The 144,179-nt window shown below is 37.9% G+C and overlaps 5 protein-coding genes and 1 pseudogene across 5 annotated transcripts; 1 reads left to right on the plus strand and 5 right to left on the minus strand.

Moving 5' to 3' along the window:
* Positions 1–9,743: 9,743 nt before the first annotated feature.
* LOC121453032 (arylacetamide deacetylase-like) lies at positions 9,744–18,410 on the minus strand. Its single transcript, XM_041659544.1, has 5 exons — positions 18,276–18,410; positions 15,012–15,234; positions 13,276–13,345; positions 12,099–12,270; positions 9,744–10,344 (listed from the first exon to the last, which is right to left on the minus strand). The coding sequence occupies exons 1-5, from the start codon at positions 18,408–18,410 to the stop codon at positions 9,748–9,750; spliced, it is 1,197 nt and encodes a 398-aa protein (XP_041515478.1). The 3' UTR covers positions 9,744–9,747.
* Positions 18,411–26,366: 7,956 nt separating this feature from the next.
* On the minus strand, positions 26,367–35,661 carry LOC121452883 (arylacetamide deacetylase-like). Its single transcript, XM_041659240.1, has 5 exons — positions 35,505–35,661; positions 32,227–32,449; positions 30,197–30,266; positions 29,038–29,209; positions 26,367–27,486 (listed from the first exon to the last, which is right to left on the minus strand). Exons 1-5 carry the CDS (start codon positions 35,637–35,639, stop codon positions 26,890–26,892), a joined length of 1,197 nt encoding a protein of 398 aa, XP_041515174.1. The 5' UTR covers positions 35,640–35,661; the 3' UTR covers positions 26,367–26,889.
* A 13,191-nt stretch (positions 35,662–48,852) lies between these two features.
* On the minus strand, positions 48,853–62,520 carry LOC121452978 (arylacetamide deacetylase-like 2). Its single transcript, XM_041659465.1, has 5 exons — positions 62,383–62,520; positions 58,419–58,641; positions 55,696–55,765; positions 53,678–53,849; positions 48,853–49,455 (listed from the first exon to the last, which is right to left on the minus strand). The coding sequence occupies exons 1-5, from the start codon at positions 62,518–62,520 to the stop codon at positions 48,853–48,855; spliced, it is 1,206 nt and encodes a 401-aa protein (XP_041515399.1).
* Positions 62,521–73,750: 11,230 nt separating this feature from the next.
* LOC121453001 (arylacetamide deacetylase-like 2) lies at positions 73,751–88,640 on the minus strand. The gene is made up of 5 exons (XM_041659511.1): positions 88,503–88,640; positions 82,863–83,085; positions 80,666–80,735; positions 78,401–78,572; positions 73,751–74,353 (listed from the first exon to the last, which is right to left on the minus strand). The coding sequence occupies exons 1-5, from the start codon at positions 88,638–88,640 to the stop codon at positions 73,751–73,753; spliced, it is 1,206 nt and encodes a 401-aa protein (XP_041515445.1).
* A 10,421-nt stretch (positions 88,641–99,061) lies between these two features.
* LOC121453011 (arylacetamide deacetylase-like 2) lies at positions 99,062–116,464 on the minus strand. Its single transcript, XM_041659523.1, has 5 exons — positions 116,327–116,464; positions 110,655–110,877; positions 109,390–109,459; positions 106,592–106,763; positions 99,062–99,664 (listed from the first exon to the last, which is right to left on the minus strand). The coding sequence occupies exons 1-5, from the start codon at positions 116,462–116,464 to the stop codon at positions 99,062–99,064; spliced, it is 1,206 nt and encodes a 401-aa protein (XP_041515457.1).
* Positions 116,465–143,068: 26,604 nt separating this feature from the next.
* Positions 143,069–144,179, plus strand: part of LOC121453033 — a 2,116-nt pseudogene continuing 1,005 nt past the window's right edge.

The raw sequence follows: 144,179 nt of genomic DNA on the forward strand, positions 1-144,179 counted from the left end.
TTACAAGATTTTTTTTTAAAGGCAAGGATAGTAAAAGCCAGTAAGGATATACCCGCCTAAGCTTATAAACAGGGCAGTCTCAGAGTGCTGTAATGGCAGACACCTGAGAACCTGAGCTAAATTTGCCAGCTGGTCACTGTCTGTGGCAGCAGCACTGAATGTGTTCTGTGACCTGCCCAGACAGAGCAGGCAACGAGGGACCACCCACCTGGTCCCAAGTACCCAGAAAAGATGGCCAAGCAGCAGAGGGAACATGGCTTTTGCCCCGCCGCATGGCCCAGCTTCAAGTCTAGATCCCAGATTCCAAACCTGAAAGCCAAGCTACAAAAAGTAGCCTCAGGGAATTGCAGCTTCAGGTGAGACAAGTGTCTGTGAAAAGGTAAATGAGCAAGTTAAACCTGTCAGCTAGGCAGACATGCATTAAACTCTTATTTTGAAGCAGTAGCTTGCTTAGCAGAGAAATGCCGGCTCCGATGATGTCACAGCTGCTGCTGATTCCAATGGAGACGTTGAAAGGGGTTCCTGAACCTGTGATCCTGAACTCATCAGACCACCATGCTGCAGGCCGCGGAAAGGGGTACCAGAACCAGTGATCCTGACTCACAACATCATGCTGCATTCTGAAAAAGCAAAGAAGATCGTGGTGATGACTGGTGATTCCTAAATTTTTTTTAATAGACTAGCTCCGCAAACGTCCAGACTTAGTGACTCCTGTTTAATTTGGAGCCAGACCAGAAACACAGAATGAACTTTTGACTGTTTTCTGACACAGAAGTCAGATTGCCAATGAAGTATTCAGTCTGCTGTTGAAATGTTGAAAGAAGGGGGAAAAGACTTGTTACAAGGAGTAACTAGGGCCTCTCTTCAGATATGAAGAGGGTAGTCTAAGGGTTTTCACTGTTGGGACAATTGCTTACAAGCCGTGCTGCATTTGGACTCTTACCCATTGCAAAACCCTTTTCTTGCCTTTTGGTTAGAATGGATTTAAGAGAATCATGATTTGTTAAGTTGTGTTATGGTATTGACCCGTTAAATTCTGCTATGGTATTAACCTATTAATGCTTTAGCAGATGTTAATGATTAGAAAATGATTAGAATTTGTCTAAGAAAGGTTTGATACTAGCAATGAATTCTTGAATTTTATTTGTTTGATAAGACAAATTTAGATTTGGATACAGCTGAATACTCTAGACCAATTCAAAAGTTGGCATTCCCAACCCTGGTGATCCTCCACTCCCTTAATCAGGAGATATATTAGCCATAGAAGTATGCATAGCACAAAGTATTATCTGCTTGCATATCCTTAGCTAATTGCTGAAGAACTTTTGGCAGAAACTTGGCTCAAAGATAAAAGACTCCAGTACTTACTCCCTTAACCCTTTGTTTACAGAGTTTGGCAGTCAGTGATGGGTTTTGGTCCTTTTTCCCTCAGGCGCCTAAGGCATGGACTTGCATAGTTTGAACTTACATGTTCCGAAAATGGTAAAGTGTTCAACCGAAGGCAGACGCAATCATCTGTCCTGTTGCAGAAGCACAGGCTTTACTAAAATGAATAAAAAGGGAGAATTTGTGGAGGCCCGGAAAGATGAGCCTGCTTCCACATTGACCAAAGATCAGAGAGTTTGGAGCTTTCCTCTAGTTCCTTCAATGTTTTTGTGCTTCTACCTCAAAATAAATGCTTCCTGGAACCTCAGGTCAGTTGAGTTACATGGAAAGAAAGCATGTTGGGATGCCATCAGATTGTGCATTGAACTTCCAATTTCCAGCTTCCATCAGTTGTTACCCATGCTGGAGTGGGCTTTGACGATGCAGCTGCCTTTGAATCATTTCTTTTCCATCTATATTCCTGAAAGGAGCTTTAAACAACTCATTGGTTCACCAAACTGAATTGTAGTGGTATCTTTACATTGGCCTGTCTTTGCTTTCCTATCTGGAGTGAATAGACATTTGTCTACATCTTCCCAGGAATAATGTCACATCCTACGTAGCTGGAACTGGAAGAAGTTTCTCATCAGGGATGCAGGACACTCACTTCTCTGGACAACAAGATACATTACATGGCCTGAGTTAGGCTTTCTGGGAGTGAGGGGGGGCATCATGAATAGATGGAAGTTTAGGACACTCACCAGGCTGATTTGGTGGACATAACCTAAGCTAAACCTGAAATATGTATACACTCAAAAATGGAGTAATTTCTCACTAGAAAAGAACCACAAGACCATCTCAGAGTAGTGGTGAGACAGAATGGAAGGTCCCAGCTAACCTTTATAATGATATTTGACCAGTTCCTGTGGTCTTTTACAAAGTAACTGTGATACAAGGTATTTCAAGTAGTTACAAATAATCCTGTTTCAGAAAACCATGCGTCTTAGTTCTACCTTTTCTGACATTTTTTCCAAAAATTTTCTTCTGATCTTAATTTTCTTTGGAACACAATACAAGGGGGGGTTGTTGTTAGTTATTTTAGCTAATATATTTCTTATTCATATACATTGAAAAATGAAGTGAGTAGAATTTCTCCAGATCTATTCTCTTAGATGTCTGAATTAAGAAATAGTTAAAACTGGGTGGGGTATTATTGCTCAGTGTAGTGCACTTGTTTGGCAAGTGCAAGTCATAAGTTTAATTTCTAGTATGCATGAGCACACATGCACACACACACACACATGAGAGAGAGAGAGAGAGAGAGAGAGAGAGAGAGCCAGTAAACAACTTCAATTTAAAATCTCCAAAGCAGTAGAAATTTCTAAATTGAATTACATTTTCAGACTCGACAAAACTCCAAACTTACAAAATGTTTTACTGTTTTTGATACTGTTTTATCCACATGAAGTTCTAAGTTTCCCCAGCACTGTCGAGGGAAGGTAGATGCAGTGTTTTGGAAGAACCCTCCACTAAGAAGTAAAAGAGTCTCACTGTCCCAGATGCTCCCTCTGTTCTTCGTATTTTGGCAAAACAGCAAATGCCCTTTGAAACACTGTGTCCAGTTTTTGGTTTGTTTAAGCCTCTATCATCAAATATTGCACAATTTGCTCAGTTTACATTTCACTTTGCATATGCATAGGAAAGAAGTTTTCATAGGAGGAACAGGAAAATTATACTTCACAGACGGTCAAGGAAGAACTTTGCATAGGAAATAGCTCTTATCTGTAAGTTCCAAAAATCCAATAGCCTTATTATGTTGCTAGGCAGTTTAGTAAAGAGACTGTGTGTGTGTGTGTGTGTGTGTGTGTGTGTGTGTGCGCGCGCGCATGCAGCACATGTCACCGAGAAACCAGGAAAACCAGTATACACATCTAATAACAACAAGCAATAGACATTTGTGTTTGCATATAAAACAGTTATTACAGAACATTATTCACTATTAATATTGCTTGAGTTTTTTCTTTTTTGAACTTTTTTTCTTTATGATCATTTGATCATATCCTATTGAGAAAAATTCAACTTTCCATTTCTTATTTCAGAGACTTTTTCATTTTTGTCACCATATATATTAAGTATGATCCTTAGGATAATAATGAATGGAAATAATGACACACTTTTATTCTTTATTCTTCGTTTTTACTACTTTGAGTAATTTCATTTGATTTTCTCCATAGATACTCTTATTGAGTCCTGAAAGTTTGGGAAATAGTCAATATAATTTCGCTTTTACAGTAAGGAAGAAAATTAGCTTTGGGTTTAAGAATTTTAACATGATTTTAGACGATTTATTTCTTTTTGTATGTAAGCCAAAATTTGAATTTCTAAGATAATTGCTAGTTGATTAACATACATTTTCAGGACTTTTTAAAATTGGAATTCAAACAACTTATTTTGTTACATATTTTTGTGTTTATATTTACATTATTAATTTCTAATTTTCTTTATCATTACATCTTTGGTTTGGTAATGCTGTGTGATATATTCAATCAATGATTTGTATGATTCAGGATTTATTTTGTTTTGGGTCTTACAGCTGTATTTTTTTTTCTTAATGTGAATCTCCATTGTGTGGTATTTCTATAACTCATCAAACTCTTTTCTGGTTAGTCTTTGATTCATGAATCTTTATTAATTTTTTTATTTCTCTGTCCCCATACTTTTGTATTTAAAGTGTTTCCCTTGGGGTAAAAGTTGGTTCAGCAAGTAAGAGTGCCTACTGTTCTTTGAGAGAACCTGAATTCAGGTCCCAGCAATCGTGTTGGGTCAGGCACATCGCCTGTAATTCTAGATCCAAGGGACTGAAAGTGCTTTGTGACCTCAGCAGACATCCAGACATATACAACCCCACACAGAAACAACATGTACAAATAATTAAAATGAAATCTCTTCTTATTTTCTTTAGTCTTCTTTCATATAATATATCCCAATCGGTGGTTCCTCTCCTTCCACTTCTCCCAGTTTTTTTCCACTCCCCTCCTAGACTGTCTCCTCTTCTGTTTGCCTTTAGTAAAGAGTAGGCCTCCCAGGGATATCAACAGAACAGAGCATAACAAGGTGCAATAAGACTAGGCACAAGCCCTTATATCAAACCTGGATGTGGTAACCCAGTGGGAGGAAAAGGGTCCCAATGGCAGACAAAAGAGTCAGAGACACAACACCCACCACCACTGTTAGGAGTTCTACAAAAACCTCAAGCTACCCAACTATAAGGTATATGCAGAGGACCTAGCATACTCATGCAGGTCCTGTGGTTGTCATTTTAGTATCTGTGAACCTCTATTAGCACTGCTTAGTTGATTCTGTAGTCTGTGTTCTCCAGGTGTCATCTACCTCTGCCTCCTACAATCCTTCTTCCCACTCTCCTATATGGTTCCTTGATTTACACCTATTGTTTGGCTGGGGGTCCTTGCATCCGCTCCCATCAACTGCTGGAGGAAGGTCTAAGCTCTCTGATGGTGATGGGGCTAGGCACTGAATGATGAGGATAGCAGAATATCATTAGAATAACTTTTTTTCCTATCCTAGTTTCATATATATATATATATATGAATATTATATATATGTATGTTATATATATATACACATAATATATACTGGTATTCAATCATTTGTAGTGATGCAAATTCCTACTTGCTGTCATGTTTCTTTCGATAGGTCATCCATATCACTCCCACAGGCTTAGGGGACAGCAAAAGGAAGGCTATAAGAACTGAAAGGGAGGAGGAATGGTGTGAAATGCTGTCTTCTGTATATGACATGACTGTTGCGCAAATCAACTAGAATTAGTTTGGTTACCCTACATAAAACCAACACAAGAGCATGGATAGAGGGGATCTTAGTTTTTCTCTTTTTTCTGCATTTGTTGCTTTTTATCTTGACTTTCCTCCATGTGTTTTTACAGATTTGTGTTTAATCCACCGTCTTTCAGAGAAGACCCTCACATAATAAATTTCACTTTTCTATTTCTTAGTGGATTTTCTCCCTGGGTCATTAATGCAAGAGAGGTGCTAAAATCTCCTCACAATTACTGTATTAATGTCTATTGCTCTCTTTTGCTTATTAATACTTTTATGCATTTAGGTGTTCTGGTATTGAACATATATGCATTTATAACGGCTTTTTTTGCAAACATGACAACATGAAATCTTATATAATGAATTTCTTTACTTTTTATAATCATATTTTGTTTAAATTCTATTTCATTTTATATCAGTGTAGGTGTTTTAATCTGGACTAGATTCCGCTGGCATATGAAATATTGTTTCAGTCTCCCACGGCCAGTGCATGGTGCTGTTAGTGGTAGACTTTTAAAGATTCACCAGGTGAATTCCTTGTCATCGGTGTCCATTTTTTTTTATTTTTAAAAATATGTTCAGTTACCGCATGTCTTTTAGTTGGATGACTTAATTTATACTCATTTTTGAGTATGGTGTTGCTATTATCATTTTATCCTCTTCCCTTCTTCCCTCACCCTCCCCTCCCTTATTTCCATGCCTTCTCTCCTTTTTTTCTCTCTTACTTTTTCTTGTATAAATGATTTTTCTCTGGTTTTTTTCTTGATTATTATTTTTGGATTGTCTGCCACTAAAATTTGCTTTTCAGTTACTATGAGGCTTACCGAAATGTTTTTGTTGTTGTTGTTGTTGTTGTTGTTTTGTTTTGTTTTTGTACAAAAAGTTGTTTCTAGATGATGGCAACTTAACATTAATCATAAAACCAAGAACAAAGGACAAAAGAAACCAATAATAATAGAAATACCCATGCTTGACTTCCATTCTTTATTACATTTAACACTTTGACATCCCATTTTACGAATCTCTATATTGACAGTACATAGACATACTTATGCAGGTAATTTTAATTGATTTTATACTGTTCACACTAAAAATGTAATAGAACTATGTTTATGTTCAAACATTATGAGTTTGTTTGAATGATTACTTTCTGAAAAATCTTGTTTCTTTTTGTTTTCCTCTTTCTCCTTGTAATCTCTTTTTCTCAGATGTCTTAGCATTTCTTTGTATATAGATATGATTTATTACTATTTTGGAAATTGAATACCAACAATGTGTTTTGGTTCTATTTGCCCTCACCCTACCTCCTCCCTCTGTTCTGCCCAGATCCAACACCACTTTCTTGCCCATGCAACTTTCAGTTCTATTTTTCCAATAAAGCTAGCTTGTGCTGCCAAAGTATTCCGGAATGTTTGCCCTTCTACTGGAGCATAGTGATTTATAATTGGCCACATTCTTAGAAAAAGAAATTGGCCCTCCCTCTCCTAGCTGCTATTAATTAATTAATTGTAAATAGCTCTTTGGCTGGAGGTGGGAATTAGTGCTCAACTCCTCTCTCAGTCGAGAGATGTAGCCTATCAAAGAGCAGCATCGATGAATTTTGTACATTCCAGGGTAGGAGCATGGGACATGAGGATTAGAATGATTAAGCAAAAGAATCAGAGATATGAGAGATATAAGAGACAGAAACAGAACAGCATTGGTAGGGAAATTCAGTGGATAATGAATCCATCTGCTTTTATGTTCAACATTCTTCTATATTTCACTCCAAAAGAGGACAGGGGGGCAACAGATTTTATTAGCATCATACAAGGAATAGACTTGAATTCTCCGACCTTTGGTCAGGGTGGAGCAGATCCACCTCTGTATCCAAAACACTAATTAAAACACATATTAGGTCAGAATCTCTTGTTTGTAGTCACACCTGTTGTTCTCAACAACTTTGAAAGAGCAAAAGTAAGACTCTCTGACCTCCAGTCAAGGTGGAACAGATTCACATCTGTGGGTCCTCACAATACCTCCCTTTTATCTTAGTTAATACAGCCTGTGCTTCTGCTACTTCTACCTTGGGGACCTTTTTTTCATTTTCCAGACTTACCTGTCATCATTACATACATTCTGTTATGTCTGTTCTGTCTTAGATTGCCTGAAAAGGGGTGGAGGGGGCAGGAATTTTGCCTATCTCTGACTACCAGCCTCTGTGAATAAAAGGTTAAAGGAGAAGGCATCTCGGCTCTGTGCACCTTTGAGCCAATTTTCTGTCGAGAGTTAGTCATATGCAAGAAGATAAAGATGCTTTGTGATACATATACTTCCATATCTACAAAATCTCCTAATAAAGGAGTGGAGGATGACCAGAGAAGGGACTGCCTTTTTAAATTGGTGTAGGATATCTTTAACAGTTTTCAGCTACAATCAAAATCCAAATTTGTCCTTTTAAACATATCAGCAAAGAAAGTCTATCTTCAATGGCAGATCCATGGCATCTCTGACATTCAGTTTTGTCTTCCCTGCTTACATAAGTTCTGCCCTATCAACAGGCCCAAAGCAGTTTCTTTATTAACAAATGAAAGCAAAACAAAGACTGAAGGACCTCTTTACTATGAGGCTTCATACTGAGGTTTGTATTTGGTTCCCTGAGTTTTTCATTTCCACCATCCTTCCAGTTGGGTTTTCGGTAGTTCTTCTCTTTATTATTGATGTGTAGTAATTTTGCATCTTTGATTGACTTCCTTGTTTATTTCAGTTCTGTGTATTTGTTATTTTGGGGGTATACTCCAACTTCTCTTGAGCTGTTTGTACATAGTTACAATCATTTTTCATTTATATGCTTGATTATTTTTCTAGGTCATATTCATCAGGCCCCTTATTCTGGGGTTAGTAATTTTTGAAGGAGAAATGGTCTTCTGAGTTTTCATGTTGTTTCTGTTTCAGGGCTAGGATTGGACATCTGAAGCTAACTAGCTGAGTAGAAGTGTGGGCTAAGATTTGGAGGTCTGTGGACATGAGACTTGTCATCCTTCGGGCTAAGGGAGCTGAGAAATGTAGATTTGGGTCTCATTACCTGAAATATACTTCTATAATTCTTAATGTATTACACAATAATTTCCCACTGAAAATTTGAATTAATTTATTTGTTACCTAATCCTATTACTGAGGCATAATTGCATCCATTTTACTGGTGCAAGAAATAGATGTGCATGCAAGCTCATACAAGCAGAAAAGAGATTAGTATAATGTATTGAACTTAACCACACAATCAGAGCATTTTCATTGAATCAGTGGGAACAAAAACTAGAGAATTCAGAAATGAATGTTACTACTTTGTGGATCTACTTGTGAACAGAATGCTGTATGCAAAACCTCATTCTCTTGGAAATATAAAAGTAGAACAGTATGAAATAAGCAATTTGTTATAAGTACATGGGTTTTGAACTAAAAAGGTGAAATTCTCCTCAGTATTAATGAACTAATCAGCTGGGCGGTGGTGGCGCACGCCTTTAATCCCAGCACTTAGGAGGCAGAGGCAGGCAGATCTCTGTGAGTTCGAGACCAGCCTGGTCTACAAGAGCTAGTTCCAGGACAGGTTCGAAAGCCACAGAGAAACCCTGTCTCGAAAAACCAAAAAATAAAAAAAAAATTAAAAAAAAATGAACTAACCAAATGTTATCAACATTAAAATAATTTAAAGTCAGCATTGGGTAGCATGAAACGTCAGTAACTATATAAATTATGCTTTATTTGAAGCCTAGCTTGAAGTATACATCAAGAGAATAGGGAAAATATGATCAAATTTCATTTTAATGATGAAGTATAAAATGAGGTTTAGTTTCAAAATCTAAAGTATTGCTGCTGTTATTACATGGACTTGATTATCATTCCTGCAATTTGTATCTAGATTTAGAACATATGATATTGTTTCACTTCTTTAAGCCCCAATTTTCTTACAGGTATAATAATAATGGATAGTAAAAGTGCACTGTGGAATTGTTAGGGAATTTGGACCCGGACACATGGCCCAGTTGGTAACGCACATGCTTCACAAGCACGAGTACATGGATTTGGACGGTCAGCACCTACATAAAACCCTGGTTTGCAGGTGTGTTTCTGTAGGTAAATACAGGAGGTGGGATAAAATAGAAAGATGTCGGTTAATAATAATAATAAAAAAAAACAGTAACAAAACACAGAAGCTACCAACTCTTTAAAAAGAATAGAGGGTTTTTTTTGTTGTTGTTGTTGTTTGTTTGTTTTGTTTTGTTTTGTTTTTGATTTTCGAGACAGGGTTTCTCTGTAGCTTTTTGGTTCCTGTCCTGGAACTAGCTCTTGTAGACCAGGCTGGCCTCGAACTCACAAAGATCCGCCTGCCTCTGCCTCCCGAGTGCTGGGATTAAAAGCGTGTGCCACCACCGCCCGGCAAGAATAGAGGTTTTAAACAGGATATGAAACCTCAGAATCACAGTTTTTCCTAGTTTATTTCTTTTTTTTGTTATTTATGTATCTTCAACAAATCATTGAGTGGGTTTTGCTATAGATTTTTCATAAGCCAATTCAAGTACTGATTTTGCATCTTGTGTGCAACTTTAAAACCATGAAGGGTAAGTGCTGCATGGAATCCATCCTCAATGTGGTGATGTGTCACCTGAACTCCAACATTCTGGAGCCGCGTCACATACATGAGTCCATCATCTCTTAGGACATCATACTGACAAGTGATGATATAGGTCAGAGGTAAGTGACTCAAAGTGTTGTCGTTGGCCAACAGAGGGCATGCCTTCACATCTAGGAACCCTGGGTACTTTTTAGACAGTTCAGAACTACCAGGAGTGGGACTCTTGTAGATGTGACCTTTCTTATATCTCTCAGGGAGTAGGGAACTCCAGTTCACAAGTTGCAACAGATGGCTGGATTCCAGAGGTACATGTTGGTTGAGAAGCATGGCTTTCTCCAGTGTTCGATCTGTAGTAAAGTATTCACTCCAAAACCTGGCCAACAAGGAGGTAGTTAAAATTGGAAAATATATACCTTCTTGATATGATGGTAAGTTTATATCAAGAATCTGAAGGGCAGGATATATTAAGGCCTGAACCTTGAGTTTTGTCTTGACTTCTGGATCCTGTATGAGCTGAAAAAGAATTAAAATTACATTGGAATGAATATTTTAATAGGTCTATTTTCATCTGGAAATAATATGTAGAGATGAGATAAATTCAAATAATCAGACACAACAAAAATATCTCACAGAATTTTCCAATTTTCTATATTGTCAGTGTCTACTCCTAAATGTAACTACTGACATCATGTAGACGTATTTTACACAATGCTCATGATTCAGTTTCAAAAATACTAGTAGAAATGCTATGCAATATTTCCCCTGAAAGTGCTTTTATGACTTTGGCAAGTCATGTATTATTAAATATGATAACCAGTCAAAAACCAAGGAGGATGTTGAGAAGCAAGTCTCTAACTGATTTGAACATTTTTTTTGCTCTGACACTGAGAGTCAATCATTGCAACATACTAGAGAGGGGGTGGTTTATGCATGTCCCATCTAGGAGAATGAATGGGGGGAGGTTCTTCTATTTAATGTCACAGTTGTAGCCCTGAGAGGGTACCAACACTCATCTCAGGGAAAGGTGTCCTTTAAGTAGTGCATGTTACCAAAGACAAAACAATGAAGTTAGGATTTACTGCGTGGAATGTCTGTCTTGAAAATGTTTCAGGTCTAGAAATATTCTGCTTCTTTTTAGTCTGTGACTGTCAATAGCATATTAAATGATATTTTATACAAATATTTAGTAACTATGAGTTTGAAATCTTTTAAAATGACAGAAGTTGGATTTATAAAAGAAGGGTTTATAATGCAACAGGGAAAACAAATGCATGCCTATAGTGATAAGGTTAAATGGACAAATCCACAATTGGATACTGCTTTACTTCCAAAAATTCTTGTCTCTTGATGTGTACTTCATGTTGTACTGGGCTTCCTTCCAGAGCAAAGAGGAATATGCAATGTAGAATTCAAACTATGAAATATATTCTACGGCTGGAGAGATGACTCAGAGGTTAAGAGCATTGCCTGTTCTTCCAAAGGTCCTGAGTTCAATTTCCAGCAACCACATGGTGGCTCACAACCATCTGTAATGGGGTCTGGTGCCCTCTTCTGGTGTGCAGGCATACACACAGACAGAATATTGTATACATACTAAATAAATAAATAAATAAATAAATATTTTTTTTAAAAAAAGAAATATATTCTACACTTGTTTTACAGATATTAGCACAAACCACAGAATTTGTAGTTTCTTTTCTATGGAAATAAAGAAGATAATTTAAATGTAGCAGTGTACGCAAACAAAATGTACTCATAGTAGCTAACTATCCTAAAACTTTATGAACAACTCAGATTATCAATCATCTGACAAGCAAAAGGTAACTGTAAACTGATGAATTACATTCTTAGTCCTCTGTCCTAACATGTCTCCTTTAGAAAATTTATGATTCCATTATCAAGAGATATGAAATCAGTTCCGGCATCCTCCAACTCTCAATATTACTGTTACCATGGTCTCAATTTTGGTGACAAATAAAGTTGAGCAACTTTACTAGTACAACCCATAATAGGTGCAGGATGTTACCTAACTGACCATAATAATAGTTGACCAAAATCCTAGAAATTATATTTTGTTATTTATATATAAAAGAAAACACTAACATAAAACACACTTAGAAACACTATATAGACAAATGTTTCCTAACATCAGTACAGGCATTTCTCTAGTTTTTAACATGGTATTAAAATAGCATGTTTTCACTGATCTTTCAAATGTCTGACGCAAATATATTTACATATAGGGTGTTTTAAGATCTCAGACAAACCTGTTGGGTCACAGCTGCAGCTAAGTTCCCACCAGCACTGTCCCCAGCTACACCAACTCTTCGAGGATCTACACCATATCTTTCAAGAATGTCCTCCTGTAAGAACCATCGTAAGGCACTGTATACATCTTCAAACTGACGTGGGAAATGATATTTGGGAGCCAAGCCATAGCTGTGCGAAGAATAATTGTTTCAAATGAATGAAATTTAATTTCATATGCCATCTCTCTAAAATAAAGGCCAATTTCCTTTAAAAAACGTATTTTTGTGATCCATATACCCATGGATATGTTTTACCCCAATATCTTGGTCGATTTCATCGTTATACTACTAATAACTTGAGAAAAATATTGAATTCTACTTGAGGTAGAAATAAAAGAATGAAAAATACAGCAGGTAATACATTTCCTAATATTTTTTCCAGCACTTTCTTTTTACTATTGTTATACTTTATTGGAAATTGGTCAGTGACAAACAAATCTTATTAATTTAATGTTTGAACTTTACCTAATATAAAAGTGGTATGTGACCACTATGTTTTATTATTAATTACTTAAGTTATTCAATTCATTCCTATCAAATTGATTTCTTAGCAATATTCTCTTTGTATGTGATTTGTCTGTTTCCATGTGTAGCTTGAGGACAAATTGCTTTTAATGATGATTTTGCCATGGCATATGGTAAATTAACCCCTTAAGTGCAGTTTGCCATGACATCCTCAGGAAGACCACATTGTGTAGAAAATATATGTCTCTCAGTTCACATACAGATAAACTAAACTGAATTAATAGAATATGACATGTACAAAGTCTCAAGGCAAAGTTTCAAACCTTATTTGCCTGTGATTCTCTAAGTACTCAGTCTGCTGAAGGAAGCTATGCAGGTCACTGGTATGTGTTATGCACTGGTATTAATATGTTCTAATGATTTCTGAACTTTCTCTTTTCAGTCCTGGTTGATTTTAAGCGTTGTGTTTTGTTTTGCTTTTTGTTTGTTTTCTCTGAGTCTATTCTTGCCAACTCGAGTTCACTTTCTCTTTGCTCACTCTCTTAATTTCAGTTAAAATATTCCAGAAATAACCCCCCCACACACAAAAAATAAAATGTGACCAAGAGTGTTAGTTTCTCGCTACACAAAACACATGACTAAACATTGAAGAAGCAAACCATAGTCTTACTCAGTTGACACGACAATAGCATCGAGTCTATCAGCTGTCTGTCTTGCCAGAAGGTCATACATAGAAAGAGCTGAAATTGAGAAAACAGAGTGAGAGACTGTCAAGGGAAGTGCTAGAAAAGCATGTCATCAAAAGCACAGCAGTGCACATTGCTCCTCACACACAGTATACAACTGCTTCTGTTTATAACACTTCATTGTCTTTGTAGAAAATGAATCCTCCGCCATTTTCACATAGACACAGTCAAGGGCTTGCTCTATTAGCTTTACATTGCCTAGTCTAATCCGCTGCTATTCTATTGAATATCCATATCTTATAGCAAATCTTAAGTGTTGAAAGTATACATGACTATACCCCTACTATAAGCTACTGAGCTGTGGACTTGCTGAGGCTGATATGCACCAGTCCAGGTAATATGAATGCTCGTTGTCCCTTCACCTGGAGCAGATAATCAGATGGTTTTAATAAATGCCCCCATTGCCCAATCTTTGCCTAGCCTTTCACAGTTCCTGAGCCCTGACGAGCCATGCCTTAGGTCATCTGGAAGCAGCTACAGAAGAGAACACATCATCCTTGCTTCCATAACAGTGGCTAAATAGGGTTAAGTCAGAATATACTTCCTGACATAGGGGACAAAATGACTATAGTGCTAATTTCAATTGATATACAAAAAGTTGGGCTCAGATTTATCAATAGGTAGCTTCATCAATTAAAATGGTTCTAATATGATAGAATACCTAACCTGCTTTATGCAAAACAAAGAGATTTTGTCTGAATTTTAGAAGCCCAGGAAGTTGCCTTTCTATTTTTGTTAACTACTACTAACTCTTACAATATTAATATAACAGCTAAATGGCAGTATCTCTCTTGGTATCATTAGCCATGGTTAATAGATAGTAATGTAAACCAGTTCTCATCATACAGTCAAAGATTTGACCCAAGATACAACTTCAGAGGGAAATGTTAGACCTGAAGTAACCTATTGGTTTGTTTCTGTTTCAAAACCTAAATAACCATCTCATCATTATCACCCCTGGAATGAAAGATACAAAACAGGAGTCCTGGAAAAACTATATCCCACTGAGAATGCTGCAATGCGTTCCTCAGGTCTTAACTAAATTCCAGAGCACCTTATGTCTCTCTATCTTAAAATCAAGTTATAAAGATGTTATATACTACTAATGCTACTATGAAACCCGTACATCATAAAATATGTAAGGTATATTGGCTATATGCATTATATGTGATTTATTTACATTCAATAAAGTAAAATTATAATAATACAATTACATGTGGTGAAATATTATATTATATAATCTAAACAAGTGTAATATATACTATCAAATAAAAACAGTATTTTCAGCTCTGTGATTTTTATAGCTACCATCTTTGTTCTCACTTCCTTCAGATTAATGCTTTATAAAAGACCATGGTCAGCATCTCAACTTGATGATATTTTGTCCACTATTCAGTTCACCCCCACTTTGGTTCTCACTACAGCATTCCATCAATTCTAAAATAATAAAACCATATATTCAAGAAGCCCTTTCTCTTCTTACCTGAGATTGTCTACAGTTCTTAGTAGTAATGAATACCCATTTCAGAAAAGAACACGTTTCATACAATTGAAGCACTATTATATCTTATTATATTACTATAACTAACATATATGTTTTTAATATGGGGTGTATCACATTTTGTAGAACAAACAACAACGTTCAGGAAAAGGGACACACCTGCACTCCCCAAACACCAGCCACCACCGTGAATATAAAACAGGCCCCTCCTGAGGGTCTCTGACTTCCTTTTGGGCATGTATACGCGAACAGGAACACTGCTGAAAGCTGTGTCTATTACAGTGACATTTTCATCAGAAGTGGCCGGGACTTCTTGAAGACTCAAAAACAATTGTATTGTGCTCATGAAATGACCGATTCCCAGAATTTCAGAAATAGAAGCCTAAGTAAAGAGCAGAAAAATGATTAAAATTGTGTGTGTGTGTGTGTGTGTGTGTGTGTGTGTGTATGCAGACTGCTGAGTCCCTTTAGAGTCTGCCCTCTTGTAGATGATGTTCCCTGAGCATGAGGTATAGGGTAGTTTTGTAGACTTAGCAGTTGAGGCTGAGCACCCTCATAGTTAATTTGTGTACTTTATGAACTGTACTTCTTTTCATTTTTAAAATTTATGTTCATTAGTGTTTTGTTCATTAGCACTGATGTTTGTATGAGGGTGCCAGGTACCCTGGAACTGGGTTACAGATAGTTGTGAGCTGTCATGTGGATGCTGGGAATTGAACCTGGATCCTCTGGAAGAGTAGCCAGCGCTCGTAAGTGCTGAGCCATCTCTCCAGCCCCTGTTTTTAAAATTAATTTTACTTTTGTCATTTCTTTCTTTATTTATGCTTTTGAGTTCTTTTATATTCTAGGAATTAACCTCCTATCAAATATATTGCTGGCAAAGAGTCTTTCCCTCTAAGGGCTTCCTCTTCATGCCACTGAGAGTTTTCCTGGCTGCTCAGGAGCTATTTAGTTTTTTTTTGAAGTTCCATTTTTCAATTGTTGAGATTAATATCTAGGTAACAGGTATCTCACTCAGAAAGTCCTTGCCCACACGATGTCATGTAGGACTGCCTGCACTTTCTTCTAGCAGTTTCAACATTTCAGGTTTCACATGGAGTTATCTGATCCATTTGGAGTTTGGAGTTGATATTTCTGTGCAGTGTGATAGATAATTGTTTTCTCTATATGTTCACATGCAGATGTCCCAGCATTATTTATTGAAGATGCTGTCCTTTCTCCAGTGTGTGTTTGGGAATCTTTGTCAAATATTAAATAGCTTTTCTAATGTGAATTCCTATTAGTATGCATGTCTGCCTGTACCATTACCATCTAAAACACGTTATGTTTTTCATAATTTTTTTCATCAAAACATGGCATACATTCTTTTTATATTTTTCACGTATACAATTTCACATGTTAGTTAGAATATTTTATTTTTAATAAACACACTGCAGTTTTTCTTTAAAGTATTTTTATACACTATATTTTGATTGTTTTCCCTTCCTTCAATTAAAATCTCCCCAACTCCCTACCCATCCCAATTTATGCTCTCTCTCAAAAGAAAAGAAAACACAAAATCAAAACCAAAACAAACCAGCAAAAAATTAACAAGTCAATAACATGTCAAAACAAAACATAACCATACTTTTAGCAAAGACTTGGGAATAAAATAATATTAAATTGTTCCCTATATACTGTAATCTACCAAAACATGTTCATTAGTGTTTTGTTCATTAGCACTGACGTTTGTATGAGGGTGCCAGGGACCCTGGAACTGGGTTACAGATAGATGTGAGCTCTCATGTGGATGCTGGGAATTGAACCTGGATGCTTCCCATCATGACAATAGACTAAGCCTCTGAAACTGTAAACAAGTATCAGTTAAATACTTTCTTTAATGAGTTGCTGTGGTTATGGCACCTTTTCTCAGCAGTAGAACACTTTTTAAGAAGACTTCATACATGAAGCGTGTGTGTGTGTGTGTGTGTGTGTGTATATATATATATATATATATATATATATATATATGTATATATATGGAATTACTCCACAGTAGTGCCACCCCATAGAAGCTATAGACTATCAAACAAAATGCTCAGCAGACATGGTATACCTCCCTTTGCACTATGGTTCAAGAATTTCCAAGACACTATATGTAGTTTTGTATGTTAAATATTGTATATATCTGCATACATAGTCATTATAGCATTAAGATTTCTTTAATATGAAAATTGAATAAAATGATTTAACTGCATTCCCCAACAAATAGTTGAAAACTGTCAATGATCAGCCAAGTTAACAATACAAGAAAGGTACACATAGCGTTCAAATAAAATAACATTTAATATAAATAAACAGTGTGAGTATTCAAAAAGGAAAAAACAAGGAACTCTAATCACAAATATGATAAGACTATATGGTACACTAACAAAATGGCATTCACTATAAAGGAACAGTGCAAGTATATAAGAGTATATGGTACACTACTTCAGAAATGAATTCTTAAAATATCATAGACTATCAAAAGACAGAATCATAGGAACTCAAGGACTAGACAGATTGATGTTGTAAGATTATTGCTAACCAAAAGGAAGAAAAGGATAAACACACTGTTACCAGTCTTCATGCTAGAATTAAAAAAGGAATAAGAAGAAATGCCAAAATAACTTCACTGATAAAATCAAACTAAAACTCAAAATATTACATAGTGTGGAAAAAGAAAATAAAGCAAAAGAAGAGAGGACTGTAGAAATAGTTTAGAAAGAATGAATGACTAATTAAATGCCCCAATTCATTTCCTTTATAAGAGTTTTTATGGTCATTGTGTCTTTTCACAGCAATAGAATCCTAAGACAGCACGTCAGATGTTTGTTACTCAGGCTAAGTGTCATTGACTGACTTATGAATCTTTTGCTCCACAAAATAAATTCGCTACAGAGAGGGCTAAAGAAGACATGCATGATTTTATTTCTACATACTAAATTTCTCTCCGGAAGAACTAGCAGTGACAACTGTAAGCAGCAAGCCAGGTAACCACATTCTCCTACAGTGATACACCTTGCTCCAATTGGGAATCATATGTGTTGCTCTTTACTGTTTTTATTTTAATCACTCAGTCTCATGAACTGTATCAACAAACTGTAAGTCTATGCCTAAGTCCAAGAGTACTGCCCAGACTTCTGTAATTAAAGAGACTATTCCGTTCTTCCTTCCCTGAAGTTGATACCTGTAAAAAGCTTCACCTGACAGTACTATACAACACACACTCTGCATCCTTGCTCTTTCTCCTCTGCTAGCTTCTTGCCTGTTGCTGTCTACACAGGGATTAAACCTGGAGGCTGAGCATGCTAAGAAACTTCTCAACTTCTATTTTATTTCTATTAAATTATTCAGTATTCCAAAGGCCGTTCAGAACTTACTGTTTGTTCTTACCAAACTTACCAAATTCATGTATATGTTTTCTGTTGTTATTTCGAGTGTCAGTTTCCAAGGCTCTTCAATATCACCTGGAAGAGGGGTATAAACATAATAAGCTACAAGGACCACAGAGATGAGAAGCAAAATGGTTCTCCCCATGTTTCTCCCTGCTCATTCTACTTTGGAAGTTCAGCAAATAAAACTTTTCAAATTTTTGGAGATTGAATTTTAACCTGCCGTAAAGTGTTATCTAACTTATTAAGGACAAATTCTACTGCATGACTGGTTCTTGCATAAGCACTCCAAAATACATTTTTCTTATCATAATCCCTACGTAAAGAGCTTTCAAAACTGAATTTCTCTCTCCAAGTTGCTTCCATTCTAGGAGCCAGATCCTGTTTCTATGCCAGTGTGCAATGAAACGTTATCATAACGAAAATAGTGCCTTCACTCTCTGTTCTGTGTATAAAGGGTATTGAAACAAACAGGAAACCTAGTGTGTGCATCAACTGTAAACTAAGAGAAGACTAAGGGCACCTTTAAAGCAATGCAAACTTTGGAAAGGAAGTTCCTTCCTCTTTATTCCCTCTGTGCCTTACTATGTCCCCTGCTGAGAAACTTCAGCAGTTTTTTTTTTTATTTTTTAAATGAGTATTCAATTGCACTGCTTAGGATATTTCTTTTTATTTGTGTTATTTCTCTTATTTTGAGATTATGTTAAATTACATCATTTTCCCTCCCTGTTTACAGCTCAGTTGATTCCAGTCTGTACAATTTACTCTTGTAAAACCTGTTTCTCTTTACTTTATATCTGGCTGTCTTGGTAGTTAAAGTCCCACCTTCCTAGCTCCAGTCCAGTATTCTCATCTAAAATCTGATTTGTCTGTCAGTCTGTTAAAGCTGCCAGCAGCAAACCCACAGAAAAGACATTTTCTGTTCTAAGTCCCATTTGCTTGGATGGTAAATGACTCAAGTGTTGAATGATTAAATCGTTTTATTGAGTATTGAGTATATTTCACGTCAAATTTAAGCTGTGGACTTTATTTTCTCTAGGAAGTCCATCCCATCACTTTGTCTTCCTATCAGCATGGGAGCAGAAGGAAGAATATTGGAGACTACTTCACACTGAGTGAATAGAGCTACATATTTCTAAAGCTAGTACTTTATGTTAGATCCTCTGCTTCATGGGAATTTATCCTACACACTATGAAATCAAAGGAAAGTGGAAACCCTGGCCCAGTTTTTTCTTTTATCATACCATGGCTACTGTGGTATGCATATGCAGTGAGTGTTTTTCTCACATGAGACAGGGTTGCTGGGCTGGACGGCCTTGGAGAACGGGTCAGTGAAGGGAAACTGAAAAAAAGAGGCTGTGAATTTGAAGGAGGGGATGGAGGGTGTACAGGAGGGTTGGGGGAGGGAAAGGGAGGTGAGAAATTGTGTGATTATGTTATAATCTCAAAAAATGAAAATAAAAAGAATTCTACGTCTGGAACTTCATCTGAATAATTTGAATGAATAGGTGAGTCATTAGAATTCATTTGGTGATCTTGAGGATATGAATTATCTTTGTTTTTCATGCCACAAAAGTTTTCTCATGGTTATCTGACCATTTGAGTTTTGATCAGTGGTTCAGAATAATTTTCCTTTTATTCTTTTGCTTCAAGTTGTTGCTCTTCTTTCAGTTGACAGGTTTGAAATGCTCAGGATAGACTAAGCTGTAACAAAGTTGTGGTGATGTTTTTGCCTGTTGGACTGGAGTTCTGAACCCCAAAATCTTTTTGCAGTCTGTCCTTACCAGAAATTACCAGAATAACCTGTAGGACCTAAAGTCAACACCATATTGATCAGGAAATTGTCTTTCCCCTAGCTAGCTTTTATCATGCTAGGAGGGCCTGCACAGATGTCAAGGGTAGAAAAGGGCCTCAATACAGCACTGGATGGGGTATATGGAGGGAGAGAGAGAGAGAGAAAGAGAGAGAGAGAGAGAACAAGAAGAAGAAGAAGAAGAAGAAGAAGAAGAAGAAGAAGAAGAAGAAGAAGAAGAAGAATCAGGGAGATTTCATGTAGCTGCCGAAGGAGAAAGACACTGCCTAAACCTTCCCCATAGGCCACAGCCTTGTGGTGATGCATAGATCAATAGAAATGGGTTAATTAATTTAAGATGTGTTTGTTAATAAGAAGCCTGATCTAATAGACCAAACCGTGTTGTAATTAATTTACAACACTGTTGTAAATTAACTAATAATTAAATTAATAGTTTCTGTATGATTTTTTAGATCTGGATGGCCAGGAAAAAAAAAGAGCAGTCTCTTTCTAGAGTAATCCAATGTGTAGTGCAGCGACAGTGGATTTCTCTTTGTTTTCTTTTTTTAAATTAAAAATAGATATAGTATATTTACTTGTCTCCTTCAGACACTAATGGAAACCATGGCTATTGATGCATGGGCTAATAATAGCAATCATCACGCAGTATGGACTCATGGCAACTCAACTGAGACCTGGAGAATATGCAATTTCTACCTGTAAAGTATGCCTCCATTTAAATGGCTAACAGTGTCAGTATTACTTTAATCTGTCAGTGAAAATAATACCTGTAACCCAGGGAAAAACTCAGCCTATGTGTTCATGTATTGCACATCTAAAACCTCAAAGCATTTCTGAAAGAAATTAATGACCCAAATTAATTTAATTAGCAGATCATAACATTATTATGATTTCTATTCAAGTTTAATTGTAAGCTCTATGCAGCCCTCAGCTCATAGAGAATGAGCCTTTTCCCCCCAGAAATTGTCATAAAATAGAAAAGAATATGATTTTAATGGAGGATGAGTAGAAAACTGATGTTCCCTAGTGAAATATTTTCTATGCAGCTATTGTACAAAGACAGTTTGTCATTATGCATAAAAGAATACACGTGCGTGGCTATAGACTTGGTGTCATGCATGACAATTGGTTTTGAGAGGGTGATTAGGAAACACAGGAAGGAAAGACAAGTCATTCTACTTGAAGACAAGCTCCAAGTGGAGTGTCTTTGGTGCTCAACATTCTCTCCGGAATAGATCCATGTTGCCAGGAGCAATTGTGTCTCACTACTATAGAACTCTAAGTTATTTAAATGCCATTTTCCACAGCTCTTTGAAGAGGTTGAAGATTATCTATCTATAAAGAATATAATCTCTATGTATCTAAAGAACCTGATTAAACTATAAAACAAACATAGATGACTATTGGTTCTATTTACCCTCACTCTACCTCCTTCCTCTATTCTACCCAGATCCAACACACCACCACTTTCTTACTTTAAAACAATAAAACACTCTCAGGGTTTTATTATTTTTTCCAATAAAGCTAGCTTGTGCTGCCAAAGTATTCTGGAATGTTTGCCCTTCTACTGGAGCATGGGGATTTATAAACGGCTACATTCTTTTTTTTTTTTCTTTTGGTTTTTCAAGACAGGGTTTCTCTGTGGTTTTGGAGCCTGTCCTGGAACTAGCTCTTGTAGACCAGGCTGATCTCAAACTCACAGAGATCCAACTGCCTCTGCCTCCCAAGTGCTGGGATTAAAGGCGTGCGCCACCACCGCCCGGCTAAATGGCTACATTCTTAGAAAAAGAAATTGACCCTCCCTCTTCCAGCTGCTATTAATTAATTAATTATCAATAGCTCTTTGGCTGGAAGTGGGAATTAGTGCTCAACTCCTCAGTCGAGAGATGTAGCCTATCAAAGAGCAGCCTCGATGAAATTTGTACATTCCAGGGTAGGAACATGAGGCATGAGGATTAGAATGATTAAGCAAAAGAATCAGAGATATGAGAGAAATAAGAGACAGAAACAGAACAGCATTGGTAGGGAAATTTAGAGGATACTGAATCCATCTGCCTTTATGTTCAACATGCTTATATACTTCACTCCAAAAGAGGACAGGGAGGCAACAGATTTTGTTAGCATCATACAAGGAATAGACTTGAATTTTATGACCTTTGGTCAAGGTAGAGCAAATCCTCCTCTATATCCAAAACACTAATTGACCACACCCTAGGTCAGAATCTCTTGTTTGTAGTCACACCTGTTCTCAACAACTTTGAAAGAGCAAATGTAAGCTCAAGCTCTCTGACCTCCAGTCCAGGTGGAACAGGCTCACGTATGCGGGTCCTCACAATTCCTCCTTTTTATTTTAGTTACTAAAGCCCGTGCTTCTGCTACAGGAAAGATGACTGTGCCTAGCTTGGAGACATTTTTCTCATTTTCCAGACTTACCTGTCATCATTATATACATTCTGTTATGTCTGTCCTGTCTTAGATTGCCTGGAGGGGGGAGCAGGAGGCAGAAATCTTGCCTGTCTCTGACTACCAGCCTCTGTGAATAAAAGGTTAAAGGAGAAGGCATCTCGGCTCTGTGTACCTTTGAGCCAATTTTCTGTCGAGAGTTAGTCATATGCAAGAAGATAAAGATGCTTTGTGATACATATACTTCCATATCTACAACATCTCCTAATAATGGAGTGGACGATGACCAGAGAAGGGACTGCATTTTTAAATTGGTGTAGGATATCTTTAACAGTTTTCAGCTACAATCAAAATCCAAATTTGTCCTTTTAAGCATATCAAATCTAAGGACTTACCATGTCAAATTTGTCTCAGACAAGCTCTAATATTTTTCTAATCAATACCGTCTTCATAATGAACTAAATCAGTAACAAACACTAACAGTTCAGTGCCATAATTCTAACATAGAAGTTCGCAAGAAATACACAATTTGTCAAATCATAATTCTCTTAAATCTGTTCTAACCAAAAGACAAGAAAAGGTTTTTTTGATGGGTGAGCTATGAGTCTTTTTCCTCTCCTATAGTCCAACTGCTTTGCTACTTTTAAGTTTCAAAGATAAGTCTGAACTGTCCCACTCCCTGAGCAGCAGCAGAAACTTTTATACTATCTTTGAAGAGGAACTTCAGTTACAATTTGTAATGAGTCTTTTTTCCTAGAGGGGAAAATTGAAGTCTCAGTTCTCAGGTTCTTTATTTCAACAGCAGATTGAATGTCATACTGGCAAAAACAGGTTTTGTGTCTCAAGATATAGTATGGATAAACTGCCAAACATTCAGTCAGCATTCTTGGACCAGCTCCAAAGTAAACAGGACTCAGTAAGGTTTGGAATTTGTTCTGTAGGCTCACAAGAAAAACTGGGTATCAGCCTGATCCTTTGTCAGACTGCGGCATGATGACATAAGTTAGGAACATTGGTTCAGGATTTTCAAGCCAACTCTTCTGTGGGCCATCAGTGGCTATGATGCCATCAAGGCTGGCATTTTCTTTGCTGTATGTATCAGACCAGACATTCCAGAAGCCATTTTGCTTTAGCCTCTTTCTGTGAAAATACACAGACATGCCCCTGATCTGATATTGATACAGGGCAGTGTCCTTTCCATAATCCAGTGCAAGGGTCTTTCTACCTTGCTTTAGCGAAGGTCACTTTGGTGCTGTCATGCCAAGATCTGTCCGTGGCAGATTGTTGATGGGCATCCATGTTCAAGAAATTTAGGTAAAGGGGCATTATTTTAGGCATTATGTAGCAACTAAGGGTATAATTCTCACATTTTTTATCTTTTGAAGCTGTGTTTTCAAGGAGCCTTGGGCACACTCCACAATTCCTTTTCCTTAAGAATTATAAGGAATTCCTGTTTTATGTTTGGTATTCCATTGGGATCAAATTGCCGAAATGCTTTATTAACATATCCAGAGCCATTGCCTGTTTTTATAATTTCAGGAATTCCCATATATGAAAAATACTATAAGCAATGAGTTATTACATGCTCAGGGGCTTCTCTAGTTTGTGCAGAGGCCATTAAGAAACCTGAATATGTATCAACTGTTACATGTACATATCTTAACATGCCAAACTCTGCGTGCCCAACTCTCCATGAGTTAAGGTGGTCAGACACTTAAAAGAAATACTGCGCTAGTTCAGAAATAAGAAATAGGGATTTATTAAAGGGTAAACTCACAAATCAGAGTTCTCCACTTGACTGGTTGAATCACATGACCCAAAGGGGCAGCCAACCGGGCAAGGAGCCAGAGGAAGAGAGGGAAGGGACGCATGTACATGCTCGGCTTCCCTGTAAATAGTAAGAGAGGCCATGCCCATGTAGGCAGGCAAATACAAGCTGTAATACTTCCTAGAGCAATTTGCCATAAATGATTATGAAGCAAAACTCAAGAATGTACTCCCAGGTGAGGTACAGGTAAATGTTGTGGGCATATATCATATTCCTTAACAATCCAGTGAATAATGTCTCTTGTTAATCCAAATTGTTTCCATAAACGATTACTATTTTGATGATGTAAAGCATGTGATCGTTGAGCAAGCTAACTTGAAATAAAGCAGTCAACTTCGTAAACTTATCAGCTAGAGCATTACCTTCAGCCAATGGACCAGGAAGATTTGGATGTGCTTTAATATTACCCAAAAAGCATGGCAATTTCCTTTGGTGAATGGCATCTTGATTTTACTGAAACAGCATTTTAACCTTCTTATTACTAGCCCCAGTGCATAGAACAGTTTCTAATATCTGGAGAGCTTTAAAAATGTAATGACTGTCAGTATATAAAGTAAATGCATTATTTGCAGAAAGCTGGAATACCACAGCAACAGCTTGTAGCTCAACTATTTGAGCTAAGGCCAGTTCTTTTTGCACTACACGTCCCTTATTATCAACAGCATATGCTGCTCTTCCATGGGAAGTACCATCTGAAAAGATTAACATTTCATACTTTAAGGGATCTTTCATACCCACACAGAAACTGTATTAATTAAATCACTGCTTGGCCCATTAACCCCAGCTTATTATTGGCTAAGTCTTACATCTTAATTTAACCCACCTCTATTAATCTGTGCATTGTCATGTGGCAGTGGCTTACTGGCAAAGCAAGTCTATCTCGGATAGCGAATTCATGACGTCTTTCTGAGTCTGCCCTTCTTTCTCCCAGCATTCAGTTATGTCTTCCCTGTCTACCTAGTTTCTGCCCTATCAACAGGCCCAAAGCAGTTCCTTTATTAACAAATGAAAGCAACACAAAAGCAGGGCTTCCTATATCATGAGGCTTCCTACTGAGGTTTGTATTTGGTTCCCTGAGTTTTTCATTTCCACCATCCTTCCAGTTGGGTTTTCGGTAGTACTTTATTGATGTGTAGTAATTTTGTATCATGGATTGACTTCCTTGTTTATTTCAGTTCTGTGCTTTTGTTATTTTGGGGTATACTCCAATCTATCTTGAGCTGTTTGTACATAGTTACAATCATTTTTTTCATTTATTTACCTGATTATTTTTCTAGGTCATATTCATCAGGCCCCTTATTCTGGGATTAGTAATTTTTGAAGGAGACATGGTCTTCTGAGTTTTCATGTTGTTTCTGTTTCAGGGCTAGGATTGGACATCTGAAGCTAACTAGCTGAGTAGAACTGTGGGCTAAGAGTTGGAGGTCTGTGGACTTGAGACTTGTCATCTTTGGAGCTAAGCAAGCTCAGAAATGTAGATATGGGTCTCAGGATTTAGGAACCTCCTTACCTGAAATATACTTCTATAGTTCTTAATGTATTATATAAAAATTTCCCATTGAATATTTAAATTATTTCATTTGTTACCTAATCCTATTAACGAGACATAATTGCATCCATTTTACTGGTGCAAGAAATAGATATGCATGCAAGCTCATAAGAGCAGAGAAGAGATTAGTATAATATATTGAACTTAACCACACCATCAGAGCTTTTCATTGAATCAGTGGGAACAGAAACTAGAGAATTCAGAAATGAATGTTACTACATTTGTGGATCTACTTCCAAGTTTCTGTGAAGAGAATGCTGTATGCAAAACCTCATTCTCTTGGAAATATAAAAGAAAAACAGTAGGAAATATGCACATTTGTTAAAAGCACATGGATTTTGAACTAAAAAGGGGGAATTCTCCTCAGTATTAATGAATTGATCAAATGTTATCAGCATTAAAATAATTTAAATTAAGCATTGGGTAGCATGAAACTTCAGAAACTATATAAATTATGCGTTACTTTGAAGCCTAGCTTAAAGTATGCATCAAGAGAATAAGGCAAATATGATCAAATTTCATTTTAATGATGGAGTATAAAATGTAGCTTAGTTTCCAAATCTAAAGCCATTGGTGTTGCCATTACATGGACTTGAGTATCATTTCTACAAATGGTATCTAGATTTAGAACATGTTATTTTTTCACTTCTTTAAGCCCCATTTTTCTTACATGTGTAATAATAATGGGTACTAAAAGTACACTGTAGAATTGTTACAGAATTTCGACCTTGACACATGGCCCAATTGGTAAAGCACCTGCTTCACAAGCACAAGCACATGGATTTGGATGGTCAACACCTATATAAAACCCTGGTTAGCGGGTGTATTTCTATAGGTAAATACAGGAGGAGGGATAAAATAGAAAGATGTCTGTTAATAATAAATAACAGTAATAAAACACAAAAGCTACCAACTCCATAGGAACAACAGAGGTTTTAAACAGGATATAAACCCTCAAAAATCAGTTTTTCCCAGTTTATTTCTTTTTTTTGTTATTTATGTATCTTCAACAAATCATTGAGCAGGTTTTGCTATAGATTTTTCACAAGCCAACTCAAGTACTGATTTTGCATCTTGTGTGCAACTTTATAACCATGAAGGGTAAATGCTCCATGCAACCCATCCTCAATGTGGTGATGTGTCACCTGAACTCCAACATTCTGGAGCCGTGTCACATACATGAGTCCATCATCTCTTAGGACATCATACTGACAAGTGATGATATAGGTCAGAGGTAAGTGACTCAAAGTGTTGTCGTTGGCCAACAGAGGGCATGCCTTCACATCTAGGAACCCTGGGTACTTTTTAGACAGTTCAGAACTACCAGGAATAGGACTTTTGTAGATGTGACCTTTCTTATATCTCTCAGGGAGTAAGGAACTCCAGTTCACAAGTTGCAACAGATGGCTGGATTCCAGAGGTACATGTTGGTTGAGAAGCATGGCTTTCTCCAGTGTTCGATCTGTAGTAAAGTATTCACTCCAAAATCTGGCCATCAATGAGGGGGTTAAAAGTGGAAAATGTGAACCTTCTTGATAAGATGGTAAATTTAAATCAAGAGCCTGAAGCGCAGGATATATTAAGGCCTGAACCTTGAGTTTTGTCTTGACTTCTGGATCCTGTATGAGCTGAAAAGGAATTAAAATTACATTGGAATGAATATTTTAATAGGTCTATTTTCAACTAGAAATAATATGTAGAGATGAGATAAATTCAGATAATCAAATACAACAAAAATATCTCACAGAATTTCCAATTTTCTATATTGTCAGTGTCTATTTCTTAATGCAATTACTGACATCATGTAGAAGTATTTTACACAATGCACACGATTCAATTTCAAAAAATACCAAGAACATGCTATGGCATATTTCTCCAGAAAGTACTTCTATAATTTTGGCAAGTCATGTATTATTAAACATGTTAACTAGCCAAAATTCAGGGAAGATGATGACAAGCAAGTCTCTAATTTTTATGAACATAGCTTTGCTCTGACACCGAGAGTCAATAATCTCAACATACTAGAGAGTGGGTGGTTTATGCATCTCCCATAAAAAAGAATCAATGAGAGGAGGTTCTTCTATTTAACATCACAGTTGTTGCCCTGAGTGGGTACCAACACTCATCTGAGGAAATGGTGTCCTTTAAGTAGTGCATGTTACCAGAGACAAGACAATGAAGTTACGATTTACTGCATGGAGCGTTTTGGTCTTGAAAATATTTCAGGTCTAGAAATGTTCTGCTTCTTTTTAATCTGTGACAGTCTAGAGCATATTAAATGATATTTTATATAGATATTAAATAACTATGAGTCAGAAACCTTTAAAAATGACAGAAGTTGGAATTTATGAAAGAAGGGTTTATAACACAACAAGGAAAACAAGTACATGCCTAAAGTGATTAGGATAAAGGGACAAATCCACAATTGGGTACTGCTACAGTTCCAAAACTTCTTGCCTCTTGATGTGTTACTCATGTTGTACCTGGCTGCCTTTCAGAGCAATGAGGCATATGAAATGTAGAATTCATACTGTGGAATATGTTTTACACTTGTTTTACAGATATTAGAACAAACCACAGAATTTGTAGCTTCTTTTCTCTGGAAATAAAGAAGGTACTTTAAATGTAGCAGTTTGTGGCAACAAAATGTCCTCATAGTAGCTAACTATCCTAAAAGTTTATGAGCAACTCAGATCTGAAAACTATCAATCTTCTGTGAAGCAAAAGGTAGCTATAAACTGATGAATTATATTCTTAGTTCTCTTTACTAACATTTCTCCTTTGGAAAATTTCATTATTCCATTATCAAGAGATATGAAATTAGTTCTGGCATCGTACAACTGGTAATATTACAGTTACCACGTTCACAATTTTGGTGACTAGTGTCATTGACTAACTTTACTAGTATAACCCATAATAAGTACAGGATGCTACCTAACTGACCATAATAATCATATTCAACCAAAAGCCTAGAACTTGTATCTTGTCATAATATATTAAAAAAACCACTGACATAGAGCAAACTTAGAAACAGTATATAGACAAAGGTTTCCTAACATCAGTACAGGTGTCTCTCTAGTATTTCAACACGGTAATAAAGGTAGCATGTTTTCATTGATTGTTTAAATGTCTGAAGCAAATATATTTATATGTAGGGTGTTTTAAGATCTCAGACAAACCTGTTGGGTCACAGCTGCAGCTAAGTTCCCACCAGCACTGTCCCCAGCTACACCAACTCTTCGAGGATCTACGCCATATCTTTCAAGAATGTCCTCCTGTAAGAACCATCGTAAGGCACTGTATACATCTTCAAACTGACGTGGGAAATGATATTTGGGGGCCAAGCCATAGCTGTGCGAAGAATAATTGTTTCAAATGAATGAAATTTAATTTCATATGCCATCTTTCTAAAATAAAATGCCAATTTTCTTTTAATAAACACATTTTTTAGTTAGCTATATACCTGTGGATATATTTCACCCCAAAATCTTGGCTGATTTCATCATTATACTAATAAAAACTAAACAAAACGATTGAATTCTCCTCAAGGCAAAAATAAAAGAATGAAAAATATAGAAGATAATACATTTCCTAGCATTTTCATTTTACTGTTTTTATATTTTTTGGAAATTAGTCAGTGACAAAGAAATCTTATAAATTTAGTGTTTGAACTTTACCTAATATAAAAGCAGTATGTGACCACTATGTTTATTAATTACTTAGTTATTCAATTCATTCCTATCAAATTGATTTCTTATCAATTATTCTATAGTATGTGATTTGCCTGTTTCCATGTGTAGCTTGAGGACAAATTGCTTTCCGTGATGATTTTGCCATGGCATATGGTAAATTAATCCCTTCAGTGCAGTGTGCCAAGACATCCTCAGGAAGACCACATTGTGTAGAAAATATTTTTCTCAGTTTACATACAGATAAACTAAACTGAATTAATAGTATATAACATGTACAAAGTCTCAAGGCAAAGTTTCAAATCTTATTTGCCTATGATTCTTTAAGTACTCAGTCTGCTGAAGGAAGCTATGCAGGTCACTGGTATGAGTTATGTACCAGTGTTATTGTGTTCTATAGATTTCTGAACTTTCTCTTTTCAGTCCTGGTTGATTTTAAGCGTTGTGTTTTGTTTTGCTTTTTGTTTGTTTTCTCTGAGTCTATTCTTGCCAACTCGAGTTCACTTTCTCTTTGCTCACTCTCCTAATTTCAGTTAAAATATTCCAGAAATAACCCCCCCCCGAAAAAACCCAAAAATGACCAAGAGTGTTAGTTTCTTGCTGCACAAAACATACAACTAAACATTGAAGAAGCAAACCATAGTCTTACTCAGTTGACACGACAATAGCATCGAGTCTATCAGCTGTCTGTCTTGCTAGAAGGTCATACAAAGAAAGAGCTGAAATTGAGAAAACAGAGTGAGAGACTGTAAAGTGAACTTCTGGAAAAGCACGTCATCAAAAGCACAGCAGTGCACATTGCTCCTCACAGACAGTTTACAACTGCTTCTGTTTGCAGCACTTCATCATCAGTGTAGAAAATGAATCCTCAGCCATTTTTACATAGGGCTTGCTCTATTAGCTTCACACTGCCTAGTTTAAAACACTGCTCTTCTATTGAATATCTATATCTTTTTGAATTTAGCAAATTTTAAGTGTTGAAAGTATACATGACTATGCCCCTACTATAAGCTACTGAGCTGTGGACTTGCTGAGGCTGATATGCACCAGTCCAGATAATATGAATGCTCGTTGTCCCTTCACCTGGAGCAGATAATCAGATGGTTTTAATAAATGCCCCCATTGCCCAATCTTTGCCAGGTTTGGGTCTAGTAACTGCTGACTATGCGGGGGGGGGGGGGGATTGCTTGATATCATGGGAAGAATGTTTCTGTGTAGATGAATCAAATGTGGTTGAAACTAATGGCAGCTGACCACCCCCAAACTCTGCGAAGACCTGCTCTGCAAATTCCAACCCATCGAACAACTTAGTTCATCCCATAGCCCTTGTTTCCCTGGCTCCTACTCTTTATCACTCCTCCAGTTATATTATGTTTTATTCTGATGCTTGCTTCCTTCTTTATTCAGTTCCTCCAGTGGCGCATCACCACCAATTTCTTAGCACCAATCAGGTCATGGTACACTACCAGGCCCTGGACCCTTCTGATACAGATGACAGGCTCCTCGGCGCTTACAATGATGCCTCTCCCTTATAAAATAAAACTGGGAGATGTAGGTTTTATTATTTATGTAAGCCTCCTGTTCAGAACAGGAACGTGGCCTGGCAGCTCTCTCCAAACTCAGCAACATAAAGGACTCCCTCCCCAGTGAGGCTACCTGCTCTCTTCATGGGCTTATCTGGAAAATGTCTCTAGGCCCAGATGCCTGACTTATCTCTAGAATGACCCTTGACAGAGGTTCCTGCAAACACTCTTTCCTTTGTTATCACATGGTAATTATACGATAGACTCTATCCATTTTTATAGAGCAGTGCTGCCACTAACCCAGCTTTATGATAGGAGTTAGGTGATTCCCCCGTTACCAACCCAAAACCTATGTATTCCATATATTCTGCAATAAAGTTGAGCTAGCTCTATGGTACCCTGTTCTCTATTTCTGCTCCTTCTACCCTCTTAGACCAGTGGTTGATGATCCCCAAGGAAGAAGGAAAAATTACAATTACCTCCCATGTTCTCAAAGCCAAATGAACTTATTCCCTTCCTCATGTCTCAACTCAAATTCCAGAACACCTCATAACCCTCAATCTGAAAATCAAGTTATAAAGATGCTATACTCTACTCATGCTATTATTGAACGTATACATTATAAAATATGTAAGGTATATTGGCTATATTAGTTATATGTGATTTATTCACATTCAATAAAGTAAAATTATAATAAATAAAATTACATGTAGTAAAATATATTATAGAATCTACATGTAACAAATGAAACATATAAAATCAAATAAAAATAGTAGTTCAGCTCTGTGATTTTTCTAACTAACATCTTTGGTCTCACTTCCTTCAGATTAACGCTTTATAAAAGACCACAGTCAGCATCTCAATTTGATGATATTTCACCCATTGTTCGGTTCATCCCCACTTTGGTTCTCACTACAGCATTCCATCAACTCTACAATAATAAAACCATAAATTCAAGAAGCCCTTTCTCTTCTTACCTGAGATTGTCTACAGTTCTTAGTAGTAATGAATACCCATTACAGAAAGGAATGCATTTCAAACAATTGAAGAACTATTATATCTTATTGTATTACTATAACTAACATATATAAGTTTTTAATATGGAGTATATCACATTTTGTGGAACAAATAACAATGCTCAAGGAAAGGGACATACCTGCACTCCCCAAACACCAGCCACCACCGTGAATATAAAACAGGCCCCTCCTGAGGGTCTCTGACTTCCTTTTGGGCATGTATACGCGAACAGGAACACTGTTGAAAGCTGTGTCTATTACAGTGACATTTTCATCAGAAGTGGCTGGGACTTCTTGAAATCTACTAAACAATTGTATTGTGCTCATGAAATGACTGATTCCCAGAAGTTCCGCAAGAGTAGCCTAAATGAAGAGGAAAAAAATGATTAAAATCACGTGTGTGTGTGTGTGTGTGTGTGTGTGTGTGTGTATGCAGACTGCTGAGTCCCTTTAGAGTCTGCCCACTTGTAGATTATGTTCCCTGAGCCTAACGTAACACTACAACGTAGTGTTGTAGACTTATTAGGTGATGTCGAGCACCCTCAAAGTTAATTTTTATATTTTACAAACTGTACTTCTTTTCATTTTTTAAAATTTATGTTCATTAGTGTTTTGTTCATTAGCACTGATGTTTGTATGAGGGTGCCAGGGACCCTGGAACTAGGTTATAGATAGTTGTGAGCTGTCATGTGGATGCTGGGAATTGAACCTGGATCCTCTGGAAGAGTAGCCAGTGCTGAAAAGTGCTGAGCCATCTCTCCAGCCCCTGTTTTCAAATTAATTTCAATTTTGTCATTTGTTTCTTTGAATTTTTGCTTCCAATTTTATTTTATATTCTAGGAATTAACCTCCTATCAAATATATTGCTGGCAAAGAGTCTTTCCCTCTAAGGGCTTCCTCTTCATGCCGCTGAGAGTTTTCCTGGCTGCTCAGGAGCTATTTAGTTTTTTGAAGTTCCATTTTTCAATTGTTGAGATTAATATCTAGGTAACAGGTATCTCACTCAGAAAGTCCTTGCCCACACGATGTCATGTAGGACTGCCTGCACTTTCTTCTAGCAGTTTCAACATTTCAGGTTTCACATGGAGTTATCTGATCCATTTGGAGTTTGGAGTTGATATTTCTGTGCAGTGTGATAGATAATTGTTTTCTCTATATGTTCACATGCAGATGTCCCGGTATTATTTATTGAAGATGCTGTCCTTTCTCCAGTATGTGTTTGGGAATCTTTGTCAAATATTAAATAGCTTTGCTAATGTGAATTCCTATTAGTATGCATGTCTGCCTGTGCTATTACCATCTAAAACACTTTATGCTTTTCATAATTTTGTCATCAAAACATGGCATACATTCTTTTTATAATTTTCACGTATACAATTTCACATGTTATATGGAATATTTTACTTTTGATAGACACATTGCAATTTTTCTTTAGAAGGTTTTCATAGACTGTATTTTGATTATGTTTTCCCCTCATTCAACTCAAAACCTCCCCAACTCCCTACCCATCCCAATTTATGCTCTCTCTCAAAAGAAAAGAAAATACACTAAAATCAAAACCAAAACAAACAAGCAAAAAATTAAGAATACAATAAAATGTCAAAACAAAAAATAACCATACTTTTAGCAAAGGCTCAGGAATAAAATCATATTAAATTGTCCCCTATATATTATATTTTACTAAAACATGCTTATTAATGGTCCCAGATACATACATGAAAGATTTAAATTTTATTTTAAATAATGAAACATATTCACATTATCTGTATATGATTGGACACTAGGACCATTTTGAGAGTTTTGAATCATTATATAATGGCTTTGTATTAAAATTAAGTTACTTTTTCAGTTCCAGGTTTTAGAGTTAATTCTTAAATGCCTACATTTCATTTAGGCCCAGTTAAGAATATTTAATAACTATTTTTTTCAAAAGCAGCAATTAAAGGAAGGAGGGAAAGAAATATGAAGAGAGGAGAGGAAAACTTAGGGAGAGAAGGGAGAGGAAAGGAAGGGACAGAGATTGCCTTGATTCTCAGAAGAGACTTTTAACTTTGGGGTTTTAAACAGCAGTGAATCTGTCATAGACTACAAGGACTTTGAAGATGGACTGAATGCATTTTTGCATTACAGTATGACTATAAGCCTACTTGGCAGGGAGTAGAAAGTGAGAGTTTGAATAGAAATGCCCCATATAGGCTTATAGGGAGTGGCACTATAGGAGGAGTGGCCTTGTTGAAGGAAGTCTACAACTGTATTTGAGTTTTGAGGTATCAGAAGCTCAAGCCAGTCCAACTTTTTCTCTCTTCTTGCTGACTGAAGATCTGAATATAGAACTACTCTCAGCTACTTTTCCATTAACATGACTTTATGCCACCATGCTTTCCACCATGACTATAGACTAAACCTCTGAAATTGTAAGCAAGCACCAATTAAATGCTTTCTTTAATAAGAGTTGCTGTGGTTATGGTGCCTCTTCACAGCAGTAGAACACTGACTAAGAAGACTTCATACATGAAGAGTGTATATACATGTGTATATATATGGAATTACTCCACAGTACTGACAGCCCACAGAAGCCATAGACTATCAAACAAAATGCCCAGACATGGTATACCTCCCTTTGCGTTATTGGTCAGGAAGTTCCAAGAGACTACATGTAGTTTTGTATGTTAAATATTGCATATATCTATATACGTAGACATTATAGCGTTAAGATTCCTTAAATATGAAAATTAAATAAAAACGATTTAACTGCATTACCAAGACATAGTTGAAAACTGTCAGTGAACAGTCAAGTTAGCAATACAACAAATGTACACATAACATTCAAGTAATGGCATTTACTATTAATAAACAGTGCAAGTATTCAAAAGGAAATAAACATGGAGCTGTAATCACATTAATACATTAGACTATGTGGTACACTAACAAAATGACATTTACTCTAAGTGTACAGTGCAAGTATATAAGACTATATGGTACACTACTTCAAAATGAATTCTTAAAATATCATAGACTATCAAAAGGCAGAATCATAGGAAGTCAAGGCCTAAACAGAGAGATATTGTAAGATTATTGCTAACCAGAAGAAAGAAAAGAATAAATACACTGTTACCAGTCGAAGAGTTCTACTCAGACTTCTGTAATTAAACAGAGTTCTATTCAGTTCTTCCTTTCCTGAAGTTGATCCTTGTAAACAGCTTCACCTGACAGTACTGTAAAACACAAACTCTCCATCCTCGCTCCCTCTTTTTTCTCCTCTGCTAGCTTCTTCCCTGTTGCTGTCTATACAGGGATTAAACCTGGAGGCTGAGCATGCTAAGAAACTTCTCAACTTCTATTTTATTTCTATTAAATTATTCAGTATTCATAAGGCTGATAAAGTTCAGAACTTACTGTTTGTTCTTATAGAACTTACCAAATCCATGAATACGTTTTCTGTTGTTATTTCGAGTGTCAGTTTCCAAGGCTCTTCAATATCACCTGGAAGAGGGGTATAAACATAATAAGCTACAAGGACCACAGTGATGAGAAGCAAAATGGTTCTCCCCATGTTTGGCTCTGCTCATTCTACTTTGGCAGTACAGCAAATGAAGCTGTTTTCAAATTTTTGGAGGTTGAATTTTAACCTGCTGTGAAGTGTTATCTAACTTATTAAGTACAAATTCCACTGCACAATTGGTTCTTGCAAAATCTCTCCAAAACCCGTTGTTCTTACCCTAATCCCCAGGCAAAGAGTTTTCAAAACAGAATTTCTCTCTCCAAGTTATACTTCCAATCTAGGAACCAGATCCTGTTTCTATGCTACTTTGTAAAGAAATGTAACCATGACGAAAATAATGCCTTCACTCTCTGTTCTGTGTATAAAGGGTATTAAACAAACAGGAAACCTAGTGTGTGCATCAACTGTAAACTAAGAGAATACAAAGGGCACCTTTAAAGCAATGCAAACTTTGAAAAGAAAGTTCCTTCTTCTTTATTCCCTCTGTGCCTTACTATGTCCCCTGCTGAGAAACTTCAGCAGTTTTTTTTTTTTATGAGTGTTCAATTGCACTGATTAGGAAATTCTTTTTTGTTTTACTTCTTTTATTTTGAGATTATGATAGAATTACATCATTTTCCCTCCCTGTTTACAGCTCAGTTGATTCCAGTCTGTACAATTCTCTTGTAAAACCTGTTTCTCTTTACTTTATATCTGGCTGTCTTGGTAGTTAAAGTCCCGCCTTCCTAGCTCCAGTCCAGTATTCTCATCTAAAATCTGATGTGTCTGTCAGTCTGTTAACGCTGCCAGCAGCAAACCCGCAGAAAAGACATTTTCTGTTCTAAGTCCCATTTGCTTGGATAGTAAATGATTCATGCGTTGAATGATTAAATCTTTTTATTGAGTTTGAAGCATATTCCACGTCAAATCAAACTGTGGACTTTATTTTCTCTAGGAAGTCTTTGTCTTCCTATCAGCATGGGAACAGAAGGAAGAATATTGGAGACTACTTCACACTGAGTGAACAGAGCTACGTATTTCTTTTTTTTTTATTTTTTAAATTTATTTATTTATTAAGGATTTCTGCCTCGTCCCCACAACCGCTTCCCATTTCCCTCCCCCTCCCCCGATCAAGTCCCCCCCCCCTCATCTGCTCAAAGAGCAATCAGGGTTCCCTGACCTGTGGGAAGCCCAAGGACTGCCCACCTCCATCGAGGTCTCGTAAGGTGAGCACCCAAACTGCCTAGGCTCCCACAAAGCCAGTACGTGCAGTAGGATCAAAAACCCACTGCAATTGTTCTTGAATTCTCAGTATTCCTCATTGTCCGCTATGTTCAGCTAGTCCGGATTTATCCCGTGCTTTTTCAGACGTAGGCCAGCTGGCCTTGGTGAGATCCCAATAGAACATCCCCATTGTCTTAGTGTGTGGGTGCACCCCTCGTGGTCCTGAGTTCCTTGCTCGTGCTCCGTCTCCTTCTGCTCCTGATTTGGACCTTGAGATTTCTGTCCGGTGCTCCCGTGTGGGTCTCTGTCTCTGTCTCCTTTCATCGCCTGATGAAGGTTAATATTCCTGAGGATGCCTATGTGTTTGTCTTTGGATTCACCTTATTTAGCTTCTCTAGGAACATGAATTATAGGCTCAATGTCCTTTATTTATGGCTAGAAACCAAATATGAGTGAGTACATCCCATGTTCCTCTTTTTGGGTCTGGCTTACCTCACTCAGGATAGTGTTTTCTATTTCCATCCATTTGTATGCAAAATTCAAGAAGTCCTTGTTTTTTACTGCTGAGTAATACTCTAATATGTATATATTCCATACTTTCTTCATCCATTCTTCCGTTGAAGGGCATCTAGGTTGTTTCCAGGTTCTGGCTATTACAAACAATGCTGAATATACCCAAGAGAGGCCCTATCATACAACAAAAGTATATGCTCAACTATGTTTAGAGCTACGTATTTCTAAAGCTAGTACCTTATGTTAGATCCTCTGCTTCATGGGAATTTTTCCTACACATGATGAAATCAAAGGAAAGTGGAAACCCTGGCCCAGTTTTTTCTTTTATCATACCATGGCTACTGTGGTATGCATATGCAGTGAGTGTTTTTCTCACATGAGACAGGGTTGCTGGGCTGGACGGCCTTGGAGAAGGGGTCAGTGAAGGGAAACTGAAAAAAGAGGCTGTGAATTTGAAGGAGGGGATGGAGGGTGGACAGGAGGGTTGGGGGAGGGAAAGGGATGTGAGAAACATTGGGACTATGTTATAATCTCAAAAAATGAAAAATAAAAAGAATTCTGCATCTGGAACTTCATCTGAACAATTTGTTTTTGTTGTTTTTTTTTGTATTTTCATTTTAAGATTCAGCACTATTCATTTTATTAATACTTTCTATCTTAATATGAATTAGTGAGCACATATATACATATAATTTATGCATTAATTAGTCCGTTCTTATCCTTTTGAGTCATGATACAAATTCTTAATGAATGATACTGAAAACAAAAGAACATTGAACCATTGACATCTTTCTGAGATTTAACATACAATAGTTTCCTAATAAAATTGTAGAAAATTTAAAAAAAAAACTTTTACGTGGAAGCATCTAAAGTCCGGAATATGTTTATGTGCCATTTTATCCTAATCACATGCCTATGACCAGGACCAACTTATCAATTAGGCATAATGATAAATTAACCAAAGCAACTAATATTAAAATAATTGTACACTTATAATATTAGGATCATTTAAAACTTAAACATACCTTCTTTCTGGAATGATACATTTAACATTTTCATACCATAGACATTTTAATATTCTTTTTTTATTACTTTGTAAATAATACCAATCAAAATTTCCATTTCCTCCCCTCCTCCTACTTTCCTCCTGCTCCCCCACTCAACCTCCCCTTCTCCAGTCCTAAGAGAGGGCAGGGAACCCTGCCCTGTGGTAAGTCCAAGGCCCTCCCCACCTTCCATCCAGGCTTAGGAAGGTATGCATCCAAATAGAATAGGATCCCAAAAAGCCAGTGCATGTAGTAGAGACAAATCCCAGTGCCATTATCATTGGCTTCTCAGTCAGCCCCCATTGTCAGCCACATTCAGAGGGTACAGTTTGATCCCATGCTTGTTCAGTCCCCCAGTCCAGCTGCATTTGGTGAGCTCCAATTATCTCAAGCACACTATTTCAGTGGGTGGACCAACCCCTCGTGGTTCTGACTTTCTTGCTCATCTCTCTCCTTCTGCTCTTAACTGGACCTTGGGAGCACAGTCCAGTGCTCCGATGACAGAATAATTTGAATGAATAGGTGACTCATTAGAACCTATTTGGTGACTTTTTTTTTCTGTTTTGGGTTTTTTCGAGACGAGGCTTTGGAGCCTGTCCTGGAACTAGCTCTTGTAGACCAGGCTGGCCTTGAACTCACAGAGATCAGCCCGCATCTGCCTCCCGAGTGCTGGGATTAAAGGCGTGCGCCACCACCGCCCTGTTTGATTTGGTGATTTTGAGGATACAAATTATCTTTGTTTTTCATGCCACATGAGTCTTCAGTTTTGATCATGGGCTAAGTATAATTTTCCTTTTATTCTTTTACTTCAAGTTGTCATTCTTTTTTCAGTCGACAGGTTTGAAATGCTCAGGGAAGACTTAGCTGAAACAAAGTTGTGGTGATGTTTTTGCCTGTTGGACTGGAGTTCTGGACCTCAAAATCTATCTGCAGTCTGCCCTTACCAGAAGATATGAGACTCACCTGTAGGACCTAAAGTCAACACCAAACTAATCAGGAAATTGTCTTTCTCCTGATTAGCTTTTACCATTCCAGGAGGGCCTGCACAGATGTCAGAGGTAGAAAAGGGCCTCCGTGGTTTTATACAGCACTGAATGAGGTATGATGCAATACCAATCTCTCAAGAAAGATGAACTTAAGCTTCCTGGTAAGATAGCTCAAGTTTATGAGTAACTAACCCCTTTCTGGTTAGATTTGAGGAGTGGATATCACACATAGTACTCTTAAACCCGGTCAAAAGCCTGTGGCTTTGATAGCCAGAGACCTTAGGGTAGAACACACTGTCTTTCTGAATGGTTATGCTGTCAAATTGCATTCACATATTTATTATTATAACAATAGACTTGGGCCTCTCTTCCTTGATCAGATTAGATTGTTGTTTTTTCAGTAGACAGTAATCAGTAGAGAAACCCATAATTATTATAGTATTGAGAATAAGAAACTCGAATATAAACCTTAAGTAGGACATGTGTATCACCCGCAACACACAGTGGCTCTGGAAACATCATGAACAAAAAGGCAGAAAGAACATTATGTATGGAGGATAGAGAGGCTTAAATAAATTGAATAATGCCAGAACACATTGTTTGATTGTTGTCTGAAGTTTCTGTCCTGTCCAATCCTGTAGCCATTAAGTCCCAAAGAATCACACAGAGGTCTACATTAATTATAAACTGATTGGCTTAGGATCTCAGGCTTCTCATTAACTCTTATAACTTATATTAGCCCTTAATTTTTGTCTGTGTGAGCCACATGGCTTTGTACCCTTTTGGTGAGGCAGTCACATCTTGCTTGCTCTGTGTCTGGCTTCCTTTGTCTCTGGGTGAGTACTGCAGAGTGATTCTTTCCTCTTCTCAGAATTCCCATTGGCCCACCTCTACTTCCTGCCTGGCTACTGGCCAATCAGCATTTATTTAAAATACAAGTGATAGAGCCAGACCATTGTCTCACAGCATTTGATTATTCTTACTCAGTGTGAAAATTTCAGCACTATTCTCTTCTGGAAACAATTTCAAAAAATATACCCAGATAGACACAAACAATTATTGTACTCATGGATAATGTTTTACCAGCAATCTAGGCATTGTTTAGAACAATAAAGATGGCGCAGAAAGCTAATCATCACATAGTCATAAAGGGCTAGGATAGAGGTGGCTGCATGACATTGTGGGAATATATTTGAAACTAGAAATATAGGTAGAGGTTTGATAGACACCCATTTGTTTGCTTGCTTTCATAAATGTGTTCCTGCTGATGGTTTTCTTTTGTTTGTTTGCGGTGTTTCCCGATATTTACACATTTGCCTCTGGGGTCTCTGTTCTCATCACCTAGTCACATCGATTTCCTGTCGCTGTGGTTTTTACCCCTGTCCAGTCTTCACAATTCAGATAGGAACAGTAATTTTAGATTTATTTTAATGTGGCTCAGGGTGATATTGTTCCTCAGTTATTCCTGTCAAATGATGTCTTTTTCAGTAAAGAATTGCCATAGCAAGTGCAGTTATTTTTACTGAAATAAATGAAGCACATGATGGACTCTCCCCATTTCTCAGTTGTTTGGACTAAAGGGCCACAAGGTTTCTGCTGCAACTCAAAACCCTGAGTGCCCCCCTATATTTTACTTCTCTCTCCGTGTATATGGGATGGTCAGGGGACACCAGTGAATAAAGTCAAATGATTTTTCTAAACAGGAAAAAAAAAGAAAGAATTCAAACAATTAGATACCAAAAAACCCTAACAGACTATCCAATTAGAAAATGGGGTACATATCTAAACGGATAATTTTCAATGGAGCAACCTCAATGTCTGAGAAACACTTAAAGACATATTCAACATCCTTAGCCATCATGAAAATGCAAATCAAAAGCACTTTGAGATTCCATCTTACCTTTGTCAGATTGTCTAAGATTAATAACACACGTGACATTGCTCTGCTGAATAGCAAAAGTTTCCGACTATATACACTTCCAATCAGCAACTCTCCAGCCCTCACCAGGTGAAAGGTCAGAGTTTTTTCAGAGTCAAGAAACAGATTTTTAAAAAAAGCCACAAAGCCACAAAGTGGTAACCTGTCACCCTTTTTGTTTGGCTCAAGGTGCGGTTAGTTGAAGCCTCCAGGAACTTCTTAAGGGAAAGGCACTTAATCAAGGAAGAAAGGCTAAGTTATTTGGGAAATCTAAGAAAAGAATATGTGTGCTTTTGCTGTCGTCTTAAATGTAACTACATAAGTGAGCTAGAGATTGTAATCAGTGAAAACGAGGAGCAAGGCAACAATCATCTTTTTCTCAGAGTACATCTTTTCCCAGAGGGCAGAGGGAGTTTGGGGTAACTAAGCAACCTAGATAAATAAACAAAGCGAGTATGTGGTATTTGGTTTCTGTTGATAGCCAACTGAAACCAGCCTTTTTTTTTTTTTTTCTCTAGGGATTACACTCTATGCTATCTCTCAGGGTAAAATACAAAAAGGAAACTTCTTGCTTCAACAGCCCAGCATAAAAATAAGGACAAAGAGTTGAGGACTTGCTTTAACCTTAAAGCAAGGTTAATGCATGTAATGCGCGTCCCTGTCTGCTGGCAGAGAGAATCCAGCGTGCTCTCGTTCTCTATGTTTCTGAGAATTATGGCTTAACAACCAGAAATATGCCATCATTCATGACCTTGGGTGTCTGTGAAAGTCTCCGCAGAGGTCTCTTTGCTTGAACTCTGACCAAGTAAGTCTATCAAGGAAGATAATTGCAGGAGGGCAGACTTTTAAGTTTATACAAAGACCTGGTTGAAAAAAAATCAGGGCATTGACGTGATTACTTTCTTGCCAGAATCACATACTGCTGGGGGTAGTCATCCTGAAAGACCCCCAGTGTGGGGAGACTCTCACTCAAGTCTCGAAATAACACGACCCCCCCCCCCCCTCCCGCCCAAGTAACTCACAAGAGACCGTCCTTGCTAGTGCACTGTGGCCGAGACTCATAACCCATGCAGGGGAAGAGTTCGACCCCGAGTGACCTGGAGAAGGGGTTTTTATAGGAAGAAACCACAGCCCAATAATCCGAAAGGGGCAAGGAGGGTACCACAGAAAGTCACAAGGGGACAACTCCCTGCCTTTCAAGATCACTCAAGGTCATAATCAGCTAGTTCCTGAAACACAGTATTTCAAAAATACCATTGATAATCACAAGGGGGAAACTCTCTGTTTCTCAAGATTACAATCTAACTTTATCTTCAGCTAGTTCCTGAAACACAGTCACTGAACCCGCTAATCCTAGATTTGATTCTTCTCTTCCTGCTTAGATTTTTGGCTATTTTCTTCCTGCTGGGGGTGGGGGTGGGAACCTGGATTTATCCAGGGCTTTCTTTGGAGATACCTGGATTTATCCAGGGCTTTCAATCCAATATACCCAGGTATGCCCGATAGACAGTTCACACACTGTAGTGATGTGGGAAGAATTCCCAAGCTGTAATCTGAGGGAAAGAGCTCTTCACACAAGAAGTTTGCAAGAGACACAGCTAACACATTCAGAAGGAAGTATTCCTTATCTTCTTGCAGATAAAATTAATGAGACGTGCGTCTCTGGTGATGGTGCTCTTCAGGGCTTGCTAAATGAGGTGTCTCAGATGACACTAAGCATCTCTGATGAGTTGACCCCTGAAGAATGTGCTGAACTCCCACTGCATAATCTTGCGGTCCAGTTTATAGTCTTTTTTGAAACATGTGTTATTCTTTTAAAAAAAATGCTGCAAGATCCCCGCAGCAGTAGGCAGCAGAAATGCTGTAGGTCCCAAATGGTGGTAGCGGGCCATGTGGTGGCAGGCAGCGGGCTCTAGGAGCAGCCAGTCCCAGGCAGAAATGGCTGCCGGTCCCAGAGCGGTGGCCCAAGCGGGCGGGCAGAAGACAGAAACATGGATAGACATGACATGCAGGGTGAGGTTGAATGTTTATTCAGGGGGTTATGGAGGAGGAAGGGTAAGGGGGGGGGGCAGAGAGAGAGGGAGAGAGAGAGAGAGAAGAGGAGAAAGAGAAGAGAAGGGGGAAAACAGAGAAGTGGGGAGAAAGGCAGAAGCGAAGCTGCCCCTCCGAGAGGAAGATGGAAAAGAGAGAAAGAGCTCAGGCCGGAAGCTGAAGATCAGCCTGCCTCAGCGGATGGGGAGGGGAATGGGTGTGGCTTGTCTCTTAAAGGGACCAAAACCATAACAACATGACTAAGGGAAATTCCTAGAACAGTAAGGTCATTTTAGATATGATTGTCTTAAGCAATCATATTACTAAGTTATAATTGGCTAGGGCTAGTAAGAGATGGTGAAGGTTACAGCTTTTGATTTTGGGACAAGTCTCAGGTCAGGCTTTGTCCTTATCTGGTTATCAGGTGATTGTGGCTCAGGCCTGCCCTATCCTGATACAGCAGGCTGCTAGGGTTTCTCTCAAGAGATCAGGCCTCATTTTCAGTTTCTTTGAGACACAGGAAACAGTTTCTGAGAGAGCCACAAACAAAGGACAATCAATCTCCAATGTTTCCAAAAGCAAGGATGAGGAGCCTGTTATAGCTTCTGTTTGGTCCTCTCAGGGAGTACTTATCCACTACTTGTGGGAGTGAAAACTTGTATATCTACTATGGAAATCAGCGTGGCAGTTCCTAAGAAAGTTGAGAATCATTCAACCTTAAGATCTAGGTATACCACTCTTGGGTATATACCCAAAGGACACTTGCTCAACACATTTAATGCTGTTCTATTAATAATACCCAGAAACAGGAAATAACCTAGATGTCTCTCAACAGAGGAATCAACAAAGAAAACTGGGTGGAGGCTCCACCCAAAGCCTCCCACCCACCTCGCTGGAGCTGCCTCAGTCCAGATTCTGTCCCTGAAAAAGCCTGCCAAATGATGACCCCTCCCCAGAGATTCCCAGAGATGCTCAAGACCCCTCCTACAGGGTATTTCAACTGCCCCCCAGAGAACAGACCTGTGGTCTTCCAATCTTCCTAAAGCATTTGTATCCATTAAATTTCAGATTATTCTAATTCTGTCTGATTTAGATTATTACATTGTCAGAGAGGTTTATGGGTGCAGAAACTTTATATCAGGAGGTCCCACCAAGGGGTATTTTTTTTCTCCCACTGGCTTGGGACCACATGTTGTTAAAACACCACCCATACCTGCTCTCTGCCAGGATAAGATGAGCTTCAGCTGGGTAAGTTGTCTTTCCAAGTCATTGCTTTAGATGCCCAGGGCCTCCCGCAATTTTCAAGTTGTTCTGCCAGCGATGTGGCTGTGTTAGGCTTCCAACCTGTCACTGGTACAATGACCCGCCTTGTTTTGTGGGACAAGGACCTTCCCTGTCCTGTGGGACCCCTTTTTCAGATGATATTCTGTTCAAGAGAAGTTCCATACTCCCCCTGTTTTTTTGACCCAAAGCCTACCTTAGTGAACATATTGTGCTAGGCTTTGGGTCCCAGCATAGATCTGCAAAATGAACACCTGCATTTCGAAGCCTGATTCTCAAATGCTTGTGGGCTGTCTTTTACAATTTTTTTTTTAAATATTGGGGCTATCTGACACAATGAATACTTAACACCTAAAAATTTTGCCATACATACTTAACACATAAAATTTTGCCAGTGTGGGGACAAATAAACAAAACCCGCATATTCCAATGGTTTCTGGATACTGTCCCCTTCCCTCAGTGGCCAGTGTCTCACAAATACTGGTCTGCTGCAGACACTGGCCACTGCCCCACCTTCTCTGGCTGTTTGCTGTTTGTCTCCATTTCTGCATTCCTGGCTTGTGATCTGGTCAAGCTGGGATTCCCCTTGCAACAGATCTGTTTCCCCTGCCCCTCCCCAACTCTGAGCTGCATAGATGTTCTATCCTTATGTTTCTGTTCTTCCTTACAGAATCTGCCTACCTGGCCCTCAGTGGGGCCACCTGTGTGCTTGCCTGGCTCCTGCAGCCTACTCCAGGATTTTTAAGTTTGTCAGCTGACAAAGTTTCCTACAAAAAGATGTTCATCTGTCTGTTAATATATATATGAAAATAATGTGGCCACAGTATGCTTGCTTTACGTCTGTGTGTATATGTGTGCTTGTTTTAAAATCTGTAAAACTTAAAAGTCCAGATTACAACAGCTCTGGAAAAATACAAATACGTGGATAGACGCCATTTTGGTTGAGTTCAGAGCGAAAACCTTAGCGTCATCTTTGATAAGAGTACCCATGTGCACTGGCCCTTTCAAGGATTCCTTCTGCCTCCAATATACTTTGGCTTACTGAAATATCCCTTCTCATCTTTCTGTCGCCACTGACATTGGTGAGCTGTAACTGATTGGGTAAACTATTTTCTAAATTTAACTTACATGTCTAATTTAGATACACCTGACAGATAATGGCATCCTGTCTGATTCTCACGTGCCTTTACAGATCTGAGAGTGTGACCTTTAACAAAAGAGCTTCTTATGATAGAGAGACATTCCATATTCTGCAGAGTCCTTTATCTCCAAAAAGATGCATGATTACACAACTTCCTCCTTTGAATATAACAAAGCCACTCACACACAGAGAGAGCTATTTTTCACCTTATCAGCTGCCCGGACCCTCCTGGAATGGACAACAGTACCCTGGGGAATCGAGCATCCCACCCTGCCCAGACAGGTAGCCCAAATCCTACCCCTACAGGACAATCTGTCAGGCCCCCTGGGCTTGGCAGCTAAAGATAAATACTGCTTCTAAGACTAGGATTTGCCAAAGGCCACGAGAGGCTTGCCTGGGTAGCTGGAAGAGCTGTCTCCCTTCTGCTCATTTACTAATTTTTCTCAGATCTGTTTGATGACATTTGATAAATTAAGGTACTGGTAGTTCATTATTTCATTAATCAAGTTTCCCCCTAAAAATGCAGACAGGTGTGCCTCTTTCCCAGGCTTCATAGTCCAGAATTAACGGGTTTCAGATGTATCTTCAGAGGTTCAAAGTTTCCAGTTTCCTTTAATTGTCTTCTAAAATGTTAATGCCTTTTAACCTAAAGACATAGTTTTTGCTATGACATCAATATGTCAATGAGTCTATTTCCTCTATAGTATCTTCAGCGCCTGAGATTCTCTCTTCTATCTCTTGAATTCTGTTGATTATACTTGTCTTTGTAATTCCCATTCATTTACTTACTGACAGCTGAAGGCTCAAGACAAAAAGGATCATGCAAAGATATTGAGGTTTGGCACTATAAAGAGAGACTATGAAAGGTTATTGGTGAAAGTACAACCCAGTTGCAGCAGAAGACCCCAGCATTTTGGAGATGTCAGTACCATGGTATGATCACCAAGAACAGCAGCAGCAGCAGAGTGGAACCAACTGGACCTTGGCAGACAAACTGTATGTGCTGCAGAGGACAGAGCCAGAGAAGTGACCCAAGCTCTTTGGAGAAGTCCAGAAGATCGAGAGAGTGGATCCAAGACAGTGAACAATTGGAATTTGATTTGGCATTGATTTGATTGTGACCATTGAAGTAAGTTTTTTCCCTCTTTCCTTTATCTGAAGAAAAAATTATTGATTTTGCTATCCTCTTTTCTTGTTAAGAATGTAATTATTTCAGCTTCACTAAGGAGGGGTCTGACACTGCTGTGCAAATATAATTGACCAGTGATTTTCAACCTGTGGATCAAGACCTCTTTGGGGGATCAATTGATACTTTCATGAGGGTTGCATATTAGATATTTGCATCACAATTAGTAATAGGTAGCAAAATTACAATTATGAAGTGGCAATAAAATAATTTTTTTGTTGTGGGGGACCAACATGAGGAACTGTATTAGAGGGTCACAGCATTAGGAAGGTTGAGAATCTTCATAATAGACAATAACAATTTAGTTAAGCTGTGTACCTGTTGATTTCCTAGGTAAAAAGAAAACAGCAACAACAACAAAAACACACTGCTTTATCCTCTCTTCACCCCCAAATACATAACTCTGCAGGTAGAAGCTGGGAGCTAGTGAGGAAAACATCCTTAAAATAGATATGAGCCAGGACATGTGATTATGTGCATAGGATCTCTTTTGTTATTATTCATGAGCCTAAGTTACAAGCTCATTCAGATTTTCGAGCACTGTAGCATCTATGCTATGGGAAGCAAGACACAGGTTATGTCATGAGTAGTCCATATTAAATGTGGACACATTGGCTAAACTGGGTTGAGGGTATTGAGCCAAGTTGCAGAAGCTGCAGTCTGTTGGAGTCCCCCACTGTCTCTGGTGAAGCATACAAATGTATTTTCACAGGGCAGAGGCCTAGTGTAGAATTAATTCCGGCAGAGTGTAAACTGTACAATATCCCTATGAATTCTTCAAGGCTCCAGATGGAGTTGGTGGCTGTCTCAGATAGTGAGACATAATTATAATTTTTTGGTAGATGGCAGAAATAAACTATGTTGTTTTGATTTTTAAGTCAGAGATTCATTCTGTAGACTAGGATGAGCTAGACCTCATGGTAATCCTACTGCCTCAGCCTCCCACAAGCTATGAATATACATATGAACCATGTTAAAGTAGCAATTGGCCTTTTGGAAAAGAGTCCCACATGATCTTTTGTCTAAACTTTCTTCCTCGTTATATGGTATTTCTTAATAAAACAGATGAAAATGAATTCACACAAAGATGACCAAAAGCAGAGGTATTGAAATTTTCCATAGGAGAATACTCAAAGAAGAGAAATGAAATAGTTCCTAAAACTGAAATTCAAGATAAAGCAAACAAACAGCACTCCCCCCCCCCAAAAAAAAATTAGTCTGTTTATTTTCTAATGAGAAAAAGAAAGAAAGCATATAAATTTGGGTATGAGGGAAGTTGGGAAAGGGGAAACCATAACCAGAAAATATTGCATGAAAAAATATATTTTCAATAAAAAAGGAACCATTTATAGTGCTCAAGAAACAAAATAAAACAAGGTTTTGAAACATGACTATTGAAAATATAAACCATATACTTGGGGAGAAAATATTAAATAAAATAGAATATAATAGCATATTCTTGTAAAATTGGACTCAAAAATGTCTGCTAAATCTGTTACACTATCAAATTTTACAAGGATAAGAAAATTGGTTTGTCTTCAAATATCAAGTGACAATTTTTTAGTAAAAGAAAATTTTATATCTGTCACTGATTTAATATCTAGCCAATACTAATATAATAAAATACCAAGACAATCTATATCTATATATGAATGAATAAATAAATAAAGAACATCTGTCTGATATGAGAATTTACATATAATGATATTAATGAATATTTCTCAAATTCATGAAGAGATGGCTCCTTTGGGGACCACCATAATAATAGCAAATTATAACGAAGGGGAAATGTACTAACTTACATCTTACAAATACAGAGTTTAAAAGAGAGAAATCTTAATTCAAGAACACAAAGTAACTTTTAATTGGTTCCAATCTAGTTTCAGACAACACAGATTCTATCGCCCTTTTCACAACTAAAATATTTTCGCAACTAAACTTCATCAAGGGAAACTGAATTTATAAATTCTTGTCCATCCAACTAACATACATATCCTTTATCCTCAGTCCTAGTTGTAAGTAGAGTGGCGATGTCATGTATGATAGGGCTCCATGAATTCCATCCTCAACATGGTCATGGAAAACTGGAACTCCGACGTTCTGAAGTCTTGAAACATACATAATTCCATCATCTCTCAGGACATCATATTGACAGGTGAGGATGTATGTTCGTGGCAAGTGCTGTAAACGGGTATCATCGGCTAATAGGGGCAGTGCTCTGGGGTCCATCAGCGCCGGCAGAGAGTAAGCAGATTTCCCAAGTACAGGCTCAGTGTACTCATGGTCCTTTCTGTACTTGTCAGGAAGAAGAGTGGTCCAGTTCACAAACCTGAAAAGATGCCTGGACTCCAGAGGCATGTGCTGGTTTTTTCTCATGGCCCGTGGAAGTGCCTCGTCCTTGGTGAAAAACAGACTCACGAGCTTTATGGCTATGTCTCTTGTCAGAACTATACCATGTTCGTTGTCTCGATGCGATGGCAAAGAAGTGTCAATCACCTGTAAGCCAGGATAAAGTAAGGCTTGCAACTTGAGTTTATGCTTCACTTCAGGATCAATCTGCACCTGAAAAACAGGATGTCCAATATTCCAAAAGAGAAAATGTAACCGTGACACAGACATGGGAACAAACCTACGCAGAGTGCTGTTATAAACTGTGGTTATGTCAAAAATGTCTATAATACCCTTGATCATTACTAAGTGTCAAACCATTGAAAGAGCATTTTAAAAATTTTTCTTGAGTATATGAGAAAAGATTAGAGAAAAAATAAGGAGGTAGAGTGACAGAAGGCAAAAGGAGGAGAGATATACAAGTATGTTTTTTATCAAATGTAACTAACAGAAATAACACAGTCTTAAAGATGATGGAAAAATTTAAGCATTTAGATTTGTAGAAATTATTCTTGGTAACTGGCAAAGGTGCAGAGGATAAGAGACTGAAATGTTCAGCCCCAAATGGGACATCTGTATAGCCTAGCTCCTCTGACGGTTCAAAAGCAGAAAGATTGTAAGAGCCAGAGATAATCTATGGCTATCTGGAAACTGTCTGGACACAGCAGAAGAGTTGCACATATGAATTCACAGTGCTTGTGTAAACATGTGTAAGACCTGTGCAAACCCAAACCAGACTAAATCCCTGCATGGAGAGAAATGGGCATACTGTCTCACCCTTAGCAGAGTAGTTGTTGACATTTGATAGCTGCTAGGAAAGAGTCAGTTTCCTCTAAGAAGGTAGCCTCTGAATTGCATATGATGCAGTAAATAATCCAATATCCAGGACTATATGAGTCAGACAAATTAGACTCAATGTGTTTTTTTAAAAGAGGAAATAAATTTTGGTGGTTAGGGAGAGGGGTACTTGTCTTGGAGGAGTTAGGGGAGTGGGTTAATATATTCAAAACACATGGCATGGAAATTTTTCAGAGAACTATTTTTTTTTCTTTTTGAAAATGTATTCTTCTCTTACACAATATATCTGGACCACAGTTTCCCTTCTTTCTACTCCTCCTAGGTCCCCCTCCACCTCCTCTCTGCCCCAGGTCAACTCTGTCTCTATTTCCTTTCAGAAAAGCATAGGCATCCAAAAGACAACAACCCAACATGAACAAACAAAATACACCAAGACAAGGCAAAAACCTTCATATTGAGGCTAGACAAGGGAAAGCAAGGGAAGGAAAAAAGTCCCAAGAGAAGGCAAAAGAGTTAGAGACACAGCCACTTCCATTGTTGGGAGTCCTCACACACACACACACACACACACACACACACACACACACACACACACAAAATCACCAAGCTAACAGCCATAGCATGTATATAGAAGACCTGAAGGAGGCCCCATGCTTGCCGCTTCTCAGAGAACTAATTTCTTTTTTAAAGATGAAACCAAGCACACTAATATGCAGTATTATAAAGAAAGGGAGACTCCTCCTTAGCAGGACGGAGATGAGAAGAGAGAAGGAACTATCACTGAGGTCCACAGGCATCCCTTATGATATTCTACAACAGATTTTAGGACAGGCTAAGTATATCTATGTATGGAAAAAGTATCCCCTAAAAACTGTCTTAGCTTGTTTATTGATGTCATGGTAAGAAATCATGTTGAAGTACAGGAAGTAATGGAATAGAAATTAAAGTATAGAAAAAATAGTCAAAGTAATTTTAGTAGAAAATTCACCAAATCTAAGAAAGTAGAAATTTAGTACCCAAAATATCCATAACTAATAGTAATCTTGTATCATGTTATTGTTATAAAGCTAACACAGAACAAAAAGAATTTTTAAGCCTGAAAGTGTGAAATTGCTTACAAAAATGAAGCATACCAAAATTATATCTAATCAAAAACCTATAGGATGTAATAAATCCTTAAATGATCATAATATAATGAGATCGAAACAGTAATAAAAATCATACAAGGAACAAACCCTTAGGATTGAAAATATTTGTCAAATGATCCCATAAACTAGTCTATATTCACCAAAAGTACCTATAAAATAAGAAGGGTAATGATGCTTTCAACGTCATTCTATAAATGATAACAAGCACTGATAACAAAGCTGGATGAGGCCAAAACAAAAAGGGAAATCATAGATCAGTTTCCAAGGTAAACACAGACTTAACAATCCTCAATAACCAAATCAAATTCAACAACACTGGAAAAGATCATATAATAAGATGAAGTTGACTTTATCCAAACAGTGAAAAATTAGTACGACATATATAAATTTAAAAATAAAATTCTGTATGCAAATATAATATGGAACCAAAGCTTAAATAGTTGCAAAAGATGTGAAAATTTTCTTGCAAATCCACCATTCCTTCATGATTAAAAAAGTCTCAAAGAAATTAGGTAAGATAGAGTACATTTGCGAAGAGCTATAGTCAAGAAATCACCAGCCATCAATAAACCAAATGAAAACATTTCCTTTAAAACTACAAGAACCTGTTCTCACCATGCTGCTTTAAATAATAGTGGAAATCTTAACTGGGGAAATAAGAAGGAAAACCATGATTGGGTATCAACTGGAAAGGAAGAAATTTATTTCTGCCTATTTATAGAGGTATATGTACTCAAAAACCTATAAATTGTTGTATGGAAGCTGCTTGTTTATTTCCCAACCTCCCAACAGCCCAGACCCGAAATAATAACACAGAAACTACATTATTTAAATCACTGCTTGACCCATTAGCTCTAGCTTCTTATAGGCTAACTCTTACATCTTAATTTAATCCACCTCCATTAATCTGTAGATCACCACGACGAGGTCGTGGCCTACCAGCAAAGTTTCAGCGTGTTTGTCTCTGGTAGCAGCTCCATGGCTTCTCTCTGATTATGATTTATTTCTCCCAGAAATTCAGTTTAGTTTTCCATGCCTAGCTAAGTTCTGCTCTGCTATAGGTCCAAAGCAGTTTTTTTATTCATGAATGGTAATCACAGCATACAGAGGGAAATCTCACATCAAAAAATGCTCTACCAGAAGGCTCTTAAATGTCATAAAAACTTTTGCCAGAGCAAGAAGAAATAAAATCAACCATCACATTCAGGAACCATGGTACAAAGTTTAATAGCCCCTCATTGTTGTATCCTTCACGCCTGTAAAACTAGGAACACATACAGACAGTCACATTCTACTGCCTGTAAACATTGTATCCTGGTCCCTTTGTACCATGGTGGTGGTGGCCTTTGTGTGCCTTCATAGTTTAACTGGGGAAAATTTTCCTCAGGCATTTTCTTTTTAAATAAACTTGTATGGTGAGCTCAAAACTCTTGATCAGTGTGTTCTTCTCTCAAATCATCTTTTCTATTGCACTAGGAAAGTTCAAATTTTCTCCGCAATGACACTAATCTCTTTAATAACCATAGTTACTTTGTCTGAACTCTCCTTGCCCTCAATTTAACTAGATTAAAGCTTCTTTACTCATCAACTTGTGTATTTTTCACACTTCTGCCTTGCTTTATGCTTGCTTCTACTGTAAGTCTGATGAATGAAGTAAGAAATAATTATGGCACAGTCTAAGTGCTATGCTATCTTAAAGATGCATTTTGCAACCAAATTCACCCATTACTTTTCAATTCAGCATCACTCAAAATCTCAATACAAAGGCAGAAGGCAGCCAGATACTTTGAGAGAAACTAGCACAAATTGCTTTTAATCTGGTTCCCAACAGAGTATGTGTTCCCCGTTGAAGTCGCATGAATACAGTTTTCTTTGTCCTCACTTTGGTTAGAGCTTTTGTCTTCTAAACTCTGCCATTGGCTGTCAGTCACTGCTTCCATCACACTACAGCTTCTCTAGGCCACACTCCTTCCACACAGCAGCTGAAACCATGCGGTCAGGAAGTGGCTTCAGTTCCCAGTGCCGATTTTATATGTTAGTTACTTCTGTTGTTTCTGTAACAAAATGCCTGACAGGAACCATCCAGCGCCCACAGATCCAGTAGAAGCCTAATTCAAACACTACTATATTTTTCTTTGTTAAGAAGGAACGAGAATATCTATAACGTTTCAGTGCCTGAGAAAAGCAGTTCTAGAACCACCCTTTACAAAAGAAAAGGATGGTTGAAATAAAAGTATTCTCAACATGCAGATAGGTCTGTAGATCAATATAACAGCAAATATAAAGCCCAAGTTAGTGCTGTTATGATGAGTTGATGCTTCCCTCAAGCACCATTGTAATTCTGTGGGAACGAATGCTCCTTTTCAAGGCATGATACCAGAAGAACAGGTCTAGCAGAGGAACAAGGAGCTGCAACCATTCCCAGCTGCAGTAGAGCCAGAAATGCCTACCTGCTGAGTCACGGCTGCTGCCAGAGTGCCCCCAGAACTGTCTCCTGAAATAGCAACTCGTGTAGGATCTACTCCATATTTTTTAAGAATTTTGTCCTGAAGAAAATACTTGACTGCCGTGATGCCGTCTTCAAACTGTGCAGGGAAGTGATGCTGAGGAGCTAGCCTGTAGCTGTGAAACAGAGCAGGAGTGTGTTACAGGTCTAGCACATCTAAGGCATGCAATTTAACACCAAATCCTACCGTTCAGCTTTTAAAAACTGGTCCAGGGTTTTCTTCTAATGTCTAATTAAAATGAAAATCAATATAAAGGTATTTGAAATATGTAATTAAGTCAATAATGGATGACATTATGTCTGAAGTTAGCAAATTAATTACTAACCCCATTAGGTTTGAAAGTAAAATTTTTATTTCAAGTGCATTTTATACTGGAGATATTCTATATCTTCCTCTATCTATCTATCTATCTATCTATCTATCTATCTATCTATCTATCTCTGTCTCTCTCTCTCCCTTCCTCCCTCTCCCCTTCCTCCATTCTTCTCTCTCTCTCTGTTTCTCTCTCTCTCTTCCCCCCCCAGTCCTTCATCTCCTATTCTCTCCTTCCCCCTCTCTGTTTCTCTCTCTCTCTCTCTCTCTCTCTCTCTCTCTCTCTCTCCTCATCTTTACTCCTTCCAGTTCTGTCCCTGTCCCCCACCCCCACTCATCCACTCTTTCTTTATTTCTATTCTATTCAGAAAGAACGGGCCTCCCACGGATATCAACAAAACATGGCATGTCAATTGCAGTAAGACTAACCATCTGTCCTCTTATTAGGGCTGGACAAGGCAACTGGATATGAGAAATAGGGTCCCACAAGATGGCAAAAGAGTCATGGACAGTCCCAGTCTCTACTGGAAGGATTCCCACTAAAAGACCAAGCTACACATATGCAGAGGGCCTAGATCAGTCCTGTGCAAGCTCGTGTTCTTAATGTAACTGGCTATGAAAACATCTTGTTCTCTTTTTGTTCTTTAGAATGTCAAAATTTATAAATATATTTAATGTCAAATGTTGGTGTTCCAGTTCCTAGAATATAGTGTAAACTGCCCTAGAAAGTTCTAAAGGATAACTTAGATGTATCTATATACCCAAAAGGTATTTATATTTATTATGACAAACAGGAAATTTAGAACAATGCAAATCATAAGGATTAGATAAAATGTGTAGCAGCACAAACCAGTATCATTACTTGAAAATGAATGTAAAATATTCCAATTACTTCAAATTTTCTACAAATTGAAGGAGACTGTTCACGTATCATAACCTATTCATTAATATATAAATTTTTTCTGGGAATTATAAGAATAATAAACATGTTAGCACCTACTTTCTTTGCAATATTATTATATAATATTAGCAACATTGGATTCTATTTTTATTACTGTGAACCAAGGAGAAGACAAAAGAAAAAAATCCTTTTAAAAATGATGAATTTCAGAGTCAAACTCAGATTCAGAAATCTAGAGTATATTAATATGAGTAAGAAAAATGGTGATCTATCCTAAGATACTCTGGTATGCATGCTTCAAATACAATCAGAGTATAAAGTCACTTTTGAGAGCATGTGTCAAAGATTTCAACTGGTTCCAAACTTTATTGCCTATAACTCTCTAAATAATTATTTTGAACGCAAACATTTTATTCCGAGCCTAAAAATGATCAAATATCCCAAGCATGCAATGATTAATTTGCCCCCTCCCATCTATGTGAAATGAGACACAACTGATACACATAAGATTTAAGCAAAAGAATATCACAAAATGCTCAACTTAGGATATAATTCAACGATTTCCACAATTTAAGGAGAATAGTTTGGACGCTGGACTCCTTTAAGGGGTAGTCTATGCAGCAATTGTGACAGATAATATATAGTAAAACTTAAAAATTACAGTTTAAGCATCGATGTATTATTCAGAAATTGAGTCTATAAGCAGTTAAGACAAAAATCACACTAGTCAAAGAAATATAGTTCTTACTCCATTCCCACAACAACGGCATCAAGTTTGTTTGCAGTCCATCTATTCAGGAAGTCAAAAGCCCTCTGCTCTAAAATGAAGAGAGAAAGGTCATAGTACTCCTTGTAATAAAAAGGTAACAAAAATAATAATAGATTCTTAGACAGGAATCTAAGTTTCCTATACTTTGTTCCATGCATAAGGCCCTAAAACAATTCACCATTCTTGATCTCTCTCTAGAGAGAAAGGGATGATTTGTAAATTGATATTCTAGGCTTGGAACATTCTGGTTTCATCTTGCCCTTCGCTATAAACCACACCATGACCCTTCTCCTACCCCTTTGTAGACTGGTGCACTGTACTTCAGTCTGGAAGATTCAGACAGTAGAAGAAGCTAATTGGTCTTCCTACAGTCAATACAGCTAGGTCTATAATCCAAGATTCTCCTATCAACAGCCAAACATTAGCTCTCAATTTCTCTATTAGAAATAATCATCTTAACATTCATATACATGAACTCTTGGCATATTCTCTCAATTGGATTATAAATTCATGAAGAAGTAATATGATAGATCTCTCTCTTTAAGTACATATGTGTTTGTATATGGATATGTAGGTAGATGAGAGATCATAGATAGATAGATAGATAGATAGATAGATAGATAGATAGATAATTGTTTGCCTAAGATAACAATGTAATACCTTAAAACATTTTCTTTTTTTTTTTGAAGATGTCCCAATATATGGTCCTACAATAATTAGGACATTAACACAAAGTCTAAGGTCATAGTTCCTAACCTATGGGTCACTACCTCCTTATGGTCAAATGGCCTTTTCACAAGGGTCTTATATGAGATATTTACATTATAACAGTAGCAGAATTACAGTTATGCAGTAGCAACAAAAATAATTTAATGTTTAGTGTTACCACAATAAGCTACTGCATTAAAGGGTTGCAGCATTAGGGAGATTGAGAACCACTGGTCTAAGGAAAGGCAAATGGGTTTTTAAAGATCCCTTAGCAAGTTAATGTAAGGCTTAGATGTACAAATAGGACATATTTATTCTCTTGAGTCAGTATCTGCCTTCTGGACTTCATAAATCTTGAATAACTGGGAGAAAACATTTAGAATGCACAAACAATACTTTTCTTTAAAACTATGCCGAGCATGAGGCAGGGAACTGCCTCAAACTATCAGTTTTCAATATACTGAAATCTGTTGCCATTCTTGAGGTGCAAGGAAGCATACTCAATTTTCCTTATTATATTAAAATACTCACTGGGGAATCTTGGCTATTCAAATATTACCTGAGTCTAATATATAAATATTTACATATTATTTTGAAATTTTTATGATTCCATTATATTGTTTCTTTTTTATACTTTACATACAATAGTTTTACATCTATTGTTACAGTCTACCATAGAATTTCTGAAGATTTTATAAAGGCAAATTTTTGATATTTTTACTTTTTATCAGCTGTATATGGCCGTTATTACAAAAGTCAAACAGAGAGTCTGGACTTCATGGTTAGGGTTTGTTACTATTTAGTTCTGTTTTGCTTTAGAGTCAAATTGAACAACTTCCCTATATGTTTTGCTTCTACCGTTAATAATGTTATTAGTAACAAATCACAAACTCCTTCTTGTAGCAAAAGCAAGTGTTTCTCATATGCATCCTGTCAATATTGTAGTTGCTGAAGGTATTATGAACGCCAGGAGAAAACTCCAAAGCAATTGACTTGTCCATGTCATTTTTTAATGTGGTTTATCCCACATGAAAGATGAGATCATCAGGCGATGAAAGGAGACAGAGACAGAGACCCACATTGGAGCACCGGACAGAAATCTCAAGGTCCAAATCAGGAGCAGAAGAAGAGGGAGCACGAGCAAGGAACTCAGGACCGCGAGGGGTGCACCCACACACTGAGACAATGGGGATGTTCTATCGGGAACTCACCAAGGCCAGCTGGCCTGGGTCTGAAAAAGCCTGGGATAAAACCGGACTTGCTGGACATAGCGAACAATGAGGACTACTGAGAACTCAAGAACAATGGCAGTGGGTTCTTGATCCTACTGCACGTACTGGCTTTGGGGGAGCCTAGACAGTTTGGATGCTCACCTTACTAGACCTGGATGGAGGAGGGTGGTCCCTGAACCTCTCACTGGGCAGGGAACCCTGATTGCTCTTTGGGCTGACGAGGGAGGGGAACTTGATTGGGGGAGGGGGAGGGAAATGGGAGGAGGTGGTGGGGAAGAAATAAATAAACGGAAGAAAAAAAAAACCCAAAAAAGAAAGATGAGAATAAAATGCTTCCTGCGGTAAGGGATTGATCTGGGGCTCACTTGCTAGGATGCTATTGCAGCCTCCAGGAAGCACTGTGTGCGAACCCCAGCACTGCATATACCAGGAGTGAGGCGCATGCTTAAATCCCAGCACGCAAGAGGTTGATGGTCATAGATAATAGGTTACCACTAGCTAAGTAGTGAGTTCCAGAGCAGACTGGGATAGATGAGTTCCTATCTCAAAAACAAAAGGAAGCCAGTGTTGATCAGTACAGAGCAAACCTTGCAGTGAAAAACTTTATCGGGTCATTCATCACATATGTGTGTACCTATCATTGTGTTGGATACCGAATATGTACATCTCTATTAAGCATGCCCATATATGTATATTTGAATATGCCAATACTTGTATATTATAAACATGCAACCATTCTCTATCCTTCTATCATGAACTTACTGAAACTTCCGAAACAAAAACCCCCGCCATGAAAATAGATCACAGCCCGTCTTGGGGCTTCCGACTTCCTCTTGGGTAAGTACAGACGCACAGGGATGTTGACAAAGGCTGTATCCATTACTGTGACGTGTTCATCTGAAAGGGGTTGTGTATAGTCCAGACTGATAATCATGGAAATAAACTCTTCATATCTCATAACACCTACATTTTCAAGACTCAGAGCCTATAAAAACAAAACAAAATTAGCAAAATAATTCAGCATTAGATCTGTAATATCAGACAAATGTGAAGAGAATGTTTAGAAGAATAAATGAAAAACAAAACAAATGAATAGAAATAAAGAATTTGTAAAATTATTCTCAAATAATATTATGAAGGTCTTATTAGGTGACCCTTCTGCTTTTGAAAATCTCAGGTGTTTTCAATTAGATATCATTCATAAAAGCATTTCTGCTCACATTTTAAAGCCTTTTTGTATTTATTACTCAATTATAAATTCATAGTAAAAATTATGTCTTATAATCCTTCTAATTTTGAGGGTTGTCATATTTCCATCTAAAGTTATTTTATTTAATTCAATTCTTAAGTATTATCATATGACCATATTATGCGTGATCTGAATTTGATGGATTTTACTCTAAACCATTTTGTTTCCCTAGGCCCATTTCTGTAAAAGCCTTCCTTGATTTAATTGCAGAAAGTTTCCTGTGGTTAAGTGACCAGTTTACCTAGGAACTGGGCAATTTACTTAAGGAACAAATCTTAAAAGCTCCACATCCAACGATACTTTGAATGGTCTTTATTAGTGCACCATTACAGCGTAGGGCTGTTAAAGCTATTCTCTACGTGCCGACAAGGGAAATGTGTGCCCCAAACTGCGACCATACTTGTCAAGTCACTCACAACCCCGAGAAAAGCACCCGTGAACTCACAGAAACTGGAGCAGCAAGCACAGGGACTGCAGGCATCTACACCAAGTCCTCTGCATTTATACTATAAACTGGCTTCCGGTGTAGTGGTTTTAAAGAATTCATGAGGGTGTGAACAAGTGGGTCTCTGGTTCTTGGCCTTCTTTTGGGATCTTTTCTCCTCTGTTGGTTTATCTTGTCCAACTTCTAAGTGATAGTTTTTGTTTAATCTTGTTTAGGGTAAAAGTTAATCGCTGAACTGTCAGTTATACTTGCTCGGAGAGGGAAAACTCGTTTTCTCCAGGGGAGTAGCACCAGGTAAATTGTTCATGCCAGGATAGGCCTCATGTTCAGGAGAAGCTGACCAACACATAATGAACCCCATAGTTTTTTTTGTGTGTGTGTGATTTTATGATTACAGTTTAGTTGGTTTTATGTTTTGTTTTTGTTTTTTTTTTCTCTTTGGGTGTTATTATATTTTGTTTTCTAGGATTTGGAGTTTTATTGCTGTATTGGGTTTGGGGGGGGCTGTTTTATTTCTATTTTATTTGTTTATTTCTTCATTTATGTATGAATGCATGCATTTGTTTATTCTTCTGTCATTCAATGCATCCCAACCACAGATTCCCCTTCCTCCACTCTTCCCAACTTACTCCAGCACTTCTCATCTCTCCCAAATCCACTCCTCTGTTTCCCTTCAGAACAGAGCAGGCCACTCAGGATATTGGGTTTGTTTCTTGAGAAAGAACTTAGAGTTGGGTGGGAGGGAGAAGGAGAAGATGTGGAATAACTTGGTGGAGAAGAAGAATATCAGCAAAACATATTTAAATTTAAAAATTATCTTAAATAATAAAAATATAAAAAAATAAAAAAGAAAACAAACTACTGATCAATGTGTTTTCTGAACTTCATTTATTTTTAAATCCAGGCATTGATAATACTAACAATAAATTTCTTACTGAGCTATATTAGAGTTTAGATGAATCAATATTTTTTAGTGTATATAGCAGTTCATGCTAATATTCAACAAACCTTGCCTCATTATTTAAGTGTTCTTTATATTAATAATTCTGCAAAGGCCCGTGAGATGTCTCCGTAGACAAAGGTAGCTACTCCCAGTCATGAACACCTACAAGGCCCATCTGGGGAATGAGGAGCGCTGACCCTCACTCAGACCATATCCTGTGACCTCTGCACATACCACAGCCTGCCCTTCCCTCCAACACACACATTATCGAATTGACTATTAAAATAGAAAAATAGTTCTTGAGAATTTTCTTGCTTATTGAGTATTATCAAATAGATGACCCGTTAATGTGAGTTCTTGAGAAATAAGTATATTCAGATAATTGTTTATTCAGTAAATTTGCTTTTTAAGTTTAAATTTTAGCAATGGCTTTATTTCTTCTATGCCAACATTTTCTGTATGTAAACTGACACTCAAACATTTTAAGGCTATAACAAGAACTACCAATGCAGAGATTATCAGATGCTATTCTAAAATGCCTGACCTTTAATACACAGAACCATCCCCACAAGTATTTGCAGTTAGCATCCTCACTCTTAAGTTAATTGGTATAATGTACAGTCCAAGAACTTTTTCAAGGTTATATGTGGATATTTTTACAAAACTCTTTCAAAACAACTTACGCCTGCCCAACAATAAACTTATTTTTCAAGGCTGCATTATAACAAGCTTTAGTTTTCAGTTTCCTATGTTTTTTTTTGTTGTTGTTGTTGTTTTTTGTTTTGTTTTTCGAGACAGGGTTTCTCTGTAGCTTTGGTGCCCGTCCCGGAACTACCTCTTGTAGACCAGGCTGGCCTCGAACTCCCAGAGATCCGCCTGCCTCTGCCTCCCAAGTGCTGGGATTAAAGGCTTGCGCCATCACCACTCGGCTCAATTTCCTCTGTTAAAAACCAGTGGTTGTTATTGTCTTTGCGACCTTGACTTCCAGAACCCTGTGCTAAAATTACCAAAGATTTCTACATTTGCTAGGATGAACGTTAATTATACCTTTATTTGGTCTATTGTCATTTTAGAAGTACAGGATAATATTTTATAATGTAAAACACAAAAAGTGTATATTTTCATCATAGATAAGTGACGGCTGGACACATTTGGAGCTGAGAAAGTAACAACAGAGTTTTGCAGTGGGTGTTCTGATAATGAGATGCTGTTGAAAACATGGGTATTTGTCACCCACGGATTTAAACACACGTGAAATAGTCAAAGGAGAAAGTCCAGAGTTTATCTGCAGAGCTGATATGGGCTTGCTCAGGTGTTCTCCCATTTACTTCAGTCAAGGAACCAGAACATTTGACAAAGAGACAGCTGTAGAGAAAGTGGAAGTCTCGTGGGACTAGCTGGAAGACCTAAGACTCAGAGAGCAGCAACTACAAGTAACTCTGTCCTAGAACAGTGTCTCCTGCTCTTCCACCCTGGACTGCCGGATCTTCTATTCATCTCCTAATGTTGCTGCCTTTGATATTTTGCCTCTGTCAACAGAGGGTATTTTTGGAAGGCACCCACTTTGCACATAAAAGAGCACAGATTTGAAACAAGGCAGTTTGGAGCTCAAATTAAAGCTGTTACTCCCTCCCTGTTTGCACTCTTCTGAATATTTTTGTCCTGCTCTATGAGCTGAAATATTTAGAAAACAATGGAGATATATGTATATGCAACTAAAGCATATGTATTGCAGTGCCAAAAATGCCAGCTTCTGATGATAAGGGAACTATTTATACATCCATTATATCCACCCTGCGTCTCCTAAGATAACCCCAGAAATTCGGAAATTTATAATTGAAGGCATACAATAGAAGTGATGGCAATAAGAAAAATGCTGATTTAATATCAAATAAGTGCTATTATCAGTAATTCATATCGTTATACTATAAGATAATTGAGATTGTTTTTTTATCTTAGAACCCACGTGAAAATCAATTTAACAATATTCTTTTGAAAATAGTACTTTTTTCAAAATCGCATCCATAATATTATCAAAGTACTCACAAGTGTTCATTCTTAATCATTGAAAAAATTATATTATTCTTACCATAAGTGTACAAGCTTTAGCAACTGCATCCAAGGCCATTACTTTCCAAGTTTCTTCAATGTTGTCGGGTATAGGTGTATAAATATAAGATAAAAAGCTAACACAAAACAGCCCCAAACAGAGAGTTTTGAATCCCATGGTATCCCGCCTCTTCACAATGCAGAGATTAAAATATTTCCATAAACGTTGAATAAAAAGCCAAAGGATGAGTGCAGACTGGAAACCCTCTCGGGTGATCCAACCATTCTCACAGCGTGAGAATGATTCTCAACTCAAACCTACAGTATCAGTCCTAACTTGTTAGCAAATCCACAAACTCTGAAGCAGATGTTGAAATTCATCAGGTCAGGTACCTATTATTAACATGCAATTAAAATTCCCTAAAGTGTTCCTTCATTCTGTGACACCAAGATCAGCAGAAAGCAGAATCAATACGAGCACTGGATAATTCTTGAAGTTATCTTTTGGGGTTACAATGTTTTTTATAAGAGGTTTATAGAAGGCTACTTGATATCCAGTAAAAATATAGGCTAATATTATTACTAAGGATTATTACCTATGCTAACAGACACTACCTAGTGTGAACAAGCTTTAGATTGAAAGGGGTAGAGGGTGTGGAGACTTATTCAAGCTCCATCACTCAGCAAGCTAGAATTTCAAACCTAGACCAGAATTACCAGAAAGTTCAGGACAAGTTTTTCAGCAAACATTCTGGTTTTTAGAAGGTTGCATAATTTGATGATTTGAATTTATGAATCAACACGACTTGAATTAGCTGAACAGAGTGATATTATATTATACCCGGGTGTGCCTGGAAAGGTGTTTCCAGAACATTGATGTTTTAGTTGGTAGCATGACTCACAGTTGTGGGTGGTTATCATCTGATGTATTGAAAGTACTTAAGACCTTGATGAAGATACCCACTGAAGCATCTTACCTGAGCTCATGGGAGCTCACCCAATCCAGCCTGACTGCAGGGGAGCCAGCTTAAGACCAAACTAGGCACATATGGTTGTGTCTGGGGCAGAATGTGGGGCCACTGGCAGTGGGACCAGGATTTATATGACTTACCCCATTCTCTTTGGAGGGATACGTTTCTCAGTCTAGGTAGAGTGGGGAGGGTCTTGGTCCTACCTCAAAGCAATGTGGCTAGACTTTATTGAATTCCCATGGAAAGCCATATTCTCTCTGAGGAGTGGACAGAGGGTGGGATGGAGAGGAAGGTGGAGAAAGTGGGACGAGGGGAGGACGTGGGAACTGAGGTTGGTATGTTCAATGAGAAAAGATACATTTTTAAAAAAATTAAATTAATTAATTTAAAAAAGAAAGAGCAAATAGGAGAAAAATGTAAAGAAAGCATTATTTCACTCCTTTTTCTCTCTTCTTGAGCATGTCTTGTTTTAACTCTAATAGTATTAACGTTGCTTCCACCTGCTGTTCCTGTCTTGAGCTTGTCACCTTTAATCCATGTATTTGAGAATGTTTCCACCCAGTTCCTGTTTTTAAGTCCCCCTCACCCTGAAGCTCTCAATCTCCTTATGTCGTTAGTTTTGAGCCCGGTGAACTTCCTGATGTAATTCATGTATCCTGTGAGTAATAATTATTTGTTCTCTTTGAATTAAGTGGTGCCATCCAATCTCAGGAAACCTGCCTACATACACCTCCACACTTCAACAAAGGATTCTGTCCACATGCTCACTCCTCTGCCTTTTGCTACCTGTGGGCTAATTGAAAGACCATATACCTGAAGGACACTCCATTACTGTTGTCCCTGTGAAATTTATTTCTCCTCTTTTCCTAGGATCATTAAGTAAATAACCCTGTTTTACTTGTCTTTCATTTAGAAAAATCACATAAGAACTCTTGATTTCCTGTCCTTGGATGTCAACGTTTCTGGCTATTCGTATGTAAGAATTACAGTCTTACACCACAGCCCCTGTCCTTTGAGTCCTCAGGACTTTAAGCTTGTCCTGACTTACATCAGTGGCATCCCTTGTTCTCCAACATGTAAATAGAAGACTGCAGAACTTTGCTTCTACAACAACATCAGTCAGTCCAAGTATTTTATATAGACCCTTGCTTTATATGGGGGTGTGTTTCATGTATTAGAAGCCGACAGCTTGTCTTCTACAGAAGTATCTTCTTCAATCATGAGACCAAGCTAACCTTTCTTCCCTAAGTTATTTGTTAGATGCTCTATAACAGCAACAAGAAAAGGAGTTAACACAAGGCTCCCTTATCAGACAGTGAATCCCATTTTTGTTTTGGTTTCTTGTTTTGATTTTTGGGCTTTTCATACCCCAAAGCTGTGAGAAACAAATCTTTGTTGTTTCGTGTCCATTTCATATATGTTTTCTATAATATTTTATCTGAATAATCTAAGACAATTCCAAATACAGTGATTGTCTCACTATTCCATATAAGGGTAAATATTAGGTGACCAGAAGGGACTGAATGCAGGTAAGGAAATGAGTCATGAAAGAAACCGAGTGCAAAGCTTTTCCTTTTTCTAGTTTAAGCTCCATGTAAACCTTTTTCAGTTTTGAGTGGTAGATAAATAAGTGCATGCAGTATATTTGATAGTGAACCATAGAGCCCAATGCGACAATCCGCAGCTACAGAACGGCTGTTCTGACTGTCCAGAAGTTCACTGAAGGTCCGCAGATACAGAACAGCTGTTCTGACTGTACAGAAGTTCACTGAAGGTCCGCAGATACAGAACAGCTGTTCTGTCTGTACAGAAGTTGTATAGACTTTGGTTCTGGCTCATTTCATGCTGTGATGTTTCATTAGTTACAAGTTCTTTACAATAAAGTTTTATTAAGCTAAAAAGCTGAGAGCTGGTAAGATGTTGCTTCCGTGGGTAGAGATGCTTTCCTGGAGGCCTGATGACCTGCGGCCACCAGGTTCCAAATTCCAGATTCCAAAAGCTGGCAGTAGAAAAATAACTCCAGAGAGTTGTTCTCTGACCTCCGTGCACATACACATAAAAGCATACACATACAGATAAAGGTTTAAAACTAAAACTCTACCACATATATTCTAGATTAAGCAATGAATCTGAGTCTGACCAAACCTCTGGGTTTTCCTTGTCAATTCGTAAAAATACAGAGAAGAACATGATAAACCGTCAAAGGAGGGTGTACTAGCAAACCCTAAATGCTTTTAGAAACATCATGGGTCAATTAAATCGTTTGTTCATCAAATAATTATAAAGAGTAGTGTGCCCCAGTTTCAGACATTTAAAATATAGCATCTTCTCTACTGTGCAAGAATCATGTTGAACTTTCAGGTATGCATAATGGATGACAACATTATGTAGGAATGTGTAAACATATTGCTATAAAATCCAGTGGAGTAGTCACATTTGGAAAGGGGACTGTAGTTTTTGTGGGCTTGTTGCTGCTGCCTGTTGTACGATCCCTATTTCCTGGGAGGCAGGGGTGAAAAGACGCAGAGGTAATGACACAGAATCTGAGCCTTTCCAATGCAGAAGCTCTTTCTTGTAATAAGGTAGAGGATTTTAATGGGGTTAGGGAAACTAAGCTGCTGCTGCAGAAACATTTCTGGTTGGTCCTTTTGAAACGGGAGGTTACTGCTGGTGTGCTGTGATTGGCTAGGAGCGCGCGTCATTAGTTACCGTGCCTTTGGTCCGCTGACAGATTGTCTTGGCCAGTTTTGCTGGCTCATCCTGAGTTTGCACGTGCTTGCTTGTGCTTGTGCTATTGCCCTGCCTCGGGGGACAGCAGTGATTTGATCATAAGCTAAGAAAGACATGAATGGCTATCGGTGCTTCGTGTCTCAACCAGGATTGTGGTTTCCACGCTCATTTATAGAACGAGAATGTATTACTTATGCATTTGTGTGGTGCATATTAATATTATTTTTGATTTTATAATTTAAACGTTCCTGAAAACTCTACAGTTACATAACACTGAATATCTTATATTCAACAAAGGAAATGAAAGGATGAAAAGGCAGTACTTAAGACAAATATATACCTAGTACACCTAGTAAGTGGCATGGGTTAACACATAGCCTTATAAGGGCTCAAGGAACTTCTTGGAAGAAGGGGGAAAAGAAAGCAAGAGCTGGAGAATGGGGAAGAGAGCTGTGAAATGTTGCCTTCTGGACATGATGTGCTTTTACAGGTCCAAATCCACACCAGCTCAGTATCAATACAGACTAGGGAAGATGGAAAGATCTATACAGTGATGGCTCAGAACTTGTGAGAGAATCCAACGACTGGTCTAATTTGATGCACAAGCCACTAGAGGGCGCTGGTTACTTAAATTATCTGGATGATCAGGCGCCAGGCCCGGACAATTGGGGTGGAACTGAATACGACTAGCAAAAAAAAAAAAAAAAAAAAAAAAAAAATGCATGAAATGATTCTTATTCTTCTATACTCATAGGTTGGCGTCTAGCTCAATCATCGTCAGAGAGGTTTCCTTTCGCAGCTGACGGGAGTATATGCAGAGGCCTACAGCCAATCTTTAGGGCAACCTTGATGAATCCCATACATGGATTATAGGCGTGAGAGGGTCCAAAGGCACCAGAACACAGTCCACAGAAAGAAACTAACAGGGTTTATAGGGGCTCACTGAAGTGGCAATCGCAGAGCCTGAATAGGGTTGTGCTAGGTCCTCTGCGTGTATATTGTGGTTGTTCAGCTTGGGGTTTGTATGGGACTCCTAACGGGGAGTAGGGGCTGTCTCTGATGCTTTTGCCTGCTCTTGCGACCCTTTTCCTCCTACTGGATTGCTTCATACAGCCTTGATATGAGGGTTTGTGCCTAGTCTTATTGTATCTTGTCATGCCTTGCTTGGTTGATATCCCTGGGAGGTCTGTTCTTTTCTGAACAGAATCAGAGGAACAGTGGATCTGGGGTAGAAGGGTGGTGGTGGAGGAGGAGGATTGGAGGGAGGGAAAACTGTGGTCAGGATGTATTGTATGACAGAAAAATAATGATAAAAAAGAACAGCAGGCACTAAACTTTGTTAAAAAAAAGAATTCCAGCATTTTACTGATCAATCACTTTTTTCCGTTTGGAAATTCTTTGTCATTATCTCACTTTCTTGGTATTCTTTATCACTAAATCCACTGTGACTGACTTGGTCAATACCAGATGGACCATTTACAGAAGAGCTATCTCCTCTTTGATAAACTGCCTTATACCTTTATGATAAATTAAAATAGTTGTGGAGGGAGGAAGAAGGGAAATATCAATTTTTCAATATTTTGAGTTATGGAGTTGAAAAATCTTTTAAATATTTTGCATCTCTACTTTGGCTACATAAAGGAAAAAAAACCCTAGTTATTATCTTTGAACTCTTCTGAAAAATTTAATTATACATGTCATTTTGAAGAAGTTATAGCATGTCCTGATAAAATATAATCTTTATCTAGAGTTATTTTTATATCTCCATGAGAACCATAAATTTTTATTTTTCAGAAAATTATGTATTAGGTTTAAAGTTACAGAATATTCCAATCCTTACTTACCATAGCACTGTTTACAAGTCAATATGACATTTATTTTGTGTGAAATATTTTATAACCTTTTTTACATTTTATGTTGCTTTATACTGAATGTAGATGTTTTGAATTGATTTATGTTCAATCTTGATTATGAGGGTTTCCTGTTGCACAGCTCTTGTTACATTGTTGTACATCATACAACTGTAAATGGATGCTATAAAGGAGTCCCACACTAGCTCAGAACTGAGTAAAATAAAGGGTCCTCTGCACTACCAGGGAACAGGAGCCGAATCCAGCTACTGAGAGACAGGGCACAAGCTTTACAGCTGCATATAGGAGACCACACCCAAGTGGGCTGGTATCTTAAAGACTCTTGGCTACAGGCGATCCCACAGCATACAACGGCTGAAAACAATGAGTGAGTGGTGATTCTTGCTCAGTCCTAAAACGTAATTGCTAAGAACATTATATATAAACAGTGGTTTTCGCTTCTGATGAGATTATGACCTATAACTCCAGGTCAAGTGTCACACTATCTCTGGGTTGAGAAAGAATGAATGTCACAATCAGACTTGATATCATCTGTCATCTCATTACATTTGGTTTTCCTTAAATGTTGTTTGATGATGGTTTTATTATACCATTATTTACCATAACTGGACATAATTCTGTTTTACAGGATTCTGTTTTTTTTTAACATCTACACATTATTCAGTGTTTATTTCAAGTTGATTAAAATTTAAAGTATACTTTCAGGGATAGTAAAGTCACAACACTTGATTATTAATAATACTAACTGTGAAATTATTCCCCTAATGTTAAGGAGATATTTTATCCATTGACAAACAGTGAATTAATACTCCCTGCCATGCCTGCCTCATGAGACCAACTTCCTTACTGTGTTGTTTCCTTTTTGCAATTCTGGGACACTAGACTAGGGGCCTTGCTCCTGCTAAACCAGTGTTTTGCACTGAGCAGTGTCTCTACACCTTATGAGACAAACTTTTACAGATGACAACGTCTTGCTTTTCTCTGCCTGGTCTTTTAGTTAAGCAATGTCCTCCATGTTCATCCATATCCTGGAAAATGACAGACTTTTACAATTATGTTATGTTTAAATAGTTTTTATCTTTTGCGTATGTGTGCTGCCTTTTCTTTATTCCTTTGTCCAGAGATAGGCGTTTAGTGTGACTCTACATCCTAACAATTGTAACAGCATCACAATACGCAGGTGGATGTAGATACCCCTTCAACATACTGATTTCATTCCCTTTGCCAATATACCCAGAGAAGACATTTATGTATTATATGGTAATGGTTATCCTAAATATTTTAGTCTACTTTCACAATTTCTATAACTGTGGGAACTCACCTGTCACCTCATTAAAAGAGAATATAGCTTCCATTTTCATCACAACCTCACCAAGGCTTTTTACCTTTAGTATTTTCAGTAACCTAAATTCTCACAGGAGGGGAAGTAATGCTTTCATTTGCATTTCTCCTGGGACTGGTAATGTTCAAAAATTTTCTTCCTAGGCCATTTGTGCCTCTTCAATGAAAAATATGTTACAAACATTTACACCTTTTCAAAATCGAATTATTTTTTCTTTTCTTGGGTTGTTTAAATTTTGTGTATTTGGGACATTAACCCCACCCAAAACAAGCTCGTCGTGCACTGATAATTACCTGTCCAACACTGTTGGAACAGAAAACCCAACCCCAAAGCCAGCCACCTGAAGCGGATCTGCTGTTTACAGCCAGGTAACAAGGGAAAGGAAAAGTTTAGGTTCCTTTGAAGGTGGTTCTCCTGAACTCAGGAGAGCCTGGAAGAATCATGTTCTGACTCCACATGCCTACGTACAATGCAGACGAAGGATATAAAACAGCCTCCCGTGATACCGTTCCCTGAGAAACAGTAAGGAGATCCTAGGCTAGCACACTGAAAGACCAAAAGCTGGGCCTACTTCCACCAGATCCCCATATCTCAAAACACTCTGTCCTAACACATTCTGGAGTTATGCTTGAGAATTTCAAGCAAGCAAGGGGAAGACAACTGTGGATGTAGCTCAGTGGTAGCTTGCCTGGTTTCCAGGAGGTGTTAGACGCATCCCAACAGGACAATAAAAAAAAAAAATGAATGAGTGTGGACATGATGTGGGGAGCAGGGCAAAATGGTGTTGTGTAGTAGATCCTGTTTTATGTGTCCAGACTCATGTATGAAATATTGTCTCATTAGTTTGATAGAACACCTGAACAGATAGTCAATGAAACTCCATTGAGCTATAACCAAAACACATTTCAATCACTTGAAGCAGCAACAACTGTTGCAAGAACAATGGTTAGGCTTGCCTGTGGCAGTGACCTAACCTAGAACCCCAGAAATCCATGTAAGAAGTTGCCATAAAGGTCAAAGTAGCTTTTTCAAATAGTCCCGCTGTGTAGCTGGTGGACCTCCCTCCAGATAACCTCTACTCGGGTTTTGAAAATCCCCTAAATGCCAATCTACGTGTATCCGCAGGTTTGGCAACAACACACCCACATACTTCACGAAGCCCATACTGGGAAAAGCAACTCTCATGTTGAAAATCATCCCTTGGAAGCAACAGAGCGTGTCTATGAGGTAGCAGGCAGTAGAAGTGATGCAAGCATCGTCTACTATGATCAGGTGAGCGTTTCTTAATGCTTTCACGAGCCCTGATTCTTCTGTATGGTGTCAGAGATCTGAACACACGTAAACTCCAAGCCAATTATACCTCTGGAGGGGCCTGAGTAGCCTAATAAATAGCTTCAGGTGATTCACCTCATCCCCAAAGCTGGCAAAACAAAGATCTAACCGTGCATGGCTTTCCAGCATCACCTTGCTAGCCTTGCATCTGAGTTGATTCTGGACACTGGTAAAGGTATAGCTTCTGGGTGCCCAGAGTGCATCTTCCTCAATTTGTTCTTCAACGAGAAGTTCATTGGCAGGGTAGTATTGGTAATTAACAGCTGGAGGGAACCACACGGTTGGCCTGATCTAGCTGCCTTGAAAGGCATACGTTATAGGTTTCTCAGGTTAGAGTTCATGGGTCCTGGGTACCATGTGCCTTTTTTAGTTCCCGAGGAACTGAGGCACTCCTCAGGCAATGAAGCCTTCAGGCTGCTTTGTGTTTCTACATATGGTCTCTTAGAAGTTAAGGCAGCATGGAAGCTTAGCAGGACAATTTGTCTTAGATATTAATCTTGTGTGCCCAGGAGAGCTTGCAAACATCATTGTATCTGGCAACTACAACTGTATTGATTGATCCTGGCAATTGCCACCATATTCTGTTTCTGATAATGGTATAAAAAGTCTGATCGCTTTCAATAAAACTTGTCGCACAGCCTCAGTCTTGCTATGGTCCCTCCAATTTGAGCCTGGCTTAATTTCTTGCTGGCCATATCAGGTAATCTTGTCCTGGTAAATAAACACAGGCTTACAGACAGCAATAATTCAAATCAGTCAAATGGCATTGGTTTTGTTCACACATTGCTGTTTGTTAATTTGCTCTGATCCTGAGAAGTCCTTGTTATGAGTGTTGCTTGGATAGTTCACCAATATATTCTCAGCTTTTTGCTTGAATTTATTAGCTAACCAAGGGTGGCTTTTTTCTGACTTTGTTATATTTTCTATTAGTTGATTAAATTAGACTGGCCTCATCTAGGTGCCTCCTGTGAAGTCAGAGACAGATGCTCTTGGTAATCCAAATCTCATTCTCTGGTAGATAGCTGTAACAAGAGCAGAATTATGCAGGTGACCACTGGCAGGATGAGAGAGTCTCTGTGGTATGGGACAGAATGAGGTCTGGGATAGTGTATCTTACACCTTGTGAAGATGTCTACAGTAGCCACAGGGAAAGCTGTGGATGGTGGCATGTCTTCAGTCTTTCCTACTACATGCTTGAAATGGCCATGGCATCTTAGTGATCTGCCCAAAGACCCGAGTATTGCCTGCTTATTGATAAAATCAGATTGGGTTGTCTCAGTTAGCTTGTCTTAGTTACCGAGTCCCAGCTCCACTGAAGCATTGATTATCCAGTGTCCTGTTGCTTGAACCTGGACTTTCACCTTTGTGAGCTTAGCTGTGTCCTGCTATCACAAGTGTGCAAGTGGTTGTTTAGAAGATTGTTGTACACATTCCATAGTAAGGACAAAGAATTGAACATCCAGGAATGACGTAACACAAATCCATAAAGAGATGTAATGGATGTATTACACAGAGCTCCCTTTGGGATGGGAGAGATTCTAAGTTGGGAGTTTGCTAATCAGGCTCTGGGCTGGGTACTTTATGGGGCCCCTGCATCCTCCCCTCTCCTCTATTGGTTATGTTTAGATACCGACTTTTGTCCCCACCCCAACTATCTTCCTCAAATATCTTCTGGAACAAGAATCTGTCACCTGAGGGAACCCACTTTCACTTTCCATGTCTGCCTATGTCTTTTTAACCCTCTCTTAATTTGGGATTAATAGTACATGAAGACAAGCAATTCTCATCAAGTCGGGTTTGATAAAGTTGACCAATGTTCCCTCTCTTGTGCAAATGGAACAGGCAGAGTGATGTGACTTAAGATGTTACAGTGTACAAACAATAGGAAAGAAACCCTTTAGTCAACCTTTCCTGATATTCATGAAACAGCTTAGTGTCTAAATGAGAAGAAAGTGGCTCATAAAATGAAGTCTGAGAGATTAATGAGAAGGACATGTTTGAGATTAACAAAAATGTTCAAGCTGAAGAAAAGCACTAATGAAAATATGTTTTGACATGAAAGTCAGATTACCAAATAAATCGCTTAATGTCCACTTCACAAAGTTTATTGAACATAAAGAAAAAGCACAAACAGGTCAAACAACCACACACAAGCAGCAGAACCACCAGGACATCAAAAAAGTAAACATTGATTTCATCACTTCCCAGTGGAAATACAGATATTTATGAGTTGATTTGTGCTGGTGGGAGTATGGGTCACATCATCACAGGGAAGCAAACAGGCCTGGAGATCACCACTCAGATAATTCCCTGGATATGCAGCCCCTGTGTGAACAATGATTCACCACAAAAATTCAAAAGAATATTACAAATAACTCTACCTACACTCCACAGTTGGCTGGGTACCTTCATGCATCAAGATGCATTGTCTATCAATGAATGCAACTCACGTAGGCACCTTCAAGTTTGATCTTACAAAAGTTTAGGTAAGGCCAAAATGTTGAAGCTTTAGGAACAGGTTGCAGTCCAGTTAACTTTTTCTTTTGATACATAAAGTGTTCTTGTGCACATATCTGTTTTCCAACAGCATTAGATGGTTCCTGTGAAAGGGTCATTCAAACCTCAAAGGGGTGGTGACCCAGAGGTTGAGAACAACTGTATTGCAGCAATGGTTGATCTAAAATTAGCCACGTAGACCAGCCTTGTCTTGATATCTGCCAGTTTTTCTGCCACTGGAATGCTAGAGAGTAATGTGCCAACCCATTCAGTCCTCTTGATTACATTCCTTTTTTGTTCAAAATTATTTTTTCATACAATATACTCAGAATTTGGTTTATAACTGCCTGGAATCTCCAGCACTTTTACATGTAACCACACTTACAGTCTTTCACTGATCTACTGATTACTCAAGAATACATGCTTCACAACAAATGGCAATTAATGGGAATAAAGAAGTATGTATGCTCATTTAAGCAATGTTATCAAGATTGAGAAGATAAAGCAGTTTTCTTAAACACACACATCAATCTTCATTCAAACTGAAATTTAGTTTGATCTAAAAGTCACATCATTTTGTTCTGATTCATCATACAATAGTTCAACACATAACGTACAGGTTACTCTACTGGTGAGCTAGCTACATGTACCATTAATTTCATTAATTTAAAGATTTTCTTCTAGCCAACTAATATACTTGTCTCTTATTCTTAATCCTAAATGTAAAAACACCGGAGCTCCAGTAAAGGAGAGGGCTCCATGGACTCCTTCCTCTAAATGGTCGTGAGTAACTTGGACCCCAACGTTTCTAAGCCGTGTGATGTAAATGAGACTATCGTCTCTTATGAGATCATGTTCACATGTGACGACATAAGTTAACGGCAATCCCTGTAACTGGGAGTCATTGGCTATCAAAGGTGACAATCTGTTATCCACAAGTGCTGGATAAGTAGCATTTAGTTTTCCAAGGACGGGCTCCCTGTAAACATAGTTCTTTTTGTATTTCTCAGGAAGGAAGTCACTCCAGTTAACAAACTTGAACAGGTCTTTTGACCCTGGTGGCATGTGCTCATTTCTTAGTAAGGCCTGGAGCAGAGTTTTGTCTTCAGTCACATACAAGCTTGCCAACTTAATTATCATCTCCCTGGACACAATTGGACCATGTTCGTACTCTCGATGTGATGGCAGAGAAGTATCAAGCACTTGTAGGCCAGGGTATATCAAAGCTTGTGCCTTAATTCTGCCTTTGAAATCTGGATCATTCTGTAACTAGAAATATAATGGATATTAATTAATCAATCGTTTTCAAACAAAAGGAGTTGCAGTTTCACTTTAATAGCCTGAGATAAATTTACTAATCTGAAACACTATTTAGTGATATTTCTCACAATATTTGCACATTGACTGAGAGATATAAGAATGTGGAATTCCACTGTCATATGTCCAGAAACAATGTACACTCTGTTCCTCACACATTTATTCACAAATAACAATCAAACAGGAAGATGATCAGCCACATCCTAGTGATGATGACAGGGTAACTATGTTTATGACATTAAATTTTTTGCACATTCATTTGTCTTAGAAATTTAGCTTTTGTTGTCCAGAATAAAGATGTGTTGTGTGTCTCAGTTTGTTCTGGAACATACTGTCCCTCTCTCTCAGTCTCCCAAGTGCTCTAATAACATGCATGTATTACCAAGTCTAGTTTCCCTAAAACCACTTTTGACCTAAGCAATATAATCAGCAAAATCCACAAATGAAATGAGATACAGCTGCCAAAACTCACATATAAAATCAAATGGAATTATGGCATGCTTAAGAAAACACTTAATATTTATCTAAGTAGTACGGTGTGTTAGATGCAATAGACAATATAGAGAAGAATTTAGGAAAAGCAGAAGAGCAGGAAAGGAAATGGAATGTTGTACATGCGGCCTCTGTTTCTTACCAGAAATAAGAGGAGTCCTGAGTCTCTAGCTACACGCTTGTACACTCCACATCAGTAAACTTAGTCTTCAACTGTGTTCATGAGTATTTAAACAGCAGCAGCCTCTATAGCTGCTCTGCAGCAGTGACTCTACCTACTGCCATTCTTTGGGTATTCCAAGGTATACAAGTGTTCTCAAGACCATGTCCTCATAAAAACAAAGAATGTGCACAAGCTGAAAGAAGTACCTGAAGTCTTATTAGCTCATCACAAGGTTAACCATCTCACCAACTTCAAATTGTAGTACAATAGAAAAGAGGTTCTACAAGTGCAGGAAGAAATAAAGAAATAAAATCTCCCGATGAGAATCTTTCCATGGCCATTATTCTTTACAGTGACTTTGGGATGGGATTTTCTAAATAAAGGAGAGCCTCTCAAAACATTAGCAGACAAGTCATTGTAAGCATAGTGTCAAAACAGAGGCAGGGTCATGTGATAACACCTTCTTATGTAGCAGGAGTGGTGCTCCCAAATGAGTTATTACAAATTCTTGTACTTGAAGAATACAGAAGAAATGAGAAATTAGGAAAATCAGAGGCTGAGGAGATGGCTCAGTCAGTAAAGTATTTGAGTACAAATGGTCAGAACCAAGAAAGACAGGCACAGCTGCAAATACTTGTTACCAAGCACTGTGTAAGTAAATGTGACACAAGGAGACCCCTGAGGTGGACTGGACAGCCAACCTTGCTGAGTCAGTGTTCTCCAGCCTCTTTGAGAGAAGACGGTCCAAAAAGTAAAGTAGAGAAAAGAGAGAGAGACACCTAGTGTCAACCTCTGACTTCTACATTCGTGATTACACTCTTAAACATGCACATGCCTGTGCACACACATGTGTATAGTCACACAAACACGTGCACCCCTACACAGAGACATCATATGAAAATTGTGACATTTAAAGGTGAGAAAACAGAACAGCAGTTCTGGTAGTGAAGTTGAAAACCCAAATCTTTTAAATCAGAAGAAGCTGGAACAAATGCCATAACACACTCCCTTAAAGAGAAGAATCGTGAGGGAGACCGTCGGGGTTGCAAATTTTGCCACTCCTATGCTCTCCTGAGAGACCCAATCCCTTCTTTTATCTAATGGCACTGTAATAAATCTATTAAAACTTCATGGCGGTAATATCTATCTTTACTAAGTAATCATTTTAAACTTCATTATAAAAGACTTTTCAAATAAATAGCAATGCAAGTACTCATTAACACCTGTATCTTTATTATAAAGTCCAAAATAGTAGATCTCAATGCACTAAAGCACTTCCAGACTATCCTGTGCGAAATCACCTAGAGAGACACTGGTGACAAGTTAAAGGTCCCCTTTTACTGAAGATGACAATTATAGAAGAATTGGCAGTGTTTAAATTTACCTAAGACACCAAAGACCCAAGAAAAAGCAATGGAAATCTTGACCTTAGCAATTCAGATGGATCACAGAGTCTAACATGGCCCAAAGAACCTGAAATTTGTAGCATAGAAAGGAGCCTTGGTAGCTACATCTGTTTTAGAATATTATTTTAAGATGTAATACATTTGTTTGTGCTGTGGAACTCTTTTTTTAAATAATGCAAATATGTGTTGAATTTTTTATGTTACATTTGTTTAACTCTGTGAAACTGTGATGCTTTGTCTGTCTAAAACATCTGATGGTTTAATGAAGAACCGAACAGTCAATAGTGAGGCAGGCAAAAGGATAGGCAGGGCTAGCAGGCAGAGAGAATAAACAGGAGGAGAAATCAGGGAAGAAAGAAGAAGTAGCGAGATAGAACAGGGAGAGGAGAAAATCAGGGGCGAGCGACCCAACTACATACCAAGCCTCAGAGAAAGAAGTAAAGAAAGGTATACAAAAATAGGGACAGATAAAAGTCCAGAGGCAAGGATAGAGTGGATAATTTAAGATAAGAAAAACTGGCTAGAAACAAGCCAAGCTAAGGCTGGGCATTTGTAAGAAAGAATCAGTCTCTGTGGGTCATTTATTTGAAAACAGGAATAATCAGAAATGGAGCTGAGTATGAGCAAGCACCTCCTTCCGAATACTAGACTTGGGAATAAGAAAGCACAGCCTTCCCACTATTACAGCCATAGACAACTTCCAGGCCTCCTCCCTCCCTTGCTTCACTGAATATTTCAAGACATGATCCATTATTGTTGTGAGACAATGGTTTGACCCTGTAAAGATTTGTTTCTTGTACTTATTTTTTGTTTGTTTGTTTGTTTTTTTAATGATGATTGACCAGTAGCCGGGCAGGAAGTATAGGCAGGGTGACCAGCCACAAAGTAGAGGCAGGACAACGAGAATTCTGGGAAGAGGGAAGCTTCAGTCTGTAGTCATCATCCAGACACAGAGGAAGCAAGATGTGACTGCTTCACCGAAAAAGGTACCAAGCCACGTGGCTAACGCAGACAAGAATTATGGGCTCATATAAGTTTTAAGAGTTAATAAGAAGCCTGAGCTCATATACCAATCAGTTTATAATTAATGTAGGCCTCTGTGTGATTTCTTTGGGACTTAATGACTGCAGGGACCAGGAGGGGCAGAAACCTCAGTCAACACATTATAACACTTTCTTCCCATTAATTGCTTCTTATAAGATGTTTAGTTTCTGAGGAAACTAGAAAGCAATTAATACACCCCTCACCTCAAATGATACAAAAAAATGAGAATTTTAAAAATAGTTTGTGTATCTAAATTCAATAAGTCGTGAAGCAAAACAACCCCTTATTAAGATGAATAGAGTTAGTGTAGGTTTCAAGAGATCGGTGAACTTTTCTCTAACATTGGCAGGGTGAATCAAGGTGAGAGTCAGGGTGACAGTTTCCTTTTTTTCTTTTTATGGCTTTACCACATGACTCTTTATTTCATTTAGTGCTAATAATGTCAACAGTAGTATAACACACCAAATGCAAAGGAGTGACACTGGAGACACAGAGAAGTTCTTGGGTTGCTGAAGCAGGAGGCTCACAAGTTCAAGGCCTACACAAACAACAGATCGGTTCAGGGAATCTTATCAAAAGCATGTCTTGAAAGTCATTGAAAAGAGAAGGTTCCATGACCCTGTGGTACAGAATCTTCTTGGTAAGCACACTGTCCTGTATGCAATGCCCAAAACCTGTCCCCCAAACCATAAAATACTAGGATTGATTGTAAAACCCTTCCTTAGCATCGAACAAAGCCACATTTAAGTAAATATCATTAAAACGAATAATCTTTCTTGTTTATCTGAAATTTTATAGATAGCAGTGGAAAAGTAATGTAAATACACCTAAAACACAGGTTTTTTTTTTTTTTGCGTGTTAGGATTAAAGCAAATAAAAACACACACAACATACCAGTTGAATCACTGCTGCTACCAAGGTGCCCCCAGAACTGTCTCCCGTAATACAGATACGAGAGGGATCCACTCCATATTTTGCAAGAACCTTATCCTGGAGAAAGAACTTGGTCACAAAAACACAGTCTTCAAGGGCAGATGGGAATTGATACTGAGGAGCAAGTCTGTAGCTTTAGAGGTAAATCAAGCAGAAACACAACAAAGCCCTTATTAAAATTATGCAATTAAATATCTCTCCCTCTCACCAACAGGTACCCTGACATATTGAATAATAAACCTCACTAATTAAGACCTAGATGACTGGTAACTTCTGTCTTATAAGTGAGGAGTACCAGCACCATTTGTTGAAGATGCTTTCTTTCTTCCATTGTATACTTTTAGCTCCTTTATCGAAAATGAGGTGTTCATAGGTTTGTGGGTTAAAATCCGGGTGCTGTGACTGAAAAAGCATGGGATAAAACTGGACTCTCTGAACATGGCGAACTATGAGGGCTGATGAGACGCAAAGGACAATGGCACGGGGGTTTGATCCTACGTAATGTGATGGCTTTGTGGGAGCCCAGCCAGTTTGGATGTTCACCTTCCTAGATATGGACGGAGGTGGGAGGTCCTAGGTCTTACCACAGGGCAGAAAACCCTGACTGCTCTTTGGACTGGAGAAGGAGGGGGAAAGGAGTGGGGGGAGAGGGAGAAGGGTGGGAGGAGGGGGCGTAGGGGGGGAGGAGGGGGAGGGAAATGGGAGGCTGGGAGGAGGTGGAAACTTGTTTTTTTTTTTTCTCCTTTTCTCAATAAAAAAAAAATTAAAAAAAAAAGTGAGGAGTAGATTTGGGTTCAGCGTTTCAGGTGTTGATTCTAAGGAGGAATGAGTGAGACAGGTGTGTTATCCTTGTGAATCCCATATGCTTCTCTGGCTCTCAGTAGGCTTGGGAACTCTAAAACAATTCAGAATTACTTATGGGATCACTCAGATATTTTAAGTAAAGAAAGTATGAGAGTAAGTAGGACTGTTTTGAAGAATTGGAAATATGAATATTTTAAGTATACCAGTGGCGCTTACAAAGATTTCTAAGGCTGAAATAAGACTAAATACTATTGTGTTTGTTTGTCTTTGGCTGGGTGTATCTGTGCTCTATTACAGGAGCACGCCCTAACCAGACCATCTTACTTTTTAACTCTATCGACTTCAAATTCATTAGAATTAGTGAATAACTCACATGGATATATTAAAGCAATGTTCGTCAGATGGTTCTTGTGTTTATATTTTAACCTGTGTCTAAAATATTTGAAATTAGTATAATCTGAGCAAAGTAGTACAGAAACATTAATACTCTTCAAGGTAAAGAACAGCCAATACCTTAAAAAGTAACCTGTAGAATTAGTAAACAATTCTTACTATTTAAAAAGCTTAACTAAAAATTATATTGTGTTGAATTTAGCTAAAATCATAGCAATAATGGCACTGCGTATTTAATGTCACAATTTAGAAATTTTTAGAAACTTATGTAATTTGTCTGGTTCTATTTTGAAGGAATTAGGAGCGGAACAGAACTGATCTCTAGTGTGTCCTACTGACCCCAAATATACTCTCAATCATGACATTCCTTAGAGTGTCCTTGTCTGAGGTCTACAGTTCTATACTTCTGTGTCTTTATTAAAGGACTGGGAAGATGTGCAGCGCTCATCACATCCCCTTGCTGAGTGCCTCAGTAGTTCAGGGGACACATATGACATGCTGGAGTAATAAGCAATTATGCATATTTTTGCTCTATTATTGAAAATGTTGTCAAAAGTCATGTCATGAAATATTAAGACTGATAATTTGGATGGTATCTTGAAACATTCAAATTACTCAAATACCTTCACCTAACATAATTAGAACCAAAGACAACTCCAACCGCACACAGTGTTTATAAACAACTCCCCTAAAACCCAATGTCTCAAGCATGTAGTAAATAAACTTTCACGGAATGTCACTTGTAGGTAAAATTGGGTGTTTGAGAATCCTGAAGAATCATAGTCCCAGAGATGTCGTAGCTGTGATAACAAAGATGCTTATTCTTCTGGCCTCATATTTGTGTCCACAGTGGCAGATATAAAAGCAAAGACTGATGCCTTTGAGAACATATTGACATTACAATCATAAGAAAATTACTATAAACAAAAGGTCATATGTTATGGGTATAGTTGGGTGACAAGCCCTAAAAAAGCCAGGCCTAAATTGTGAAGGCAAATGTTGTGGTATGAAGTATTATCGTGTTCTTACTCTATTCCCACAATAACAGCACCAAGCTTGTTTGCTGTCATTCTGTTCAGGTCATCATAGGCTGACATCTCTGAAATAAAAGAAATGAATTTAGAATGGTGCCCTGTAAATAGAAAACAATGGGAACCCAGCAACACTCATGAATGTAATAGAAATGTGAATTACCGCTGATTGATGGAAACTCAGCAATCTCCACATTTATTATCACATACATCAACACTCTGTTGGAGTCCAGGAAGAAAGATAGTCTACAACTTATTACTGTAGCACAAAGACAGTTGAAGTAGAGCATGGAGGTCACTACTGTGGGATATTTGTATTACTTGTCTTCTTGTCTTATCTATTCCCCCCTTTAATCTTTGAGAAAAGAATAAGATGGTATCTGATAAGGAATTCACACAATACATTAGGGATCAGGTGTGTATCCCAGTCTGCAGTTGAATTTATTGAACATAAATTCAGCAACAATGCTAGATATGGAAAACAGGACTCATATCTATGAAATGGACATAGGGACTAGGATGGAAACAGTGAAGAATAAAGCAGAAGAAAATGTAGGATTAACACCTAAAGAATTAAATAATAAAATATGGGGATTATTAATATTTGTAAAGTCTAAACAATAACTTATTGCCACATGGTTTTAGTGGATTTTTTGTTATTTTAAAACTGTAGTTGCAAATGAATAGATAAGGTTAAGGAGAGAAAGGAAGAAGAAATTTCTTTCAGTCAAAGTAACAGTAGAGAATATTAGTATAGCAGAGTGGCCACTTTCAGATTGCACAGTTTAAAAAAGAATCAGAAGAGAAACAGACAGACCGTACAGTATATTGAAACATCTCATAAAATAAAACATGGTAGGATAATAAGTAGGAAGAGCAATGGGGGTCAACATTGGTCAAGGCAGAAAAAACAGCTCATACTTAGGAGTAAACAAAGGGGGTAAATTGCAGGTAGAAGGAACATGAATCAGATGATGATCTGGAAGGAAATATCCCAAGGAAAGCAGAGAGACTCATCTTGACCAAAAGATAAACATATCTTTGCCTAGGATGTAAGTAGAGTGTAGTGAAGAAGGGATTAATAAGATGCAAGGAAGACACCAGTAAGTGTGAGATGGGCAAGGAGAGAAGGGGGCTGGGAGATGCCAAACATATAGATTTAGATGTTGGAAGGAGCGGGTAAGGTTGGAAACAGAATGGAAATTTATAAATATCACTGGAGTGAAACAGAGGGACTAAGAGCTTCTGAGAGGTGGCATTATTCCAGCCACAGTGAGAGCTTGGATGGTCTGGAGCAGGAGCCCAAAGCCCTGGTTTCTACCGATAGGACTGTTGCTCCCTCCTCTTCCAAGCTCTTTGAAAACATTCCTTAATCGTTCGTTTCTGCAAAACTAAAATGCTGATGCTAATGCCTATCTAAAAAAGTCTTACTCAGTTAGCTGCCCAGTTGAACACAGTAGTATTTTGGTATATCTTGAAAGGTTCACAGTTCACAAGGACAAAATACTGGATATGGTAATTAAGCTACAGGTTCTTTGAGGGTTATCACTTGTTTCAAAAGTACACAGTATAATATTCCAACGTTTTGCTGCATAGTGAATCCTTAAGTCATCAAAAGTCTAAAATGGTGTGTGTGTGTGTGTACCTGTCTGTCTGTCTTAGCTACTCCACTCATCTACAGACAAGAACTGATTACTCAGCTTTACTTTATTTTATCATTTTAACACAAAATTATGCTTTGGATTCTAAGCCTCTACATTATTGTTATATATCAGTCTACTACTTGAACATATGCTAACTGCAATATGGCAGCAATCATATTTTTCAGACTCAGCAGTTAAAAATCCTGGTTCACAACAATGTTTATTTATTTACGTGATTAGGTTATTTTAACCTAATTCCCAAGTTTATTGGTTAAATTTTCAAGCCTAGGATATCAATATGTTTATTTTAAAATATATTTTTTAACAAACCATCTTAATTTCTACTTATTGTTTTAGTTACCAAATTGTAAATGGAGAAATATATGTGATCCATGACCCATACATCCCACTGTGTCTTTGCTAAGATGCATATATTCCCTAAATCAACATTGTGCTGACAAATGCATTGTCAACTTCTGGGTACATGGTGTAGAGCAATTATTTCAATATGAATATATAAACAACACACACACACACTAAAAGTACACTTACTGCAACTTCCCAAGACAAAGGCACCACCATGAATGAAAATTATAGCTGGTCTCTGTATTTTAGACTTCCTTTTTGGCAAGTACAGACGGACAGGAATGTCACTAAAGTTGGTGTCAACCACTGTAATGTTTTCATCTGAAACTGGTTCTGTAAGTTGAAGTGCTGTTACAGTAAAAAATACTTTTTCATAGTTCATAAGACCTATGTTTTCAAATAATGTGGCCTATAAAAACAAAAAGAATTAAACTGTACATTTTTAATTTAATAATAATAAATACACAGAGATGCAATGAAAAAAAGTAGACAATGTGATAATATTCTAAAGAACGTATTTTTATATCCGCATGTTATTTTGGTAGCATGGAAATCAGTGTGGTTATCAGCATCAGACCTGAACAGGATTGAGTGACCAAGAATTTGTCTTGAATAAGAAATGGGTCATTAAAATACTATCCCTTTCTGAGAAAATATTGATAGTTATAGGTTAATAAGGAGGAGTTTTTTCTTGCATAGCTGTTAATAAGTTACCATTGCTATAGTAAATAATCCACTAAAACAAACTGAAAGAAAAAAAATGATCATCTCATTATATGCAGAACAGAGCTTGAAAAAGATCCAACACCTCTTTATGAAAATCCTGGAGAGATTAGATATACAAGGGGTATTCCTAAACCTAAGAAAGGCAGTTTAGAAAGTCTACAGCCAATATCAAATTAAATGGAGAGAAACTCAAAGCAATGCCAGTAAAATCAGGAACAAGTTGAGGTCATTAACTTTTTCTATTCAATATAGCACTTGAAGTCGTAGATAAAGCAATAAAACAACTGAAAGTGATCAAGGGGTACAAATTGAAAAAGAAGAAGTCAAAGTATCATTATTTGCAGATGATATGACAGTTTACATAAGTGATTATCTAAAAATTCCGCAAGGGTATTATAGCTGGCAAATACTTTCAGCAGAGTGGTTGGATACAACATTAACTCACAAAAAAATTCAGTAGTCCTTTTATATACAAATGACAGCCTGAGAAAGAATCAGGGAAACAACACCCTTCACAATAGCCACAAACAATATATTATAACTTAGGGTAACTCTAACCAAGGAAGTGGCAGATTTGTGTGATAAAATCTTCAAATTATTGAAGAAGATACAAGAGGCCATAAAGATCATTCATGATCATGGATAGTTAAGTTTGGCATACTAAATATCCTACCACAATCAATATACAGCAGAAACTCAAATGTCTGAAAAACACTTAAAGAAATGGGTAACTTCCTTGGCCATCAGGGAAATGCACAACAAAACTACTTTGAGATTTCCTCTGTCAGAATGGTTACATTCAACATCATGCTGACAAGGATGTGGATTAAGAGAAACACTCATTCGTTGCTGATAGGAGTGCAAATTTGTACAGTTGTTGTGGAAATCAGTGTTGCTGATCCTCATGAAGGTGGGAATAGATCTACCTCAAGATTCAATTATACCACTCTTGGGCATATACATTACCACTGAGAAAAGAGAAACAAATTGGTTACATAAACTGTTGAAGCTCTACCCTCATTTTATACTTACATGGAAAGGTGTTCGCTTTAGGGAGAGGAAAGGAAGTAAACCCAGAGAAAGGAAGGAGGAAATTAGCAGGGTACAAGTGATCTGCTAGGGGAAATGGGGAGGGAAATACTAAAGAAGCAGGGATGTGGATAAAATAACAGTAAGGATATCTGAAAATGCCACACAGAATCATAGCTATTTACACATAAATCTATAGTACACATAATTCTGTGAATAAACACATATGTAAAATTTTAATGAACTTTTTTGTAGGGATGCCAATGATCCCTTAAAGAGTGAAACACTACAAAACCAAACCCTAGCTTAATAAATGAGAAGTTCTCTTTTGACTTGTTGAACAGAGTGGTCCAAGAGACTTTCTAAACATTCCCTATTGTCATTGTCCTTGTTACTTCTAAGAATGGAAAGTAATACTCTGTTGTGGAAGACACTATGACTTTCCGAACCAGGGCCCAGAGAGCTTTTAGCTGGAACTGATCTGAATGTCACCTCCCTGAGAACTAGATTTTATTGCACAGAAGGCACCACACAGGGTTCCAAATGAGGAAGGCAAGAAAGAATCCTACTCACATGTGATGCCTATAAACCACATCAACTATCAGCATGGCACACGGACCCTAAGGGTGGTGGTGGCACACATACCTTGGCAGTAGCTAATAGCTCTCTGCCTCTCTAATTGGACTTAAGAACAACTCACTAGTAGAGAAACCTTGCAAACTCCTCAGTACTAGTGAAGACATGAAGACATGAATCTAGGAAGAGAATCTTCTTAGCTAGTGCAGTTCCTACCAACAGTCTAAATTGTGAGTCTTCTACTCACAGATACTCGCAGTCTTCACACCTCATCAAGGAAACTTCTCTTTGTCACATATGGAGACCACTAGAGAAAACCACAACCAATCAAAGGAAGAGTTGTGGAGCCGGTTCCCAGTGGATGCATCTACAGACACTCCCATGCCTAAGTGTTAAGGAACACTGAGGAAAAGGAGGTGGAAAGATTTAAAGAGAGAGATCAGACAGTTTGTTGTGAGATTGTTTGTCCTAGTAATGTCAGAATCTTCACCAATAAAGGGTCTCTCCAGTATGTCTGTCCAACAGGATAGCACAAGTAGACGTGCTAGCGTACAGTGTAGACGGGCACAACTACTGGTGTACAGGGTAGATAGACTTTGTATATCTTTTACTCTGGATCACAAGGCCTCAAGTGCACACAAGGAACTCCAGGCAACTGAGGAAGGCTGAGTGCAGGAGAGGCGGTCATCCCTAGCAAAGGCCACATGAATTGCTTATCCAAAACCAAATGGCCAGTCCTGAAACATATATACAAGTAACATTATTCAGATTGAACAGGCTATATTTAAGAATATAAATGTATGTAAAATGTATATTCATGCAACAATAATGACTATAAAAAATAATATGGAGGGACCTGCTGGAGGCCAAGTAGGTGAGAAAATGCAATTATATTATAATCTCAAAAATATAGAAGCAAAGCAAAAATAAAGCTTACATGTGTCTGTCAATCCTATACTGTATATAATGCGAGTGGATTGCTTTTGTTTATCTTATACTGTATATAATGCGAGTGGATTGCTTTTGTTTGTCTTATACTGTATATAATGCGAGTGGATTGCTTTTGTTTGTCTTATACTGTATATAATGCGAGTGGATTGCTTTTGTTTGTCAATCCTATACTGTATATAATGCGAGTGGATTGCTTTTGTTTATCTTATACTGTATATAATGCGAATGGATTGCTTTTGTTTATCTTATACTGTATATAATGCGAATGGATTGCTTTTGTTTATCTTATACTGTATATAATGCGAGTGGATTGCTTTTGTTTGTCAATCCTATACTGTATATAATGCGAGTGGATTGCTTTTGTTTATCTTATACTGTATATAATGCGAGTGGATTGCTTTTGTTTGTCTTATACTGTATATAATGCGAGTGGATTGCTTTTGTTTGTCAATCCTATACTGTATATAATGCGAGTGGATTGCTTTTGTTTATCTTATACTGTATATAATGCGAATGGATTGCTTTTGTTTATCTTATACTGTATATAATGCGAGTGGATTGCTTTTGTTTGTCAATCCTATACTGTATATAATGCGAGTGGATTGCTTTTGTTTATCTTATACTGTATATAATGCGAATGGATTGCTTTTGTTTATCTTATACTGTATATAATGCGAGTGGATTGCTTTTGTCTATCTTATACTGTATATAATGCGAGTGGATTGCTTTTGTCTATCATATGCTCTATATAATGTGAATGAATTGTTTTTGTCTATCTTATACTGTTATATAATGTGAGTTGATTTCTTTTGACCATTTTATACTGTGAGTAGATTGCAGCTGAGTTCTTAATCATTTATTAGTATTTATCAAGTCTGTTAAATTTATTTTAAAATCTACTTTTTATGGAAACTATCTAAGCTATTATAATTCAATTTTGGCAATGGATTTTTATCAATTACTAGGATGACCATTTAAAGAATCATATTTTGATCCTATATGTGCATATGTAAGAAAAAACACATATGCCGGGCGGTGGTGGCGCACGCCTTTAATCCCAGCACTCGGGAGGCAGAGGCAGGCGGATCTCTGTGAGTTTGAGACCAGCCTGGTCTACAAGAGCTAGTTCCAGGCAGGCTCCAAAACCAGAGAATCCCTGTCTCGAAAAACAAAGACAAAAACAAAAAGACACATATATTTGTATGAGTCATTCTGTTTTGAAATTGATAGAATAAAGGTCAAATTCAGCAATTGTGTGTTTTCAGAATACATTCTTATTGATGAGAAGGTGTCAGTTTTGAAGTCCAGATATTCATGAGCGACTCAGAAAAGATATAACAATTTTTCTACTGAATTGTGGTTTTGTAGAGAAAGAAAATGGTTCCAGGGTGACCCAGCAAGTGTCCGACTCTGAGAATAATGTGTTAGATGTCAGATGGGAAATCAGACAGCCCTTCTGCAGTGTGTTGGATAGCATTTCCCTCATCTGCCACACTTTTGTGTCTCTGGCATTCATTGTTTTCTCCTGTTTCTGTCTAAGCTTCCTCTTATCTCTGTATCCATAAGGCTTCCAGACTAAAAGATAGCTTGGTTAAGGGCAACCTAGTGTGCCCTCTGTGACAGACTTGTGTTCACATTATATCATTACCACCAAAAAAAAAAAAAAAATGTCTGAACTCCAGCAACTTAGACCTCAGGAAAGATAATAACAGCAGCAGGTCACAAGAGGTGGCTTTTGAGCTGTTGTGGGTGTCTGCAATGTGTCAGGGTGCATGTCAACCTACTAGGCTTGTAAGTACACAGTGTAGCTTTCCAGAAGATTCCAGATAAGAAATCTCAACATACTACTGTAATCCCAGACAGGAGAGTCAACTATCTTCCACACACAAACATAGTTAAAGAGAGCTGAGAAAATAGAATATCACTATCACTTCTGTATGTTACTAAAACACATTTCATCAAATTGGAAATATATTAGTTTTATTAACTTACATTGAGAATATCACTATCATCATAGGAAAAATTACCCACATAGTTAATATTGGCAATATTAGTTATTAGGCCCCAAATCAAATTTATTTGGAGGTCTCAGTAACACAAAGAATATGCAATGTTTCTGTGAACAGAAAGTTTGAGAGTTACATTAAAAGAGAAAAATAGCTAGAACAACAGTGATTAAAATTTACCAAAATATTAAACTTGATGGAGATAAATTGAGAAATATCCAGAGAGCATATGAGTCTAGGTATTGTCAAAGGCATCAGATATATCCAAGGTTTCTAACAATTCCCAGATATTCATTTCAGACGATACTACTTCCTTTATTCTGATGCTGCAATATCACAACACTCAGTGTTTTAGCAAACACTGTGGGTCCCTCTGCTTGTAGAGAGTTCAGCCTGTGAGCGATTAAATAAACATCAAGAGTAACTGGTTTATATGTCATAATGAAAACTGAAATCACTTTCAAACACTTTGAAATAAAATAAGTTTCAAATAGGCTTATAGCATGGCAACCCAATTCCCCAGTAAAGAATACATTACCACAAGTGACGTCATTTTTATGAGAGCATCCATGAATCTCACTTTCCAGGGTTCTTCAATATTCTCTGGAACAGGAGAATAAACAGAGTAGGCAAATAGAACACAAGAGAATCCGAAGCACAGAGTTTTGTACCCCATGATAAATCTTTTCCAAACCTGTGTGTCGTGATAGTCAACAGCATCTCATATATAGACTACAGAGCAGTAAGATAAAGGTAGAAGGTGAGCTGTTTGAAGCAAAAGGATGGTTTTAGCAACTGTGACTTGACATTCAGCTGTAAGGTCAAGCCACAGTTGAAACCGGTTATGCAACTGGGTGCAGCTTGGTGAAACAGAATTTACTACAAAATATCGAATAAAGAACGCAGCAATGGCAAGAACATTATGAGAGCAGTGAACTCCCCCGTCACCACATAACGTCACAAGAGCAGAAGCATTTAGGACCCTAATTAAAGCACACCAATAAAAAGACAAAAGGATCCCTTTGCTCTTTCACCATACTACAAAGAGTAGTGACACCACTGTAAAGCAAGATAAAATGTTAGGTAACATTAAACTAACCTTAAGGCTAACACCCACAATGCATATCATTTAGAAAATTCAGATCTACCCTGACAGTGCTCATTAGAGGCAATTACAAATGAAATTGCTATTCTTTTCCAAGCTAGGAAACAATTGATCTAAATGATTAAATTTGTATGCAGTTCACCATCAATTAAACTTAAAATTTGTAGATGTGTATCTTATATAATCATAGAAAATCTGTAAGTTGATTAATCAAACACATGTAGCTTCCTGGTATTCCCTATATTCAGATTAGACAGAAGATTTTAAAATTGAGCACAGCTTGGCAATTGTCTATTCCTTTGTGAAAATTCTTCTCTTACCCATGTTCTACCAGTTATGCCATAGAATATCTTCCTCAGATAAGGATTCTCCCACTTTCTTTGCTAACTTCTGGGCAAAAGCTGTTTCTGGCACTCTTTACTGTTTTGTGTCGTAACCCAAACTTAACTTGGTTTTGATATTGATCTGAATACCAGAATATTGGTAAAAAGTCATTCTCCAATTTTGGGGATTAGAACAACATGGACTGGGATTTAAAAAAGGGGGGCGGGGGGACTAAGGAGGTTGCAAAGAAGCAGAAGGGATCAATCGCACATGTGCGTCCTGGAAACACCAATCCACCATTTACAATCCCAGGCTCTTTCCACATGTTCCTCCTCCATCTCTGCTCTGAACTGCAGAGAACTCATACGGAATTCAGCGAACCTTACCCTCCCTCCCATCCAGTCAGGTAAGCGCCATTTACCCTCAAATTTTCAAAAACAGAATTATAATCAATAAAAAAGAAAGAAAAAGCTTTTTAACTGTCGGGCTTCTGAAATCCCATATTTTCTCTTAATAGGAAAGAATATAAAGAAGCCATAACATTAAAGATTTGTTCAATGGTTTTAGTAAAAACAAATACGAAGGCATGACGGGAATGCCAATAAACCTTGTTTCATGAGAATCAGAGAAAAAATTAAGGTAAATGTAACAAGACATATGAGACATGCTTTTGTCCATTGTTCGTGGTTCATGATTTATGTCTCTCACAAGCACGAGAGAAAAAGTAAAGGGGGAACTGGAAGAGATTGAGGGTGGCTTAGAGTCAAACTGGCAGAATTCACAAACGACACAAACCCACACTCCACATCTCAGTGAACAGCAAGCAGTATAAACACAGAAGAATCCACAACAGACTTGCAATTGCTGACAAAACAAAGACAAACCCTTGTAGTAAGCAGAATTTCAAGATAGCTTGTAGGCAGAGGTTGCTTGTTCATTACCGGCCACCCAGACCCGAAATAATCACACTAAAACTATATTAATTGCAACACTAGAATATTCCTAGCTAGCTCTTACATTTTAAATTAACCCATTTCTATTTGGTTGTGGCCTAAGATACGGTTCTGTCTGGCGTCTGTCACCTGTGGTGGCTACATGGCGTCTCTTTGACTCCACCTATGCTCTCTCTATATATATCTTTTCCAGCCTGGCGATATTCTGTTAAGTCATTGGATGAAAGCACTTTCTTTATTAGCCAATGGCAATAAAACATATTCATAGCATATAGAGGGAAATCCAACATCAACAGCTCAAGAATCCCAGTCATTGGGAGACTCAAACAGTCTAGTCAAACAATAATCTTAGTGCTTAGTGAAAAAAAATTTGTCAGAGAAATGAAGTTTTCAAACAAGGGTTTTTTGTTTTGTTTTGTTTTTAAGCCAAGTGACTAGATAGGTTAGGTTAACCAATCACATGATCCCTTAGACGTGTGAGACAACCCTGAGAGGGGAAAGAGGGAGGCCATGTGAGAGGCTCTCAGTTGCCCCTTGAAGTAGAGGTCACATGACAGCCTTTAAAAGAGAGAAAGCTGTTCCCAATCAAACAACTGAAAGAAACAAAACAAAACAAAGTTAAGTTAGGCAGGTGGGTGCAGCTGAAATCTCAAGAACAGGGAGTCCAAGGGAAGAATTTTGAGTTCACCACCAATCTGGGCAGCAAGCCCCAGGGCAGTGTGACTATGGGGCAAGAACATTCCCAAAAATGTAAATGAGGCAAGGAGGTGGGGGGAGGGGGACAGAGGGAGGTGTGGGGAGGAAGAGCAGTAGGAGTGAGAGGAGTCTGGGCAAAGAAGAAGAGAGAGGAGGGAAAGGAAAGGGAAATAGGAAATGTCCTTAGACAAGAAGAAGCCATAGATCTACAGCCATAGAAAACTACAATATAACATCCAAAGATCTGAACCTAGCAGCCCACTTCTGCTAGCTGGTTTTTACTCCCCATCAGTCCCTGGCTTCCATTGATACTAGCAATACTGGAGTGACGTTCTTGGGAATTTGAGCATTTTCAGTCTAGGCTGAAGCTGAGTTTTCAAAAGAGGTTAAGAGGGCATCCCAGCTGCTGGTGTAAATCTTTGATCACTGCCAGGAATTTTCCTGCAGTTTCCATTGCCCCCAATTGATAAACAAAGTGAAGCTGGCACTAGGCTGTCAGGGGGCAGAGTTCCTTTCAATACCAAGAAAATGGGGTGCTGGGGTGGGGGGTAAAAAGTCAGATCTCACTCCTCTCTCGTTGTCTTTCCTCCAATGTATGATTCTGGGATGTTCGTCTAACATCAGGAGGATATAGTGGCATGAACTAATTCTTGTGGTCTTATAATATTTTATTCATGTGTCTGTTTTTAAATCAGTATCAAGAATATTTCATTTGCATGACTGTACTATAAGAAATCTAGCGTGGGGATTTCTCAAGCAGTATTTTCTTCTCTAGGATTGTTTTGGCTATACAAGATCTTCTGTGCATCCCAAGTCATTTAAGATTGTTTTTCTCTACCTCATTGAGAACTTAAACTGGAATTTTTATTGGATTGTTTTCAATCTATATTAGGGTTTTGTATAATAATCATTTTATTAATATTAATTATGGATATCCATAGCCATGTTTTTTCCAGTTTTTAATGTCTCCCTCGATTTCTTTCTCTAAAGTTTAAACGTTCTCATTGTAAAATCTCTCATTTATGCTTCTAGATGAATTCCAAGGTAGTAACTTCACAAGCTATCAATGACGAGATTATTTCCACAATTTGCTTCTCAAGGTGTTTTCATTTTTATAGATGGGGGTCTACTTGTATTTTAATTTTGTCTCCTGTCATTCTTCTACGTACCTGTCATGTCTAGTGTCTTCCGATGGAGCATAAGTTGCTCATACCACCTGCAGAGACTAAAGCTTGACTTCTCCTTGCCATTGACTCTTATTTGTTTATCTTGTCTCTTTGCTCTCGGAAAGAATTTCAACACTGTACCAAATGAAATGGAGAATTTGCACACACCTGACCTTTTACTCAAATGATGGTGACTGAAGTTTTAGCGCATACATCTTTTACTATGTTAGATACGTTCTTTCCCATTTGAATAATATTATTGTGAAGAGTGTTGTTTGGTCAGAAGCTTTTCCTACTCAGGGACAATCCTACAATTTCTTTTCTTGAATTCACTTATGTTACTTACAATATTTTCTGGTTTATATATATATTGAACCCCAGCCTCACATCTGCAAAGGAGCCCCTTTGTCGTGAGTGAACTTATTGATGTGTTCTTGAATTTTGTTTACAAATATTTTGTTAATATTTCACTGTGAATATTAGCTTGCCATTTTCTTTGTTCATGGAACCTTTAACTGGTTTTGGTATTCAGGACAATACCAGTGTGCTATTTGGTCTGTAGCAACTTGGCACAAACTATAGTCACAAGGGAAGATAAAACCTGAATTGAGGAAATGTCTCCATCACATTGGCTAGTAGCAGTAGCCTTATCTATGAAATGTCATCTTGATTAGTGATGGAGCGGGGACAGACTACTGTGGGCCTTGCTATCCCTGGGCAGGTTGTCTTGGTTTGTATGAGAAAGCAAGATAAGCAAACTGTGGAAAGCAAGTGAGTGAGCAGGTGTTCCTCCATGGTCTCTCCAAATTTCTGTCTTGAGCTCTTCTTTGGCTTCCTTTAAAGATATCTATAGCTTGGGCATTTAAATAAACACACACACACACACATTTCTTTTGTTCTTTTGCTACATTTGTTGTTGTTGTTGTTGTTGTTTTCTCCAGAGCAACAGAAAGCAAAATAGAACAAAAAATTTCAATCTCTGAGTCGGATATTTCTGTGTTATTTGGGAACTGAGGTGGGAAATTTTGAAGCTTTGGGGTAAAATACACCATTTATTGCGCAGAGATTAATCATTTGTTATGACAGTTAGGGAGATAGGAGTGTCGATGGAGGTGCAGACGAAGGAAGCCTGTAAAGTTTCTGTGCGAAACAAATAGCATATCAGGGTTAATTAGTGACATTTTGATTAGCAATCTAGCAAAGTGAAAGCTTTCCTTTACTGGATAATTGGTGCTGGATGTCTGGGGTAGAAAGCAAGCAGCCGTGCTTAATAAGGTGGCACAAGCCTTAATCCCAGCACCCGGGAGGCAGAGGCAAGTGGATCTTTGTGAGTTCAAGGTCAGCCTGGTCTATCAAAGACCCTGTGGTGCAAAAGTGGTACTTTTGGAATGTAGGAGGGGTGTGGAGAGCTGCTGAGGCCCAGCATGGTGTGGCAGGTTCAGAGCTTCCCTTCAGAGGCCAGGACAGGCCTTCAGTGAGAATGAAGCTTCAGTTGGAGTGGAGACCACAGACGCTGGAAATTTCAGGATTGAAATGTTGTTGGTTATCCATGTAACAAACAGTTCACTATTGTCCTAGGGTGCATATCTTGCCAGATCAGAGGGTTGTCTTTTTTTTTTTTAAATAGATTACAGGGCTCACACATTTTTAAAGGATTGATGGCTACTCTTCTTCCTAGTGGCATTTATGGAAATCTAGCCAGCATGGCTGGAGCTTACAGATCAGTATTAACTTGATTTCTTCATGTCCTGTGACTCAAATGTCTTCAGCAACGGTCTTATCTTCAAGTTCTGGAGTATATCCAAGAGCAATGGCAATATCTTGCAAGATTTGGGGATGAACTATAGGATTTACTGACCACTAAATTGGAAAATGGTCACCCTGACCTGGCTCTGAGCCCTTTCTTTAATAGACAATGGTATCTGGGAGACACATTGCTCTCCTGAGACCTAAACTACTGCATTTAAACTCATTTCATGTATGCATATGTTTTAGGAAGCATCTGAAATAGTGAATTTCTAGAAGACTTTTTAAAAGGTTGTCTTGGTATCCCTCCTCATACTCTCTCCTTATCATATTCTTCCATCCTTCACCCCATAAATCCTTCCTGGTCTATTATTCTCCTCTCATCTTTCATACTATCTGTTTTCTTGAAATCATCCCATGGCCTTACTAGTTTCTGACTTCTATGTGTACACCAGTTAAAACACATTTTTTATAAATTTTTAGAGTTAACAAGAACACATGAAAGGGTATGTGTAAAAGCTGTGTTTTGGGGCCTGAGTTACCACACTCAGAACCATTATTTCTAGATCCATCCATTTAGTTGTGCATTTAAGTATTTCATATATTTTGCTACTAATATTCCATTGTGTTCGTGTGTCAAAATTCATTAGTTATTTTATCAGTTAATGCAAAGTCTAGGCTATTTCCATTTCCTGCCTATTATGAATAAATCAGCAATGAAAATGGATAAGTAAGTATTTATTGGGAGGGTATTGTATATCCATGTCTTCTGGGAATGGAATACTTCATCCTACAAGGAAGCCCCTTAAAACAGGAAGTTAAACAACTGAAAATAGTCGCAGGATGTCCCTGAAACTGACTAGACTATTTAGGCCTCTCTTTTCCAAAATGTAAACAAGCTATCAGGCTGAGATTCACTTCCAGAAAAGCCAAGCTGCAAAGAAGATTCTCAGATGAGGCAAGATGCAAGGAAGCATCAGACATATCAGCTGCCTAGAAGAAGGAGACACCAGCAGGGGTACCTGAAAGATGTTTAGATTGGCTGAGTCACATGGATGGAACACTGTCCAGCCTGTTGAACTGCCTGCAAGCTGTGAAGTATGCTACAAGCCCCTAGCTTTTGTGAGCTGTCACCACAACAGTGTGGGCTTTGGTGATGCAACTGCCTTTCAGTCATTTTTGCTCCTGTTCAAAAGCCTTCTCGCATATTCCCATAAATAACTCTAATCAGACTCAAGGTTCATCAAGCTGGACTTTGATGCTACCTATATGTTGGTCTGTTGTCAACTCCTAGTTTGAGGTGAGCAGTAAGGCGTCCCTAGGAGGAGTCTTGTTACATAGCAGTAGAATGTAGAGTTCTATGGAAATATGTTCAGGAGTGGTATACTGGATCATATGGCAAATTCTTTCTACCTTTGTGCAGAAACTCCACACTTATTGCCCTAGTGGCTATGCCAACCTTCACCTGTACCAACGGTGAGTGGTCCCCTTTCTCTGTTTCCACGTATTTGTTTCTCTGATCTTAACCATTATGAGTTGGGTACGGTGAAATCTCAGGGCAGTTTTATTTTGAATTTCCTTCATGGATAAAGATGTTGAAATGAAAAAGAAGTGTTTTCTTTTCTTTCGTTGGAAAAAGATTCTTTTATACAATATATTTTGATCCTGGTTTTCCTCCCTCTACTCCCCCCAGTTTCTCCTCCCTATCTCTCATGCGCTCTGAATCCAATCCTTAATGACTCATCATAGAATAAAAACAAAATGTTTCTAAAGAATAATAGAATAAAGTATAAATAATACAAAATGAAAACCAAAGAAACCAAATAAGGAAAAACAAACAAAAAGAAGGGGAAAATCTGAAGAAAAGGCACAAGAAGCACATTCAACAATCCCATAAAAAAAAACCAAAATCAAAAGCCATAATACATCTCAAAACACACTTTCTGCCTCATCTTCTGCAGGGTTCTCTGCTCCCTGAGGGGATAGATTTGATGGAGACATCACATTTAGGGCTCATTCTCTGTCTATTGTCTGCATGTGGGTCTCAGTATTTCTTCTCATCTGCTTCAGACAGAAGCTTCTCTGATGATGACTGAGCAAGGCACTAATCCATGATTATATATATATTATATGTGAAGGGGTGTTAGATTTTGTTTAATGCTTTTTCAGCATCTAATGATTTGATCATATAGTTTTCTGGATAGACACCATATACCAAAATTAAATCAAGAGCAAGTGAACAATTTAAATAACCTGCAAGGAAATAGAAGCAGTCACCAAAAGCTTCCCAATCAAAATAAGCCCAGGGCCACAATTCTACCAGTACTTCAAAGAAAAGCTAATACCTATACTCCTCCACTTGTCCCACATAATAGCAATAGAAGGAACACTGTCAAAGTCTTATTATGAGGTTACAGTTATCCTGATAATGAAACACACAAAGACTCAAACAAGAAAGAGAATTACAGACCAATCTCACTCATGAACATACACGCAAAAATACTAAATAAAATACTGGCAAACCAAATCCAAAAATACATAACAAAAATCATCCACCATGATCAAGTTGACTTCATCCTAGAAGTACAAGAATGGTCCAACCTATGAAAATAAAATACTTTTATTAATTTCTTGAGACTCTCATGATCCATTTTGATCACACTAACCCACATACTTCACCTCTAATTGCTCTTAGATCCACAACCAAATTCTTAGCCAGTTTTATGTATTCTGTTTTGTTTTGTTTTTAACAACTCACTAGGTCCAATTTTTGCAACCCATAAACCCTACATGTGTGGAGCCACCCACTGACACATAGTCAAGCTACCAGGGACCACACGCTGTAAATAAAATCTGTTCATCCTTGTGGCATTCTTCTGTCAATAGAGTCTTAGCTAGGGCTATGGTGTTGCGATCCTTTGCCACTTACATAGGACTTGCTCTTGTTCATAACATTTGTGCTATTATTTTATCCATGGTCATTTGTAAATCTCAAGGTAGAATCTTCCTCCACAAAGAATTTTTCCATATGATTATCAAAAATTACTATGTAACTAGAAATCTGAAAATTATTTCATGTCTGCCAAAGTAAATGATGTAAAAAATCTTTTGTCAGTTCTGGTTTAAAGTTATTTGATTAGTGACCCCTTTGTTTTATACATTTAAGAACAAAAGATTGCTGTGGATGTTTTAAATTCACAGTTATCATGAGTAAAATTAAAAATACAGGAACAGTAATTAAGCTTTCCTGGTTTTCCTATAACAATTTACTGTTCAAATGCCAAAGAATAATCACATATGATAAGGTCAGAGAGACCAATGATCAGGTCACTATTAAGGTGACAAAAATGTCAAACTACAGTGAGAGAAAATTAATGAAAATAATGAGGATAAGGGTTGTTTATCAACTGAATTCACAGATAGTAGTAATTTTCCAATTTGCTCAGCTGTAAGCAAAAGGGAAAAACAGGTGAAAACCATTTGGAAACAACAGCAATAGCAAGACAGAAAATTTGACAATGATTTTAGCGCCTCCCAGTGGAAATGCTTTTAGTTACGCTCTTGTTGGTACTGGCAGAGGTGTAGGTCCCATAATAACAGAAGCGAGTAGGCCTACATATCATCAGCTCAGATGGCTTCCTAGGTCAGGCATGCAGTAGGCTAATGATGCACTTCAAAATATGAAAACAATACTATGAATAATTCTGACTCCATAAAGAGTTGGCTAGGTATCATCTTGGATTAGGAATCATTGTCTAAAAGAGAATGAAGTTTCAGCTTTTTAAAAATTAAACTACAATTGCCTAACATCAGCTTCCATTTTCTCCCTGAAATCCATATGTACCCTATTCCCTCTCAAATTGCGCGCGCACACACACACACACACACACACACACACACACAAACGGTTAAATATATAAAGAAAATGTGCTAAGTTCTTTTAGTGCTACTTCCACATATGTGATTCTAGTGCTGACAACTTGATATCAGATAGCCAATGAAGAGGTTCACTCCTGTTGTTGAATATTGCTTTAACTATGTGAAGGTGTGTTACATTTGTTTATGCTGCATTTGTTTAACTATGGAAAGAAGTGTTGCATTGGTTTTACCTTGGCTGCCTAAGGCACCTGATTGATCTAGTAAAACACTGAATGGTCAATAGCTAGGCAGTAGAGGGGTAGGTGGGACAGAATAAGCAGGAGGAATCTAGGCTCCAGAGAAAATGATGGAGAAAGAAAAGGACATGCCCAAGTCCAGCCAGTCAGGGATCTACCAGCCAGCCAGACAGAGAGGAAGCAGAAAGTAGGACTTACAGAATTTAGGAAATTTAATAGTCTCAAGGCAAATGAAGATGAAGAAAAATGGTTAAACTAAGTTATAAGAGCTAGTGGGAGAAGGATAAGGTAAGGCCAAACATTCGTGAATAATAATAAGTCTCCATGTTATGATTAGGGGGCTGGCAGTCCAAGAAAGCCTGCTACACATACCTGGCATGATCTTACTTAAGTTTAAATAAGGTTCAAATATTTAAGCTTTGGGACAATTTGTGGTGAAGACGTTAACCTTGGTGCCCAGTATACAGAAAAGTATATTAGTAAGTAATAAGCAATAAATAGACTTCATGTACAGTGAATGTAATACTGATCTAATTCACAACGACAAAATTGATTTTTTTGTATGAACAACACACAACTAAATCTTGTGACTGAAATACAGTTTAATGATTGCTGCAAACAAATGCCACTACAATGTTCTACCTCCCCATTCATCACCGCATTCTTGTCACAGCCTCGAATCTCCTGCCCTTTTGAAGATAACAGTACTCACATTTTAGTACTGAACTATTCAGTTTGATTTCTCAGAGAGTATCTCTACTCATGGTGTTAAAGATGGCAACAGAATGAATATCTCCATTTTACTGAATTGTAAATTATCAAAATTAAGTAACTTCCCAAATATACTAAACCATATTTATTCTAACTTAAAATTAGGTTTATCCAAAGTTCAAATCATGTTTAAACAACTCTTCAATTTAAAAATACTTTAAATTATAATCTTTAGGTAGCATTCCTAGCTAACTGACTACCTAGCTATATGTACGATTGATTTATAGATTTTCTTGTAGCCAACTTACATACTTATCTATTATTCTCAAACCTGACTGTAAATACATTGGTGCTGTGACAAATGATATGGCTCCATGGATTGTATCCTCTATGTGTTCATGTGTAACTGGAACTCTGGCATTTCTGAGTCGGGTGACATAAATAAGTCCTTCATCTCTTAGGATGTCATGTTCACATGTGAGGACATAAGTTAACGGCATCCTCTGTAGCCAGGAGTCATTGACTAACAAAGGTGACAGTCTTTTATCTGAAACTAATTGTAAGAAAGCATTCAGCTTCCCAAGAACGGGCTCCCTATAAACGTGGTTCTTCTTATACTTCTCAGGAAGGAAGTGACTCCAGTTCACGAACTTGAACAAGTCTCTCGATCCTTCAGGCATGTGCTCATTTCTCAGTAGTGCATTTAGTACTTTTTTCTCTTCTGTGAAATATAGTATTGACAACTTAATTGCTAACTTCCTTGACAAAAAGGGACCATTTTCATACTCTCGATGAGATGGCATCCAGGTATCAACTGCCTGTAGTCCAGGGTATATCATAGCTTGTGCCTTAATTTTGTTTCTGTATTCTGGATCATCCTGTAGCTGTAAAAAAAACACATGGTGAGTGTTAATGAGTCAATAGCTTTAATGTCCTGAGGTAAATAAATTTATTAAACTGAAATAGTGTCTGAGTATTGCTCTCATAATATTTACTCATGGTTTCAAAAATGAGACTCTCATTCCATCTTCTTCATACTTAGCAGACAAACAAGACCTTGAGCTGGAGAATCCTACTAGAGATGGCAGAATGGCTATATTCTAAAATACTTTTAGTTTTTGGTGACAGGTTGTTTTTATCTATCTATCACATACTGTCCTCCTGTGTTAGCCTCCCGTGTGGTTTTAACCTAGGCATGTGTCATCATGCCCAGCTTGCTTGTGTTGACATACAGGAATCTACAATCGCAAAAACAATGAATATAGTAAAACAACATGTTGAAAACCCATTCAGATGGAGCATGAACATTTGTTGTTACATGTTGCAAACAATTCTATCATATGCCTTACCTTTAGCTACTAGTGTTATAATATGACAGAAAACACAAAGAATAATTTTCAAAAGTCAGAAGAGAAGAAGAAAGTAATGGACTATTTCATGTGTAATCTGTCTCTATCGGAAACAGGAAGAGCCCTGAGTTTGCAGTCATAAGACACTTTCCTTTCATTTCTTAGTTAGCAAGCTGAAGGAGAGACCTTGCAGTGGGTCCCTGCAGCACGTATGCTTCTATAGCAGAGTGCCACATTCCCAACTGTGTCTGCATCCCTCCACAGGAAGTTCAGGATGTGCTGTGTACAAGGTCATGCCCTCATCAGAAAGCGAATTTATATTAAATGAGAGGGCTAGTTGAAATCTCAACAGCACATCGCAAGGAAAATATCTGACCAACTTCAAAATGAACAGCACACCATAGGTACAAAGTCCTTAGCCTGGTGGTGGTAGCACACGCCTTTATCCCAAGCACTTGGGAGGAAGAGGTGGGTGGATCTCTGTGAGTTCAAGGCTAACCTGGTACACCAAGCAAGTTCCAGGACAAGTTCCAAAGCTACAGAGCAATCTGTTTCAAAAAGCCAAGAAGAAGAAGAAGAAAGAGAAGGAGAAGGAGGAAGAGGAGGAGGAGGAGGAGGAGGAGGAGGAGGAGGAGAAGAAGAAGAAGAAGAAGAAGAAGAAGAAGAAGAAGAAGAAGAAGAAGAAGAAGAAGAAGAAGAAGTTGTTGTTTTCCGGCTCTCCTTCCCAGTGGCTTTAGGCTGGTAATTTTCCAAATAAAATGCAGTGTCTCAGAAAGATGAGAGAATGAGTAGCAGTGAACACAACAGTAAAACTGAGACTGAGCCAAATAACTCTTCTGCATATAAACAGCCATAGTGTCCAGTTGAGTTAATGCCTGCACGTGATCTTCCATTTAAAAACTAGAATAGTCCCCAATTGAGTAAACGCCCATGGTTGGTGCTTGAAGCAGGGAGATTATACTGCAGTTTAAACTTTCCATGGTTTATCAAGGTATAGGAGAAACTTATTAATTAAGTGAAATCTTGGGAGATGGCTCAGTTTGTAAAATCTTTGCTAGAACAAGTCTATGGACGGCAACCCAAAAAGAGACCTGGGCATAGTGTCAGCCTAGCCCCCAGTGCTAGGGTGAAGAAAGACATATCTCCTGACCTCACTGGCCATTTAATCTGATAGATAATCCTGATAAGGTCCAGGGACAGTGAAAGTACTTGTATGAAAAATTATGATTTTCAAGGCCAAAATGGTTTGCCTTAAAATGTTATACAGTGAAACTCTATTTTGGAAAGAAAGAAAAAAAATGGAAGGTAAAAGCAGGAACTGCTGACTTCCACATGTTCACCATACATATGTACACACAAGGGCAAACTGACACACATATACTCCCATGAACATTGATCCACACAGAAACAAAAAAAAAGGCAAGAAAAAATGAATTAAATTGAATTAAGAAATTAAGAGAGACTAGTGGCTTTCTCGGGAATACTTCAAGCTCCACAGACTTTAAATCAAAAGAAACAAAGACATACCAGTGTGTTTATGGGTTAGAAAATAGAAAAGAGCCAAGGTAGAGACAAGAGTCGGGGAATTGGAGGTATCTCTAACACTAATCTGAGCCACACAGTTACTTTTTCAAATGCAAAGATATGGGGATGTTTGTCCTTATCTCCAATTACTTCCTAAAACTACTGTTCTTTATTATTATAAACCCCAAAATAGTGGCTCCTAGTGTACTAAAACACTCCCAGAATATCACCTGCCAGATCCCCCAAAAGCTCTGGTGAGCAGGCTTAAGGGTCCTTCTTAAGCGAGAGAAGAGTAGTGGAAGACGTCTCACTGCCTGGTCTTATCAGCTCTGTGGAGAAACAACAAATGTTTCATACATTGAGAAGCCAGAGAGCCCGTGGGCTCTGCCTTGGTCAAAGGGGTCCAGATCGGAGACATCTTAGCAAAACCATTGCTTTTTCCAACCTTTCACATCTCACAGCAGCATTTATAAACAAATATCTTTTGGCTGCTGTTGCTCCTTCCTCAGCATTCAAACAATTCAAAGAGAACATAATAACATACAGTATCCAGACTCTCTGTTTATTTTTCATCTTTACAAGGCTTTAGTTTATAACCTCTAGTTTTTATTTTTATTTTTAATTGTTGGCTTTTTGAGACAGAGTTTCTCTGTGTATATCTGGCTGTCCTGGAACTCCCTCTGTAGACCAGGGTGTCCTTGAACTCACAGAGACCTATGAGCCTCTGCCTCCCTAAGTGTTGGGATTAAAGGAGTGCCACCACACTGTGAACTCACAGAGGTCGGCCTGCTGGTCTTCCAAGTGTTGGAATTAAAGGTGTGTGCCACCACACCCAACTACTCTCTCTCTCTCCTCTCTCTCTCTCTCTCTCTCTCTCTCTCTCTCTCTCTCTCTCTCCTTTAAGGTCTTTTCCCTTTTTCTTTTCTCTCCCAAGCCTGCATACGTTTTTAACACACTGTAAATATTTAGAGGTTTTCTTCATCTTTGAATCTCTCTTTACTGTATATCTCTCTTTTTCTCCACCTTGTGAGTCTTTAATTTTCTAAGCAATATGGAGAGCATTAAAGCCAAGCCTTTGTCGGCTGGATCCAGCCCATTCCTTAGCTTTCTATTGCCACAACTCTATGGTGTTTCAAGGTCCCTGCCACCAAGCAAGCTGCAGCAGTCTGCTCAAAAACCGCATTAAAATGCTCTCTAGCCAGGCCTCCTGCCTGAAAGAGTCAGAGTTTGTCCTGGGAGAGTGGTCCAGAAAGCCAGCATTTTAAAATGGCACAGCCTTTTTCCTGCTATGGAAAATTAATTAACAAATGCTATTAATAGATTGCTTTTAGAATAACTAAAATTATATCTTTTTTCCCAGTAAAAAAGTATTTTAATTCGCTGTTAATGACAAACATGTTGTAGTGCTGGAGAGATGGCTGAGTAGTTAAGGGTACTTTATGCTTTTGGAGAGAAGCCAAGTTTAAGTCTAAACACCTACATGGTGGCTGAAAATAGTCAGGACCTCCAATTTCTGCAATTTCTTATCTTCATGGGCATTGTATGCACATGGTGCATAGACATACATGCAGTCAAAAACACACATAGACATAAAAGAGATAAAGTTAAGTAAAAAAATTAAAAGAAAAAATAAAAAAGAAAGCAATATCGCATTTATAGGTTTAAAAATTTAAGAACATTATAAATGTGGTTATCCACTTTCCTGTAAAAGGAATTGAACTACAGATATGCTTAGGTTTCTAGTGTCAATGAATATTGTTGAATTCACTTAGCAAATAATATGTTTTAAACATCACTACTTTTTGATTTCACAACGTCTCACCGCTCTCTAAGACCCTATTGTCAGTTGATTCTCCTGGGAAAGGAAGAGTTGGTTGTTTTAAAGGATGTGGCTTCTGAGGGCTTGTCCACACTCTAGCATAAAGCCAAATATCAAGCATGTATGGGCAGCACAAACTGTACTTGACAGATATCCTGATTAGCTTTTGTCAGCTCAGCACAAGCTAAACTTCTGTGAGAAGAGAGAGCTATTTGGATTATGCCTCTATAACATTGTTCTGTGGAAAACCTGTGGTGCATTTTCTTAACTACTGATTGCTATGGGAGGGCCTACCCCATGTTAATGACAAAGCTTCTGGGGTTTGGGTCTTAAATATAATAGAACAGTCTAAGCAAGCCATGAGGATCAAGACAGTGAGCAACATTTCTCCAGAAATTTGAAAACCTCTTAGATGCTATCAGGGACATTCATGTGATATTGTGAATTAAGAACCACTTAAGTAAATCTTTTGGTTTCCTGGGACAATCAATACTGATTTATTGTGATGAAGAGTTAACTGTGATTCAGAAGAGACTAGCACTACTACTGTATTGTGGAACAATATTTTTGTATACAGTGAAGATATGTTGCCTCATTGGGGAATAAAGAGCTAACAGGAAGAGGTTAGACAGGAGAGCCAGACAGAGAATGCTGAGAAAAAAAAAAAGGTGGAGTTGCCAGCAAGACACAGAGGAAGCTACTTGGTCGGAAAGGATAGGAGAGATGAGATAATAAACCCAGGAGACAAAAAGTAGATTGGTTAAAAATGGGTTAAAGTTGTAAGAGTTAGTTAGGAACAAGCCTAAGCTATCAGTCAAGCTTTCATAATTCATAAGTCTCGGTGTGGTGTTGTGTGATATTTTGTTTGTGTTTTGAAAAATAAAGCTTGCCTGGAGATCAGAGGGCAGAGACAGCCACTACTTAATCGTAGAAGCTGGGCAGTGGTGGCTCACACCTTTAATCTGAGTCCTTGGGTGGTGGAAACAGAAAGTGATAAGGTGGGGAGGAGACAGGATCTCTGCCTGTCAGACTGAGCAACAAAAGAGGTGGGAAATAACTAGTGGCTTCTCCTGGGTCTTTGGTCTTCCAGGTTTTTACCCCAATATCTGACTCTGGGTTTTATTGATTAAGATGAATTAGATTAGCATTTCAGTGTGGTTATTTGGGAGCTGGGAGGTGGGACAGAAAATTTCACTGATATCACTATGTCCAAATCGTCAGGGAAGGGTTTCCTCACGATCAATACATAGCAGTTATAGTCCAGAGGGTGCTAAGTTTCTACCTTCTGCTGCATCTGAACTTGGAGTTATGTAATTTCCCATTTGATACCGATTTTTGAAGGAATGAAGGGGTTATGGTGAGCAACCAAGCTTTGGCAGGCACCATGAGGGCCTAGAGAGGCTAATGGTGATTATGAAGCCTCAGTTGAAGGAGCAGCCCTGGGATTGACAGTGTGATGGGATAGGATTGAGTTTTGGAACCATGTATCATGGACAAAGCAGCTGAAGAGAGCAAATGAGCAGCTCTTGCCAGGTGCAGGGGAGATCACACATTTTGGAGATGTCAATACCATAGTCTTGCCAAAAAGAACAGCAGCTAGTATGGCATTAAGACAGCCTGAGCCCATGAGACATGTTACATGTGTTGGGGCAAGACCTTTGGAGCCTATAGAGTGAATCTGCAGTGTCTAATAATACCAAGTTTTCCTATTTTAGACTTTTGTTTTACTTTGTTCTGATTGAGACATTGCTCTAATTCTTCCTTCTTTGAATATGAAAGTATTTAATTAATTTATTATTTTATAGGAACCCATAGTAATAGACTTTGAAATATTAGAGAAACTGGGTATTTTAGAGTGACTGACCATCAACATCTTTGAATTTGTAAAGATTGTGGGACTTTCAAAGTTGCAATGTGTTTAATATTTAATAATGATATTAATATGAGATGTTGGGCATAAACAAGAAAGGGAAGGTTGCAGTTAAGTAATGATGTGTTTGTGTGTCAAGTTGACAAGCGTTCAGGAGCTCTGGCTGGTTTGTCTTTCATTTTGTTTTGTAAATTTGAGACAGGCTAGACTTATTTGAGAGGAGGGAACAAGAAAGAAAATGACGTTGTAAGATTGGTCTGTGGGTGAGACTGAAGATTTTCTAAACAAGTGATTGATGTGCCCAGCCCACTGTAGGAGGTTCTACCCCTGTACAGGTAATCCTCGATGATAGAAGCAAGCAGGCTGAATAAGCCACCAGGAATAAGTCACTGAGCACCATTCCTCCATTGCTTCTGCTTCATGACTCTTGCTGTATGTCCTCACAAAATGTATTAAAACAGCTTCACTTGTCTGCTCCACAGAGATAAACTCCTCCCACTGCCATGTATTTTCTGCCTTCAGGTACTATACCATGTCAAACCATAAGCCGAAATAACTCATTTTCCATTTACCTTTTTCTTATTAGGTCTTCTAGTCAGAGAGATAAGAAACTAATCAATTTGCATCAAGTCCAGTGACATCAAATTCACGGAAGTTTTATAATTTATCTTTGAAAAACTAGCAATAAAAGTTATACTAAATAATCACTCATAGTCTTTGCTATATTTTTATTAATTAGTATGATAATGTAGACTCGATGGTGTGACTATATTCCTAGTAGCTGGGGGCTGATGGGGAGAGATTGCAAGCTTAAGGCATATTACAGTACAGATTCAAATTCAGCCTGGGATGCTTAACTAGAGACCAACTCAAGAAGAGCCTAAAATGAGGTAGTTCCATATTTCCAAGGTAGATCATTTGTCTAGTGAGCAAATAGCCTTAGATTCAGTGCCCAATAAGCACACGTGCACACACACACACACACACACACAGAGAGAGAGAGAGACAGAGAGACAGAGACAGAGACAGAGACAGAGTAGGATTATGAAATTCATATGCAACATCACCTAATTTCTTGACTAATGCCACAACTAAATCTAAAATCATGCAAAAAGAATAAACTGATTTGGTTATGTTCCATTTTATAGATTACAGTAAAAACATCATTCAAACACAATAACTAAAGTTCTTCCTTTGAGTTAGGACTAAATTGTGCTGGTTCCAATCATACATAACACACATAACATACCAGCTGAGTCACTGATCCTGCCAGGCCACCCCCAGAGCTGTCTCCTGAAATACAGATGTGAGCAGGATCCACTCCATATTTTTTAAGAACTTTATCCTGGAGAAAGAACTTGACTGCAACAATACAATCTTCAAGGGCAGCTGGGAATAGATACTGAGGAGCAAGTCTGTAGCTTTAGAGGTAAATCAAACAAAAAAAGAAACAAAGAACTTAAGATACAGATAATTAGGCGCAAGTATCTAATTATCTCTAAATTTTAGTAGCAGATATATAAATAAAATTTGGCCCTATTTTGAATCTTTAAACCCATCAAATTAACCCAGACTTACTAATAAATGGTTTCTACTTTAAAACAAGACATACGTTCTAGTTTAAAGTGTTTTTGGTATTAGTCCAGTGAGAAGAAGAATAAGATAGCATATATTTTCATCCTCAAGAAGTCTGTAACTGAACCAGGCCTTGAATGGAGTTGGTGACTCAAAAGCAATTCATGATCATGGATTAGATTATTCAAGAAATTTAAATCAGAAAATCTGAGAGCAAAGTGTTGGTAGATGCCTTCAATTAGAAACTTATTTGGCCAAAATTTCACAGAATTGTAGAATTCATTTCCTAAGCATGAGGATTTGAATTAAAATAAGCAGTTTGATATATGGATATGTAAGCTATATCAATAAGGATTACTAAAATACTGTGATTCTTAAGACAAAATATATAATATCTTTACTCCCTCATCCTTAATCCCATCTCATTGTGCATTCTTTTATAGAATCATGTCTCAATTATACAGTCTCATTTTTTTAACTCTTACAATTAGGATTAGAATTCTTGAATTATTCATAGTTCTATAATGAACAATATTATTCAGATAGTCCTTGTGAATTTTTAAATTTTAAGGTGTGTCTAAGTGTTTAACAATAGCATAATATCAACCTTGAAACATCAAAGTATAATTTTATTTCAAGATGAAGAACAGAAGTTGCCTGCAATAATTTTAGAATCCTTAAACTAGATATAACTTTATTCTCTTAAAAGCTTATGTAAATTATAACGTGATAAAGTTGGTTAAATTATAATGATAAAGACAAACTGACATTACTACTGTAAATTAGAAATTTCTCAAACATAAGTGATTCCACTTGCTTTAAAGCAGTGACTATGAGCCCGACAGTACTGAACCCACTAGTTTATGCTACTTGACTCTATTATACTGTCAGCAAAAATTCCTTATAATGATTCAGCAAAAACCTCCAATTTTGTAAATCCATTCCGATGCTATGACCCTATCCTATAGCCATACTGATTAATATCTTGCATATCACTTTAGAACCTTAATCTGGCAATGAATCAAGATAGAGACAGAGACCCAAATTGGAGCTCCGGACTGAGCTCTTAAGATCCAAATAGGAGCAGAAGGAGGGAGAACATGAGCAAGGAAGTCAGGACCACGAGGGGTGCACCCACCCACTGTGACAGTGGAACTGATCTATTGCGAGCTCACCAAGGCACGCGGGACTGGGACTGAATAAGCATGGGATGAAACCGGACTTTCTGAACGTGGCGGACAATGAAGGCTGATGAGAAGCCAAGGACAATGGCACGAGGTTTCGATCCTAATACATGAACTGGCTTTGTGGGAGCCTAGCCTGTTTGGATGCTCACCTTCCTGGTCCTGGATAGAAGTGGGAGGACCTTGGACTTCCCGCAAGGCAGGGAATATGGACTGCTCTTCATTCTCGAGAGGGAGGGGGAAATGGAGTTGGGGGGGAGAGGGGGACGGGAGTGGGGGAGGGGGCAATGTGTGCGAGGAGGGGATGGGAAATGGGAATTTTTTTGCAATAACAAAAAAAAATAAAATAAACAAAAAAAAGAAAAAAATTTGCAGGTGAAAGCCAATTTTCTCCAACCTCATGATGAGCCATAAGAAGTATAGAATACACCCAAAAGGTCATAAAGCAATAAGCATGTATTCAACTTTCTGTTATATTGTTGAACATTCGAACAAAAGTCATGAATTAATAAGAGCTGTCATTGGAAAGGTTCTTGAGTAGTTTGAGTGGTCCCAACATTGGTTCTAACTGTTATTACTTAGCCCAATAATAACTCTAACATACATTGCTACTACCCCTCATGATGTGGGATTTCCCTTTGTATGCTGTCATTACCATTAATGAATAAAGAACTGCTTTGGACCTATAGCAGGGCAGAACTTAGGTAGGCATGGAAGACTAAACTGAATGCTGGGAGAAAGAAGGGCAGAGTAAGAGAGAAGTCGTGTAGCCCTACTGGAGACAGATGCCAGAACTTTAGCTGGTAAGCCACAGCCACATGGCAATACACAGATTAATAGAAATGGGTTAAATTAATATGTGAGAGTTAGCCAATAAGAAGCTAGAACTAATAGGACAAGCAGTGATGTAATTAATACAGTTTCTGTGTGATTATTTCGGAGCTAAGTGGCCAGGAACTACCAAGGGGCCTTTTTATTACACCCTTAGGTATGATGAATATACACTATAGGCATATTACCTGGGTAGGCTTTATGTTCTTAAAGCTGCCACTGCTCTATTGGCAAAGATGTTCACATCTCTGCTTCTCATAAGAGTCTACCATGGCAGAGATGAACGCAAAATGGAGCCTTGTTGAGAAAATTTTGATATTATAAGGTTAAGAAAAGATTGTTGAACCCAAATTTCCTAGCAGCAATCCAGCCACCACTGAGGATTTGGCAACTTGTACTGTAAACTAGCTTAGGTGGGAGGGCAAGGGCACAATACTAAAAATAGCCAGTCTCTTACTCTGGGGCCACCACAACAGCATCAAGTCTGCTGGCCGTCATTCGGTTCACTAAATCATAGGGCCGCATCTCTGAAATGACAGACATAAATACAGAACAGAGCTGTGTAAATGCCAGGCAATGAAAACCCAAACACATCTATGAATCCTAAGAGAAATCAGATTTGTGATTACTTAATGAAAATCTTGCAGTCTACACTTTGGCCACCACATGTAAAAAAAATCTCCACTGGAATTAGAAAACCTTCCTTAACTCCTACCCACTAAATCTGTCCTAACCCAGGCCAGAAGAGAAGACTCTTGCTAGGTCACAACGAAAGAAGCTTGCTATGCCTTGATGACCTGCTTGGGTTTCTCAGAAAACTTGCTCTGTCTTCCTGTGTTGCCAGCTTCACCTGACTCCAGTTTCACAGCCTGGTGCACTGTGACTGCTTTCCTGCCTCTCATTTCTGTGGTCAGTTACATCTGGAGGAGGCTGTGGCTGAGCAGTACTGAAGGACTACACCAGGCATTGCCTCACAGACAGTGACTGACGAGCAGTGGTGATGATCACAGTCCCAAAGCTTAAATAGTAGCAAGCTATCCTTTCATAGAATTTATATTTTACTTTACAGGAGAGAAAAACGTTTATGACTTGACTCTCTCAAAGTAACCATGTCCATACCATAAAATTGGCTATAAATCAGAACTCTAGAAGTATGTTGAAGATTATATTTTAATCATCATTATAATATTCATAAATTTAGATAGTCACCTTAATTCATCTATCTTTAAAGATCTTTTAGAGTTCTCAGACTTTTAATAAAGGGACTTTAGTTTACCTAAAGCCTAATATACTTCTCAGGATAATTTTTTAAAATTATTTTTCCATAATAAGAGGCATAGGCTTTAAAATAAACCTTAAGTTGTTTTTTTTGAAAATAACTGAAAATTTTAATTGTAGTTAAAATCAATCAGCATATTCTTGTTTACAAAGATTTCACATAAATTAACTAAGGATTGAATTTAGTTGCTATATCAGGAGGCATAAAAAATAAATTTATTATGATTAAAATCTTAACAGAAAACAATTCCAAAATTTTTCAGCAAAAACCAATTAACTTAAAAATTGATATTATTATATCAAACATAATGACTACTGTCAAATGCTCAATGGAAAAATTAACTCATTTCAGGAGAAGGTGTAACAAGATCATGAGATGCAGAGAATTCCATTTCATATAGCAATTGCAATCAAATGAAAACACACATTACAAAATACACTTACTGAAGCTTCCCGTGGAAAAAGCACCACCATGGATGTAAATGACAGCTGGTCTCTGTCTTTCAGACTTTCTTTTTGGCAAATACAGACGAACAGGAATGTTACTGAAGTCTGTGTCAATCACTGTAAGGTTTTCATCTGAAATAGGTCCTATATATTGAGTTGTCGTTATTATGAAGAAAATATCTTCAAAATTCATAAGACCCGTATATTCAAATAATGTGGCCTATCAAAACAACATCCAAATGTATGCATTATTTTTTTTTATTTTAGCAACACTAAATTCACATAAAGATGCAATGGGAAAAAGAGTAAGTATGGCATTATTATGCCATAGTGTGTATAGCACTTCCTTCACCAAAGGAGAAATGCACACCTCAGAAGATGGAGAAGAAAGGTATGGAAACACAGAAGGGAAAGATGGCTGAAATACAATGTCTTCCAAACACGACAAGGCACTTGCACTTATCACCTCATAGATGCTCCGGTTATCTGTACGAGATGTGCAATGACCAAATCAAATAATATGTAAGCATTTATTGGGGCCTTGTAACACAAGAAGCTGCAACCCCAGCTCAAGAGCTACTGACAGTTAATGTCTACTGGGGATGAAAGGATCAGGTACCTTCAGGGATATGGAAAGTGGCACTGCATCCAGCACATGGCTCTATGACCATAAGCAGCACTAACTGGATGCAGTGAGTTATAAAAAATATTTTTTAAAAAGGACATGATGTTGTGAGGGATATGCAATATGAAAGGTCTGGGAGATGTTGTAGAATGAATATGATCAAAATATCGATATAAATATAGAGATGAGAGATTATAGATAGATATCAGTAAATATGTATTTTATTTATATTTTCAAAACAATAAAATATTAGTCAAGCACAAAGGAAAAGAAAATGAGAAAATATTTGCACTAAATATGTAAAGATTATCATCTTTAGGCTGGGCAATGGTGGCGTACGCCTTTAATCCCAGCACTCGGGAGGCAGAGGCAGGTGGATCTCTGTGTGTTTGAGGCCAGCCTGGTCTACAAGAGCTAGTTCCAGGACAGGGACCAAAAAGCTACGGAAAAACCCTGTATCGAAAAATCCAAAAAAAAAAAAAAAAAAAAAAAAAAAAGAAAGAAAAAAAGATTATCATCTTTACTTTAGGAAAACATGAAAGTATATCTAGACTAAACAATCAGACTTATTACATGTCCCGATGCATATACTCTTATTTTTACTCTAGAAATCTCAATAAATTCATCTGTAATAAGACATATATAATATTAAACCAATCAGCTGGGCGATGGTGGCGCTAGCCTTTAATCCCAGCACTGGGGAGGCAGAGGCAGGTGGATCTCTGTGAGTTCGAGACCAGCCTGGTCTACAGAGCTAGTTCCAGGATAGGCTCCAAAGCCACAGAGAAACCCTGTCTCGAAAAAAACCAAAAAGGAAAAAAAGAAAGAAAAAAGAACATTAGTTTCCATTTAGCAATGAGTAAATGAGAAAGAAAATAAAAAATAAAAATAAAAAAATATTAGACCAATCAACATTTTATGATAGATAAGGGACTTGTAAAGAAGTTCCCACACAAAACTCAGGAAATACTGACACTTATTGGTTGCTGAGAGGGGAGATGCCATTTTCCTCAGTGGTGTAGCTAGCTAGCCTTGTTCTGGTACATAATGCGCCCCCATGTTAAGGCAGGACACTAATTAAATTAGTGGAAATTCATAAAGAAAACATAAGAGTAGAAAGAGGAAATTTTGAGAACAGTTTCAGAAAAAGAGTTGAATTCATTATGTAAATTTATGAATTGTCAAACAATAATAGCTCATTATGAATTTAAAATAAATCTAAAACATACAAAATTTGAAATTAAGATAATCTCATTTGATACCACAAATTTTTGCCACTGTTCTTTCATTGGGTTAAGTTCTTATTAGCTTAGTTTTACCTAAAAATACTAACTGAAAATAGCCTTTTATGCTTCCTTTCTTTGCATGTCTATTCCCAATATTTTATTTTCATTTTTATTCATTAATTTAGTTTCAGTGTTTAAAGTTTAACTGCGTGTGTGTGTGTGTGTGTGTGTGTGTGTGTGTGTGTGTGCAGGCATCTGTGTACCATATATATATATATATATATATATATCAATGGGAGCCATAGAACACATTCAGATGTTGAATCTCAGTTTTCAACTTATTTGAGTTAGGGTTTGGTGTTCTTTGCACTACATATGCCAGTTGAGATAACCCATAAACCTCCAGGGATTCTCATATCCCTTCTTCCCATGCCACTATAGAAGCTGTGGACACCACTATATGTACTTTTATGTGGGTACCAGAATTCCAAACTCATCTTTACCTAACAAGTGCTTTACCCACCAACCCATCTTCTTTGTCTTCGACTATTTCAAAATTAAAATATAATGAGTAAACAGGAAATGCATTGTGAGCAACTTCCAAAATTCTAGAATTACAAAGATACCTGGACATTTACGCAAAGTTCTTCTGTAACATTGGGGCATCCATAGTCAGCCTACAGGCCTAGAGTGTCTTGTGAATTTCTCAGTGAAGTAGGAAATTTGAAGGACTGTTCCACTTATTTTTGTAAAATTTGTCAGTCACTTTCTTCTGTGTCCTACAGAATTTCTGACAGACTCTTTCATAAAGTAGGAACTTGAAGGATTGTCCCTCCTTCTTTTGTGAAGCTCATCAGTTTTTTCCTGTGGGTCCTGCATTTTTGGTTTATACAGCATACAGTCAAACAGTCCAGGCAAGAGCAGTTTCTTATTCAAATGGCTAGCTTTGTCACACGAAAAGCAAACTCTACAAGGAGTTTATTCAATGCCCATCATCCTCTTGAAGTAATTGGTGCTGCCAGGAGCAGATGTCTCACATCCAAAGAATTCTAAGTTCTTAAAACATTTTAAATGCCACATTCTGTAGCCCTCTGAAATGTTCGAAGATTATCTATGTTTCTGAAATGTGACTTCTCCTATCTGGAAAACCTAACATGTCTATAAATTTGACTACTATAGATGACTGTTTATTTGTATTTCTTAACTATGTCACACTTTTAAATAAGTTGCATAAGCACAGTACTTTAAACAAAAGTGGAAATATAGAAATAGTATAACAAAGTATACAAATTTGTATCAATAGACCAAAATCCATACTAATATAAAGTATTTTGATATTAACAGTTGTTTTTGGACTAAGGTAGATTTAATAATCTAAGTTCTTTTCTTTTCCTCATTTCTATATCCTATTCCCCTCTTTTCTTTAGAAATTAACTATGGCAGCTGGGCGATGGTGGCACACGCCTTTAATCCCAGCACTCAGGAGGCAGAGGCAGGCAGATCTCTGTGAGTTCGAGACCAGCCTGGTCTACAGAGCTAGTTCCAGGACAGGCTCCAAAGCCACAGAGAAACCCTGTCTCGAAAAAAACCAAAAAATAAAAAAGAAAAGAAATTAACTATGGCCATTAACCATTTATAACCAACCTTCTTTAAATGAAATCAAACATTTATTAACACTGTTTTGGAATTTGAGTGTAGTTTTCTATGTTACATTCTACTGATTGGGGGCACTGGTAACCTTATGGGAATCCTAAAAATAATGCAGAATTACATTAAAGTCCTGACTGGGGTATTTTGTGTGGTTGGTCCATCTCTTCCAGTAGCCTTGAAGCTGTTGTGGATGTTGAATCACCTGGGCCATCATCCCCAGTGGATACCTTTCATAAGGTCTTGCTCAACCAAACCATATTAACCTAGAAGGAACCTACAGCTTTTCATCTCCTATGGAAACAAAAACAGAACTGCTTCTCCCTCCAAAGCAACATATATTCTAAGTTACATTTTACAAATATGTTTATTTTTTACTTTTGTTTTAGAGTTATGACATTTTAAAAAATATTTCAGTTGGTTTAATTTGTCAGTACCTCCTTCAATCTTATGTCTCTCAGCCGCTGTCCTTTGCTTTTGAGCAACCAAAAAAATTCAAAATTAACACAATACTATATAGGATCCTGACTCCTTGTGTATTTTTTATTTTTGACTGGCTTTTTTAACAGTACTCTAATATCTATTTAAAACTTTGTTTTTTTATATATTATGTTTTCTATAACTGTCCAGACCCATTTTCTTTCTTTCTTAAGTCTACTCACATTGTTAAACATTGTTAAACACATAAAAACATGTTTAGAGTTCTAGACCAGCCTGGTCTGCAGAGCTAGTTCCAGGACAGGCTCCAAAACTACAGAGAAACCCTGTCTCGAAAAACAAAAACAAAAAAAAGAAAAAAAAAATGTTTAGATGTTCTTCTGTCTAGACTTCCTTTTACTGTGTATCTTTCAGCCTTTTCAACTATATTTATATATTTCATAATTCTATGTTACATTTGAAGACACAAAGGCAAATTTTTACAATTCTTTGTTTTAAAAATACATTTATATTGATAGATGATAAGTATTGAGTCGCTTTGGTGATATACGAACTAGTGATGGTTGTACTACTCCAGGACTAACCAGTGATATATGTACTAGTCAGGGATGATGTCATAACCGTTTATAAAATGGCACTTGTCCACCCTCACTTACCTACTGGTCAGTCAACAACATGAGGCATTAAGAAGCCCAAACCAGGATAACTCAACTAACTTTGGACTCGGAAGAAAATGCATCAGTTATTGTAATGATTAGTTTGACTGTCAGTTTCATATAACCAAGATCATCTTAGGAGAGTCTCCTCAAGGAACTTTCTAGATCATGTTAGCTGGTAAGCATGTTTATGGGGGAAATGTCTTGATAACATTAAACTGATATGATAATACACAGCCTTAAGGTAGGCGGCTCTGTTTCCCAGGTAGGACCTGATTGCTAGCTAAATATAATCATGCATGCATTTATTTATCTCCTGTCTTGATTGTTAAAGTAATGGCACATCAATACCATAGCACCCCGATTGTCCTGAAATAATGGCCCCTATTCTTTGTTGTGGACTCTCACCTGGCTTTTTACCAGGGTATGTTATCACAGAAACTTGCATGAAAACAGAACAGTTGTCTAGCATAAAAAGATTGCCATTCTTCTCCAGCAGAGTAGATAATACTTTATTTTAATATTAACACAGCACTTATATAAACCTGTAGTGAAATCATCATCACCATTTAGCTAATTTTTAGCACACTTAAAATTGATGATGTAAGCCCAATATAAACTTCTTTTGGCACTAGAGTATACAATTTTGAGTACAGGAATTTTTAGAATTGCCTAAAAACAAAAAAAAAAGATACCAAAACAATAGAAGGCTAAAAATAATTCAAAACTTTATGATATGAATTATTTATACATGTGAGTTTAAGAAAATGTATGAGCCATTCTGAAAAGCATCAATTGTATTCAAGTATCTGAACAATTACTCAAAAATTCTTTTAGAAATATTGGTTATTTTTGCTGTCAGTATACACTTACCTTTAGAAGTAACATTTACAAGCATTGTGTGTCTTCATTAGACAATAAATCATGTTAGCAATTAACTAAAATCTTAATTGTAATATTATTTGGTAGGTAAATCTTTAAAAAAAGCAAAGTCTCTTTCAAACTACTGACTCAATGACACTTCATTTTTATATATTTGTAACAAGGCCTCCCAATTTCCCAGGAAAAATATATTACCGTAAGCGTTGCTATTTTCGTAAGAATATCTATGAGTCTCACTTTCCAGGGTTCTTCAATGTTTTCTGGTATGGGTATATAAGTATAATAAGCAAGAAGGATGCAAGATAATCCAAAGAGCAGCATTTTATTCCCCATGCTAAAACTCCAAACCTCTCTCTGCTTATAGTCAAATTGCTGCCTCATATATAAATCGCTAAACAGTAAGACAAAGGTAGCAGGCTAAGTCTTCCAGACAACACGGCAATAAAGCAACTCATTTACTATTCAGTTCTAAGATCAGGCCACTGTTGTAACAGGTAATGCAGCTGTGCTTCTTTGTGTAACACAAGATACCATAAATAATCTGTTGAAAATTGGGTCAAGAGTAAAACCATCACGAGAAGATCAATTTCTTTCACATCAGTGAAACACATCTTAGTGAGACTCACAGCACAGGAAAGATTAAAATCCACTTTCTGGAGTCATTTTAAAAAAAGTAGTGACAAGAATTTAAAAATAATTTATGAGTAACATTTAATCAACGCAAAGGCTAAAGCCTATAGAACAGATTATTTTAAAAAAATAAAACCTACTATGTCAAGTAAGCACTAGGAGAGCACTAGAAGGCAGGAAACTAAATGCTGGTCAAAATTATATAAATAATTCACTTAATGAAGAAATATCTGGGCAATATTAATCACACATTGAAGTTAAGCTTAGGGATACATAAGCTAATTGCATAATAATGAGAATATTATATTATATTAAGCAAACATTTGTAGCAGCATTGTATTATATTCTGCATTAAGCAAGAAATATTTGAATAAACCTGACAAATATCTGTTCTTTTATGAAATTTCCTTGCTTTTCTTTTCATTGTTCTAAGTGTTGCCTATGCATGTTATCACAGAATGAATTTCTTACTTGAAGCCACTTCTGAGTTACTACAAGAAATTTGAGGCAGAAACTGTTAGTGGCATGATTAATTGTTCCATGTTGTTCTTTGCTATGCTTCCTAACCCTGTTTTCACATCTACCAGAAAAAAATATGTACAAGACAAAAATGCCTTGTGCAAATAGATAGGTACTGGAGAAACCAGGAAAATTAAACACACAGCTTACCTCTCTCGCTGGAATGCTAGGAATGATGTATTCTTACAATTTGGTGATCCATTACTGTTTGATGAGATAGACTCTGTCTGTATTTTCCAGAATTCGTTTTTCCTTAAGCCCTTTCTCCCTAAACCTGGAGCATCATTTATAAGCCATAATCGTCACCCTTACGAATGATGTCACTTGTGTTTTACAACAGCCTAAGTGACTCCTATGTTATCTTGAGACCAGGCCAATCTTAACACCCACAAGTACTATGTTTTCCCTAAGTCAAGCTTTCTAGACACTAAGTCATGGGCAGTATCTCTCAGACAACATTTCCCATTCTTGTGAAAGAAACCTGATGTTCTTTGTAAGGAATCTCAGTGTAAATGTCTTAAATTGTGCAATTTGGACTGACTTATTTGTTATTGGAATACCTTATTAAAAATTATACTATGCTTAAACATGGCTAAAACAAACTAACCTGGACCAGATGCTAGAAGTCCTGGTTTCCGCACAGGTTACAACAAAATCAGACTAACTCATTCTCATCTCTTTGTGGACCATTTTCCCCCTACCTGCTCTAAAGCCTGAAAGATAAACACTACAAAAAAATCAGAAAAAGTCATTCTTCCCAAGCATTTGTGAATAAATATATGGCTCCTGGATAGAATATGCTGAGCAGAGCAGGGTATAATTATACATTTTGGAGTATATATGCCTAGTTATTGGTTGTTCAGCTCTTTATTAGACCAATCAGGGGCTTTGGGCAGACAAAGTAACACAGCTTCACAGAGTTAAACAAATGCAGTATAAAATATTGCAGCACATCTTTGCATCATTAAACAAATATTCCACAACATAAGCAAATATAACACATTTTAAATTAATATTCCCCACTATTTCTCCCTTTTCATTTAAATTGAAGCCAAAAGTTTTAAACTTTAATATAGTAAAACTAAACACAGCAAAAATATCTATCAAGGAACAATTACATTTACAATATTCTGCCCATTTGTATTTAGCAAATTCAGAGAAAATATTCTTTTATCTATCTCATCTTAGTAATTTTAACATTTTATACCTAACTTATTTTCTATCATAACTAAAGAAAACTACAACTCTAATTATTTAGCTTTTAACTCCATCGAAGATCGCAGAAGGATGGTGTAATATAACCTAACAACAGAGATATCTGGCTGCCTGGACAATCACATAAGCTGTTTGGCAACATTGAAGCACTCATCTTTGACCTACAAGCCTAGAATATCTGGCAGACTTTTCAGTGAACCAGAAAATCTGAAGGGAAGGACAGTCACAAGTTGTAATGACAAAGGTCATCAGTTGCTTTCCTGTGTGTCCTACAGAATGTAAAGGAGACTCCTTTGTGAAGTGGGAATCTCCAAGGACTGCCCTGCCTTGTCTTGGTGAAGTGCAAATCTTTTTTTCTGTCTTACTTGTACAGTCTGTATAACATACTTTCAAACAGTCAAGGCATAAGCAATTTCTTGCCCACCTGGCTAGCATTGCCTCACTGAAAGCAAATTCTATGTGAATTTTCTTTGATGCCCTCCATCCTTTTATGAAATAAATTGATGCTGCCAGGAGTAGATGTGTCTCCTTGTCATGAAAATCTCTAAATTAGTGAAATATTTTAAATTCCATATTCTATAGATTTTTGAAGTGTTTGAAGATCATTTATCTACCTTAAATATATCTCTGTATGATCTTAAAAACATACCAAACATATCTGATTGTTACAAATGACTAATTACTGACCCGTGTTTCTTGATTATCCTAAATAGTTTATAATAATAGTTTTCAAAAACCAGAACTTTACCTTACATTTTAAATTAGCTTCATAGTTACAATACATTAAGCAGGACTAGAAACATATATACAGTATGTTGCAACAAAATTAACCTTAAATTTGTACCAATATACCAAAATGCATGCCAAAGGAAAATGTCTGAGATTAACAGTTGCCTTTTTATCCTATATTTCTATATTCCCCTAAATGATAACAAAGATTCATAACCCACCAAACAACCAAAGACTACCCACTCCATCTCTTGGAAATGTGGGCATCACGTTCTCCAGACTGTTTACTGTTGTCTGTGGGAGAAGGTATTTTTAGGGGTCTCTGAGAAAATTGAGAAAATGGTCATGTTCTGGGAAGACCAGTTGTAGCCTTCGTTGATATATGTGTGTCAAGATTCAGGAGGTCTTTCCTGCTCAAACATGATCTGTATCAACCCTGAAGGAATCCATAGCCTCTTGTCTCCTGGGAAATCAAATGTAAAACCTCTTCCCCAAAGCAATGCATTTTTTGAGTTTCATTTTAAAGTTAAGGCATTCTTAACATACCTAGGCTGGTTTATTTCATCTGTCTGTCTTTCAATCCATGTCCTTCTGCACTTGTCATTATTTATCAGCAACCAAAAAAATTCAACATCAACACAATACAGAATCCAGACTACTTATGTATTTCCCATCTTACATGTCTGTTTTCTTTTATATTACTCTTACTCTCTCTTTAAAGATTTTTTATTTTTAGCAATTTTTTCTTTGATTATCTCTATTCTTTCTCTTAAGTCTATATATATTGTTAAACACAGTGTAACCTATTTAGAGGTTTTCCCATCAGCACCTCTTTTGCTGTATATCTTTTAGCCTTTAAACTGCTAAGCAGTGTAGCAAGGACGTCTGAGTAGCTTTGGCTGCTGGCTCTGCCTTCTTCTAGGGTTATAAGAGCCAAGCCTAAAGATCATAGCCTGGTTGGAGATGAGGGACTGAGAACTGCATTCAACCCTTCAACTCTGGAATGCCAGTGCCCTGTACTAGGGCAAGTGTTTTTACTTAGTTTTCTGTTTCTACAGGATGTTCAAGGCCCCAGTGTTTGGCAGAACCTCTTAAAAGGAACCATAGCCACATTTTTGAAAAGCTTTCTCAGGTGACACATGGAAATATGGCCACACATTGGACACCAAAATGTAGGTTTCAGATTTATTTATTTATTTATTTATTTATTTATTTATTCATTTATTTATTCATTTATTTATTTACTCTTTACTCTTTCTTCTTGGGTGCCTACCATCCTGCTCCCAAATAATCACTCAGAGACTTTTTATTGCTTATTAATTCCTGGCCTGAGCTTGTCTTGCTTTTGGCCAGCTTTTCTTTGCTTAAATTATTCTATCTTTCTTTTGTCTCTGGTCTTTTCCTTTTTATTTCTTTATATCTTTTCTTTCTTTTTTATTCAATGTCTGGCTGTGTGATTGAGTGACTGGCCCCTGGCATCTTCCTTTCCCCTTATTCACTCTCTCTTCTTTTCTTCTTTTGTTTATTCTTTCTGTCTGGCAGTCCTACCTATCCCCCTGCTGCCTAGTGATTGGCCTTTCATCTCATTATTATACCAACCAGGTGTTTCATTCAGGCAAAGTAACACAGCTACACAGAGTTAAACAAATGCAACATAAAAAATGCAATGCAGCATTGCGTCATTAAACAAATATTCCATGACATAAATGAATATAATATCTTAAATTAATATTCCACAATGTATGTATGTGTGCATGTTTGTTTATATGTGTGTATGTATATGTATGTATGTAACAGCAACAAATAAAAAAGAGGCCATGAATTTGAAAGAGAGTAGGAATGGCATATTGGAGGGTTGGAGGGAATAGAAAAAATAAAAGGAATAATATTTAAAAAGAGAAGATAGAGGCTGAAATCAAGCAGAGTAAACAATCCCACATAAGCTCACTGGAAAATACAACTCATTTTTTAATTATTAGATAATTCTTGCATGTTCTTCCAACAATCTCTCCTCCAAACTTCAGAGAACTTACACAAGATTTCTTGACTCCTGCCCTTCCTCACATTCAGTCAGGCAAGTCCTGTTATTCTCTACTTTACAGAAATAGAATATATAACCTAGAAGCAGAAAAAAAGCAAAAATATCTTAACCGTCTGATTTTTGACAACTCAAAATTTTATTAGCAGGAAAATGTTAAGGCATCATAAAGTTAGGGATTTTCTAGACAGGCTTCATTAGAAAAATATGACCACGAAGACATGAATGACAGGCCAATGGGATGATTCATCTCTACTGACTCAGAGAACAGCAAAGCAAATATTAAAGGTAACAAATCATGAGAGATGTGTTTCCAAAATTCATATATCTGTTATATAGCTGATTAGTTTTCACAAACACAACAGAGAATCAATCTGGGAGTAGAAGTGCTGTTACTATGATAAAAATTGTGATAAATAACTTAGTGAAGGAAAGGAGTAATTTTAACTTTGGGTTCTGGATAAATAGAGTCCATAATTATGTGGAGACAAGGCATGGCATCAAAAGCTTGAAGCTGGGCTGATCATAGTCTCATCATGCACACATATTACCTTCAAATATCCTAATGGTTTCCTTTTATTTGTAGATTGTTCATTTCATTTTAAGATTGTCTGTTTCTCCACCTACTCTATTCTCATATACTCTACTATACTTTTCACCCATATTATAGAGTCTTGTTATGGTAAAATGAGAATCATCCCTCATATGTTCATGTATTTGAATAATTAATTGGTCCCAATTGGTGCTGCTATTTGGGTAGAGCATGAAACCTTTAGGAGGTGAATATTTCCTAGAGGAAGTACACCACCGACTAAGACGACCAATCCACAATCCATATCTTTGTAAAGCACGCAACAGATAGAAAGTTCTACAAGTTCAAAGAAGAAATAGTTTCCTAAGAGACTCTTATCTAGGTTCTTGGTCTGAAAAATAATTCAGTGTGTCATAAAGGTCTGGGATTAAACAGCATGGCACATTGTATCAGTACTTAAGCAGATTCAAGCAAGGGAGAGCTCCTCTGCAAGCAGGTGTGGAACCCAAGGAAGGCAGTAGATGTTTATAGTAGAAACAAGTTCATTCCTGGAGTCCAATATCCCCCTAGCCTAGCAGAATGCCTACACCCCAGGGGTCAATCACCAATTCACTTCAAAAAAGACGTCAAGACTGAATGAGGAATGTATTGATTTCTTCATGCTTGAGTACACATATGAACATGAACCAGCATATATGTGCATTCACAGGCACATGTATACACATTTACATGAAAAAATACAGAAATTAAGGGACAGTCATCACATTTAATGGGAAAAGGAAAGAATAATGGCTGCCTGTGCAGTAATTCAAATTTTCACAAGTTTTGATTAAAAGAAAAAGGAAGAAATACTAGTACATTAACATGATAGTTTAAACTTGCAGTCCTAAAGAAAAGAACTAAGGGAGAAGGCAGTACCTGGAATTCAAGTTTTACTATTCCTGGGCAGGCCTGAGACACTGGGTCTCTTCTCTCAATACCCATTGTACTGAAGCTACTAAAATTTCAAAATATGAATATATCTGCGCATTCAAATTACTGATTTATTATTAGAAATCCAAATAGTGGGTCCCAGTGCACTGAGACCGTTCCAGAATATCACATACGAACCATTCCTGAAACACTCTGATAACCAGGAAATACAGTGCAGGCTCTTTCGTAAAATAGCAATTATGAAAAACTTTTCATTGCTTGAATTAATCTAGGACTGTAGACTCCTGAAGAACAGCTACAGAAGTGCGTCTGTAACAAACATCTGCTTTCCACAACTTTTTCTGACAGCCCTTTGTGGGGTCACCTATGCACTTTGTGCAGAGACCGGAGTTATTGCCATGAAGATGATGCATAGCTTTAAAGGCTACAGATACTAAGACCCTTTGTCTTATTTGCTGTCCATCAACACCTTGAAGGAAAAGCACAGTAGTGGGTGAATAAGCAGTGTCTCCTCAACCCGAAAAGCTTTGCTCTGACAAAGAAGTAGCTATCAAATGCTGTGTCCTAAAATGCTTGAATTATTTCTAGACTTGCCTTGTGGACCACCTCGTGGAATTTCATTAGTTATTCCAAAGAAATGTAGAGTCAGGTAGGGAAAGCATCAAGTAAAGTTTGCTTGTGGTACCTGGATAGCTGGCCATGTGAGATGCACAGAACAGAAGCGGGCAAAGCAAAAGGCAGACAGGCGCAATGAAGAACTCCGCGTGTCCGCACCAGGGCAGAAGAGTCAAACATCTATAGCAAAAACATACCACTTGAGTTGCTGATACTGCCGATGGACACCCAGAACTGTCTCTAGAAATGCAAATGCGAAGGATCTATTTCATATTTTGTAAGAATTGTGTCCTGAAGGAAGAACTTGACCACAGAACACAATCTTCAAGGGCAGCTGGGAATGGATACTGAGGAGCAAGTCTATAGCTTTAAAGAAACATCAAACACCCCAAAATGCACTATGATTAAACTTATATATTCAAATGATCTCCCAATTTCACCAACAGATGTATTAATAAAATGTGCCCCTACTTTGAACCCTTAATATCATCAGCTAAACCTGAGCTCACTAAAAATTTCTGTTTTAAAACAAGAAGTAGATTCTGGTGCAAAGGGTTTCGGATGCTGGTTCTCTGTTAGGGTGACAGCGAGAGAATTATTCTTCACTTTCATAATGTTTACTAGATTTGCCAAGCTCATAGTGAAGCTGGCAACTCAAAAGCAATTCATGATTATTGATAGAGTTCCCAGAAACATGTGCAATCAGAGAACATGATATCCAAATATACATGGGGATCTTCATTTAGAAATTTATTGAAGTCAGAATTCTATAAAGTTGTAGAATATCAAGTCACAAATTTGAGATTTTGAGTCAATGTTGGTATAATATTTAATTATTCAATATTATTTAATACTAGTATTTAAGTATTTCTGTATTTTAAAGCATATTCTCAAATTATTTAAGTATATTAGTTGGTCTTAGTAAAACACTGTAAGTTAATTATTAAGATAAAATACGGCCGGGCGGTGGTGGCGCACGCCTTTAATCCCAGCACTCGGGAGGCAGAGGCAGGCGGATCTCTGTGAGTTCGAGACCAGCCTGGTCTACAGAGCTAGTTCCAGGACAGGCTCCAAAACCACAGAGAAACCCTGTCTCAAAAAAACAAAGACAAACAAAAAAAAAAGATAAAATACTATTGTACCTCTTATTCTGTGAGGCTGTGTGTGCTATAGGAGCACACCTTAATCAGACTGTCTTGTTAATTATCTCTATCATTTTAAACCATTAGAATTCTTAAATTATTTATACATCAATATAAACAATGTTAGTCAGATGGTCCTCTTGAATTTTTTATATTTCAAATGGTATCCAAATGTTTTAAAAATAGCAAAATCGAAATAAAGTAAATTTAAAAATATGAACACACAGCAAGGTAAATAATTGCAAGTAACTAAAAATATGTACCATTATTAAAGTAAGGGCAACATAATCCACCATTTTAAACACTTATATAAAGTGATAATGTGGTTGATTTGATTTAAATTACAGTGGAAAAAGCAGGACATTCTTAAGATTGTAAGTCAGATATTTCTTAAAACACAAATTATTATTCTGATTGCTTCAAGGAATGAGCATGACCATAGCACTGGCCCCTCCAGTACATTTACTGCACCCAAGAAATATTTTTAGTGTATTCAGATATGTCCATAATTCTGCAAATCCATTTCCACACCATGGAGTTGGCAGGAAATATATTCACCCTCATGATGAAGCATTCCTGAATATGGATAACACCCAATAAGTATTAGAGTAATGTGCATTTCCCATCTTTGGTGTAAAGTTGAAAATTTGGGCCAAAGTCATGATACATGAAGAAATGCTATCTGGGGAACTCTTGAAGTGTCTTTGGCATGAGTATTGTTGCTGCCCTTTGAAATTTGTACGTGGTGTTGTAAATTTTTTAAAATAAGCTTTTTCTAGCGTCATGGGCTTAAACGCTTACATAGAACCATTCATATTTAGCAATTTCCTTAACAAACTTTGTTTGCTTTCTAAACAGAAATAAAATTTCATGTTCATTAAAATAAGCAATATCATATTTTTACATCAGTAATTCCTCATAGAAATTTACTATGAACTGAATCTAATTATACATTTTAAAGGAAGTGGAAAATGGGGATAAATTTCTGTGATTAACACCTGAGCAGAAAGCAATGTCAAAATTCCTTTTAGTTATAAATGTAAACCAGTTTGTAAAGCATAAAATGGTCTTTATTAATCAAAACAAAAACATACTAAATACTATTAAATTCTTGGGGGGGAAATGAAATCATTGCAGAAAAAAAACTGTATTATGCTCATAAAAGACCAAAGTTCAGTTCAGTGTGGCTATATGTAATTTATTCAATAGACACATTAGAAAATACACTTACTGCAGCTTCCTAAGGAAATGGCACCACCGTGAATATAAATGGTAGCTGGTCTCTGTCTTTCAGACTTCCTTTTTGACAAATACAAACAGAAATGTCACTGAAATCTGTGTCAGTCCCTGAAACGTTTTCATCTGAAATTGACTTTGTCAGTTGAATTCTCACCACTATGGACAAAAATTCTTCATATTTCATAAGACCCATATTTTCAAATAATGTGGCCTATCTAAATAAAAATGTAAACATTAATTGTTTAACTTTCTTAAGACCAAATGGACATCCAGATACAATGTAAAACATGAGTAACTGATGTGCTAATACCATGTGTGTATATTGCATCCTTTCCCTGGCCTAAGAAAGCATCCACAAAGAGGAGGCAGAGTGCAAAGCCCTGAACTTGAACTTGGGGAGGATTGCTAGCACCCAGTCCGCTGGATGTTACAGGACCCTTATACTCATGAGCTCACACCAACTGTGATTCCCCGCACACAAGTGTGAATGCCAACTTTCTAGTAAGGAGGGAGGGCTGAGTGGCTCAGTAGGCTGCTTCCACAGTAGGGAAGCTATTGGCTAGTGGAGAATGGAGAGTCAGTTTCCTTTAGGGGGTGACTCTTAGGAAGTTCCTCTGGCTCCTGCAGATGGGCCTACAACCATGCACATAGAAACAACTCTAAATGGACTCAGAGCATTTTTTTTAAAGATGTGAAACTGAGAGGGAGATGGGGTAGCTGGTTCTGGAAGTATCTGGATGGGGGAGGGGTTGAAGGATAGATTTGATTGCAGTACATTGTACACTTGTACACAATTCTCAAAGAATCAATAAATAAGTATTAAAACATCACTAGACAATCCCAAAGGCAAGTACATGCAGACAATATTTATACAAATAAATCAGAGTTGCCATCCTTACTTCAGAAACAACATTGATTACATTATTCAAAACTGTTTAGATTCAAAGCAAAAAGAAAAAATGAGTTAAATAAGTCTCAGTCTGGTTACCTTTCTATCACCTACACAGTTGGGTCCCATCGGCATTTCATCATGGACATGCCAGGGTCTGTCAGTCAGTGTTTTCTGTACGAGGTGATGTCACTTTCTCTAGCGATTTAGATACTGATAATTTACTCTTCTTGTAAGTAATCCTTCCTGTAAGTAACACTCACGCACAAAACTAATTAAACCCATGGTGTCTCATCAAAGAAGGGCATGATGTTAGGAGGAGATTGGTGAGAGGCTTCCAACAAAGGGAGGATCACAAGAGAGGTACTTCATCATATCAATTTATATTAAACTGTTGAGAAGATTTTAAAACATTGATTACCTTCTTGATTTCTCCCTTGACCTAATTATCATTGGGTAGTGATAATTTGTGTAATGTCGGTAGTATGGGAGCCCATCTGGAGTCCATTCTGACTCATAAGCCATTTGAATTCAAGTTGGCTTGCTTCAGTCTCCTTGAGGGTTGTGAGAATGCTCTGATTAAGCCAATGGGGAAGAGCACTTTGCTCAATAGAAAGAACACATTGTCTAGTAGTATTCATGCGTACTGCTGATGCCAGGCCAAGGGCACGTCGAAGTAGAAATTCAAACTGTTTGCCAGCAGCAGGCTCATGATAGATAGGAACAAGAATGGCCTTGTGGTTTTAGATACTGTCTGACTGTCTCTTATGCTTTGCTCGGCCTTCGTGTAGAAGCAGGCTTTGAAATCAACTCTGGGCTCCTTGGCATTGACCAACGGGCCTCCTGAATCCACCCTTTGTATCTGTCTCAGGTTCTTTCATCTGCCTCTTCTTCCATCCTTACGCCATCCTCCAGGTACCCGAGTTGGGTCATCAGCAGGCTCTGACACTGTAGATTTTTTTTTTTAATTGTTGCTATCCTGCTTCTTACTTTTTGATCGGCAGGATGCAGAGTGTTATTTGTTTTCCTATACTGAGTGAAACTTGCTTTGGGTCCTTATATATGGTGGATTTGGAAGAAAGTTCTGTGGGGCACTGAAAGTATATTCTTTAGATTTTAATTTGAATGGTCTGCAGATGTCTTTATATCCATTTGATTTATGGTGCCACTTAACATCAGAATTCCTCTGTTTAGTTTTGTCTGGATTACCTGTATATTAATGAGAGTCAGGTACAGAAGTTATGCATTGTCCCTGGATTAAGTGGGCCAATCTGTACTTTTTATGTCTAATACAAATTTGTTTTTGAAAACGTGTGCTTCTGTTTGTGACATGTTTACCAATGTAATATTCTCTTGATTGAAATTTTGTGTAATGGGTTTGAAAATCTAGTTTTGTTTTGAAGTCTGTCTTTCAGCATTAGAATGCTTTCAAGTTTCTTGATGCTATTTGCTTAGAATACCATTTTCAGTCATTTTACCATAAGGAGTATCTATTGCTGCTGGTGAGGTGTGTTTTTTGGAAGAAGGCAAGAATTGGATGCTGCTTTATAATGCGGTTTGTTAGCCTGTTTTTCAGCTAGTCTGTTAGTCTGTTGGGGAACTGAGACTATTAATACTAAGAGTTATTAATCTACATTGTACCATTTCCTGTCATTGTGTTAGTGTGGTAATGTTTTCTTAGATGCCTTTTAACTAACTCTTCTGAATTATGTACTTATTCATTGTATTCTCTTGGATTGGCTTAACCTTCTCTTCAGAGCAAAATATTTCTTTGACTATAATCCTTAGAGCAGATTAGTAGTATATGCATTCCTTAAATCTTGGAAAAATTTTCTTTCTCCTTTAGTTATGACTTATGACTGATGTAGTAGTTTGGTCTAGAATCTGTGATTTTTTTTTTAACCTGTAGAATGCAAGTCCAACCCATCTGACTTTTAAATCTGTATTGAAAAGTCTGATGTTGCCGGGCAGTGGTGGTGCACGCCTTTAATCCCAGCACTCGGGGATGCAGAGGCAGGTGGATCTCTGTGAGTTTGAGGCCAGCCTGGTCTACAAGAGCTAGTTCCAGGACAGGCTCCAAAGCTACAGAGAAATCCTGTCTCGAAAAAAAAAAAAATTCTGGTGTTATTCTGATAATCATGTCTTACATGTGACATGCTCTTTTTTCCTTGATGCTTCTCTTTGTTGTCATATCTGTTATTCTGTATGCATCTTTTCTTTTGATAGGCATCTCTTTATACTTGGTATTTTTCTTATATTTTTATGTTATAAATATTTCTGTGCATTTGACATGGGTTTCTTGTCCTTCTTCTACACTTATCATTCATAAATTTAGTTTAGTTTTGTTTTTAAATGGTGTCCCAGGATTGCTGAATGTTCCATTCTTTGGTTATTCCAAATTTAACATATCTTTGAACCTTTACAAAAAAATATAATCCAATAAGGCACCAATATATTTTAGAAAAGCAAGAATAAGTCAAACCAAATGCATGAGATGACAAGAAATATTAAATATTAGTTCAGAAATTAGTTAAAGGTAGACTTACAAAATCTTTACATAGCATAAATAAAAGAAGTGGGTCTTTGGAAAGATAATCAAGATAAATTCCCAAATAAATTTGTAGAAAGATGCCATAATTAATAAAATAACAAAGTTATACAAAATAGAATAATAGATTATGAGGGAGTCTTTAACATAGACTCAAAAAATTGATAGGACAAGTTGTTAATGCTTTGAAACTTTTATTTCAAAAATCTGAAAGACTTACAAAAATGGAAAAAATTCCTAAACTGGCATTACCAATAGAAGTTATAATGAATCAGATTTAAAGCAAGAAAATATGATAATCGATAGTCTCCACCATGAGCAGAGAGATTCACTGTTGAATACTACTAAACTATTAGCATTAATAACCAATACCTTTCAAAAATTGAAAGGAAAATAACAACATAAAACTTTTTCTGTGAACTCATTTGTAGCCTGACACTAACCCTTTAAGGAAGGCCCAGCATCATAAACTTCAAAATATTCTCCACAAAAGAAAGGGAAATAGCATTTCCATACTAACTCCATATATCCAGTAAATAGTGTGAAATAAAACGACACACACACACATGAATGCACATACAACCACACAAATACAAATAAAATTTCCTGTATAACATAGATCAAAACTTATTGAATGAAATGAATGCACAGAAAGCTCAAGTCTACATTAAGAGAATCATTCATAGTTCTCAATTTGGTTTTATCCTGGGAGTAGAATATAAGGTTATCTCAACATATGAAAACTAGTAACTGCAACATTCCATATAAACAAAGTTAAGAACATTATTTAAATAGATGTGTTCAGTAGTTTACAAAACTTGTTGGTAAATGACATAGAAAAATTAGGAAGAGGTAAAACTGGAATGTACTGCAAGGCAATAGAGGCTACAGAGAAGAAATCTGTGGTCATCCAGTTAAAAGGTGGGCATGCTTCCTATAAAGTCAGAAACAATCCAGAGATGCCACTACTTTCAATCCTTCAAAATAGTTAGAAGGCTTAGAGTAACAAGACAAGAGAAAGAAATAAAGGAGTACAAATAAGGAAGAAAGAACTCTAGGGTGGTGGTCCCTCTGTGGGGAAAGCACTTAAAAGCATTGGATTGGCATTCAAATGCCTCTTACCCATGTAAATATCTGAACGGAGTGAGAAAGAAAATGTAACATGCCAACACTGAAAAACCAAAAACCAAAAACAAGTCTCCTCAAAGCTACCTGGCTAGCTAGGATTAGTCAAATCAGGGAACTCTAGATTCAATGAGAAATCCTCAAAAAAGTAAAGTGAAGAGCACTCTAGGAAGATAACCAGTATCAACGCAGGTTTGTTTGCTCTTGTTGTTTTGATCCTGGGGCTGCCTTCATCAACAGACTATTTGGCATTTCCTGAAAACTGCATAATAACACTTTTCTTTATGGCTAAATAAAATTCAGTTGTGTGTATATAGGCATTTCTGATCCTTCCATTTCCTGGTGAGCATCTGTGATGAATCCATTCCCTTGCTGTTATGAAGGGAAGAGGCAGTAAACATGGATGAGTAGATCTCATTCTTTTGCCTGTGACAAAAGGTTATATGAGCTTTGTGGCAGTTCTATGTTTGCTAAGTTTTATGGTAGTTCTTTATTTTCCTGATCTAGAAAAACAAACTTAAAATTTATATGGATAGGGCTGGAGAGATGGCTCAGTGGTTGGGAGCACTGGCTGCTCTTCCAGAGGACCCAGGTTCGGTTCCCAGCACCCACATGACAGCTAACAACTGTCTATAACTCCAGTTCTAGGGGATCTGACACCTTCACACCAATGCACATAAAATAAAGTTAAATAAATTATTAAAAAAAAATTTATATGGATAGACAAAAGATTTCAAGTTGTTAAAACACAGGAAATACCCACAAGAATTTATAAATAGGATGAAAGGAATTGAAAGAGCTACTGCACAGAACAAGAAACTCTCTGTAGAATAAAAAGACAATCTATAGAGTGGCAGATAGCATTTATAACTGTGCTCTCAGAGGCAGACTATTATCTAGAACATACAAAGATCTGAAAATAGTAAATACTAAACTACAAAACTTGCAATAAGTAAATGCACAATCAGATGGAGAGACAGTAACTGTCAATAATTTTCTGAAAAAAAGTCCGAAGTCTGCGTCTATTAGAACCCTTAGAGAATGACGTCTCAAAACACCTAAATGCTGAATACCAAATGCTGATGAAGATGTGCAGAAACAAAAACTCTAGCACTGCTGATGATGAAAATCTGAGTAGACACTGTGGAAAGCTCAGTAGAGGTTTCAAAAAAATTACAAATAGAATTTCTACATCACCTACTACTCCTGTCTGTACCCAACGGAATATAAAGATTAGTCACAGAGAAACTTGAACATCTGTGGATACTGATGCACGCCTCACAGTGGCTCAGTACTAGAACCTGAATAGAGGTCTACGAAGTGATCAAAAGGTAAAGAAAATGTATACGTGTACAAGGGGATTTAATTTAGTTTTAATGGAATATGAAATCATGAAATTTACATGTCTGCAGCAAGATATGGAAATTATAAAATTTTCAACTTGCCCTGTAAAATCAAACCATCTGCAAGCCTTCTTTCACATGCACACCTCAGATTTCAATATTTTATATGTATTATAAGTGGGCAAACACAGCTGATGAAATTAAGTGAGGGGATGGTGAGAGGTGTAAAAAGAGTCCTTAAGGAAAAGACAATGAAAAAAGGGGGATTATATAATATATGAGAGTTTAAAATAGAATGGTAACTAATGAGACCAAAGAACAAGAGGAACCAGGGGAACAGAAAGGAGAGTTCTGGGTATCAAAAGTACTAATATATATGAAGATGATAACAGAAATGCAGTAAGCTGACATTCAGCTTGTGAAGTTACAAAGAGAAATTAGGGAAATTCTTGTGCTATTTTTGCGAAGAACATAGTTTCATTCTATCCATGTTCTGAGAACTGGAATAAAGTTGAATTTAAGGATAATGAAGTAATTTGTTTTAAAGAGGAAATTTTAAGACAGGAGAGCATTCAGCCCACGGTATGGTTACATTTTTGTGGACTTCCCTGAGGCGATAGAAAACAAAATATTTGTTTAGAGGTATCAAAATTGCACAATTTGTCAATAAGGAAATTATCTTGAGCAATGTGAGTTTTGAAACCAAGGCCCGGGCTGAAGCAGAAACTGTGATTGCACAGAAATAAGAAGATAAATGTGCTGAGGGTAAGATCATCTTTTCTAAAGTCTCAACTTGTGGAAAGGCATACTGATAAGGAGATCCCAAGCTGCAAATGAAGCTGAAGACTTTCCCCACTTCTCAAATGTGATTGCTTAGAGACTTGTGTCTGTGGGGTGAGCACACAGAAGGAAGTGTGACAAAAGATGACCAGGCTCAAATGACACAAAGCAAACCCTCTTGCCCAGAGGTTAAAATTGGCGTCATGAGGAGTAGTCAGACTGAACTCAGGCTGGAACTCAGAGGTGCAACCAAATCATATATCTCTGTGTCCAGGATCTGTGACTTGCGAAAGAAGCTAAGACCCTAAGCAATAGTGGAGAGAGTGTCCAAACTGGCCTTGTCCTGTAGTCAGACTGATGAATATCTTAAATGTTACCACAGAACCTTCATCCAATAGAACATCCCCATTGTCTTAGTGTGTGGGTGCACCCCTCGTGGTCCTGAGTTCCTTGCTCGTGCTCCGTCTCCTTCTGCTCCTGATTTGGACCTTGAGATTTCTGTCCGGTGCTCCCATGTGGGTCTCTGTCTCTGTCTCTTTTCATCGCCTGGTGAAGATTAATATTCATGAGGATGTTCTATTGGGAACTCACCAAGGCCAGCTGGCCTAGGTCTGAAAAAGCATAGGATAAATCCGGACTAGCTGAACATAGCGGACAATGAGGAATACTGAGAATTCAAGAACAATCGCAGTGGGTTTTTGATCCTACTGCACGTACTGGCTTTGTGGGAGCCTAGGCAGTTTGGATGCTCACCTTACGAGACCTGGATAGAGGTGGGCAGTCCTTGGGCTTCCCACAGGTCAGGGAACCCTGATTGCTCTTCGAGCAGATGAGGGAGGGGGACTTGATCGGGGGAGGGGGAGGGAAATGGGAAGCGGTTGTGGGGACGAGGCAGAAATCCTTAATAAATAAATAAATTTAAAAAAAAAAAAGAACCTTCATCCAGCAACTAATGGAAACAGAGGCAAAGGCCTGCACTGGAGCACTGGACTGAGCTCCCAAAGTCCAGTTGAAGAGTGGGAGGGGTGAGACTATGAGCAAAGAGGCCAACTCCAGCAGGACAGGGAAGGAATCAGCATAGGACCGAACGAGACCCTCTGAATGTGGGTGACAGTTGCACGGCTGGGGCAGACTGCGGGGTCACTGGCAGTGGCACCAGGACTTATCTTTACTGCTTGTACTGGGTTTTGGGGAACCCATTCCCTTTGGATGGTTACCTGTCTCAGCCTAGATACAATAGGGAGGGCCTTGAACCTTCTCCAAAGTAATGAGCCTTACATTCTCTGAGGAGTGGATGGGGGTTAGGGAGGAGAGAAAGGTGGAGGGGATGGGAGGGGGAGGGATTGGGAACTGGGATTAGTATGTAAAATATAGTTTGTTTTCTCTTTTAAAAAAATAAAAGAATGAAATATGTAACTTTTTGTTTCATTGTACCAGGACTATTAAGAGATTGTCTTGGTCCTCAGAAGACCCTTTGGTCCGTTAAATCAGGTTTGAATTGGTAAAATCTATAGGTACTTCCGAAGTTATACTGTTGTATTTTCAGTTGCGGTACCTGTGAAATAATGGAGAGTACGGACAGAAGGCTATGAGTGGAAAGTAGCACATTGGGATGTCAAGTTCAGAAGAGATGGGTTGTGATGAAGTATAGTGATTGTCGGCTTGGCAGTGTATAATTTCTTAGGAACAGAGCCCATAGGCAAGCTCCTGGGGGACTTTATTGATTTAGTGAACTAGGTTGGAAGTACTTGCTTGTAGTTGGCTTTTGAGGTTGTACAGTGAAGCAATAGAGAGCTGGCTTCCCAATTTCTGTAGATGACACCACTGGAGAAATGTTTCAAGTTGTGGGAACATGCAGTTCTGTCTTTTGAGTATTGACAGTTCACGTACCCTATTCCCTCAAAGAAAGATGACTTTACATTATTGATCTTCTGTGGAAAAGTAACCTTTTAAATGTCTTCACTCATTCTTTAAGAAATCAGCCTAACACCTTTCTTATTCTGATAATTGCATAATTTGCTATAACCAAGGACAGGAACTAAAAAGATATGTTATAATTTCTTATTCTTTAAAAAAAGAAGTGTGTGTGTGTGTGTGTGTGTGTGTGTGTGTGTGTATTTGTATCCATTGCTGTAGGAAATCTTAGAGCTTGTTGTGGTTACCCACCTATGGGGGCGTGGCCTCTTAGACCATATATGCTGACACAGAGCCTGCGTCCACCCCTTCCTCCTTTTTGCTGGCTGCTCGTTCAGATGGTTGGATTGTGGGATTCTATCTCTGTCCACCGTTCAAGCGGAGAATTTTGATTTGTGAGTTTACCCCTAAATAAATAACTATCTGTTTCTCAATTCTGAGCTAGTGTGGGATTTCTTTTGAGCATCCCTTTATCACTTGGTGCCTATGTGGATTTAAACTCCATGCCTACTGGGTGAACTGCCAAGCTATTCCACGGCCCAGACAGTCTCCCAAGCCTGCCATCTTGTCTTGCTCTTGCTTAAGCATTTTTTTTTTTTTTTTTTTTTTTAGAATCCCCGTCACAACGGAGTTTGCTGCATGTGGCAACTTGGAAATTTCCCAAGTGCACATACGCAAAACCGCTCCATTCCCCAGGGCAATGCCTTGCTATGTGGCGACTTGTGCAGCTTCCGGCTTCTGCTCCCTGCCCCTTGCTCTGTGTATAAAATTAATTTAATTGCCTTTAATTTGTCAAGCAACACATATTTCTCACTGTAACCAGTACCAAAGCAAAAACCAAAGCAGTCCAGCACCATTCTTGTTGTCACTGGTTGCATTGCTTCTAGTTGCAACTCTGCAACTATGACATCTGCAGTTTACTGGATCACATAACAGGTAATAAATAAATAATTATGGCAGATTGCATTACCAATGCAACTTTCAGTAACTTTTTTGCTAATACTATGGATTGCATTATGTGAGGCTTATATGACTACGGTGATATTTCAGTTTTTATTGGCATTAGGTTTTAGTTTTCTTCTCCATATTCTATCATTAAGAAAGAATATGGTACTCTTAGGAATGATATAATCTTTACAGACTAATTATGAACAGCTAGTTGACAGGATTAATACAATCAAAAATCAAAGGTTATCTGAAAAAGTTAATAATATTACAGACAACATTGAATCCATATCCAAGGTTACTAAGAAGTTATCTGAAAGAATTCATACTGTTGAATTTGACAATCATAAGTTGTGAAAAAGTTATGATAAGTTAACAGACTAAAATGTATCTCCAGGATGGCAATCTGCACAATATTCAAATAAAGTCCAAGGAGGAGATGTTATCTTTAAAGGAGAAAATTTAAACCTTGGAATCACAGGTGCAGAATGAAGACCAGGGACTAGATGCCTCAATGAAATCACTAGAAATATATACAGGCCAGGAGACTCAGGCTTTACAAACGACAATAATAAAAAGATTTGAAATGATTGAGGAAATTATTGGAGCTGATGAACAAGGAAAGAAGGCACAAGGACAGGATTCAGCATCGCCAGTGGCTGTCAGAGATGGCTTACCCAGGGTTTTAGCTTCCTACCCTGTAATTTACTCTGACAAAGCATCAAGTTGTAAAGGCTCAAAAGGATCCAAAGAAGGTTGATGGATACCTATAGGAATGAATGATCTTAAAGAAATTAAGCAAGTTGTTCTAACTTACGGCTTGCATTTGGGCCATTTTGATACAAACCACTGTGTAAGTTGGTGTTGGAAACTGGTAATTTCTTCGTAATCTGTATAGAGAAAGTTCTCTGTAGATGCAAACTTACCCCAAGGAAGCAGAAGTCTGAGTGCCTCACTGGAATTTCCAGGGCCTCTTCAGTTGATGGTTGGGACCTCATCTTAACTCTTTTCATTTACAAAGGAAAGGACTGTGTATGAGCATTTGCCTGTATGTGTGTCTGTGCTTTGGGTGCATGCAGTGCTCACAGGGGCCAGAAAAATCTACGAAATCCCCCAGGGTCACAGACAGACATAAGCTGCCAAGCACATGCCAGTAATTGAACCCAGGTTCTCTGCAAGAGCAGCCTTTTGACCTCAGAGCCATATCTCCAACCTGTACAATTAGCACAGTAATCTAACTGGTTGTACTAAGGTAACATATTTTTAGTAGAGGTTGTATTGGTTTTGGGCTCTAGGAATTTAGATCTAAGATAAAGAGGGAGTTCCCTTTGGGAGATTAAAAACAGCAATCTTCCAGTCTAAATTCTGGAATTTTTTTTATCTAAAATATACTGATTAATAAGATAATTTTAATGAATGGGTAAAAAAAGTGAATCATTCTAATCATGATGTGTTGGTTTTGGAAATGAAGGAGGTCTGCGTGAGTAGTCATAACTAAAAAGCATGGTTGACATCACTGGAAAGTTGGTTCAGTAATTAAGAGCTCTGGCTGCTCTTTCTGCGGACCTGAGTTTGGACCCCAACACCCACATGGTGGTTCACAACCATTTTTAGCTCCAGGTCCTGGGCACCTGATGCTCTTTTTTGACCTCCTCGGGAACTGCACACACATATGCACATGCAAACATGTGGGCAAAACACACATTAAATAAATAAATAAATAATAAATAAATAAATAAAATTTTAAAAGTAAAAAGTGTGGTTAATGAGAGAATGCAATTTCACCCACGTTTGCAGTTTGGACTGGTGGAAACTACTATTCTCCTAAGAATGCATTCTAAAGGCTTTACTTCATAGTCACAGGATGTTAAATCAGGCGATGGGTGGACAATGAGGACCAGAAGTAACAGCTCAAGATAACTTATCTTTGGGCCAGCAACATTCCAACTCTTTCCAGTTATAAACTTCTAGTTAATCATTGAGTCTTACATATATACCGATGTATAAACATCGGTACCCTGGCTAGTCTTATGTCAGTTTGACACAGTTAGAGTCACCTGATCGGAGGGAACCTGTGGGAGCCCACGTGTGACTCAGTTTCCATCTGGAGTCACTACTGATTTAAAGAAGTCATTTGAGTTCAAATTTGCCTCTTCTGCCTGCAACCTTGTGGGCTGTTAGAAACGTCCAAGTTAGACCATAAGAAAGAGCATTTTTGCCCAGATGAGAGAGCACATTATTCTATTAAGATTTGGGCTGGTGTATGCCAGTCAGAGGGACACTTTTCATTAGAGATTAGAAGCTGCTTGCTAACTGAATTCTTGTATGAGATAATGCACCTGCTTGAGCTTCCTCCCAAGGGCAGTGCAGGGAGGCGGTTAGCTGACTATACTGCTCTTTGTTCTGCCTTTTGCCTATAACTAGTATATATGCTGGCTGGGAAATAAACTTGGGACTGCTGTCCTCCTGGTCTATTCTGTGTTTTCTCTTCCTTTCTCCCATCCTGCCATTTCCTATAACCTTGCACCCCGCCCAGCGACGCCCTGCTGCTTCCTGCCAGAGCAGGCACTCCAACAGGAGCCTCAATTGAGAAAATGCCTCCTGAAGATCCAGCAGTAGGGCATTTTCTTAATTAGTAATCAATGAGGGTGGGCCCAGCCTATTGTGGGTGGTGCCACACCCACAAAGCCTGCCTAACAAAGCAGGCTGAGCCAGCCATGGGTACCAAGTCAGTAACAGCACCCCTCCAAGGCCTCTGCATATACTCCTGCCTCCAGGTTCCTGTCCTGTTTGAATTCCTGTCCTGACTTCCTTCGATGATGAACAGTGATATGGACGTATAAGACAAATAAACCCTTTTCTCCCAAGCTTGCTTTTGGTCTTGGTGTTTCATCACAGCAATAGAAATCCTAAGATAACCAGGATGGCAATTTTGTTTGTCCCTGAGAACTTTAGCTGACACCTTTCTGGATCACTTTGGGGATAGGACTAGGGTTGCAACTACACTACTGGGCTTCCTTGATCCCAACACAAGGACCAGAGAGAGAAGGGCATGTCCTTCTACCTCTTCCTCCATCATTTGACGACTGGTCTTTCAGACCCAAGCCTTCCATTCCAAGTCAGGAAGTGAGGTCACAGATGTGAGTCATCACTCATGTAAGGTAGCAAGGCTGGGCTACAACCATCAGGGCTTCAGCTTCCTTCAGAGCGTTTTAAATGATAAAACAATCCCATATGAGGTATTTGTTTTATAATAACTTATGAGGAGATGTAGGGACCAGCTGTAGATAAATCCATTTCCATGTTGCATGAGGGTGTCAGAAAAATTTCAGAATATTTAAGTTATATGCATAAATAATATTATATTTAGAGTTCCCAACTAGTTTAGTATCATGAATGAAAATAAAAATAAGATATATGGGTCTATAGGATCACTATTAACCAAAGAAGGGATTGGAGCAAAATTATAAACTGTAGAGACATTAGTATGCTTGGACAGCTGTAACAAAATGCTGTTGTGGATGGATTAAACAATTGACACTTCCCTTCTCTGGGTTCTGGGTGTTAGAAGTTCAAGACCAGGGTTCCCGGTAACTTGCTTGGTGGCTTGCCAATGTGTGCCTTCTCACTGTGTCTCATTCGTCCCTTTGTTGGGGCAAGGAGAAAAATAAGGAGAGAAGGAGAAGAGAGGGTCTTGCACTGTTCTAAGACTAGTCCTAATGCATTAAGACACACCCTGAAAACTCACTCAATGTTACCTCCTAGAGACCCCTCCAAGACATGTCATCTGCACTTTAACCTGTAAATCAGAGACACAGTTTAGTCCTATCAATCACTGTGAATTATATAACACTTTGTATTTGGATGTTAAATATTGAAACAGTGATGATGGTGGTGGGGAGGTAGATATGATGAAAATAATTTTACATGAAATTTCATTTTCTCTTTCCAAGTATCTGGAGCCATCACCTTGATATTGGAAAAACAAAAACAAAACAAGACTTCTGTTGATACTGGGCAAGGGAGTAAACTTCGAGACTCTCGCGTTGCCACTAGACTTACCCCCACCCAGACACAACTTGTGATGTTCTACTTTCCTCAGGTTTACCACCGTGGAGATCAGCAAAAGTTACAAGAACCAAATCAGTTAGAATTAAACTCTCATAGCCTACTACTTCAGATTCCCAAACATGCAGTAAAATGAGCCACACTTGGGAGAGAGGAAAGTAAGTGAGCTATAAAATACTGCCCCAGGTCTGTTGCCCTGAGCTCACACTTCTGTGTGGTTTGTTTTGCTTACTGTTTTGATTTGCCTGCACTAGCCTTGAACTCCCAGTCTTTCTGCCTCTTCTTCTTCAGCATTTGCTTGCTGGCATGCACTGCAGCAGTCCAAACGTACAGTCTGGATCTTTCTTTGTCTCTCCCTGCCAGGAAGCGTCACTCATGATGGACCTTTGAAACCGAACAGTTTGTTTGTTTGTAAGACAAAATTTAAAGACTAATTTAAACCCAAAGTATCTCAGACTTGTAGGTGTTTAAACTGTTGTGGAGCAACCGATGCTGTCATTTAGTGTTTTCCTTTCATTCAATTTTATTCCGCTTGTCAAGTTCTCTTGTAAGAGACTGTTTACTATGTTCAGTGTGTGTTTCTAAACACTTGCTCTGGAAAGAACCTGAATAAAGACATTTGTAAAACACTGCCATCTCATTTCCCTGTTACTCCTAAATCCAGATGTATTAAAAACCTGTCCTTTGCATAAAAAAAATTAACAAGTGATAATAAATATACTTTAAATAAGCCAAACAGAAAGTCCCAGTTGAAAAAAAAAATAAAAGATATAAAGAAAAGTCAAGGGGTTGGGGACCTGGAAAAATAGTTAGACACTTGCCCGGTATACACAGATCTCTGGGGTTAATTTCTAGAATGTAAAAAAACAAAACAAAGCAAAGTAAGCTTTAACAGGGCACACTACACACCCAGAATCCTGTCATTTGGAGAGATGAGTTGGGAAAACATAATTTCAAGGCTAAACTGGGTGACATGGTGAATTCCACTCTAGTCTGAGCTCCATAGTGAGATACAGTACAGCGGAGATCAAGTAGAAACTTGAGAATTGAAAAGTACAATAACCAAAAATATGCAGCTTGATAAATGAAGTAATGTTAGGAAGTAAAAAACAAGAATCAGTGAACTTCACCATTTACATACAGAATGACTTGATCTAAACAAAACAGAGAAAATAGACCCCGCACTCCCCAGAATGGACAGAGAGACTCCGGTGCTGGTATGACTATAACCAAAGAGCTGACTTTGGTGTCACTGTGAGTTTGAGCAAGCAGAAAGTTAGACCTGAGAGAACCCAGGAGACTAGACCAGTCTATTGGTAGCTCTACACCTGAAGGTCAGACTGCCCCTTCGTGGCTAACCATCCTTGAAGCTGGAGATAGGTTCCTTCCAGTATTAGAAACTGCAGGCACCAAGGGAGCGTTCCCAGTTGCCACATACACATACTAATGAAAAGTCCTGTTATTCTACTGCTGTGAAGGGACGCCATGACCAAGGCAGCTCTTATGAAAGAAAGCATTTCACTGGGGACCTGCTTACAGGTTCAGAGTTCATTATCATCATGCCAGGGAGCATGGCAGCTTGCAGGCAGGCATGGTGCTGGAGAAGTAGCTGAGTTTTACATCCTGACCCTTATAGGGGGGAGAGAAAAAGAGAGAGGAGAGAGATACAGAGAGACAGAGAGAAAAAGAGAGATACAGAGAGAGGCAGAGAGAAAAAGAGAGACAGACAGACACAAAGAGAGAGATACAGAGAGACAGAGACAGAGAGAAAAAGAGAGATACAGAGAGAGATAGAGATAGAGAGAGAGAGAGGAGACAGAGAGGAAGAGAGAGAGAGAGAAAAGAGAGAGGGAGGGAGAGAGAGAGAGAGAGAGAGAGAGAGAGAGACTGGGCCTAGCATGAGCTTTTGAAGCTTCAAAGCCCAGGCTCTATGACATACTTCCTCCAACAAGGACACACCCCCTAATCTTTCTAATCCTTACAGAGGAGTTTTTTTCCTGGTGACTAAGCATTCTTGAGCAAGGTATAAGCCTATGGGGAAAGCCTCATCCAAAACGTCAGAAGTCTCTATCTTCAAAAGACCTCATCTTAATTTTAATATCATTTTAGTGTGGTTTCGGCCATGCCCTCTCTGGGCTATTCAAGATTATCATGGCAGAAAGTAGTCTGAGAGGAAGACCTGTTCCACCATTTTAAGCAAGTGTTACAGCTCTGAAGAGAAAGGTATCCTGACATATCAGGAAGCCAGTCTGTATGTAGAGTCACAATAGGACAGCTCTGGAGGCTGGAGCCATAACAGGACAGCTCAGCTCTGGAGGGAAAGGTATCCCGAGTTGTCAGGAAGCCGGGATATACCTAGAGCTGCTATAGGGACAGCTCTGGAGGAGCAGAGCCTCAATAGGGCAGCTGAGCCCTTAAGGGAAACTATCCTCACTTGTTGGGAAGATATCTGAAGCTGGGCTTCTGTGGGGGATGGTCTCCTGGCAGGACACAGCAACACACTACTCCTCTCCTAGAGAGAGCTGCTACAGCTGAGCTTTGCTTGGCCCCTCCTAGGGGGTTTCCCATCAGAGCTCCACTGATGTTACTTTTTCAGCTTCACTCTGCTAAAGGGGAAAGCCCTGCAGAAATGTAAACAATTGCCTCTGCTACCAGGAAAAGTTGTTACTTTCTTCTGCTCAGCCTTGCTCAACTCCCAAGGGAACTTCTCAGCAAGGTATTTTTCTGCTCAGGCTGGAAGCATTGTCTCAACAAGGTTGTTCTGTTCTGCTCAGGTGAATAAAGATCTCCATGGAAGACTCTTTTTAGAAAGATTTATTTGGAAAAGAGGACTCCAGGAGAGTGGCTGCCTCTGCCAGGGTGGAAACGTACAGCCTACTACTGAACAGGCAGAAGGGCTTTTATAGGACTTTTTAGGGGTATAGATGAACACCCCAATATTGGCAGCAGGTTGACAAATACTCAGGAGCCTTTGAAAATACAAAGACAGATCCTCTAGCTTACAGATCTAAGTGCTGAGGTTGCTCCCACATCCCCAACACACTTGTTGAGCACCCTCATGAAAAACTTTGAGAACAGTGAGGAGGATTGTCATTTTAGGTAAAAGAGTGTTGAGTGTGCTAGAACAATAAGACAAGAAAAAGAAATAAAAAGGATGTAGATTAGAAACTTGAGGATCATAATGTTGAGTACCTTTTATTTTTCATCCCACTTCAGGAATTTCCAGGTGGAAAAACTGAAGTGAAATCTTATTGTTATCCACTGCTCTCTCATTGTATCTTGCCTTCTGCCCAAGGTCTAAATGGTGACCAATGGTACTGTCATGGTACAATCATGATTGCATTAAGCACTTCATGGGTAATTTATCTCAGGTATTGAGATACCATAGGTGTTGAGAAAGGTTGCATTTTGATGGAGTAATTTGATTTACTTAGACCAAGAAGGGAAGGAAGTAGTCAACAAAAAAGATGGAGTGTGTAGGGGGAGTTTGTAATGGGAGGGGGTTCCAGACCATACTACGCAAGGGTGACGAGCCCAAGGATAGATGATCAGAGGCTAATAGATTTGAGTCAGGTGGGATGGGGGGGGGTCTAAGAGACACTGGTGCCTGGATGCCTGAAATAAGTGGAAACTTGGGGCATATGAGGATTAACTCTGAAGATCCAGAACCACTCCTAGTCCTGTCCTCCTTTATGATGCTCTAACTATAAAGTAAATGGGAGTGTTTAAAGCAATGGTTCTTACAGGAGCCCGTTCCTACGAAGTCAGTTAGGGGTTCCTGGATTGGGGGTCATCAAGGCTGAATAAATGTCAGAGGAAAGGGACAGACACAGAAAACACAGGATAGAATCAGGAGGTCTGTTTGGTCATGCTGAAGAAGCCAAACAGCCCAGAGTTTATTTCAGAACTTGCTTGTATAGAAAAGCAGAACAAAGCACAGCACAGATGGTCAGTCAGTGTCTAACCCCAAGACCATGTCTGTCCTTGAGTAAGCAGCCTCCTTCCCAATATATGCTTTCTGCTTTGGAGCAGCCTTCCTTTCTATCTTGATGCTCCTGAGGTTTGTCATCAGCAGTATACTGTCTACTAGATAGAGTGTTCTTTTCTCATGGGCTACAACAGAAGTCTCTCACAGCCCTCAAGTTTATTGGAAAAAGCAGAGTAGGCAAACTTGAATTCAAAAGACTTATAAGTCAGAATGGACATTAGGTGGAAACTGAGTCACACATGAGCTCCCACAGGTTCTCAATCTTCCTAATGCTGGGACCTTTTAATACTGTTCCTCATGTTGTGGTGACCCCCCAGCTACACAATTATTTTCATTGCTGCTGCTAGGAATCAAAATATAAATACCTGTGTTTTCCTAAGGTCTTAGGCAGCCTCAGTGAAAGGGTCCTTAGACCCAAGGGGTCATGACCCACAAATGGAGAAGCACTGGTTAAGGACAGTGCAAGCAGCAGCCTTTCTAGGAAACCTCGGAGCTCTATGCCCATTCATCCTCTCATGAGCACAGGTGCAGCTGGGGAGAGATAGTCCCCAGGTGCCCACAGGTCTGCGCCTCTTCCACAGTCCTCTGGTGGGCAGTGGAAAAAAAATGCTTTAACGGTGTCTGGCAAACTGACTAAAAGCAATTCAAGAAAAAGCTCCCAGAATACCCTAGTTAACAGCAGTGTCATCAAGAAAAGAGCAAGCACATCAACATATCCTCACTACTCTTGAAAAGCACTCGCCCAAGGAAGGAAATGGAGAAAATTAATTTTTCAGCAGTTTATATAATAATTTTACCTCTGGGTCGTTAGGTGAACCCTCTGTCCATCAGGCATCCAGCTTGGGGTGTCTGATTT

The sequence above is a fragment of the Microtus oregoni genome, unplaced genomic scaffold (assembly GCF_018167655.1).
Source record: "Microtus oregoni isolate MIOR12 unplaced genomic scaffold, Mior012 000010F_ref0000083, whole genome shotgun sequence".
Lineage (NCBI taxonomy): Eukaryota > Metazoa > Chordata > Mammalia > Rodentia > Cricetidae > Microtus > Microtus oregoni.

Coding starts and splice junctions, on each gene's coding strand:
- LOC121452978 (XM_041659465.1), bottom strand. CDS start 62,520: ATGGGATTCAAAACTCTCTGTTTGGGGCTGTTTTGTGTTAGCTTTTTA. Junction 55,766..58,418: donor TTTTTGTTTCGGAAGTTTCA/GTAAGTTCATGA, acceptor TCTTCATTTTAG/AGCAGAGGGCTTTTGACTTC. Junction 49,456..53,677: donor CAGCAGCCGTGACTCAGCAG/GTAGGCATTTCT, acceptor CCTGTTTTTCAG/GTGCAGATTGATCCTGAAGT.
- LOC121453011 (XM_041659523.1), bottom strand. CDS start 116,464: ATGGGGAATAAAATGCTGCTCTTTGGATTATCTTGCATCCTTCTTGCT. Junction 110,878..116,326: donor CGAAAATAGCAACGCTTACG/GTAATATATTTT, acceptor TTGTTTTGATAG/GCCACATTATTTGAATATAC. Junction 99,665..106,591: donor CAGGATCAGTGACTCAGCTG/GTATGTTATGTG, acceptor TTTTTTTTACAG/CTACAGGATGATCCAGAATA.
- LOC121452883 (XM_041659240.1), bottom strand. CDS start 35,639: ATGGGGAGAACCATTTTGCTTCTCATCACTGTGGTCCTTGTAGCTTAT. Junction 30,267..32,226: donor CTGGTGTTTGGGGAGTGCAG/GTATGTCCCTTT, acceptor TCTCAATTTCAG/CTCTTTCTTTGTATGACCTT. Junction 27,487..29,037: donor CTGCAGCTGTGACCCAACAG/GTTTGTCTGAGA, acceptor ATTCCTTTTCAG/CTCATACAGGATCCAGAAGT.
- LOC121453001 (XM_041659511.1), bottom strand. CDS start 88,640: ATGGGGTACAAAACTCTGTGCTTCGGATTCTCTTGTGTTCTATTTGCC. Junction 78,573..80,665: donor GCTGTTATTGTGGGAATAGA/GTAAGAACACGA, acceptor TTACCTCTAAAG/CTACAGACTTGCTCCTCAGT. Junction 74,354..78,400: donor TAGCAGCAGTGATTCAACTG/GTATGTTGTGTG, acceptor TTATATTTCTAG/TTACAGAATGATCCAGATTT.
- LOC121453032 (XM_041659544.1), bottom strand. CDS start 18,410: ATGGGGAGAACCATTTTGCTTCTCATCTCTGTGGTCCTTGTAGCTTAT. Junction 15,235..18,275: donor AAAACATATACATGAATTTG/GTAAGTTTGGTA, acceptor CTCTTTACTTAG/GCTTCTATTTCTGAAATTCT. Junction 12,271..13,275: donor GCTATTGTCGTGTCAACTGA/GTAAGACTATGG, acceptor TTCTTCGCACAG/CTATGGCTTGGCTCCCAAAT.